Here is a 143,214-nt window from a genome sequence, read left to right on the forward strand (position 1 = left end):
TCCACTTGGAACCGTTGCCAGAGGTTGCAGAGATACTGAACCTCGAGTAAATGACGGTTGAGGCTTTCCTGGCCAGCCTCAAGGCTGGGGAGATTGCTGAGATGGTACTCATGAGACCTGAGACCACTCGGGAGGAGCTGAACTCCTCCTCTGTTTTGAACGAGAACGTCCTGGAAGACCTGAACAAGCGGCATCAGGCGCGCTTGGGTTCTGAGATTGTTAAGAACTCCAAGGATCCGGTGTATCCTTTGGTGAAGGAGTATGCGGACGTGGTGAACAAACACCCACCGACCCAACTCCCACCGGATCGAGGCGTACGGCACGAGATTGATCTCGTGCCCGGCACAAAGTATTGTGTCACGAGGCAATGGCCTCTCCCGCGCGAACAGTGCGAGGTCATTGATGCCTTCTTCGCCGCGAAAGCGAAGGCAGGCATGGTGCGGGAGTCGAAATCCCCGCACTCGACGCCGACTTTCTGCTTTCGGAAGCCGAACGGAAAGTGGCGTCTGGTTCACGCTTATAACAAGCTGAACAACGCAACGGTGCCGGCCCAAACACCAATCCCACGAGAGGATGTGTTGTTGAACAACATGGCCGGGAGCGTACTGTACAGTGCGCTGGATTTAGTAGATGGATACTACCAAATCCTGATGCGGGAGAGCGACATCCCGCTCACCGCGGTAAGCACTCCAAGCGGCATGCTTTGGGAGTGGCTCGTCATGCCGCAGGGCTTGTCTAACGACCCGGCGACTTTCAATCGCCTGGTGACGCAACTGTTCCGCCCTTTGCGTACCTTCGTACAGACGTACTTCGACGACATATTCGTCTATAGCCGTGCCGAGGGAGGCAAGACGGCCATGGGGGTGCATCTAGGACACCTCCGTCGAGTGTTGGACGTAATGCGAGCAAACAAGCTCTACGCCAACATCGACAAGTGCGTATTCGCGTCACCAGAGACCAAAGTTCTCGGTTGCTTCGTAAGCAACGTGGGCGTTCGGGCTGACCCAGACAAGGTCAAGGCCATAGCAGCATGGCCGACGCCCCGATCCCAAAAGGATCTTCGAAAGTGGTTGGGCTTGGCCAACAACCTTCACAAGTACAGCGCAGGGTACGCGGGCTTCGCTAAGCCCTTGTCGGGCCTCCTTCAGAAGGACGCCGACTTGCGCTGGGAGCAGAGCACCAGGATGCTTTTGACAGCATCAAGGCCAGTCTCCAAGAGACCCCTGACCTGGCCCTGCCGGACGAGACGAAGCCGTTTAGCGTCGTCTGCGATGCCTCCGATTACGTCATCGGGTGTGCATTGCTGCAGACCGACACGGCTGGACATGAACGAGTCATCTCGTTCCAGTCCAGGCAGCTCAAAGCCGCCGAGCGGAACTACCCTGTCCACGACAAGGAGCTCCTGGCAATGAAATATGCCCTTGTGAAGTTTCGTGTTCACCTTCTGGGCTCTAGGCCCTTTGTGATCTACACAGACCACGCGTCCTTGAGGACGGCGACTAACTCGCCTCACCTCTCCCAAAGGATGGCGAGGTGGCGGTCCTTTTTCGCGGAGTACAACTTCCGCGTCGAATACAAGCCGGGCAAGCTCAACGTGCTTGCGGACGCCCTTTCTCGGCGTCCTGACTATGAGTTGGCCCACATCACACGGGTGACAACGGATCTATATGATCGGATACGCATGGCGTATCGGGACGATGAGGCTGTCGCGCCTATCGGCAAGTTCCTCACGGCAGGAACGAGCGCGAAGTCCAACTGGCTCTCGACGCGACAGCGCTCACGGCTCCACCGTTATGAGTTGAAGGATGGCCTCCTCTATTACCGGGTGGAGCCCAATGAACCTCCGCGGGTGGGCGTACCCAACGACGAGGATCTGAAGTTCGACATCCTCGGGGAGGCACACGACGCGCCATCCTGCGGCCACTTGGGTCGCGAGAAGACCTTTCTGTCGGTTTCTCAGTCCTTCTGGTGGACCCACATGTACAAGTGGGTCGCCCGATATGTGAAGCCATGTGAAACATGTCAGCGGGTCAAACCCGCAGGGCACTCTTCGGCTCCGCTACAGAGCCTGCTCGTACCGTCTGACTGTTGGAAGTCGATGAGTCTTGACTTCATCTTTGGGCTTCCCGCCGACGGACACGGCAACACCGGAATTTTGGTGTTCGTGTGTCGGCTGAGCCAGATGGTACATCTTGCTCCGGTTCCCGTCACTGTTACGGGCGAACAAACCGCAAGGTTTTTCGTCGATGGCGTGTTCCGCTATCACGGTCTCCCGGAGACGATAGTCTTGGACCGAGACCCGCGGTTCACGGCTGCGTTTTGGAAAACGCTGTTTTCTTTACTGGGAACTCGTCTGCAGATGTCCACTGCGGACCATCCGCAGACAGACAGCCACACAGAGCGCGTCAATCGAGTGCTCGAAGACACTCTGCGCAGTGTGTGCGCGGCAGCACCACGTACGTAGTCGACGTAGCTTCCAGTTGTTGAGTTTGCGCTCAACAACGCGGTGCACGCGTCCACGGGGCTCACGCCGTTCTACTTGAACGGCTTCCGCCACCCCAGAGTGCCTCTCACTCTTCGAGGAGACACTGACTCCTCTATTCTAAGTGGGGGAGAGGCTCGGAAAGCCCTTTCCTCCCAGGTTTCGGATGTGAGACCAGCTTCGCTGCGGGAACAGGTGGAATCCTTTATGGATACCAAGCGGAGCATTGTCAGCAGGGTCCGCGATGCCATGGCAGCGGCCCAAGATAAACAATAGGAGTACTCCGACAAACATGAAAGAGGAAGCTTAAGTGTATTTAAAGTGGGGGACTTAGTGTTACTAGACACGAGGAACCTACCTCTTGACACTGTCAGCTCTGTCGGCCGAAGCACCGCTTCATCGGACCATTTGCAGTCCTGGCCAGACATGGTGCGTCGTACACCATCGACCTGCCAAAGTCAATGACGACGCACCCGACGTTCTATGTTGGACGTCTTAAGCGGTACTTTGATCCGCAGGGGGTTGCTGACTCGCAGACCCACCTTTGCCCAGCTCCTCAAAGCGAGGACGGGCCACAGACGTCAACGAGGGCGTCGGATCAGGCGCCCAAGCCTCGGTCTGGACGGCAAAGCTGCGGTCATAACCGTACGCCGGAGGGGCTCCGTACGAACGGACCCCGGAGCCATACGCCGAGTACGCTGAGTACGCCGGGCACGCACCATACGCGTATGTGCCGCAGGCGGCTCCGGACGTGGCAACAGATCCTCGATGCATCGGATCATGCGAAAGGCCTCGTCCAGATCGGAAGAAGAGGCCTGGCGATCCACCCGCAGATGCATGCTCGCGACCTCTCGCTCCAACAGGTCCAGGCGGCCCGCAAGAAGAGCGAGCTCGCCCTGATTCCCGGCCTGGGCGGCAGCATCACCGCCAGTCCCAAGGCCAAGCGCAATCTCAAGCACGAGGACACGTTGACGGAGGCGGTCAGCCTCAGGGCCCTGTGTCGGACCCGCAGTCGGAGCACTCAGACGAGAGTGGCGTTCGGGAGACGCCAAGTACTCGTACTCGTACGAGGGCACCTCCGCCCCTGCTTGACCGGAATGGAGAAGTCCACTTCCACGTGGAGCGGATCCTCCAGGCGCAACGGTGTCGGTAAGCGACAGCTCCTCGTGAAGTGGATGGGTTATTCCCACTCCGAGAACGCGTGGGAGCCGATTGAAGGGCTCCTGATTGACTGCCCGATGGCTGTCGCAATCTGGGAACAGAAGCGGCGGCAGCTTCATAAGTAGTCCGGGGCTTCTTGCCCGAACGGGGTACGGACGTTGAATACACTCCGTACCCGCGCTCATCGCGAGCGCTGGAAGCCGCACGCTTCAGGATGTCCCTTGGCAGCATGCGCTTGCTGACCAAGTGTGCAAACCTCACACGAAGATCACGCTGGTCCAGGATGCGGGACAGCAGCTGATCGTCATGGAGTTCCCGTAACTCCGTGGGTGTGTACTTGAGAGACGCTACCCATGCCCAGAACATGTCCTCACAGGAACTCCAGGTAGGACAGTTCTCGGGCATAACCCAGGGGTATCTCCAAAGAGGGTTACAGACCACCCCGCGGTTTGGGCTTCTTACGACAGGTCGTGAAGTCCTTAAAAGGGATGCGGTGTGGCGCGAGAAGCACACACCGAGCAGCCTCCAAGTTGCCAACGAACAACTGTTATTTCTAAGCAAGGGCGCGTTCATAAATGCTCCTAGAAGTGTGGTCACCCACAAGGCCACGAGGAGCGACGAGAAGCCCTAGGAAGAGGTCAGCCCCAGAGCTCTCCTCGGGAGGCCAATACCCTCTTGCGTTGATGGCAGCTCCCTGGCTGACAGGTTCCACCGCCGAACCCCCATGCACTCGTTCGGCAGCTTGGAAGTCCTCCTGCTGCTGGTCGAGGTCATTCGTGACCTCCCGGGGCTCAGAGATAGCACCCTCCTCCTCCTCTTCTTCCTCCTTCTCCTTCTCTTCATTCGAGGAGTCGAAGAGACCCCGATGGAAGTGCCGAGTCCCCTTCTCCCCGCGGAGTGGAGACTTAGAGGCTGTACGCTTCTTTGAGGGCTTGGCGCCTTCCGCTTTAGAGGCCTTAGCACGCGCAAGACCCTCGGCAAGTGAGAGACGTTTGCGAGGATTCTCTTCCTCATCGCCACCAGCTTTGGGAGTGCCCTTAGCCTTGACGGCCGGACTCTCAGAGCGCACAGACGTCCTGGGACTGTGATCACCTTGATCACTAGCGAGCGACTGCACGCTGTCATCCTTCTGCTCGCTGGTCACTGGGCTGTGCCCTTCCGCAGAGCCCGCAGGAGCATCGTGCGTGCTCTCGGACTCGGCTTCGTCCTCACTGCCAGAGTCGAGCTCATGTTCCACGAACCGAGGGTTCGGACGATTGTCTGAGGCTGAGGGCGACGGGCTGCGACGCTTGCTTGCTCGCTTGCCCACAGCCGCGTCACCCGAGGAATCGATCGCCTCGGAGGCCACCTGAGTAGCCTCCTTAAGTGCCGAGCCTTTGCCGTGAGGCTTAGTGCTCTTGGATTGCGCCTTTCCGGCAACAGCCTTGGAGCGTGTCTTCGCACCGCTCTTAGCAGTGCCATGAGGCATGGTTAACGGTCGAAGTGGAAGGCCTAGAAGAAGAGCGCACATACTACTGCTTGAGGCTCTAACTGTGAAGTGAGCCTCCGCCGCGTTCGCGCGGCCAAGTCGATGGTTTTCGACTTTGAGAATGAAAGTTTGTGACGAACACCTCTTTATTCTGATTGATTGGTAAACCGAACCTAAGTGGGGGAGGATGTAACAGGGTACATAGCCCTAAGTGTACCCTGGTTACATGAAGTATGACACGTCATACTTCGGGATATTTGGTACAAAGTACCAAGGTCGTCCAAAGCCAACCATTGGTTGATGACATTGCATTTCTATAGGTAACGTATAGTTTGTATTAAACCCAAACTTAACCTACCTATAAATATACTCAGTTTACATTCTACCTTAATTAGGTCACTTCGTTCTCTTTTGAATAAAGAGGGGACTGTGAACTGCCGTTCACTGAGAGTTTATATACTCTCGGAAGCTAACTTCCTCTAGCGCAAGGTGCTGTGTGACCCCGTCACACTATCGGATACTGACTTTCATATAAAGTCATACTCTAAGAATATCCTGAAGTTACTGGCGGTAGCCAGCAGTAGGGGTTTCTGTACAGAATAAAATTGCGGAGTATCAGTCATGTCGATAGCATCCTTGGCCCTTGGTAACAGCAAGAAGGCGCGAACGACAGCGGTGAACTCCTTCGTCACGTTTCTGCGTGCCGAAGGCATGACACTTTCAGCCGCGCACAAGCTTATCGACGCTGATACGACGAGTAAAGTGCTTCGTATTATGCTAGACAAGTATGCATATTCACTAGCAAGATATCAAGTAAAAACTTTAGCTACCAATACATGTCTTGCGGAAACGTAAATAATGAGTTAGCAGGTAACTACCCGCTACAGAGCGGGTTTGTAAAGCTCCAGCTACAAAATATTCTATCGGGACTCGGAAGGTACTGCACAAATCTAGAAGAAAGTGGGAACGAACGAGTCGCTCTCCCGTGCTCGAAACAAGATTTAAAAGCAATTGTGCAAATACTATACACTACGGCATCAAATGAGACCGAATATCTTGATTCCGCTCTCGTTGTTATGATGTGGTACTTGTACGGTCGTAGTTTGGGCGCAGAACAAGTCGAGAAACAGCAGCTATCCATCCACCCGGGTACGCAACCATTTGTCTCACAAACAATTTCACTTTCTAACTAGATTTTAATTGAATAGATGGTATTTTATTCCTTCGCTTTAAGCGCGTTGAAACAGCATTGCTCCAGGGCATGCCCTTGTTCAAAATTCCCAACAATTTATAACATGCCGTCTCAATGATATAGTTGTAGCGCTGGTGATGCAGAACTCTCCATGCAAACGAATGTTTCCTCAGTCTTTAAAACAAAAGCGAAGATCCATGAGCATTCAAGATCTGGAGGAATTGTCTCTCGTTAAGATTCTGGAGACAGAGGACGACCACACTTTCATGCCAGAATCTTCGAACTGAGCAGCCGCGTCACTGCCTGGAGTCCAAGCCTACGATAACAAACTGCTAATTAGAGCTAGAGATAATGCCAAGCTTTATAATATCCGGCTCACCCCTGGCCTCACCTTTCACTCGGTTTGCCGCGGTGGGGCTATGCACGCAAATGACGGGACCGTTGCCGAAAACTGGATCATCGAACGTGGAGGCTGACAGCTCGACCGTGTGAACAAAGCATTTGGCTATATGCTTGGGGTGACACAAGCAGATCAGCAGCTCGAGTCTTGAGCGGGTGGAAGCCTAAGGATGGGGCTCGTTTGCCTTCACTCGCTGCACTTGACACACCGGTCCTTGGTCGGGCACTCAAACTCCAGGCGCTGATATTCTCTAACACTCTGGGATTTTTTGACGAAGCCCTCAGCCTTGACGAAGACGTAGCCGAAGCCGGCAGGGCGTAAAATTAGACCTGGTTTAAGTATGTTAAATAGAGCGGAATAGCGTGAATTAGACTTGGTTTAAGTATGCCCTGACTGCCACACTCATCTTGCACTACCCTGATATGCTGCGCCTCTGTGACCGCAGTCCATACGTAGCAAAGATGCGAGAGGCAATGACTGCTCGCTCCATTACTGAATCTGAGCGGCTAGCCTGGAGTACCACCATCCGTCGTGTCTTTTTACCACCTCTTGAACCAAACCCGGCTCCACCTGATAGGGAAGATCGTCTTGCTTCACTGTTGGAACTGCTTCAGCACCAAACCGAGCCGATCGACGTGCTCATTCTGCAAAACAAGCAACTGGGACAGCGCTTGGTAGCAGTGGAAGGCCAACTCCGCTCGACAGTCAGCACGACAACGCAGGCAGCAACCAAGATCGATGCTTCATCTTCCCCAACGACACCTCCAGAACCACCACAGCCTGGAGCCAGAGCAGCTCGAGCAAAAAAGAAGGGTACAGTTGCTGGCAGCCACGTGTTCGAGTGGTTTACGGCGGAGCCTCGTGTATATGCCGCGTGATCTGTAAAAAAGGCAACGCTGTACGAGTTTAGACACACCGCATTTTTGAAAAAAAATTGGTCCTCAGCAGCTGCATCCGGTACGGAGTTGAAAGCTTTTCGTAAGCTCAATAAGGCCGGAAAGTTCGGCGCGCACCTAGCTTAGTTCCATGACCGTGTTGACCACGGAGACGTGGTGTACCCTACGCCAACTACTGCCTTACCAGGATTTATTTGCTTGAAGCGCCTTGGCTGTTAGTCTGTAGAATAAAAACAAAGCATATCACTCACAACCACGGACTACACAGCACAGGTAGTAAATTCCCGATAGACTTGAATGCATTTCCCGCACTAAAACATTCACAATATATTACGCCATAGCTACAAGAACAAGCTAGATGACACATACCAACTCAAGTAATGAAAAGAAAACACTTACCATATCTACAAGTAGTATAGAGTCCGAGGAAAACCGCAAGTACCACCGCTACGTGACTATACACCTCCGGCAGCATACCGCCCGCCCTGCCGGGTCATTTTACATCACAGCAACGGACTTGGGAAGCGGCAGGCGGCGTGGCTTGGTCAGCCGCGCGGTGCGCTTGGGGGATCGATGGAGGGCTTGTCGCCGCAGCATAGCCGGCGTTCCGCGCGCCATCTTCTGTGCCGTCGCGGTGGCGATTGTGTTTGGAGAATGCCTGTGCGGCCTGAGAGAGCAGGGATTTTTTATTAAAAATTTTTTATGAGTATTCCCACGGGATGTCCCATGGGTAGCCCACGGATCAGGGCTAAGTGCGATTTTATACCAGACGTTTATACCGGTACTGGTTGGAGCCCCGGTAGGACGGTTGGAATTTTGACGGATTGGAGGGCTGAGTTTGTTTTGCAGTATCATCAAAAATAAACGGGTTAAAAATTAAAAATACCCGGTGGAATGAAGAAAAAGGGCTTAATTCAACTAAAAATTACTAAAACGATCCTCGCGCTGATCGCTGTAGCTAGAGCACCACCGACCGCCAGTGAGCCGCCTTGACATGTGATATGCATTCCGCGGCGGGAGGAATGCGAACATCGGGAACGTTGGGGTATGTAGCTACACGTATGTAGTGTTCAAGAAGAGTAAGCTGCTTGAAGGCTTTATCTCAACATATGCTGCAGAGATGTGTCGGGCCGGATACGGAGAGGTACCAAATGGTAGAAAAGATAGAGAGGGGGGGCTGGTAAAGCTGGCGCTGACATCAGGTTCTCCCTTGGAAAGAGCAAGGCGTCGGCTTCCTGCTGCTGACACCCTTCCCAGGGCCATTCGTCTCGATGCAGCCAAAATACTCAGGGTATTTCGGATTTGCCAAACACAGTGGTACTCGGGTAAAATGGCGCGGATTTTCGCCCGATGGGGCTGAAATAAATGCCAAAATCGTTGATCTTGACCCCCCCTAATACAGATGTTTTACACAAACCTCTATAATATTGTATCAATTTTTCAGATTTCATTACTCAGTCTGTTGTATTCGTTCCAGTGGCTTTCAGAAGTCACTTCAGCTCATTTTTGTTTGCATGCTTCGTCACTCATTTCGCGTGACAACAACCTCTGAAAATAATTCCATGCTGTAACTGAAGTTCTTACTCTACTTGGGCTAGAATTGAAGCATAGCTAGCGTCTAGCTTCTGAATGTAGCTCCATACAGCGGTAAACACGCTTCAGCTGGAACCTCCGATTGAACGAGGAGCGCCGTGCTCATAAAAATCACCAGCTATGTCTCCGGTGGATTGCGTATGTCTTCCGAGGCAGCTTGCTCCATCCCCTGAGCGGTGTCGTCGCAGCAGAGTTGATACTATAAGATAGCATCAACTCATTTTAGTAGTAGATGTATTGGTAAGCTAATGTACCAAAATATTTTTTTTGGCATGCTATCTTAAGGAGCTTATTCAACGCCTCATGTACAAATACATCACTGCAGTATCTAATCCCGGATCATTTCATTATTACTGGTCTGAAGAAAGGATAGGCATCACTTGGTCCATGATACGTGGATGCTACCGCGCTGTATCAACGTATTTATGTGTATCATTCGCCAATACAATCCCCTGGTCATATCACTGATCTAAGATCAGTATCTTCGCTACACTGCACAAATACTACTATGAATAAGACAAAACAACGCTAAGTATGAAACGGTTCAATGGCTTAATCACAACCGATATGAAGGCGGTCGCTACAGGATTTCAGTGCGCATAAGGCTTAGACGTCCTATTCGAATACAGCGTAAACGGTGTCATTTCCCGTCTTTGGCTTTTGCTTCGGTGCCGTGATATTCTTGGCTGCAGTGACTTCTGTACTCGCACATTTCAATGAAGTCTGTATTTCTGTAGCGTTCATGTTCAGCGAAAGAGTGCAGGCGGAGCAGCGACGTGGTCGTACTCGTATGCAAACCTTCAGCCGCCATCTTGTCGCTCTATTTCCGTACTTCTCCGGTTCTGAAGATGAATTAATAGTTATGTTTTTCTAATAAAAACCTCGCATGCACGATCGGTCAATGCCGTTCTTCTAAGGTATACGATTGGATAAAACTTGGACTATTTGGGATTTGTATGTGAAGCGGGTTGGCTGCTATTGAAACGGTAATAAACTGGATAGGTTCCTTCCTTGCGGTTGACTCTACAAGTATAAAATTAACAGTGTTACCACGGAAATGGTAGACCGCGCATCATTAAACCAGTTGTGATTTGATACAGGATTGGGAGGTACGGGGCTGCCAAATCCGAACGACTTGAAAATGCCAAAGTGCCGATTTTGAAACCCCCTATTGGATACATGTATTAACTACTTGATACTGCTATTGATGCAGCAACATCCGGGGATTAGGATCATTTGATTCTAATCTCCTTCCATTTGTAACCTGGAGTAGTAGTATACATTCCGTCAAATGCTGCGACAACACAAACCCTGGATATGATTGGGCAACTAGGTTTGCAACAGACAGTTAGCCGTCGCGGAATGGATGCTATATGACGGATAAATTCATGTGTTCTTTCTTTTTTAACACGACCGTCACCCGCGGTTGATAGACCCTATCCGAGGTCAATAAACCAAAAGGGCGTTGTACTCCTGCAAAGCGTGATACAGACAGTTACCCAGCCAAGAATATTTATGCCCAGAATATCTACCGGAACATTGCCACCTTCATTCCCGCACAGAACGGACTTCAGGTAGCCAACGCACACACCGATCCGCCTCTCGGGGTATCAGGACGATTACGCCAACGCCCGAATGTACCACGCTTAATACGCCGGTGAGGGCGGTTTGAAATTCTTTTTAAGTATTTCATTTCTCGTCAGTCAGCGAGAAGGGCAGATAGCATCCATCGCCGTTTCAATAGAGGCAATAAGTGATGGATGTTATCTTCAACACAACTAATCTGTCCACCATATCATATTTCGCATTACTGGAAGCTATTTTGCCGCGGCAGCCACCAACCTTGTATATCTGCTGTCGTGGCAATTTAGCCCGCCGACAACGCAAATAGGGCGCCAAGATATATTGCTATCCGTCGTTCGCATCGCCAGCACCGCCTCGCGAACTCCTACGTCGTGCTCCATTGGTCATCCGCTGTCTTGATAGTGCCTTATCGCTCAGAATACAGTTATATCCCTGGAGGTAGATATGGGATCATCGAACGTGGAGGCTGACAGCTCGACCGTGTGAACAAAGCATTTGGCTATATGCTTGGGGTAACACAAGCAGATCAGCAGCTCGAGTCTTGAGCGGGTGGAAGCCTAAGGATGGGGCTCGTTTGCCTTCACTCGCTGCACTTGACACACCGGTCCTTGGTCGGGCACTCAAACTCCAGGCGCTGATATTCTCTAACACTCTGGGATTTTTTGACGAAGCCCTCAGCCTTGACGAAGACGTAGCCGAAGCCGGCAGGGCGTAAAATTAGACCTGGTTTAAGTATGTTAAATAGAGCGGAATAGCGTGAATTAGACTTGGTTTAAGTATGCCCTGACTGCCACACTCATCTTGCACTACCCTGATATGCTGCGCCTCTGTGACCGCAGTCCATACGTAGCAAAGATGCGAGAGGCAATGACTGCTCGCTCCATTACTGAATCTGAGCGGCTAGCCTGGAGTACCACCATCCGTCGTGTCTTTTTACCACCTCTTGAACCAAACCCGGCTCCACCTGATAGGGAAGATCGTCTTGCTTCACTGTTGGAACTGCTTCAGCACCAAACCGAGCCGATCGACGTGCTCATTCTGCAAAACAAGCAACTGGGACAGCGCTTGGTAGCAGTGGAAGGCCAACTCCGCTCGACAGTCAGCACGACAACGCAGGCAGCAACCAAGATCGATGCTTCATCTTCCCCAACGACACCTCCAGAACCACCACAGCCTGGAGCCAGAGCAGCTCGAGCAAAAAAGAAGGGTACAGTTGCTGGCAGCCACGTGTTCGAGTGGTTTACGGCGGAGCCTCGTGTATATGCCGCGTGATCTGTAAAAAAGGCAACGCTGTACGAGTTTAGACACACCGCATTTTTGAAAAAAAATTGGTCCTCAGCAGCTGCATCCGGTACGGAGTTGAAAGCTTTTCGTAAGCTCAATAAGGCCGGAAAGTTCGGCGCGCACCTAGCTTAGTTCCATGACCGTGTTGACCACGGAGACGTGGTGTACCCTACGCCAACTACTGCCTTACCAGGATTTATTTGCTTGAAGCGCCTTGGCTGTTAGTCTGTAGAATAAAAACAAAGCATATCACTCACAACCACGGACTACACAGCACAGGTAGTAAATTCCCGATAGACTTGAATGCATTTCCCGCACTAAAACATTCACAATATATTACGCCATAGCTACAAGAACAAGCTAGATGACACATACCAACTCAAGTAATGAAAAGAAAACACTTACCATATCTACAAGTAGTATAGAGTCCGAGGAAAACCGCAAGTACCACCGCTACGTGACTATACACCTCCGGCAGCATACCGCCCGCCCTGCCGGGTCATTTTACATCACAGCAACGGACTTGGGAAGCGGCAGGCGGCGTGGCTTGGTCAGCCGCGCGGTGCGCTTGGGGGATCGATGGAGGGCTTGTCGCCGCAGCATAGCCGGCGTTCCGCGCGCCATCTTCTGTGCCGTCGCGGTGGCGATTGTGTTTGGAGAATGCCTGTGCGGCCTGAGAGAGCAGGGATTTTTTATTAAAATTTTTTTATGAGTATTCCCACGGGATGTCCCATGGGTAGCCCACGGATCAGGGCTAAGTGCGATTTTATACCAGACGTTTATACCGGTACTGGTTGGAGCCCCGGTAGGACGGTTGGAATTTTGACGGATTGGAGGGCTGAGTTTGTTTTGCAGTATCATCAAAAATAAACGGGTTAAAAATTAAAAATACCCGGTGGAATGAAGAAAAAGGGCTTAATTCAACTAAAAATTACTAAAACGATCCTCGCGCTGATCGCTGTAGCTAGAGCACCACCGACCGCCAGTGAGCCGCCTTGACATGTGATATGCATTCCGCGGCGGAGGAATGCGAACATCGGAACGTTGGGTATGTAGCTACACGTATGTAGTGTTCAAGAAGAGTAAGCTGCTTGAAGGCTTTATCTCAACATTATGCTGCAGAGATGTGTCGGTCCGGATACGGAGAGGTACCAAATGGTAGAAGAGAGAGAGAGGGGGGGCTGGTAAAGCTGGCGCTGACAGCAGGCTCTCCCTTGTAGAGAGGCAAGGCGTCGGCTTCCTGCTGCTGACACCCTTCCCAGGGCCATTCGTCTCGATGCAGCCAAAATACTCAGGGTATTTCGGATTTGCCAAACACAGTGGTACTCGGGTAAAATGGCGCGGATTTTCGCCCGATGGGGCTGAAATAAATGCCAAAATCGTTGATCTTGACCCCCCCTAATACAGATGTTTTACACAAACCTCTATAATATTGTATCAATTTTTCAGATTTCATTACTCAGTCTGTTGTATTCGTTCCAGTGGCTTTCAGAAGTCACTTCAGCTCATTTTTGTTTGCATGCTTCGTCACTCATTTCGCGTGACAACAACCTCTGAAAATAATTCCATGCTGTAACTGAAGTTCTTACTCTACTTGGGCTAGAATTGAAGCATAGCTAGCGTCTAGCTTCTGAATGTAGCTCCATACAGCGGTAAACACGCTTCAGCTGGAACCTCCGATTGAACGAGGAGCGCCGTGCTCATAAAAATCACCAGCTATGTCTCCGGTGGATTGCGTATGTCTTCCGAGGCAGCTTGCTCCATCCCCTGAGCGGTGTCGTCGCAGCAGAGTTGATACTATAAGATAGCATCAACTCATTTTAGTAGTAGATGTATTGGTAAGCTAATGTACCAAAATATTTTTTTTGGCATGCTATCTTAAGGAGCTTATTCAACGCCTCATGTACAAATACATCACTGCAGTATCTAATCCCGGATCATTTCATTATTACTGGTCTGAAGAAAGGATAGGCATCACTTGGTCCATGATACGTGGATGCTACCGCGCTGTATCAACGTATTTATGTGTATCATTCGCCAATACAATCCCCTGGTCATATCACTGATCTAAGATCAGTATCTTCGCTACACTGCACAAATACTACTATGAATAAGACAAAACAACGCTAAGTATGAAACGGTTCAATGGCTTAATCACAACCGATATGAAGGCGGTCGCTACAGGATTTCAGTGCGCATAAGGCTTAGACGTCCTATTCGAATACAGCGTAAACGGTGTCATTTCCCGTCTTTGGCTTTTGCTTCGGTGCCGTGATATTCTTGGCTGCAGTGACTTCTGTACTCGCACATTTCAATGAAGTCTGTATTTCTGTAGCGTTCATGTTCAGCGAAAGAGTGCAGGCGGAGCAGCGACGTGGTCGTACTCGTATGCAAACCTTCAGCCGCCATCTTGTCGCTCTATTTCCGTACTTCTCCGGTTCTGAAGATGAATTAATAGTTATGTTTTTCTAATAAAAACCTCGCATGCACGATCGGTCAATGCCGTTCTTCTAAGGTATACGATTGGATAAAACTTGGACTATTTGGGATTTGTATGTGAAGCGGGTTGGCTGCTATTGAAACGGTAATAAACTGGATAGGTTCCTTCCTTGCGGTTGACTCTACAAGTATAAAATTAACAGTGTTACCACGGAAATGGTAGACCGCGCATCATTAAACCAGTTGTGATTTGATACAGGATTGGGAGGTACGGGGCTGCCAAATCCGAACGACTTGAAAATGCCAAAGTGCCGATTTTGAAACCCCCTATTGGATACATGTATTAACTACTTGATACTGCTATTGATGCAGCAACATCCGGGGATTAGGATCATTTGATTCTAATCTCCTTCCATTTGTAACCTGGAGTAGTAGTATACATTCCGTCAAATGCTGCGACAACACAAACCCTGGATATGATTGGGCAACTAGGTTTGCAACAGACAGTTAGCCGTCGCGGAATGGATGCTATATGACGGATAAATTCATGTGTTCTTTCTTTTTTAACACGACCGTCACCCGCGGTTGATAGACCCTATCCGAGGTCAATAAACCAAAAGGGCGTTGTACTCCTGCAAAGCGTGATACAGACAGTTACCCAGCCAAGAATATTTATGCCCAGAATATCTACCGGAACATTGCCACCTTCATTCCCGCACAGAACGGACTTCAGGTAGCCAACGCACACACCGATCCGCCTCTCGGGGTATCAGGACGATTACGCCAACGCCCGAATGTACCACGCTTAATACGCCGGTGAGGGCGGTTTGAAATTCTTTTTAAGTATTTCATTTCTCGTCAGTCAGCGAGAAGGGCAGATAGCATCCATCGCCGTTTCAATAGAGGCAATAAGTGATGGATGTTATCTTCAACACAACTAATCTGTCCACCATATCATATTTCGCATTACTGGAAGCTATTTTGCCGCGGCAGCCACCAACCTTGTATATCTGCTGTCGTGGCAATTTAGCCCGCCGACAACGCAAATAGGGCGCCAAGATATATTGCTATCCGTCGTTCGCATCGCCAGCACCGCCTCGCGAACTCCTACGTCGTGCTCCATTGGTCATCCGCTGTCTTGATAGTGCCTTATCGCTCAGAATACAGTTATATCCCTGGAGGTAGATATGGGCTGCGTTGCTTCCGAAACGTGTCAAGCGATACACATGTATACACGTATACGCACGAAACATACCTTGAACGCGCATTGTGTTAGAGCAGAAGCACTTTCTCTCAAGAGCATGCGTAGGATAGTCCCAGACTCACTAGATGCGTGTGTTTTTTTACTACTATAATCATCGTATCGTACGCGCTAGGCGCGAAAGCTCTAACAAAACAGGGCAATCGATCTTGTTGATCAGGTTTTTTATCTAGTTACTGTTACCGCAACAACAAATTTATCCTTGATCTCTGCGCGTGTAATCGTAAGCCTTCATACTTCAGATATACTTGCCGCTCAAACGTTGTACTTCAAGTAGATCGTTTAATTAATCACATCTACTGCGTAAAAGGAATAGATTGCATCAATGGATGCATATGTGTGTATTTATAAAAATAGCCACTTGAAGTTTGCATCTAAACAGTACCAACTATTGGTGTGGCGTACACCAGACCGAATATAATCCCTGTAGAGCTGTCCGTACAATGTGTATGTAACGGGGTACGTACCCAATTGTACCCCTGGTCACATGAAGTGTGACACGACACACTTCGGTATACCTGGTACATGGTACCAGCGTCGTCAGAGGTCAACTATTGGCGGATGACATAGCTTCACTATAGGTGACTTTTAGTTTGTATATTTAGCTCTAGCCTAGCCTACCAACTGGTTACTTCACTCCCTTTGGCATAGGAACCTGTGAACTGCTGTTCACTGATAAAGTCCTCTCGGAAGCCGACTTTCTCAAGCGCAAGGTGCTGTGTGACCCCGTCACACACTTGGTAGCACATGTAGTCAATCCACGCCAACGTTGGTAGACTACCTGAAACTCTGAACTTCGTCGCCATGGACAGGAACCCCATTCCTGGCCTGAACGACTCACAATTCGAGTCGGTTCGGACGATGGATGGCATCTTCGTGGTGGAGATCCTGCAAAGCCTGCTGGCACCAACACCGGCCGAGCAGTTCCAGCGTGTTAATGCGTTTGACGCCTACGAGCGAGGTCTCTTCGCACATGTGCGGAAAAATTTGCAGGCTCCGGCGGAAGCAAGCCCACCACAGCAGTAGCCAATACGGCTGAAGATGGAGCCGTTCGGAGGATAGAACGGTGAGAACTTCCGCTTCTGGGTTCGAAAGGTAGAGCTCGCGATGGACGGGGTTCTGATATCGACCGAGCAACTCCGCGCTGCTTTTTGCTCTCCAACCTTAGCGATCGTGCCAAGGGTTGAGCGTACACGCAGGAGGCGACATCGCCTGGATGTTTCGCATCCTGGGCTCAGCTGTGGGAGCAGCATCGGTCTGCGCTTCTCCCGGCGAACCACGAATACTGGCAGCCCAGCGCTTCCTCTCATGCAAACAAGGAGGGCGTGGGTTGCAAGAGTGCATTGAAGGGATGCGGGAGCTCACGGCATCACTAGTGGGCAACCCACCTAACGAACACATCAATGTGACAGTTTGCATGGACGGCCTTCGAGTGGGACCGGCGCAAACGCAGCTGTTCGGGGTGCAGTCATGCACCCTCGAAGCGGCGATTCAAGTGGCTCTTCAAGAAGAGTACAGCCGTCGCCAGGCGCGTATACCGGCCTCAGCGTGGCCAGGGCGATCAGTGTCGAATCCGGACCGGGCGAACCCCACCAGACTAGTTCCCATGGAGCTTGGTCCCACCGAAGAGCGCGACATTCGCTGTATCGGCTACGGGATGCTGGGTTACTTCACGCGCGACTGCCCCGCCGAGAGACACAGCAGGCGGACTTTTCCTAGGGCCAGAACGCTGGAGACCAGTAGGTGCGGGGGCCCTTCTGGGAAGAACTAAGTCTTCGTGAGCGGTACGCGTGTGGTGCGTACCGCGGGGACTTAACCCCTGAGAGTCTTCGCACTCTCGAATCGGCAAAGGACAGCGGCGGACTGCTTGTAGTACACGGACGTGTACGGGAATATGATCACCTCTTTAGAATCTTGATCGAATCTGGGGCGTCGAAGAGGTTCTCACGCCGCCAGACGGTTGCTTGTAACAGCAGCAAATAGTCCGATGCTTTGAGAGAGAGCAAAGGCAACGGGACAGTAGTGCGACGGGTCGACGGGAAGGTCGTCACTATCTCCAACATCCAAATGGATCTGGCCGTCAAGTTCGAAGACTTCAACAGCCCATAACAGTTTACATGGATCCATATGATATGATCCTGGGCATACCCTGGCTTAAGAAGCATGTGCCCTGGATCGACTGGTGATGCAAAGCAATTGGCGCCAGCAGCCCTGCGATGTTTGACAGAGCATTGGTGAGTCATGCTTCCATATCTGTCATGACCCGGGGCGCCCGCAAGGGCTGCCAGGGTACCAAAGCATCCGGCAGACGCTTGGGAGTCGTCGACCTATATGACGATTCCGAGGAAGCTTCGATGGTGGCGGCGCTAGGAGTCGCCGGCCAAGTAGGTAACTTAGGTCCACAAGCGGGTAACATAGTTCCGCAGACAGCTGCACCTGTCATGAACGCTGGTAATGGCGTGTCCAAGGTGGGTAACATAGCTCAACACACAGTCGCCTAGACCTTAACGGAAGAGGAAGACGCGGGGGTGCGCTTTCTGTGTGAGTAACATAGTTTCACACGAGGCCTCGAGTGTCTTTGGATGTCGACATTACGACAGACGTGTCCACGTCCCCAGACGTAGGTAACGAAGCTTCACGTCACCGCCACAGCAAGTCGGATCTAAGACCGACGCTCAAGCGATTCGGAGTCCAGGGTCCGGACTCCTTTGACCCGGCCGGTGGATGCGTGCTATCACATATTCGATGGCGAGACCGATTTACCAGTCGAGGCACTAGTTTCCACTTCTAACCGTTGGCAGAGGTTGCAGACGTGCTAAACCTTGAAAAAATGACGGCTGTGTCTTTCCTGGCCAGCCTCATGGCTGATGAGATTGCCGAGATGGTACTCATAAGACTAGACGTCACTCGGGAAGGGTTGAACCCCTCCTCTGTTTTGAACGAAAGTATCTTAGAAAAAGTTGAGCCAGCAGCGTCAAGCGCGCTTGGATTCTTACAATTTGAGGAGCTCCAAGGGTCCGGTATATCCTTTGGTGACGGAGTATGCGGACGTGGTGAACAAACACCCACCGGCCCAACTCCCACCAGACCGAGGTGTACGGCATGAGATTGATCTCGTGCCTGGCGCAATGTACTGTGTCACGAGGCAATGGCCTCTCCCGCGCGAGCGGTGCGAGGTCATTGATGCCTTTTCGCCGCGAAAGCGAAGGCAGGCATGGTGCGGGAGTCGAAATCCCCGCACTCGACGCCGACTTTCTGCGTTCACAAGCCGAACGGAAAGTGGCGTCTGGTTCACGCTTATAACAAGCTTAACAAGATGCGCTGACAGAAGCGGTCAGCCTCTGGGACCTGCGTCGGACCCGTAGGCGGAGCACTCGCACAAGGGAAGGAGCCTGGTACTCGTGCTCGTACGAGGGCACCTCCGCCTCTGCTTGATCGGAGCGAAGACGTCGACTACCACGTGGCGCAGGTTCTCCAGGAGCAGCGACTTCGCGGGAAGCCCTAGCTTCTCGTGAAGTAGAGGGGTAATGCCAACTCCGATAACTCGTGGGAGTCAATTGAACGGCTCCTGATAGACTGTCTAAAAGTTTTCGGTATCTAGGAAGAAGCGGCGGCAGCTTTGTAAGTAGTCAGGGGCTTTTTGCCCAAAAGGATACGGACGTTGATGACACTCGATCCCGCGCTCATCGTGAGAGCTAGAAGCTGCGCGCTTCAGAAGGTCCCTTGGCAGCATGCGCTTGCTGACCAAGTGGGCAAACCGGACACGAAGATCACGCTGGCTCCGGATGCGAGACTGCAGCTGATTTTCACGGAGTTCCCGTAACTCCGAGGATGAGTACTTGATAGACTCAATCCACACCCAGAGCGTGTCCTCGCATGAGCTCCAGCTCGGACAGTTCTCGGGAAGAACCCAGGGGTAACCCCATAGAGGGTATAGACCACCTCGGTTATCAGACTTCTTACGATAAGTGGTAACGGCCTTAAGCGGGATTCGGTGCGACGCGAGAAGCACGCAACGGGCCGCCTGAAAGATGTCGACAAACAACTTCTCCTTCTGGAGAAGGAAACGTTCGTAACACCCTTCGCGGTGTGGCCACCGAAAAGCCCACGAGAAGCAATGGGAGTCCCAGAAAGAGGTCAGCCCCAGAACTCTCCTCGGGAGGCCAATGACCTCTCGGGTGGATGGCAGCTCCCTGGATGACGGGTGTCGCCACCGGACCCCACGCATGCGCCGGTCAGGTTGAAAGCTCAACTTTTGCTGATCGAGGTCTCCCGGGGCTCATCGATGACACCCTCCTATTCCTCTTTATCCGAGGAGCCAAAGAGACCCCGATAAGACTAACCAGTCTCCTTTTCCTTGCGGTGCGGAGACCTTGAAGCCCTGCGCTTCTTTGAGGGCTTGGCGTCTTCGGCTGCGGCCCCAGCAGTCTTAGCACGCGCAAGACTCTCGGCGAACGAGATTTTTTGAGAGATTTCGCTTCATCGTCGTCGCCAGATATGAGCATAGCCTTGACGGCAGGACGCACATGCATTTTAGGACTGCGATCACCGTGATCCCTAGAGAGACGGTGCACGCTGTCGTCGTCATGCGCGTTGGGTACTGGAGTGTGCCCTCCCACGGAACCCACATGAACATTAGGGAGGTCCCCGGCCTCGGCCTTGTCCTCACAGCTCGGACTGAGCACACGTTCAGCGAATCGCGGGCTCGGTCGGCTACCTGGAAAGACCGAAGGTGACGGACGGCGGCGTTTGCTTGCGCCTTTGCTCGCAGCCGTGTCACCGTACGTACCGATCGCCTCCGAGGCCACCTTAGTAGCCTCTTAAAGTCCAGAGACTTTGCCGCGTGGCTTAGCCCACCAGCGAGCGGAATTATCCCGTTTTTGCTGGGATAAATTAACCCTGTTGCTGCCGGAAATATACTTGTATTTTGTATGGTAAATTTCCCATAGTAAAATGTAAACCCTGCATATGCTTGGTTTTACTCCGCACCCCGTGGCAAATTATACCATATTGCTTGGGTTTACCAACAAATATTGCAATTATTGTAGTAAAACCAAGCCATATGCTTGGTTTTCCGCAGGCCACATATTTCGTTCAAAATAAAATCCTCACATTTTGGTTGAATAAAAAAATGTAAAACCAAGCATATTGCAGGATTTTAGTGGCAACGGCAGCAATAGGGTTACTATGAAAGTTTGCATCGATACCCAGATGGGTACATGAGCTCCCATCAGAGGGCTTTTTCAGTTTTGATGCTGTTATCCCAGCCAAATTGGAATAAGCGTCACAGTATACTGTAGTTAGACACAGAATGATGTAGGAGCACACCTAAGCGCAATAAGATAGCTTTAACGTCGAAAATACCTGATAGCAAAATTCCGCAAACATTTCGGATTGGCTGATATAGATTTAGCAATGTTTATAGCTGATATCAGGGTTTTTTAGAAACAAATAGCTTATCCCAGCAAAATCGGGATAATGGTCGCCGGTGGGTTAGTGCTCTTAGATTGCGCCTTTCCGGCTGCAGCCTTGGCGTGTGCTTTCGCACCGCCCTTCGCAGTGCCATGCGGCGTGCTTAAGATCAAAGTGGAGACCGAGAAGAAGAGCGCTATAGTGCTGCTCGAGGCTCTGACTGTGAAGTAACCCTCCGCCGCGTTCTCGCAGCCAAGTCGATGTCCTTAGACTTTGAGGATGAGCATTTGTGACGTACTCTTCCTCATTCTGATTGGTCGGTAAACATAATTCAAGTGGGGGGGGGGTGTAACTGGGCACGTATCCAAGTGTACCGCTGGTTACATGAAGTGTGACACGTCACACTTCGGGATACCTGGTACATGGTACCAGGGTCGGCAACCATTGGCTGATGACATAGCTTCACTACAGGTGACTTATAGTTTGTATATTTAACTTAAGCTAGCCTACCCCGGCCATAACTAAACGAACACCTACAAAAGACAAAAGACGATGTACGTTCATATCCCAATATATGCTCAGAAACTTACACACCAATTGCCTGAGGGTCGGTCTTGTATCTCGCGGGACGCAAGGCGGGGCCAATGACAGCTCTTATTTGCGGAGTAAGGCACCCCAGTTCAGACGTCTCGACCCGCGGGATCATTATGTGGCACGACATGGATTTACACAAACGTCGCAATGATTGGTTATCATTTGCGCTACTAAAACAACACAATGAATGCTTAGCAAGCCGGCACGTTACGAAATAACTTAGTGTCGAAATGTCCTCGTTTCATTTTCAACTTTCCAGACAGCCTAGGGGAGGAGTGATGACCACCAGACAGCTCAGTTAATAGTGCTCCTCTACATGTATGACACAAAGGACGGAAGTCGGCTGATGTGGTCAAATCATCCCGCTGCATCGGGGAGATAAAATACCGGCCTTTAAGCATTAGGGGTTGTCAACGGCAGCAGCAGCTACCGTTGTCCCCCGTACCAACCGCCTAGGCGTTCAATTTTAATACAACGCACAGTGTGCTTTGTATCTGTTTAGAGCGCCTAGGCGTTCAATTGAAGGGTAAAGGTCAAAGTGAGACGAACGCAAGGCCCATTGACCCAAATGTATTAGATGTGCATTCCTTCCACTTGCAGGCAGTAGTACAGCCCAATTCTAGCTATGGAAATCGTTCTAGAAGCGTCGTCTACGGAGTACGTGAACGTCGACACGACCTTGCAATTGTAGTTGAGTGTTTTAAGCTCGATGTTGCATCCATGGTACTGAGCTGCTTCAAAAATGACGAGTTCGCTTCCGTCACTCTGTTCATTCCGGATGGACACAAGGTAGTCCTCGTCAAACAATCCGCTGAGCTCTTCGAGTTCTTGCATATACTGCGTCAGATCGGTAAGGTAGTCATCTTCATACCTAGCAAACGCGTGCCTAAGACAACAGAAAAGGCTCGAGCGAATATCTTCAGGCGTGTACCAAGCAGGTTTTTGGAGACAGAGTCCCTCTTTGTCATCGTCGCTGTCGTCGTCGTCGAACAGGTGCTGGTACCGGAGGTGCCATTCGTGCATGTCGATGCTAGAGTCAAGCAACTCTCGAAGTGGCGGGTGCAGTTCCGACTTGTCAAATTTGGAGCGCTCAACAATGCCACAGACCCGAAATGCCTTCCGTGTGTCCTCAGCTGTCCTCGTAGCGATCCAGTTCAAAACCCATTGTGCAACAACAGAATATTTTGGGACCTTGGTGTTTCCTGCCTTAGTCTGCAGCTTGGGGTCATCAAGTGCGCGTCCAATGTATTCGTCATACTGGTCAGAGTAAAAGGCTTGGAAGCTACGATTCACAGCCACATCAAGAGGCTGAAGAAGACTTGTCAGGTTAGGTGGTACCAACAACACGTGGATATTGTATCCCTGAAGACGCTTCTCGTTGAACAGCGAAACGTGGCACGCATACGAATCAATTATGAAAAGCACGTGCTGCCCAAAAAATCGTGTCTCCTTCCTGCTGCAAATGACAGTCTTCGCGTAGTCGATGAGAATTTTGTCGTTCCACATGCCGGTACTGTTAACATCCACAATAACGCCCTCAGGAACCGTCGGCTTGTGCTTTTGTTTTGAGAAGAGAAAATGAGGAGTTAGAAATTCGCCTTCACCAGTGATAGCGAACGTTGCTGTGAATCTCTTGTGGCTGCTTCCTCCTTTCCGAAGAAGCACTTCGGGTTCTCCACGAGTTGCAATGGTCCTGTTCGGCTCGGTTTCAAAGTACCGAGGAACTTGGTCCATATTAATCACGTTGCAGGGCAAAATGCCGTGCTCCTCAATCAATCTCTGAGCTGATTCGATGAATTCCAAACAGGATTCCTTGGCGTTTGACGGGATCGTTCTTGTCGTTGTATGGCGCCTTGACACGAGGTTGTATCGGGTCTTAAAGCGATCTAGCCATCCTGTTGAAGCGACAAAATTCTGCTGCGGTATGTCCTGCTGGGAACGGTGGATGTTCAATGCTTGAAGTTGGATGTATTTGTCTTTGACTCGTAGTCCCTTTTTGTTTCGGGCCGTTATCCAGAGATGGAGCTTCTTCTCGAGTTTGTCGAACTCAGGTTTACGTCCGGCAACGGGAAAGCGACGCTGCATGCGTGTGACAACTTGGCGGTCTCTTAAGGCGCCTTCAAGCTTGTCGAGTTGCTCCACCCAGCTGCGTACCATAGACGAAGACACCTTGTACTCTAGTGCCAGTGCATGATATCCGTCTCCTCTAGTGTTGGGCTTGTACTTGCTAGCGACTTGTCGTTTAAAGTGAAGGCTGTAACTGTTCCGCTTTTTGTCAGGTGACATTGCGGTCGGAGCAGACAATTGAGGAATGCCGTCGGAGCCCAGGCCAGGCTCGCAAACCAAGCCGACGACGATGGGTTTCGTAGAACGGTTGGTCGAGCGCTGCTGATGAAGCCTCAGCTTGCTCTCGCAACCAGCAATTTGGTCGGGAATAGGCAGCGACTGTTGATGGTTAAGGTTCGTTCTATTTGACCATGCCTTCAAATCGGGAGAACCGCAGCAAAAAAATTAAAAAAATACCTCGAATTAAGCGCTTAGGCGGTTGGTACGGGGGAAGACGGTAGTAACTTTTTTTTCTACTGTTTGTCAGTTTTTATTCAGGTCCCTGATTGGATGAAAACATATTTGGCAAACAGTACGAAAAGTTGCGAAACATTTTTTTTTGCCAAAGATCTTTAAAAGGCCATGGCCTATTAAAAGTGGAAATCGTGTCGCCGTGTGTTAAAGATAACGGACGAAGACTCAAGCCTGGTTCCATGCAGCAACAGCGGGTGTGCGAGCACTATTCACCGCTCTTGTTTAGCAAGCATGCTAGCTTCTTTCTCTGACGTTGATCAATTCGAAAAGGTTGTCTGCGGGAAAGCGCTGCTATAATGCCATTCTGAAGGCCGTGCGGTTGGAAACAGCTGCCCTTTCTTTAAAAAGGCGTATTCCGTGGCACAATGACGGCCCAGATCCAAGTGTGAGCTCTCTTAGTGTGCTATTCAAGTGGATGACTGACGGCAACAATTACCATCGTAATCATGGCGGCGAAGGACAAAGTGGTGAAACAAAGCAAACTTTGGCGGGCGAAGTCGTCGAGGCCATATCGGCCAGTGGTGTGAAGACTGCTCGTGCTCCCAAAGATGTTATGAACAAGATATCGGGTTAGAAACTAGTTTTCGAGTAGCCTCTGACTGGCTGAGCAACACAGGCCAGGGTGTCGAGAGCGAAGCTATCTACGAGCCGCCATCCTACACAGGTGTCCTAGTTTCTATGAGCTGCATCCCATAATGGATGATAGCCCAAGTACTCACCCTCTTCTCCTTAACACCGACCAGGGATTGTCCTACAGTGATCACGGCAGTGAGAGCTCATCCGACGGCGATAACGACATTCACAACTCGGTAGACGTCCGTCAGCTGGCACAAGGAGCAACGGAGCATAACTCTCGTTCGCCGGGCGAAATAGCTACTTCTGGTACAGGAGCAGCTACGCCTACGGGTACGGGTACTACTGCCAGTAGCTCGGGCACGAGGCAGATAAATCGTCAATCGGGTAAGCGCCCGGTTACTGGGCTTCGCTCAATTGCTACATCCACCGCAAAAACGAAACCCCAACGAGTGTCTCTTGTGGATCACCAAGTGCTAGTGTCACTAAAAGAAGCACAGTTTGCTCAGCAAAACGAAATCGAGTTGGAAAAAATAACTATTCAACGGCAAGAATTACAGTTCCGCCAGCACCAATCGGAGAAGAAAGAGCAAGAAGCGGAGGCCCGTATTGCCGAGCTTAATGCAAATACAGTGAAGCTCCAGGAAGAAGCGGAGCATTGACGTACTCAGCGTCTGGTGACTCTTCTTCGAGAAAGAAAAAAACTTTAAGCTGAAGGTGTTCCTCAAGATGAAATTGACGCGGTTCTTCCACTCGCCCATGCTGCTCCGTTTAGCCCCGGACCTCCAGCAGGTTCACCAGAAGCTGGTTGCGTCACTTCTCCCCTCCAGCGTCAGTAGCGATTGCCATGTTCAGCTCGTCAAACTCATCAAGATCGTTCGAGGATGCACCGTACCGTTGGATGTCATCTTCCCACTCCTCAGGAACCGGTTCTGCAATGAGCAAATTGTGTAAAATGCACGTGCAAGATACATATCGAATGATTCTGCGTAAGTGTCGCCGCTTAGCCAATTGAGACCGAAGGCCATTCAGATAGTGAGACCTAGTCTTAAGCAGCCCAATGCAATGTTTCTGATTTAATCCTGGCAGTAGCCAGTTGGCTGTTAAAATAGGCGTGAGCAGGGTTCATCGTTCCTCCTGCTGGCATCTTGAAAGCCGGGACCATCACACATGAAGCTTGGAAGGCTGAGTCTCCAAGACGGTATTCTTAGTTGCGGAAGAAAGCTTGATGGTTCTGGTTTGGTGGGCTGTTTCTCCAAACGCTATTGTCGTGAACTGACCCCGGCCATCCCACAACAAATTGACGTACCCTTGCCACATTATCGCAGACGATAAGAGCATTTACTGCGTAAAATCCTTTTCGCGAATAGTATGCTTCACCTTTCTTTGATGGCTTAGATTCAAGTCGCAACGGCGTGCCATCAACCATACCAATACAATTTACAAACCCATATTTACGGGAAATGCGTCGCGATATTTGACTACGCTCAAGCTCGTCTGGCCACGCAACCGTGCTAGCGCCTCATGTCAGCAACGCGCCCGACGCACGCTGCAGGTAGTCTCCAATAGTCCCTTTACCGATACCAAGAAACTGTGCCTACTGTGCCTGCTTTGACCACGTGTTGTCATTGCCAAATGCACCGAGGCACTTCAACAGCACGAGCATGTGCAGCTCCACTCCACCGCGAAACGGGCAATTGCCCGAAGAAACCATCGCCGGGTGGTCTCTCACCAGGTCGACGAGTCTGAAGAATGCCTCGCGCTCTAGCCGAAAGTACTCCAAAAACTCCGTCGAATTTAGCTTTGTAGTATCGTAGAGCAATTGCGTCCAGCAATCGCTACGACGACGGTACGACGGCGGTCGGTCAACGTATCGCGAGCCCAGTACTCGCTCGTATGCAGCAGCATACAGGATGTCTAGCTCATCTTCACTAAAATCTTCCTCGTCATATAAGTAGCGAAGTGTAGCCGCCTCCTCTCTGACTTGAAGAATAATCTTTAGCTTTCGTAGAGCGACCTTGACGGGCGCTTGGACGCGGCATCTCTGAGAGAAATATACGACTAGTTGTTGCAGCAACCGAACTTCGGTTGCTGCAACAGCTAGTCGTATATTTCTTTTCGGTCCGAAGGGGGTGGTCAATTGCCCACCTGCTTGATTGGCTAATAATATTTTAGTCATGATGTCGCTAAAAAATAAATGTTTAGCTGCTGCGAGCATTGACAACCCCTATTTAACCCGATCAAAAGTTGTGTCGGCTGTTGTACTGTGCTTTGCAAAGCTTTTGTCGTTTATCACTATGGTGGGTGCTCGATATTTAATAAATCGAGGTCATTTTATTTATCGAGGTTATAAAAAGGGAAAGATCGGTCGAGTTAGCAAATCGAGCCAAATCTAGCGCTCGTGGTCGATTTACGACAAATCGACATCGATAATTTTTTAGACGACCCTTTTTGCGTTTTTGAAAGAGAGTGACTATATTGACCGACTGAGTTAACCTTCCCCTACAAATTTTTGACGCGCTCCCATCCGTACGATGTATACCATTCAGCCTGACAGCCACTAAATTTCGAACAGCGTAACGATCGTAAGGCTGCAGGAGGGGGAAATGGATCTCCGCGTCCGAGCCGTCCAGAAGAGGCCGCTAACTGGGGCTGTCGCGCGCGAGATCGACGAGAGCGACAGCAGCGATTCTGAGCCGCCCCGAGAAGGATTCCAGGACGACGTCTGGCTCCCAAAAGCCGCTGCGAGCGGTGCTAATTCGGGTGATGGAGAGTCTTCCGAGGCTTTCAGTGTGTCGGATGTAACCGATTTAACCAGCAGCACTAGCGAGGGTGGTCCCCCCACACGCGTGGTGGCATTACCACCCAACACGGTGAAGTTCGCCTCGTGGGAGGCCTTCGACGAGTACCTGGCTGCGTATGAAGCCCAAACGTTTCAAGTATGCGAGATTCATTCAAGATTTAATGAACGGATGTCTGACCCCGCTGTTCCACTAATTTTGTGCTATCTGTCTTGTAGATATTCAGGGCGCGCTCTAATACCAGCGTGGCAGAGCGCAATGCCAGGATTGACAAGTCACAGTCAAAAGCAGCTAAAATACCAGCATCGTGGGAACAGTATTCGAGGACGTTCGTTTGTACGCACTCAGGGGAGTACAAGTCTGTAGCTACGAAGCGGCCACGCCAAGAGACTCGAGCACAGGGCTGCAAGGCGCAGGTACATATATGTCGGCCTGGTCGGGACTGGTCGAGTCCAGTCGGGGTCAATCGGGTAGTTCACTGACTGACAGTGGTTATATATGCTCTACAGATTAATGTCTGCGTCCAGGTAGTTGATACAAAGAATACGACGTTTGCTGTGCGGATCACTCGTTGTCGACTAGAGCACAATCATCGTCTGACAATCCTGGCTTTCTCTTCACATCCATCGAAACGCATTATCCTCGACGAGTCAGCGCTAACTACAGTTGATCTACTTCGAAAAAAGGTGTCAAGAAGTCTGGTATCATCAGCCACCTAATGAAGCACACCGACAGTAACCCCACCCCAAAAGATATGCAAAACCTCGTCCAGAAACTAAAGGCTCGCGAGCAACGCGATGGGCCTTCAAGCACTGACAAGCGGCTTAAGAAGTGGATGAAGCAGTTCGGTGATGTGCCAGGGAACGTTGGTCGGGTTTTCTTGGACGACGTTGGTGGCAAGGTAGAGTGAATGCTTTTATCAGGTCTAATGTCAATTCATGAAGTTAACATTTGTTGTTTTGTGTGCTATTGGATACGCAGAAAGTTGCGACTTGCATCACATTGCAAACAAAGCACATGCGAACACTATTCGACCATTTCCTGAAGTTCTGATGATTGACGCAACGCACGGGACGAACCGGTCTAAGTATAAAGTTTTTTCATTTATGGCACACGATACGTTCGGCAAGGGCCAGTTTGTGCAGCACGCGCTGCTTCAAAATGAGCGCTATGAAACCCTGTTGACAGCGATAGAGGAATTCAAAGCGAACAATCCTGCGTGGTCAAGACTTCAATGTGTGCTGGTGGATAAGGATTTCACAGAACTGTCCGTACTTGAAAAGGCATTTCCTGGGGTGACAGTCTTACTTTGCCAATTCCACGTGCTGAAGTACCTACGGGAAGAGATTGCTTCAGCTGACTATGGATTTTCGAGGTCTCAGAAAGAGCAACTTGGCGGTGTTGTGAGCTTACTTGTCGACGCAAAAACGGAAGCAGAGTACGACAAACGCTTCCAGTACATGGTGCATCTTGCGTCGATTGGTTATGCCGGTCCAGTTGCGAATGATCGATCTGGTATCGTAGTCGGTGTGGAGTCGGGCTCAGTCGGTGTGGAGTCGGGCTCAGTCGGTGTGGAGTCGGGATCAGTCGGTGTAGAAGTCACAGATCATGAACTGGAAGATATTTCTTCTCGCATTGATGAACATCCTATTGTGAAGTACTTTCGAAAGAATTGGGACAGCTGTAGTGAGCTCTGGTGTGCACATAGGCGCCAGAATACCGTCACACTCGGCAATAATACCAACAATCGCCTAGAAGCCTCTTGGAAGCAGCTTAAAGAGTGGGTGGATTCGTTTATGGGTGCATCGCTTCAACCATGTACTATCAAATGTTACAAGAGCGATTGTTCATTGCAGAAGTATACAAGAATGTGACCGTCCAGCATCCTGATTACGACAGCGAGATGACACTGGTGACGAATATTGTCAGTGAGCATGCTTGTGAACTTATATTCGGGCAGTATTCGTATGCTATTAAATCTGCGTCGTACACGTTTTATGAGGGGTGCCCAGACGTGTATTTTATCAAGAGTATATCTACAGCTGATGACGCGCTGGACGAGATGAACGCCGAGTATTCAGTTACTAAGCGCGAATGGAAGTGCTCCTGTCTATTCATGTGCACGAGATTGCTACCCTGTCGACACGTTTTCTACCTCCGAAAGGCTCTTGGTCAGGAGACAGTCATCCCCACACTACTGTTAAACAGGCGGTGGCTGTTGTCTACTGTGCGTGCGGCGATTGAAAATACAAGTGTCGTCTCTGACACAGCGGAGCCAAAGTCTTTTGAGGTAAAAAAATGTGATATCCTCACAGGCGAGACCGTGGGACTCGAACCGCAAATATCGTGAAGCACTGCAATTTGCATCCCAAATTTGTGACACCATGGCGGGACTCGGCATGACGCAGTATAAAGAAGCGATGCGGTATCTTCAAAGTGTGACTGGGCGGTTCAAGAGAGGCAAATTCGAGGATCCCGGTGTGCCAATTTTACCACCAGCTGAATCTGAGCGTCACGGTTCGACTAGCAGCTCGCGCGATGATGCGCTGTCGCCGCCACTACTTACTGGTCACGATTCGACTGCACGGCCGACTCACCACGTGTCGGCGGAACTGCTTACTCGTCATGCGGATACAGCAAATTTGAGTCATGTATCCCCAACTGCCTCTGAGTCTGACCATGCCACAAGCTGCAACTCCGTCGAAACAACACAGGTTGCAGATTTATCGGGCCAGTCGGTCTCGATCGGAGGCCAATCGGGCTCAATTGGGGGCATATCAGGTCCAGTCGAGGAAGAATCGGGTCCAGTCGGGGAAGAATTGGATCCAGTCGGGGAAGAATTGGATACAGTCGGGGACGTTAAATTAAGCACACTACCACCAGCAACGGAAGACACGCCATTTGTGATAGCGAGTCCTCCAAGATCGCGAGGACGACCAAGACAGACAGCCAGATCAAAGAAGGCAGCTCGTAAAAAAACTGTCATTGTAGCTCAAGAAGACTCAGAGCTGTACGCTTCGAATTTAAGCTTGGCGTCCGTGGATGCAGCGCTGTCTTCGGATGCAACATACATATCGTCAGCTGCAGTTGTGAACAAGTTCAAAATGGTGGAGTATGGCTTCAAGTTCAAGACACCTACAGCACGAACAATATCGAGCTTGCCACCCACAATTGCTTCGATACCAGCAGAGTCGATCACGCGGATATTGCGCCCTGAACAAATTGCCATTTGCAGGAAAAAGGTTTCGGCTCTGCAGTCGAAGCACAAAGGCCTAGCAGAAAGTGCCGTGGCGCTGAATATTTCAGGCTTTGGTGCGTACTCAACTAGTACAATTGGGATCATGAATAGGTGGCACAGGGCAATAAAGGTGGTAAAACAGGTCGAGAAGGCTGTGAAGTGGGTCGAAACCATTGACTTCACACTCCCAATACCTGCTGCGTTTCAAGTGGTGCTACAGACGGATATGCTGTCAAAGATGCAGTCAATCCCGCTTTTGTCTGCAAAGGTACGTCGATGAAATCATGCCATCACTACAACACTTTCTAACTAAACGTTATGTTTGACAAACAGGCAGAAATTCTAGATCTCGTCGGAAAAAACCGCTAAGCGACGATACCATGACTATCGTCATGTCCAAGCTGTTCGGAGAATGAAATGATGTCGTCATTGTGGATCCAGGTGCTATCGGTTCCATTGATAATGAAGATAGTCCTGTCAATACCAGAGCCTTCGCTACAATTTTCGCGGGCAAGACGAACGAGAAAATTCTGATCCCTATATGCTGCAGCAACACGCATTAATGGTGAACTTAAATCTGAATGATGTGTGCATCTATGACCCAATGAGCTCGAGCTATGTCGTTAGAGTCCGAGCGGTCGCAGAAAAGCTGGCAATGCAACTGCCAAACTACGCACCAAGGAAATACCGAGTACACCACTACATGGGCGATCTAGGGGGTACAAGTAGATTCATACAATTGTGGTATGTATGTTCTGCTAGCGTTTGATGTATTCGCTGGTGCCCAAGGTCTGTGCATGCTGAGTAGGAAGGAGTTACAGTATCTGCGCTACAGATACATATATATGTGTCTATAGCTAACCCTTTCAACAAGTTGATACTGATTCTGCACTTACCAGTCCCACTGAGCTCTACTGAATAAAGTTTCTCATGCTCATGACATGATGCCGGTCGTACTTGCACGCTCAAACCACAAAGTCTTCACATCCGGATATACGTATACGGACGCTTGATTGCTCAACTGACTTAATCTGTGTCGGGCATGGTCGGGCATTGATCGGGTGCTGTCGGGCACCATTAGCCTGTCTCTTCCACACCAGTCGGGTTGAATAGCAAGTGCCTTTTTGAAAGGCACGTGTTGCTGTGCCCGGCTGAGTGAAATGTGACGAGGCTAATGTGACCGGTTGAGCCCAGCTGATACCGACTGAGCCCGGCTAGACGAGAGTCAGTGCCGCGTCATCACTTGATGAGTGGCTGGATTTATACGTATAGCCGGCTTCCTTTTTGCCCAAGAAAAAACCTCAACTGATACTTTAAGAAAAAATCACGTGTGGTGTCTTGCATTGGCACTGAAACACTTAGCAAAAAAAAGTGTCTAAGTATGGTGTTTAAATTGGTGAGTCGTACTGTGATAGTGTTTATATTGGTAAGGTGTAGTGTAATGTAAAAAGTGATGTATTTAAATGCACATACACAGATACCTGTATCGGAGACATTGGAGCATCTTCTTGTCAACGGCTCCCACTGCATTTGCTCCGCACAACATTTCAAATACAAGTAGGACGTACACGCCACAGTTGTAGCTATCCGTTTGTATGCCGAGGCTAGATTCGTATAAACGGGTGCGGTAACGCTTCACACCAGCACCCGGAAGCAAACTTACCAGAGACCCGGCAACAGCCCGGATACTTGCCATGTAACTTGAATGCATCGGGTCGTACAATAGTATCTCATCGGTAGCAGAGTTGACGATAATTGCACACCAGTGGTTCCCGCTACAGTTGATCGGGATAAGAATCCGTTGACTGGATACTTCATTCAATGCAACACGTAGCGCATCTCGATCCGTTCTGATGCTGTCCTTTCTGGTGATGCTCACAGTAGTTGGGTTGATCATCACTACCATATTGTCCGTTCCGAATAATTTTTGCATGGCAGTCCACATAGTTGTGTCTTCGAGGGATCCCTTCGCAGCAAAATCGAGCACATTTATCTAGACAATTATAAATACGCAATAATGTTTATTCAAATAATTTGTGAATGATAAGTTTACGAAAAAAAGGATGCGTACCTGCTCGGATAGAAGCGGCATTGATTTCAACTTGGCAGGCAAATTGGGATCTGTTTCAACGTGAAATGACGTATCACAAAGCAGTGACACGTCCACTGAAGAGATCCAATGCAGCACGCGTTCAACAGTCTTAACGGCAGTCAGTGCCCGATGCCACTGCTTCATTATTGAGAGCGTGCACGGTATAAAAATGCCTACACCCATCACCTCAATTGCAATGTCCTGCTCAGCCAGCCCGCGCCGATTCCGTTGATATGCCGTCACCTTAGCATCGCATTTTCGTAACAGGTCCCATGCAAACACCCGCGTAAACTCACAGGCATCTGTGATTGGTTTTCCTGGTGGTAACTGTGACGCATTGTGCGCAATTGGCGGTTTTGGTCGCCTGTCAAACACGAATTGTTTGAACTGGTTGAGTAATTGACCTGCTGACTCGTACGTAGCCTCTCCAGAAAGCGCCTCTTTAATCGAGTTGAGGGACAACCGTCTTTCATGCATGTCTGAATCATCCCGGGCCATCTCGATTGCAATACTTTTCTTGGCCTTTTTTGCTTTTGGTTTCTGTTTTGGTCGTCCACGAGGCCTCACCGGACTTGCGATATCAAAGTCGGTGGTGGGATCCACAGAAAGTAGCTAAATTTCACAGTCGTGCGATGTAATCTCTGTTCGAGATTTTAATGTATCCATCTGGTTGCTCGGGGTACCCGACTGCGCAGGAACCGCACCCGACTGCGCAGTAACCGCACCCAACTGCGCAGGAACCGCACCCGACTGCGCAGTAACCATACCCGACTCGCCACTCAGTATAAAAGACTGGTCAGGAGTCGTACCCGACTGGTCAGGAGTCGTACCCGACTGGTCATTCAGTGTACCCGACTGGTTACCCGACCGAGGTCCCGGTGAACTAGATTCATCGCCCAGCGTTGCCGATAGGGCTTCAAGTAGACTCGCTTCTACTAGTGCGGTCCTTGAAGCTTACGAATTATTTGAGTGAACGGATTGTGTCTCGTACCGAGTGCCTTGAATTCTAGTGTCGCCCATAGTACCTGATTCTAATTGGTGCTCATCTGCTTCAGCTAGCCCAGCAAGTTTGCTGACTCTCTACGCTTAATTACACTTGACACTTGAGCCAATGCACTCATGGCTAATCGGTACTCAGTCATGCCAAGCCCGCTTATCGTCTCGCAGATAGTGGTAGCCACATGACGAGCTTCCCGAAACTTCCGATTTGAGTCCCAGGGTACTTCGGGCACTTGAAGCACAGTACCCATAGCAAAAGCTTCTCGTCGTGTGTCCTCTAGAGCCGTGGATAGACGAAGAGACGACATTAACCATCTTGAATTTAAAGTCTGACTCGGAATGACTGTTTCGAGCCCACGGGCCTTCCGGAGGTAAAAAACGTGACGGCATGGAAGCAAACGTGCTGCCATGAAAAGACACGAGCATTCCCACTCGCGCGTGTTGATATGATATTCTGATCTCCAGCTGTCCAGAGCACAGTCGTCCTTTGTCGGTACTTTTTATAAATGTCATTCCCACGTACGGCCCATAGAATGTGTACGAAGCTTGATGCACTGCGTAATCGTACTGCTCGTAGATGAGCTCGCAAACCGTGCTCACTGACCAAGGTTAGCCACCTGAGCCATTTCGCGATCATACTTTTTGTGCTGTACAGCGCTTAGCTTATACACTTTTTGCCGAAATTGCTGTTCGGCCATCGTCTGATAAAACATGATAGAAGCGATGCACTCATCGAGTCCCATTAATGAGTGCATCATATCTTTAAGCTGCTTCCACGACGACTCCAATCGGTTGTTCGTATCGTTGCCCAATGTAACCGCATTTTCACGCCTGTGTGCGCACCATAGCTGCCGACAATTATCCCAATTTTTGGCAAAGTAAGCGGCAAATGCATGCAAACCTTGTTGGTCCTGGGGCACTGCATTTGGGACTTTGGTCTCTTCTGAGTCGGACTCAGACTGGGCTAAGACGGGTTCATCACGAGCGGAGTCGGGTACCAACTGGGCTGAGTCGGGCACGGGCTGGTCTGAGACGACCAACTGGGCTGTGTTGGGCACGGGCTGGGCTGAGTCGGGCGCGGACAGTGGCGAAGCTTGTTGTTCGGCAAAAGAAGCTGTAATACCCTTGGCCGCAGTCGAACCAATGCGCGTGAGCTGGTGCATGTAGCTGAGATGTTTCATGTACTCTTGCTCTGTCTTCGCGTACACCAGTAGGCTCACGATACTACGAATTTGCTTCTTCTGCCAATTACTGAAGCCATAGTCTGACGATGCAACTTCCTCCGACAAGTACTTGATTACGTGAAATTGACAGAGAAGTACTCTGGCCTCCGGTAGAGCTGTCTTCAACACTGCTAGCTCAGTGAAATCCTTATCAATAATCACGCATTGGATCTTGGTCCAGGCTGGATTAGCCGCCTTGAATGATTCAATCGCCGTCAAGAGTGTGGGAGCTCTTTCATTTTGTAGCGCACAATGTTGCACAAACTGACCTTTACCAAAGACATCATGCGCCATAAACGAGAAGACCTGATACTTGGACACATTGGTCCCGTGTGTTGCATCCATGAGCAGAACCTTCGGAAAACGGTCGAACATCTCGCGCATTGACTTGGTTTGGAACGTGATACACGTAGCCGTTTTCTGTAGACCCACAATAAATCATTTTGTTAAGTTCATCAACAAAATATCTCCATGTAGCGTAGCTTACCTTCCCAACCGCTGGGTCAATAAAGATTCTGCCAACATTCCCAGGTTCCTCGCAGAACTCCACCATCCATTTCTTTAATCTTTGTGAGCTGGTGCTGGACGATTGTTCTCTTGCCTTAAGGCGCTGGACGATGTTGTGTACATCGCGAATAGAGGGGCTGCATTTAGAATGCTCCTGGATAAACTTCAAGATATTCTTTTTCTTGGCACCCGCCTTTCTTAGCTCGTCGACAGTTTCCAACACCTCACCCTCAATGGCGGTTCGATTCGATGCATACTGCTCGTACGTCCGCCGATTTAGGTTATGGGAATGCTCCAAGTTACTTTTCGTGATGAAGAATGCAAAAGCCCTCTTACTTTTATCTGCGAGACGAACGCAGACGTTAACCTATTAATACACACAAAATAACGCACACCACGACTTAATCACTAGGCTAACAATGTAGTCATTAATACCCAAGTGAATCAGTACCCGACTGGACCCAACTGGTGCCCGATTGACACCCGACTGGCAAAATACGTACCGAAGCCTCGCAGCCCATGGGCCTTGTTTCCTGGCGTGGTCGCTTTCCTTGCCCTCGCGACTTGTATGCGCCAGTATGCGTACAGATTAGCTTCTGAGAATAGTTCCCCCACTCCGGCGGAATCAGCGACGCACTCGAGTTTGTTGACTGGATCTTCTTGTTCCGGTCCAAAACTGTATTGTTGGTTCGAATGCGAAAAAGCTAAATGAATGAAGCGTAAATATCTGTCCATATTTAAATAAGCTGCCCTATGGCGAAAATTACATACCTGGTAGCTGTTCCTTTGATACTCCTTGAAATAGGCGTCGAACTGTTCCCACGACTCAAAGCACGTGTGCGTGAGAGGTGGCCCCAGCACAGTTCGGCCAGACCCGTTGCTGAAGTCGCTTGACTGCTCAGACGGCACCTGATTGGTGCTATCACCAATTGAAACGTCCCTGTGCTTATGAGAGCCTCTCACATCGCGAGGGTCAACGTCGCTCTGATCACTCTGGTCGCTTTGGTTATACGAGGCACTCGGCTCGCACCGCTTCCTCCCTACCTGGAGCCGGGGGTCCATTCGCCACGATTGACGTCTCGCGCTTGGCACGCGTCGAGCTATAAACGAATGGTTTTGAATGGATAAAAAAAATATACGTGTATACGTTGTTCGGATGAAGCATAGGGCTAGGTGGCATTTCATCGATGAAAAGGAAGATGGGCCAGCCGGGCACGATAGTCACTCTCTTTTTGAAACGCAAATCGAGTGCAGATTTAATAATTCCAGGCTTACCTTTCCTTTCTCAGTTTTACGCCTGTTTTTATGCGCGCTTGATCTTGGCCTTAAAACCGAGCGACATTTCTGCAAAGCACAATAGGTTAACCCGCATAAATACATGTATTATTACTAATACCGGTACCACATATTATATGTCCTGTAGTACTGCTTAATACCGCTCAGCCTTCATCACTACTACTACAATAATAGTAAAGAGCAACAAGTTTCTTAGCAAGACTGCGTGTCCTACATGCATACCTGTACTAATCTGCACGGGTTCTGACCGACTAGAGCGGTATTTTATCGCTTAGTGGGGTCAGGAGTACCAGCAATTCTTGGACGACTGTGGCATGGACTTTTATATTGGATATCCAGCTGTGGACTAAGCCACCATGGGCGACAATGCATATTGTCATTGATACGACAGTACATAGAGAGCTTTAGCTCCTTTGTTTTCAGGACAAAATTCGAATTAATGACGGATAGACTACCGATGGATATCCGAATACTTGACATAACGAATCGTTTTAGAATATATTTTTGGACCATCAGATTTGACCGTTTTTCGGGTTAATCTTTGTTCCAAAGTGGTACTCGAAATGACGTTTTATTGCATGAACGGCAGACTCAGTTTAGCTCAAGTGTACTTTGACGCAGAGAACACCGCTCGAGCAGGTCGCGACATTGACAAGTATGCAGCAAAAGCGATGCCTTTTGACATCCCTGTCCGTTCTGCGAATGAATTGTTTTGCAGCGTTATGTCGTGCAAGGTTATCACCTCTCTGGTCTACATGTAGAGTCTAGACCAACAAGGTACAGTAACCGGTACATAACTGTTGGGCCAGAAACGTCTGACAGAGACAGACATGCAGCAACAAATTATGGAGATAATTTTCGCCGCGTCCAACGCGCTCCATAGACGGTTCCAGAAATTACTCATTCTTGGCCTGGTTTCCAAAACGGTACCGGTATTCCAGATACAAGTTATATTATAGAAAAAAAAGACTTGAATTGCTGTGCAAGCACTTGAAGATCCTTTCATTTATTATGGCATATCGCCATTAAAGGGCTTGACCTCCAGGGTCTCCGCATCCCGACTTGCATCTTCGGCACAAGCAGATGGAGCTACATAATGTAGTACATTGTACAGCCGATCGTCGAGAGGGCTGGGCTCGCACAGCTTTATCACTTCATGCACGGCTTCTTGAGATGGTCACCCGGTCGTTCCCATGTTACTGTGTGTGGACGGAAAATTGCGAAGCTTACAGCAATTGTCCGCGGCTCACTCTGAAAAGAAGCCGCCCCACAGCAAAGCGCCGCACTCGACGCTCGACCTGTACCTTACCACCTCCAGCTAGCAGATAAACCTTCACAATGGCCCGTTTCATGACGTACCTCGCGCTTATGGCCCTCGCCGTCGTGGCAGTGACTTCGCCCGTTTCGGCCATCCCGGACCCGAACAGCATCGCCCGAGCCGCCAACGCTGAAGCATCCACAACGCCCGAATCAGTGAACAACGCCGCCGACACGGTGACCGATAGCGCCGCCACCCTCACGGACTCGACCAGTACTAACACGGCTGCAGCCATTTCGGACAGCATCAGCAACGTGACCACGGAGACAAGCATCAGCGCATCGGGCTCGGAATCGACCGCCGGCGGTAGCACCGCCAAGGCCTCGGACTCTGCGTCAGCATCAGCTGCGGCTTCTGGCTCTTCGGGCTCCTCGCACGTGTCTCCCAACATCGCTCTGGTGTCGGTGGCCGCAATCGCTATCACTGGACTCTTTATCTAAGGTGGTCGCCCGGGCGTCGGGCGACTACGCCCACGACGGAATGGGAACCACGATTTAATTTGATCCGGTGTAGAGTAAATTGGGTCTTCTTCAGCCCTCTGATGGACGATATCATTTAAAAAAAGCACGTACATGGTTTTATTGTTGCTGGCTATCTTCGTTCTAGCTCCTTTCTGACCGGAAGGAGTATCGGTCACTGAAAAAAACATAATGCGGAAATACTACTAATCAAATGTCCTCTAGTTGCACAGTATTTCACGGTTAAATTGTACGTATTATAAAAGAAAACTACTACAGTAAAAAAAGAAAAAGAAATCTTCGTCCATTGAGAGCGATGGGGAGGGAGCAAAGGGACCGAGACGATAAGTTACGCGAGAGAAGTACCGACCCTAAGGACCAGACGGAGATACGTTCGATGAAGATCCGACCAATTGGACGACCTCGTGCCGTCGAAAGAAGCGCAGACTCAAAAGCATCAACATCTCGTTCCTTGAGGGATTACCAAAGGTCTTTTTCCAGTCGCTACGCCGCTTCCTCAATACAAGTACAACACTACTTTACTCGACACTTGAGGTTCAACTTTTACAAGGAAGCCTTTACGGGAGGTGACGCCGTTCGAGAGATGTCGATCAGTGGCTCTGCAGAGGACCGACGAAGTATGGAAATGTCATTGTGGGACTCGGATTCATCGAGCATGTGTCCCGTACGGACGACCAGCTGCACAACTCCAAGGACAACTTCTATAGGTTCACGAAGGTGCTGGAATACGATGATTCGGCGGAATCGTTCGCCTCGGACACAGCGACGCGGAGACGCGCGTCCATCAACGCCAACAATTACTCTGAATAAGTGCTCTCTCGAATGAAATTACGGATCTGGTGGACTACGACTTCGCTACTGCTACAGACGAAGTATCGCACTCGCTACGGAGGAGGCTCTCAATGTACTCGCCAAGGTGCTACACAAAGTGTTCGAGCGGAAGAATAAGCTGCTTTTTTACAAGGGCTTCATTGCTTGCATCGTAGACGCTGAAGCCGTGAACGTCATCCGCATCGCCATTACACACATCGACGCCGTGCTGATCGGACAGGTGCTTCTGGACGAAGGTCTGATCGAGCCAATCGCCACCGCAGTCTTTACTTGTACTGTATTTTCCACTGAGCAGCTCGCTGAGGTGTAATTCGAAGCTGTCGTGGCTCATTTCTAGATCTCGCAAGTTTGACTTACACTGGGAATGCAAATACGGTTTTTTTTAATTAATAGGTAAAATTTAATATAAAATGTATTTTCCGGTATCTGTATCAACTAACAATCGCCTCATCAATGATACAAAGGACGCACTACTGGACAACTTGTGCCTGATTCACTGGATAAATTTGTGAGGATAAGCAGTCTTTCTTTGAAAGCATTTTCTTAAATAAATCTATCTGGTTCACAGAAGCTGTGTCGGCACTTCCCGTAGATCCATTTTGCAACTGTTTCTTTTTTCTTATGTACCGAGAATCTTTTTGTCAACAACTCACGAATTCATTAAACTCATCCATTAAGAAATTGCAGTTTTTTTTGCCGGTGACACGAATGTTGACCCAGGTGACATTGCTAACCCTACTGTACCGGTATCAATACCTATACAGTACTGCACCCCGTTTTCGCGGGGGTGGACCATATAGGATTTACAAATAAACTAGATTTTAGCTTACAAACTACGGCTCATTTGGATTCAGGATCATCACATCCGGAAGTTTATCACAGGTCCAAGGGCGCGAAAACGGGGTGCAGTACTGTACCGTATTTGAGATCTCCTACTTCAGACCCAATATTTTTGAAGTTGTATTGTTGCAAAATACACAAGATCTGTACATGTACCGACGCATCTCTATCACGTATTATTTAAACAAAACAATTTAGTTATCAAGTACTTCTTCGGGAGCTACGAAGGTTTCTGTCGTGACGCGTATCCACAGCATGGCGCACTACGGGCACTTCTTCCAGCAACCGTCGTAGCAGCTCCCAATCAGGTTCCCTCCACAACCGAAAGCTTGTAGGCGTATGAAATGGCAACGCGCTTGAACTTCTTGGGAGGCTTGCCAGTGCCAGAAATACGGGTTCTCCCTTTCCGTTGGCCGTCAGGGGAGTGCGCGCCATTGCGAATTTCTGGGTGGATAGTTACAGTTTAGCACGTTTTTTGTACCTTCCACTTTCGTTTTCCAATGGCGGCTCAGGCTCTCCCGACGTGGCTCCAGTGAACGGGCGACCAACAAGCCTATGAACCGAATGAGCTCATGGGGTTGGATGGCGGTTTTGCGTTGTAGCTTGGTTCTATACTCCTCCACTGACAGCACTACAGTGGACGGAGCCTTCTCACGGCGCAGACGTGCACGTTCACGCATCGACAGCGCTACCTCTTCGACACACTCATCCCGAAACTTGTTCGTCTCCTCTGCAATCTTCCTCCACAATTCTTTCGGAAGAAAGAAGAAAAACATTGCCAGGGGGCTATCTGTATACGCTAGCGCAGCTTTGGTAGGTCCAAAGGGTCCTTCATACATCGGCGAAGCATCGAGACGTAGCTGACCATTTGTGTGTTCATCGTACGTGTCCCATCCAGCACGTTGCAGATCATCCAAGACATCCTTACCCAAACCAAAGTTCACATCATCGTCCAGCTCATCGTCCTCGTAAGATCCTGTTGACGCTTCGTCATCGACATCACACATGTCCTTGTCCAACAAAATGCTATCTTCATCTACTTCGGTTTCAAAGTCGAGAGATAGCAACCAGTCTCCTTCCTCCAAGTAGAGTTCTTCATCATCGGTTTTGTCAAAGAGACTGTCTCGACGAAGAGCAGCCAAGAAATTATCCGAGTCAAAGTCATCGAAGGTAATGGCAGGAGTTAGGCGTTCACAGTGATCGTTTGAGCATTGAGCAGTATCAACTGATCCATCCGAAACAGCACGTGAGGCATTATCCTGAAGAGATCCAGTCATATCCGGAATGGAGTGTACGGTGTTATCCGGAGCAGGAGCATTACTCTCCAGAACAGTGCTGCCTGTATAATCCGTAATACGTCAATACGTTAGCAACAAACAGACAGACCAGGACAGCGATTACATACCAGTCCGGCGCCGCTTGCTCGATGCATTGCTTCCTGTCGAGCTAGCCTTCCGTTTGCCATTTGAGGTCTTCCCGGAATTAGCGATATCATTCTCGGCAGCGGTTGGTTTGTCTGGGTCTGGGGGGGGTACCGTAGAAGTAGCAATAGTCGCTCCATGATTAGTCACCAATCCGGCTCCTGTGGTTGGGACAGTAGTCAGTAGTTCACTTTCCAGAGAAGCTGCTGTCTGGAGAGGAAGCACTGAAGCTGGTAGAGGAGGTAGCTCCAGCCATCCTTGGCTTCGGCAGTAGCGTAGTAGACTCACTTCACCTTTGTATACACAGCAACAGTTAGACACCTTCCACGCAGCAATACAAGTCGGTAGCGTACCAACGAAGTAGTCGACACCTTCAACGCCCTTTGCATCTCCCTCGGGTGGTACATAGGTGTAGTCGACGCTCAATCCCTTCGGCCGTCTGGATTTCCAGCCTTTTTTGGTCAGCTCTCTCCAAATTTGCTTAAATGGCTTCTCCATCTTGAGAGTGTTGGTCTGTCTGGGTGGCCGCTGATTTTGAAATGGACGGCTCCCGGCCTTGTGGATTCTAATACAGTAACCCTAACCCTTTCCCGCAAAAAATCATGTCACGGGTTCGATGCTTACCCTGCCAAAGTTTATGTATACAAATACCTATATGCGGAAATAACATGACAGATTTTGCGAAGCAGAGATCCCGGAATAATAACACCTCCATAAATTGTATTCCGGATTATCCGTAATGCCGGTGTAGAAGGGTTAACAAGACGAATTACCATCAAGTGCACTACTTGCACAAATGTGGATCACATCCACAGTAAACTGGAATGTGTCACCCCTCAAATAATTCGGCATGTTTGCTACGGACAGCAAACATCGAATTCGAGCCATCACAATTCCGTCTTCTTCTCGCTAGCTTGTTTCCTTCGGGGCTAAACGCGTTGGTCCAGATAAACTCAATATCAACCGCCTCGAGTAATGCCTTCGTGGTCTAATTTAATAGCCCGCGTCCTTGATCTGAGCAGAGGACTTCGATACGATGGCATTGGGCTGTAAGCCACTTGAGATGAGCCATAGCAACCTCAGCTGCATCTTGCTTGCGGCGCATCAGAAATCCCCACAAGTATCTGGTCGTCTAATACTGAGCTTATTGAAAGTGCTCATACCCATTGCGCGTCACAACACATATCGCTCATTAGGTTCTGGTACGGTCGGGTCGCACGTCGAGAGACAGTATTCGTATTGGACATTTGTGTCAGCTTTGATGCTTTACACTTCCAGCATGGCGAGTCCATATCTTTGCATTACTCTTTTCCCATACCAGCAGTAGCTCCTCTGCGAGCCATTTGTTATGTAGTCGCAAAATTTAGGTGAGCATAGCACAAATACCACCTCTCTAGCGACACTGTGCAAGTCTTCTTGCGCGGCACAATTATCTCTGAGTCACTTTGAGATCACTGCTCGCCTGTCTGCAGCAACGGAATACGGTAGATGGTAGCAACAATCGCTTTCAGACGGTAGCGCCGGTGGTTCTTTGCTAGCAGTAGCTCCATTTTGCCCTAACGTGGCTAGCACACCGACTAAAAATTAATCCGACCAAAATCTTCACAGTCCACCCGTATGACTCCAGCAAAAGCATGCTCAACAAATTGTCTGGAGCAGATTGCGAAACCAAGACATTTTTAAGGCGACTTTAACTCCGCGTGTGGGGGGATTAATTTTCACCCGCAAAGTTACATCACCAACTTGTTCTTTTTTGCATGCCGTCTCATCATATCGTTGGAAAACGTACACGTTATTCATCCGCACGTTGTGCAGAACTGAGCTCTCCTGGCAAACATGCACATCACTGGCCGAATCCAGCACCCACTACATCTCAATACCAGCAGGAGTCCTGGTACTTACAGCAGAAGTAACAGGCACTCCACGCACGTGGCAGCACATATCACTCACACGTTTGCGTTTGCGTTCACGCTTGCCGCTGTCGTTACTTTGCTAGTTATTTTCTTGTCGATTCTTGAATTTAAACTCATCGCGATCAAAGATGTAATTTGAGTATTCTCTTTTTTGTCTGCCTGTTTGCAAACCGGTTCCACACAGCCTCGACCGTCACTCCTGACAAACCATCTCTGCGTAAGCAGCCGGAACATCATACAAGACAGCTTCGCGAGCAGCATTGTCTTTTGCAGCCATAGTGTTCATCTCTTGGAGGCTATTTCGATACGAGCCATCCACTGCAGAGCAGCAATCCAACCTTGTCAGGAACGCACGCAGTTGGACCGCATACAAATTGAAACCCCGTTTCATTGTCGAGACTATGCGAAATATCCAGCTTTAGCGACGACCCTGCACCAAGCACCCGAGTTTGCAGCACCTGCTCCACCAAATAAATAAGGATGACGCAGTTCTTCAAGCTGCGACTCAATTTTTGTATGCAACGGATTTCACCGAAGAGTGCCCGAAGCTTCTTCAGTCGTTTTCTCTTCGAGAAGAGCTAGAGTTCACCTTTGATACGCGATTGATAAATTCATGACAAGCGATGCAAAACAATCAGCGCGATCCGCAATATTTTAATTCGCCCGAAGCTGTCTGTTTTTGAATTTGAAGTAAATAAAAATTTGGAACCGGTATAGGCTGCTAGTAAAACGACGGAAACGTACTGCGCGCAGGGACTGACAGTAGTTTCAGCACATGGTACTATCTTGGAGCTAATTAATACCGAACTACTACTGAGCTACTCTAATAGCTAATAGTTTGTCGAGCAAAGATAGCAGCTACTACTATTGTGACGGGGTCGCACAGCACCTTGCGCTAGAGGAAGTTAGCTTCCGAGAGTATACAAACTCTCAGTGAGCGACAGTTCACAGGTCCTCTTTTATCGAAAGGGAGCGAAGTGACCTATTTAAGGTAGAATGTAAACTGAGTTTATTTATAGGTAGATAAAGCTTGGGTTTAATACAAATTGTAAGTCACCTTTAGTAAAGCAATGTCATTAGCCAATGGTTGGCTTTGGACGACCTTGGTACCTTGTACCCTATATCCCGAAGTATGACGTGTCATACTTCATGTAGCCCGGGGTACAGTTAGGGCTACGTACCCCGTTACAACTAAAGTTGCTATTTTTTTTGCATTAGCTCCTAGTAATAGCTTACTACTGTCTAATTCCTAGCAGAAAATTAGGATAGCAAAATCACGCCATATTGCTACAAATGAGGACTTCTATTTCGTCGTGAGTGTTTTTGATCATAACGGTGAGATTCGCCGGGGACATTTCGTCTGTGGTCATTCTATTTTTTATAAGGAATCCAAGTCATCGAGTAGTGTTTCTCCCTAAAAATACTCCAGAATTAGCATTGTGGGCGGTAATACTGCTCTAGTATATCAGTCTGGCAAAATATCATGCCTGTCCCCATTAATATACAGTATATACCCTAACTTCCGGGCTCGGTACCACTTTGCTGAATTTCATAGGTTATTTATTCTAGAAGGAAATTACATTCTAAAAGTGCATTGAGCCGCTGAAGACAATTGTGGCAGCTTCTTACTAAGTGCGTTTCTTCATCTCATGCCGAATTTCTTCGCTCCACTACAAAGCCTGCCGCTGGTCGACTGCGTAGGGATTCTTAGAGAGGCTCGTCACGCTTCATCTTGCTCAAAATCCACTCCTGCTGCTTGCGTCGAAATATTTGCTTGAACGCTGCAATGATGCCAGCATCCATTGTCTGGAGAAATGTCGTTGTAGCTTGCCCACCTTCACCTTAGTTAGCGGTACATCGCCCGACTTCTGGGAAGATGCGTTGTCGAGGGGTTGGCGATGAGCTGCCGTTTCTGAGGGATGGCCAGCCATGATGCTTTAGTTGGAGAAATTTTTGCTTACTCTGCACGCGTTGTTTTTCGGAATGACTTCGGCAGTGCCCAGAACGGCGAGGTATCCCCTGGCAAGGCTCCCGCGCGCTGATGAATTTCAAACTGAGGCGGCGGGAAGATCACCACTAGGATTTAATAGTATAGTGACCTTACATGTTATTAGCTGATTGCAGAACCGAAAGTGTGGATACAAACTGTAAGCTTGTAGTATTTGTCACTGCACTGCAGTCCAACTTTCTAGTTTAATTACGTTCATTTCTCATCGAATTTCTTGATAGAGAAATACACAGGGATGCCGAATATTGCATTTTTATCTATCGCTAATCAAAGCAGAAAATAAATTATTGCAAAATAGATTAAGTATTGAACTTTCTCAACTCAGAAAATAGATTATTGGTGCAGCAATATTGGTACCCAGCGAGGGCACAAGTACTAAGGAATGTAAGGCTAATTGAACACCGCCCAATAGATTATTGGTGCTACAACGGGAGCGAAAATAAATAACTGGTCTTCTTCTCCTGAAAGCCTCCAATAGATAATTGGTGCTTTCTTATTGCAATAATTGCGGCACCAATTATTTCTTGGCATCCTGGAAGTACACAGAAAATAATTGCTCAACTGAACCCCCCCCCCCCTCATCGAAACGCTTCTACTAACACTTACGAAGATGCCGGGCCATCAGACTATGGTAAAATGTTGGTACAAGCACAGCTCTAGTCAATAATTTCTTTTGAAATTATAAAAACAATTGCTGACTTCACGAATTCACGGCAAACCACAGCATTTTCATTGAAAGTTAACTCGCAAAACGCTAAGCGGGAGCGCTCACTCTTCATTTCGGACAAAGTAGACAAAATGATGTTATTACTGCACGAAAACGATGTGACTGTGCATTTTTAAGAGTCGCTCTACATTACTTAAGTATGCTCTCATTTATTGATCACTGTACATGCTATAATGTATGTATTGGCACTAGCTGCCCAGGGTACTTTTTAAAACGTAGTACATGTATTAATACTACAAAGTTTTCGATAAGGACAGAGGCATTAAAATGAACAATAAATCCTTTGACAGAGATTATAGAATCTTCTCGCCTCTTAATGCGACACCTTTGCCATAGAATACAGGAGCTACGTTTCGCTACTCTCTTACTGTGCAAGTATCCAAATCGTCGCTCGCACGTAAGAGAGCAATGATTCGTACACACTCTGTGCGGCACTGGAAGCCCGAAATTTTACTTACACCGACCCTTCCACAACGCTCGTCTTCTTCATCTCCTCATCGGCGTTCTCTTCCGTGAGCGCCGCCACCCCAGCCTCGACATCCTCGTCACTGTCCTCGCCACTGTCTGACTCCGACTCGGCGTCTTCGTCCGCCTCAGCCTCGGCGTCGACGGCAGCATCTTCAGCCAGAACGGACTTCTCAGACGCGCGCTTGCGGCTCTTGGCGACGGCCACACCGGCGATCCCAAGGATTCCCACAGCCGCACCGATCATACCGCCCAAAACTGCGGGCTTGCTGCCGTTCTCCTCGATCCACTCCTTGGCCTCAGCAGCGTACGACACCGTCTCTTCCTTGGTTACAGTGGCGCCTGTCTCTCCCGCCTTCTGCTCCTCCTTCGGGGACTCTTCCACCTTCGGCTCGGTCTGCGTCTCGCTTTTGATGTGCGGCTTGGGCCCCTTGATGATGTCCAAGTCCACGTTCCCCTTGTGGACACGCAGGTGAATGGACTTGGCGCCCTCAGGCACGTCGATGATCTCGTCCACGACCTCATCATCCTCGAGCTCGAGCTCCTGACTGTAATCCTCGTCGTCCTCCAGCTCCACGTCAACGGACCCGTCCGTGAACTCAATGTCCGTGTCCATCTGGCCACTCGCGTCCAAGCTGGCGTCGGCCGAGAAGTCCAGATCACCCGAAGACGAGACGTCGAGCGTCTGGTCGCCCTTTCCACTGTAGTCGAGTTCCTCCCCGTCGTCCAAGTCGACATCCATGTCGGTTGGGCCGTCCACCGCCAGGTCCACGTCCTGCGAGCTGGAGATGTCCAGCTCCTCCGAGCCCTGCAGCTCCACGTCCGCCAAGTCGGAGCCATCCAGGTCGTACGAGTCGTACGAGTCGTAGGAATCGGAAGAGCCACTGTCTTCCTGCTCCAAGGGAGCGCCCTTTGGCTGCTTCACAACCTTGGGTGCGTACTGGGGTCGTGTGGTGAATGCCCGCCAGCCCGCGGCGCGGGTGCGTGCGCAGGGCTGAGCTCTGCGCCATCTCCGAGGCGGCGAAAGTCGACACGCACAGCGCGAGAGCAAGCGTCTTCTTCACAGACAGTACCATGATCTTCAATTGGTGATTAACGACGCGACTGATGGCACGCAATTCCTGTAGTGAGCCGCCGCTTCGAGCTCCAGACGAAGGAAAAATCAGGTGACGTGAACCCACGGGTTTCAGAAGAAGTCACTTGTCAACTGTAAGGATCAGATTTCACAAGGAAAAGGCAAATTTCTTTGCATAACACGAATACAAACACTAATTAATACAGGATATTAAGTCCAGAAGTGCAATATTTTGTCGAAAACCTTGCCCCATTTCAAGCGATCTTGCAAGATATGCTAGTACACGGGTCGATCTGGCACCTTCAACCCAGCAAAGATATCACGATTCAATTAGCGGGTTCTACCAAATACTTGTAATATGCAGTCGGTTGCGCAGCCACAGTGTCTACGGTACGGTCACTCTGGCTAAGCGATTCTGCAGCACGACCTGCTTGCATCAGCGGAAAATAGCGCGTCTATTTCTCTTGTTTCTCCGACGTCGGCTGGAAACAATGCGGCATTGTCAAGCTATATGTCGCTTTCCGGATGCCCCAACATCCAGTCTCTTCAGCAACTGAATTAAATACCTAGTGAACTTACCACTGTGAGCAAATTATTTCATGCTTTGACTAATTAGAGCGAAAACAACCGGTCCATACTTCAAATCAAGCATAGGCTTACTAGAATAAAATGGTTGCCGAGATCTATCCAAACCCTGATTATAATTGATGAGATTTGTGAAGATCCCAGGTTTGTGACGTCAAGCACGACTTTTAACCCCTTCAAACCGGGAGCCTGCATATGCAGCTTTTCAAAAATGCTTAACCTGCATAATGCAGGTTAAGCTCAAATATGACTTAAAGTTTGTATAGTTACTTTTTTTTCAAATCCTCGGCAATACAAAATCTAAGTCAAAAAGAACCCTACAAGTGCAGGCTCTCTGTACGTGTGGTAGCATAGAAGATACACATAACAAGCGACGAGACAGATAATATTTCTCTAAATTTGAATATAAGATATAAAAGTTTATGTGGTAAACATGAGTTTTACATTATTTTCCAAAGGTAATTTTTTGCTCCCTCTCCAGCCACTCATTCGAGAATTCGCGCTGGAAAAGAACGGAGCCAGGCTCTCTGCATGAAATGGTTGCTGTCCGAGGCAAGTACGTGAGCAGTCAAAACATCCCGTTTGGTGTGGCGTGGAAGGAGCTGAAGAAGCAGGGATGGACATCTGTAAGACCGCGAGCGAAGGACTTAGATCCGAGATGGAAGTACGTTCGCCCTGGCGGACATGCTAACGGCACAAAAGGCATCGACTTTTTTCTTGGGGAGGAAGAGCTGTTGGAGTACTACAGTGGTGGTAAGCGAGATGGTGGCGATTGCTGGCTACACAGTCTAACCAATTGTTTGTATGATGTTACAGCTTCCAAAAAGCCTTCGTCTACCGGTTCTGGACCATTCCAGACGCCACCAGCACCTCCTGCTGATCCTGCTGTCACAACAAGATCACCACCCGCTCCATCGGCCACCACCCAGCCCACGTCTCCACTTCAACCTTCTTCAGATACTCAGCAGCCTTTGACGCGACAAACGCAAGTGAAGCGCACTCGAAAAGTGCCCAAGCCGCCTGCCACGGACACGCAGAAACGTCGCCGCTCATGTGAGTACCAGTTGCATATTCATGATATGATATGCAGGATAACCAACTAGCATTATGCATTAGCTCATGCAGTACATCCGCCCGAAGAAGCCCGTACGCTATCCTGAATATTTCATCGACCACATGCATATTGATGCAGTCTAACGCTTGTGAATGCACTATAGTTGACGACGCCATATCTGATGAAGAAAAAGCGCCAGTGCCAGTAGCTGAACCCGTTACTCAAGTCGTCGCTCAAACCCCCATCGTGTTGCCAGGTCCTCATGGAGGTGACGAAGAAAATGTTGAATCGGGGGACGAAGGGTAATTCAGCGTTGAGTCTGTTGAAGAGAACAACGAAACGGGTATGTCTTACAATGCGATTCAGTGCGTATGCTGCATATTCATGATACCTTATACTGATTATTCATGATAGCGATTTTTTATGCTTGTGTTACGAAGATATACTTGCAGAAACAACTGACCGGTTGAATGTGGACGCCCCGGGCGGAAGAGACCCCAACTATGATGCACTTGAATCTGGCGATGAAGCGGCAAGGGACGACGTTGTCACAAATACCCAGTCTGATTGCAGTGGTTGGGTATCAAATGCCAATGCGGCCGATGGATCGGAGCCGGACCCTGAACGAGACGAGATGGATATTGCGCTGGCAAAAGAATTTCTGGATGGATTTGGAGGCACCGACGCTGTGTTGGCGGGTAACTTGCTGGACAGAACACTGAGAGAGTTTTCGACTAATGGATGGGGCCCAATTCAAGAACCGGATATGTATGAGGAGTTACAGACGCCTTACGTTCCTGTTGAAGGCGCTAGTAGCTACCCGGGACTTCACCAAGGCTATTCCGGACCCACTCCTGAAGTACTGCATCGTGGGGACTCGCCTTTGGCGTTGTTCTTTTACTTCATGCCGGTTGCATTGTGGCAGCACGTTGCTGTCTGTTCAAACAAGTACTAAAGAGATATGCTCCACGCTCGTGTTGACGATGCCTACAAGCGCCACAAGCGACGCTGTCAAGCGAATCCTGCCACGAAGAAGAAGACACGGCGCGATGTGCTACAAGAGCTTCAAGCAGTTCCTCCAATCACACCACACGAGCTGTGTCGCTTCGTGGGACTACTGATCGCGCGAACAATTTGCCCAAACCGAGAAAAGCTGGCAAACCACTGGAAAACCTCCGACGAGGGGGCGATTCCACGTGGAGCGTTCAGTTCTGTGATGGCACGAGATCGATTCATGGATATCTGCAGAAATCTACACTTCAATGATAACGACGACCCAAGAGCGACCACGGATCGAGCCTGGAAGATCCGCAAGGTTGTTGAAGTGCTGCAGCGGACGTTTCGCGAAGGATACGTGCCACCTGTAGAGCTTTCATTTGATGAAGCCATGCTTCCAAGCCGCAGCAGATTCAACAAGATGCGCGTCTACATGAAAGCAAAACCGCACAAGTGGGGAACGAAGCTCTTTATGTTGTGCAGTGCACACACGGCGTACTGCATCAGGTTTTTTTTTTGGTTCTAAAATTTTCTTATCCTGTATTATTCACTTTACTAATGAAAGTATGTTCCTGTTTAAACTGCCTTATGCAGGTTTGAAGTATACTGCGGCAAGAAACAGCATGCAAGCGACGCTGCCCAACTCGACAATAAGGAAGGCCCTGCCGCCGTCGCTCGAAACCTCCGCGAAGTGTTCGGTGACGCTCCGTTGCCCGCAAAGAGACTGGTTGTCATCGATCGCTTCTACACCTCGGTTGCTCTCCTGATTCAGCTACTACTGATGGGGTACTATTGTGTGGGCACTATAATGACAAATCGCGTTGGGTACTGCAAAGAGATCATTTGTAAGATGAAAACACGGCCACGAGATGTGGATCGGGGGACGTGTAAGATTGTGTAATCTTCTAAAGTACCACAAGCACAAGACTTCAAAGCCGTTGACGCACGTTAAATTCATGAAGCGCCTCCACTTGCAGCTCACCCAGCTCCAAGAAGTGGACATGTTCGACGGAAACACGTTTTGTGAGAGGGAGCAGATCGCCGGTACGTCGGGTTCTGGTGTGGCGGGGCACGCTTCTACTCATGTAGCACAGTTGGTGGATGAATGGAGGAACCGAGATACGCAGCCGAAGCGGCGTCAGCGTGCGTGTAAAGTTTGCTCTCTGATGCAGGGCACGAAGCCCCACACGACGGCGTACTACTGCTCCGAGTGCGATGGTGATGCGCCTATCTACCTGTGTATGCGCCCGAGGCATGCGATTCGCGGAGTCTTGGCAACCTGCTTTGACGTGTGGCACAAGGAATGGAGTGAAGGAAAGCTGCGACCTTCGAACCAAGAACGCCGCATCCGTATGCGCCCAGCAACTCCAACGAAAGGTGGTGGATCACGCAAAAGACTGAGAGATGCTGCTGATTAAGTATCATGCATATGCAGGATACCAAAGGGTGAATATGCATTTTATCATCAGTATTTGTGTTTTTGCGAAGTAATGGCTGCAGTGAAAATTGTCTTTCTATATCTCTTGCAGGTTGAGAATAAAGTGCAACCGTCGATTCATTTTGCTTACTATGCAGTCCGTGAGGCCAGAGCCGGAAGCCCATGCTCAAAATTATATTATAGGCTTCATATTTGTATAAGCCATAAAAACTGAACTTTTGATTGCTCGCCACTTGGATGGGAAAACTTCAATATATGTACGCAATTGGACAGTTTCTAAGATTCGACATTCAAATATCTCTAAATTGCAACCGTTTCTGCACCCGCCTATCGCTGTACTACCAGACGACCGGAAGTCAGCATCTATGTTACGGAAATGGGATGAATAATGCAGTTTAAAAACCTAAACTTGCAGCCGTGTATGCACGTTAATATGCAGTTTGCACCGGTTATTACAACGTTCGGCTCGTCGGCCATCTCTGTAACAAGTAAAAGTATACAAACACTAAGTCAAACTATCTTGCATATGCAATTTAAGGAAAGGAAAAATCAGCCGGTTTGAAGGGGTTAATAATAATTCTCCCTGGGACCAAATTGGCTGTGCGACGCACTCTGATTGGTCAAGACAATGTAGCCATAGACCAAACTCAGTGTAGCCATGAGAAAAGCCCCATTAGTCACCGACCGTTTAAATCTTTAAAAGTATTCACCGTTTCCACGAATGACTGTACCGTACTTTTGTGAAAGACTGCGCGACTGCACTTTTGCGGGCTACCACACATTTGAGGACGACTGCACAATTGAGGAAGATATTTTGTCAGGCACGGGCCACGCATAGAAATAGCAAGTTTCATTTCATATTTTCCCTTCGTGGAGTGCAAGCGACTGCAATGGATCTGCCCGCAACTAGTCGCCTGTACGGTGCAACCATCGCTGCAGTCAAGTTTGCCGATCAACGGCTTGAGTCTCGTACGCGGGTCGACTATACCGGCAGCCTACGTCGGCTCACCGTTTTTTGCAAAGATAAAGGATAACCAAACTCGATGAACAGCGATGTGTTCAGCTCCGAGGCGTACTAGCAGCGTACTGTACATAAATCAGCTCGCGACGGCAAACGAAAGTCAGTGACCTGCTGAGAAGTAACGCGCTGCGATACACCAGTGTATCATAACAAACCACTTATCTCTTCGTGGGACTGCGACCAACACACGCTGTTAGCTGCCATTACGCGAAGCCGGAAATGCTTTCAGGTGGACACCCGCACGATCGCAGGGTTATTGAAACTCAAGCAGACGGCTCGATGGTGCCACGCGGAAGCCCCGCACGATCCGCAGCAATTACGCAAATCCTCGCAGGCCTAAGTAAAGCAAAGAAGCGTGAAAGAACTCCTGAGCGCGCGTCACCTATGTCGCTCGCAATGCTAACGCGAGTAATCACTTTCCTGGAAACCGATTCGGACTTCAATGAGTCGATGCGTTTGTGGTTTTCCGCCGTATGCTCGCTTGCCTTTTACGGGATGCGTCGAATAAATGAGGTGCTGCTCATGAAGAAAGGAGATATTCAGCTCGGACTTCGGCGCAAGTCGCGCAAGAACGACAAGGAGGTCGAATTTGAAAGTTTCACAATACGCGACCGAAAAACGGACCATGATCCACTGGCAAGTCACACATACTCTTTGCATCACCTCGCTAAGGATGAACAAGCTACCGAGGCTTTGACGTAACTGGAGAGATGGTTTAAATATGCATGTACGCGATTAAACCACAAGTGGGATAGCGGTGACTACGCGTTCCCATCAATGAAAAAGATTCCCAGCGGCGGTGCTAAACGTCCAAAGAGCTCTCTCGCTAGCACTAGTCCTAGTGGGACATTTGAGAATGTTGGCGTTAAATGGGGCGCTCCAATGTCGGACAGTAACTTCACTCAGATGCTCAACATTGTCGTCAATGCAGCTGGAATCAGCAGGAATCTCCTTGGGCTGGTTTACATCACATTGCTGTAGGCGAGACGGGGCTCAGTACATATTTATGTTCGCTCCTGAACAAAGCCGCTGGTCTTTGAAGCTGGTGAAGTGGTGGGCAGGATGGGCGCCAAGTGAAAAGGCTGAGACCGTAACACGATAATTACTAGACGACGTTCTAGATCGCGAGGAATACCAATTGGGGATTTATTGACCTATGATGCGACTTTACCTACCGATGGGCCCCTGGAAAGCCTTCACGACTTCGACTACAGCTTCGCTCAACCTAGCAACCGTTTTATTTCGAATGAGGCTGGTGATGTGCCTAACGAGTCTGCTCCCTCCCTCTCGGTTTCAATCGTAGGAGATATCAAAACTGCAATTCTAGCGGAGCTTCGCGATATTATGAAATCCATTAGCTCGAGCCAGAGCTCGGCTCAATGAACGGAAAATGACGAAGGCGGCGTCATCGTGGAGCCTGAAACGGCTCATATTGCAAACGACTATGCGGACTTGGTGTCGGAGCTACCAGATGCTAAAGGGTGGCGGGACTACGCTACCCAGTACAGGCATGCTAATACGGCATGCCACCAGCTCAGAGCTGGCGCTGACATGCTTCCACATGAACGGAAGTTACATCGATTGCGTCTTTCTCGAATAAAAATCATCGCTGAATATGTCCAAGAAAAGCACGCGGTGACGAGAACCAATTCGAGACGGACTTAGCACTTTGCATTCATGGCGACCTAACAGTTAACAAAATTTCTGCATAGATTAATAAATGTAAGCGAGCGTAAATATCGTCGTCTAAATTGCGATCTCGGCCTCAACTGTGCAGTCGTCCTCAAAAGTGCAGTCGTCCCCAAAAGTGCGGTCGTCCTCAACTGTGCCGTCGCTCATTTGTGTGCAGTCGTCCTCAATACTGCAGTCGTTCTCAATAGTGCGGTCGTCCTCAAAAGTGCGGTCGTCCTCAACTATGCAGTCAGCCTCAACTGTGCAGTCGCTCATTAGTGTGCAGTCGTCCTCAATAGTGCAGCCGTCCTCAATAGTGCAGTCGTCCTCAATAGTGCGATTGTAAATACACTACAATAAAGTATTGTCGGCCTCAAAAGTGCAATCAGCCTCAAAAGCGAGATTGAAGATCTGCGATGATAACTGCTTAAAGGCTAATCAGCACGCATAAAACTCAAAGTTAACAAAAACATATGCTTCATAAATAATGCCTTGCCGTGCATATAGCCTATTCTAATGACTCTGCTGAAACACTGGCACTAGGTTGGTATTCTTCGTCAGCTGGATCGCTTGAGTTGTCACTCAGATAGTCATCACCGAAGTATATACTGTCGACTGGAAACGGTTGCATGCATGCAGGGCACTTGAAGTGTGCTGCACAGCTCTCGTTGAGGCTCACCATGTTGAATAAACGTAAACACTGAATGCCGCATTGATGCGGGCACTGAGGGCCCTCCTGTAAAATGTCCTCGTTCTGGTAATTATGTCCGCAAATAAAACATGTCGGCCGAGCATAGAAATGACGCACGATAATTACTTTATCATCTTCAACCTCGAGTTCGATATGCGTGCGACAGGTGGGCCATCTTTTATCATGCTCAAACAACCGCCCAACACAGCTACGGTGGTACGACTGGCGACAGTTGTTGCACACCAATAATTCTTGCTGGTTATCTGACTCGTAGCAGATGGGACAATCCACAGTATCTTCCATGGCATTTTCCACAGAATCGACCACGGTATCGTCCACAGAAACGTTAACAGAAACTTCCTCTGCTGCTTCACGTGACTGCTGTACAGTTTCGTTTCGCGACTGCCCCACGGTTTCGTCAAGTTGCCGCACCGCCAATTCGACAGCTTCAGCCCCATCATCATTGATGAAATCAGCAAATTCTGTGTTAAACCAGTTCCAGTCTACATCGGGTACGCTGATTTTGCCGTCGGGAGCATCGTCACCTACTGTGCTGACATCATTGCTGAGTGTTTCGTTATCCAGTGATGCCTCATCAGTTTGTAAAGTGCCTCCATCGTGAGCACCCACTTGTGGCGCACCATCACCCCCGTGCAATAGATGTCCCAGAATGTCGAATTCTTGCCTTTCCTGCTCACCACCAACGCTCCCTCTGCGACGTCGACGGTACTCTGCGTCGCGTTGGCGCTGCTGTTCTGCCATATGGTTTCTGCGATTGGTCCTTTCCACTTCTATCATGCAGCGACTCGATCGCTCGTGGCGCTCCAGCTGGTAGCGGTAGCCTTTAATCCACTGACAGCACACGTCACACATCCAAAATGGTGGGGCTGGCAATCCCCGACATGGCTTTTGGAGGTGTCGACTAAGATTGTCGGCTCTGGAAAACTGGTGATGACACGTTTCGCAGACGTGTTCCAAGCTTCCAGACAGTAGATCACAAATACCCATCCTAATAATAATAATAAACATTTTTTAATACATTACGTTACGTTGCTACAAAAATAGATCTCTCACTGGTCGCACGGGCGATTCTTGGTCGTCGCACCAGTGGAGCAGAGGGCTTCACAGTAAAATCGATAATGAAGTCCTATTGTCAGCAGGCGGCGGCATCCACTGATGCGATGTTTTTGGCGGTATGACACCCAGAGACCGCCTCTATATACCTACCCCTATTAGGCACGCTATTGTCCCGGCCAAAAAGGCTTGGACGGAAAATAAAAAAGTCAGGTGGCCCAAATGAATTTGAAAATATCTCGTCTTCCTGATGAGAGCTTAGGACGTGCTTACCCTCCTTTGTTAGATGCCTGTCTTAAGAAACCGCTCAGGCATGCAGCGCGTCTTACATGAGAGCGGTATAGTCTAACTTGAGCACGTAATTTATTATCTCTATAGCGAAAAGATGTAAGGTATAAGTCCTTACATACTTGACCTATCATAACTTAAGCTCAGCGCAAATTTAAGTCCTCATCTTTCTCCAGTATGCTAAGTGGAATGCTAGCTTCATGTAGCGCCAGGTTTGAGCCAATACGGGCGTCTGTGAGGAAAGCTATAGGCCGAGTCCATCGTCTATCGGTGACAACCGTGCTGTTGCTGTTACATATTAAAATATCATTGCAGTAGTCGTACTGCAAATGTATAAGATATTGCAGGTATGAATCAATTTGATTATCTCAGATCGAGCTGAACGACTGACTGATCTATGCTACATTAAAGGAATTGTAACACCAGCTGTATCATGTTAACCATGATGGTAAAAAACACGATGGGCGTCATTTATTGAAATTTATCCAAAATGATTGGGAATCTCCGGCTGCTATCCTGCTTAAGCCAATCGTAGAGACAGAAACGCTGTACGTGGCAGGCTATTAATTGCAAAGAATTCTGCAACAAATAGTGGGTCTTTTCGAAAGCCAGAATGAAGGGGAAGGGCTTCGAATTTGCAGAATCCGACGTCAGATTCGGACTCAGCACCCATTTTTACCCTATATATCTAAATGTCGATATAGGTTTTAGAGCGGCAAAACACCTTAATTATAGCGCAAAGTCCGTCCGAGGTTTGGTGGCCGGGACAATAGTGGGTCGCAATAGACCAAGGCTCATTTCTCATGTCGCTCTCCACATCAACTATACATTAATTTTGCACAAGTCGAGCGAAACCTACTTCTCGAATGTACTGAAGTGTCCTTTTCCGCCAATCGGATGCATTGATTAGCTCTATTACCACTTTATTAGCTTTTTAAAATATTACTATTCCTACTGTATTAGAATTGTCTTTGAAAATGGTAGTTGTAGAGAGTTTATTCGCTTAAGTCGGTCATTCAAAATACTGTATTCATTTCAAAGAAAAGCATTATACTATCAATCCCTGCAATGCTATCATAGGGCATGATGGAGTTGCAGCATTAATTGCTCTGTTATAATAAGAATGAGGAATATATGTGCATTGCACAATGTGTGATGCCGGCGTGCAGCGTTAGATCACCTCCTTACCTCTGTTTGTCACTGAGGTTCAGCCGCAAACGTAGTCTGAGGCTGCAGGACAGTTGCAGGCTATCGTAACGTTGACGTTTTTTGTTGCCAAAGCTGTAGCTTTTCAGTGTTGAAGTCTCTACAGGACTTAGATCTTTGCCCGAACAAGCTGCTTGTGGCAGCACCTCCAGATAATCTGACTGAAACGAGACCTTACAGCTGCCTGATCACTTTTAGTTATTGTAATCCACACATCAATTGAAGCGAACTATTAAGCCATACACTATTATATGTATACATTAAAGTTAATATTATCTGTCAATTCCACCAATGGGGCCCCCACACGTTTTACCTAAACTTATGGACATACCAGGGCCTAAGGTCCACCCTGAGAGATAATTAGTATCACTGTGGCCTTCACAGTGAAAATTGTTGTCTCGTTTCACTCAGAGTTTGCTTAGGAAATGACGAATAGCCTCGTCGATTAATGGGAGAAGAGTGAAGGTGATGCTGGCTAGCTGATCTCCGAAACAAACTCGTTCTTTGATGCTGCCCAAGTCATTAGTACGTAATGCGCTCTGTCACAAGGTTGTAGTTGAAGCTAGTTGGCGGAGCGGCCGCACATTTGCCTTCGGTGTCATTCCTGCCGAACGCTCACTCGCAGGGTTACTGAGTTGATCCGTGCTAAACTTCTGATTACAGTTGAACACGATGCACCTGATTTAGAGTGTGCTGGCTGGCCCAACATAATTTAAAGCAAGGCGTTGCTCGCTCCGCGTGTTCAAGTCGCGTCGAACAAGAGTACCGAGGAAGGCATTGCTGCATCTGCACAAAGGGGTGAAAATTACGCGAAGATGGAAGTGCAGGGCCAGCCTGCAGGTGGTTGGCAGGTGGACATCGAGCGACCGTGGTGTAACTGTAACGACTTGACCGTATTTGAAACGTGTGTACACGTGCTTTACGCGCTCCGTTCCACTGAATACGTCGACAGTAACGATCGGACAGTAATGGTCGCAGCATTCCCGTGAGCCGGAAGAAAAGAAAACGCACAGGATTAGATCCTCCAGATTCGGGGGCCACCCGCGAAATGTTGGTCCTGCTCTGAGCTACGTCTGATTCAGAACTTTCAAATACGGACAAAGATCTTGTACGCATTACTAGTTCAGTAGGTAAAATATGTAGATGGGTCGTGCAAGTGAGGATTTACTTTCAATAGTCCAGCGTCTACACATTTACGTAATGCATTTCGAATACATCATATTACTTCTAATTAGTGTGTGGGCATAGTGCAACATGTGAGAAAACTTTCATTTTCCAATTTTCCGCAGATGGGCCCGTCATAAGAGGTATTTAGTAGATAGATCCTACGCAGTTGTCGTGTTAAGTCTTTTTGCTTTAGTGCTGGAGCTTTTGATATAGTTTCATCGTAGAAGTGTTAAGTAAAGTAGCTTCCAGCATCGACACTAAGGTGAAAACACTCCTCCTTAAGTTTGAAATGTATGTATTCTCGTTAAACCCCTTGCCTGGCTACGAGTGAGGACTTTTCACGAAAGTGTTGCGCTCACCCAATTATCCACCTCACCTTACCAGCGGTCGTCACAAGCGCAGACAAATCATCTTTCATTTCCGTATTTAGCTGTTATCTCAGCGCCCACCTTCATATTCTTGATCATCCTCACAAATTTGTTAACGCTGCGGCGGCTCAGCATCTCATCGAATACAGCGTTCGGCTCACAAGCGTGGCTTATGAACCTTGTGATGGACCCGCTCTTGACAGCATCCACGTAAACGATCTTCTTCATCACCGATTTGGTATGGTAGAGTCGAGTGTACCTGCTATTCTACTTACGGGCTTGGTCAGGCTGACCCGCCACCAAAGCGGACCACTCACTGAGCTCTCTAGTCAATCATGTCCGCAACGTCGAGGAAGGTTGTGGTGTACACGCCCAGTCCTACTTGACCAGTGTCAAACAATCTCAGTGTCGTACGCTCTCTAGGCGCATTACTGGAACAACCGCTCAGGTTACAGCAGCTACTGGTGCAGTAGACCACGGCTTGCACATTTTCGCAGGTGTCTCAGAAGCAGTCCCCGACACAGCGGCGCTTATGGAAAGTGCCAAGATCGGGGAAGCGGATTCCATTGGCTACACTTTTTTATAGGTTCGATTCCATCTGCTGGGCACCACTCCGTCAACAACGCACGACCTTTTTTTTCGCTCCTCGTACACAGGTCGACGAGCATGTAAATTAGCCAGTCTTATCTTGACTTCCGGAACATTAAGAAGATCCATAATCTTGATGGCTTTAGCGGAATGCGCATGGTGGATTTGAGTCCCACTGCTCGTTATAGCCCACTTCACATAATGTTTGCGCTTGCGAGATAGATTGCGGTTTATTGCGGTCTTAGCACCTACGTCATTTGTCGGCACCACCTCATCTGACTCCTCGTCCAGATGTAAACCCTTCTACACTGTTTCCTCACACCCACCACGACGCTCACGCATCACGGCGCCTTGAATAATGCCCGACAAGGCATTGATGAAGGCGCTAGATCGCGCAGTAGCTAAACATTGCCCTGGAATCAACGTATTTGAGCGTAAGCACCTCCGCCAAAGTGCATTTGCTGGCTTGAACCGGTTCCCAAACCGGTCTACAGATGTCTTCAGCATCATATGTCGTGAAATCAACTCGCCAGTGTCCACCACGATTGGATAGTCTGCCTCAACTTCCTCCTCGATTTGAAGGACTACCGACCCGCGATGCCCTTGCGGGTCGCCTGCCACAAAAGCCATAAACAGTACTCCATGGTATCTGGCGAGCCCCGGCATAGTACGTGCGCGTGTAGAAGCGGATCGCAGCCCAGAGCCGAGCCGAGCCGTGGCGTTGACGGTAGTGCTGGCAAGATTGAAATGAGATTATCCGTGTGGCATTAGCAGCCACACAGCCTATGTACATGACATTTGGGTTATCTTCACACCGCCGCATTGCGGCGCTGTGGGCTAGAGATGGGGCTCCGATGCAGCGCTTGAGATAGGTTTGGGGGTAGCAGAAAGTCGGCAAATCGACTTAGACTTTGTGTGATTATCATTTCTGTGAATGTGAACCTCGCGTTTTCTCCGTGAAACTTGTCTGAATTCGTGCCCTTCGATTTAAGAGTCAGATACAGCTATGGAGGCATCTTCAACTCAATTGACAATTCAAGCAACGTCATCTAGTAGCTCCAAGCAAAGCCGTTTGACCAGTTAAATCCAACCTTAGGATCTTCAGCGCAGTAGCAAGCAAGGCGTTGGCTACAAGAATCGGGTCAACCGCGGTAGTGGAGCGAGTTTGTGGACCCGTCACACGGAAGATTAAGCAGCGCGCCGTGGCGATCAATAGATTCAGCGCATCTTGTCCACCCAGGATGCGTCGGTGCAAGAGTCAAGATACAGACTGCGAGTTTGTGTATCTTCGTCGAGAGACTCAGCAACAGGTATCTTGACTCCATCGATTAAGCAGAACACGCCAGCAAGACCCAGGCGACGGTAGACAATAAGACCCGAAAAGTACTCAATAACCTCATGTTTTGAGCCAAAAAAGCTTACCTTCCAGGGCTAGTTTCAGCGCTTCGAGCAGGATCTTCAGCCTAAAGCTAAGACAGCGACTGCACACGCTTGGTGTAACTCCAAAAATCTCTAGGAGAGATTTCGTAGCCACTGTATAGCTCCGGAAGTGGAGCACCAGTCCGAGCGCCCCGACAGGTGACAGGGAACGCCTTGACGACCGGCTTACTCCATCCATGTCAACATCCGCTCGAGGGATAGGTACACGATCCCAGACCTCAGTAAATAGCTTTAACATAAAGTGAAAGATCACACCGTCGAATCCAGTTGTGATAATAAACGCAGCATCGTTTCCAGCAGCATTGATGAATTCGAAGCCGTTCCATTTCGCGGATTTGGCGGTAGCCACCCCTTCCCCTGGTAAGCCTATTTCTGTCACACTGTCGGGACTTTCGGATGCCTCTACCGTCATAAGAAAGACCAAACAGATGGACCTTCCTCTCATCGTCTTCGTAAATGAAGACGAATGCGAGGAGGGTCCATCTGTTTGGTGCGCGGACAATACACGCCAGCCCCATTGCGTGTGAATTGTACTAGATGAAAAGTTATGGTCTTGATATTTTATACGCCATTTAAACAGCCTAAAATTCTGTCACAAACGAACATTTAACGAGCTGGCCCAGTGTAAACCACACTACAAATGGTCTCAAAGGGTCATGTCTGTACGCACAATCTGGCTGATATATCCACTATTAAATGTCTTTTTAATTATGGGAGTGAGTAGTGCATCCAACTCAGCGTCGTAAATCGCGACCAGATTTTTCCCTACTCCAGAAGAGGCCCGGTCGACAAAAATTTCGATATCCATTAAGTATGTATTTGTATATATCATTGTCAACTACCACTCATTTCGAAAGTGAGGGGCGGGGGGGGGCAGCGAGAGCAGTATAGAAGCCACGAGCGCGGGCTGCTGCGCGTCAAATACAGCCGGTGCTGGAGGCTTGGGGAGCCCGCGAAGCGACCACTCCGAGCCTCAGTGTATCGTGCGTAGCAGTGAGGAGTGGAAAGATTCAACCGAGGAGTCGTCGGCCACTTCCAGCACAGTACACACCGATTCGAGCGAATCCACCACCAAACAACAGTGGCACCAACCCTTCAGCGCACTCAATTTGATTCTTGGGAAGACCTGGAGGGCTACATTCAACAGTATTCAAAGGAAACGTATCAGGTACACTTGACTGAATTTGTTATCGCTGCTAGCCAGGATTCACATAACAGGTGACATAACTACTGATGGATTGTTTGTTTATTGTGTTTATGTAGTGTTTTAGAGTCCGGACGAACAACAAAGTCGAGGTCCGGAACAGAACAATTCGAGCAAACCCCGGCTCGAAGCAGCCAATTCCTCCCGGTAAATGGATTTACTACGGCAAGACGTTTGTATGTACCCATGCTGGTAAGTACAAAGCACGAGGACAGGGGAAGAGGAAGCGACAGCGGTCGAGGTCTATTGAATGCGATGTGCAGGTGCGATATTTGTAGTTTCTCCGGGTTGGGTCTGAGTTGGGTACCATTGTGTAATTTGGGTGGTAGGTTGTCTAATGGCATGCATGTGCTGTGGACGTAGATTAATGCTTGCAAGTTGTCGATGCTACGGTACCTACAGTTTCGCTGCTGAGCAACTTGGCTAGACAAAAGACATTAGAGCTTCTGCGATACCGCTACATACGCATGCTTATCGAAGCGAAAGGAACCAGTTGTACAACAACTTGTAGGTGCTCAGCCAATAGCACATCACTCTGTGTTTTGCTTAAAGTGATGTTGCTGCCGTTTTTGTTTGTTTTGGTTGGAAGGGATGACATGAAAACCTAACGCTCTAACTTCGCGCTCAACTTCGGCATGGTGCGCACATTCTTAAGTGTGTCTTTCCGGCTATACACGTTTGATGTGCACAATTTTGCACTGGCTTTTTGAGTTGGGCGCGTAGCTGTATGGGAGTTCGTTGGGCACGAGCTGGGCTCGTACTAGGCGAGCTGTGTTCAGTTGGTTGCAGCAGCCTCGTCACATTTTTTCAGTTGGTTGCAGCAGCCTCGTCACATTTTTATCAGTTGGGTGCAGCAAAGAGTGCCTTTAATCATTTAATATTTACCAAATAATAGTAGTACATGTAGCATTTGTTTGCATTAAGTTTCACGGAATAATCATATTTCACCGCAGCAAATTCTAAAAATATTAAAATAGCACAAGCCCAACTCTATATTAACGGGTTCTACCACGGTATACTATTCAATTAGTATTGCCATGGTCTACTATTTAAAGCGGTATTATGAATTTGAGGCGGGGCTGGAAACGCCCCCATTTTAAGTTATCGAATGCCCGCAAAAAGGTCTAGAGTCTTTGAAGAGGTTATTGTTGATTAAAGTTTAAACTTTAAATTAACAATGACCTTTAATAAAAGAGTTTCCTGGCTAAATTCGAGTTTGACGTACTTCAAAAAATACTTGCGTGACGCTTTCTGCTCCCCCTTAAGAAACGTCTTTTCTCGCTTCTCGGCGTTAGTGTTTGCAAGGCGGTTGTAGTGAACTCGAGAGAAATGAGGGTAGCAATGTGTATTTGACATGCAGAAAGTAAAGGTATTACATGTATATAATTCGATAGAATGAGCATCTTATTTGAAATGGTACTTTGAAAATGCACAAGGGTACAGTACTTTATTCCGGACGGGTGCGAGAATCACGGCCGCAGACAACGCAAGGATTGGTCGTCGTCAGCTCACACTTCAAGAGGTCGTCGGCGAAGCTTATGGTTCGGTGAGGACTGGAAATTGGAAGTGAGCTCGCAACGAAGCAAAGCACGCTGCTACAGGCTTACAGAACGGAAGGAATCAGTGGGCGACTGTCTGCCTCTCAAAGCCTATATTGTTGTCCAATAGTAGTCACATATTAATATTTTGTCCAATGGTGAGCTACGAGTAATACGGGCATATTAGTATTAGTTTCGGCTACTTTTCAAACTAATACAGATAATATTAGAGTTAAATACTCATTCAGGAGGAGTTAGTATTTACTTTATTTCTTTAGTGTGAAGACCAGGTGAAGCTGTTGTTGTGAGCCACGAGGCGAATTCAGGAATGAGCGAGCTGTCGTCAGGTAGAGAGAGACTAGTGTAATCCACGTAGCCCAATTTGGGCCCCTGTGAGATAGACGGTTGGGCGTCGTTTATCGTATGTATTAAATACCTACAAACTATTCTACATGTATTAATAGCGATCGCTATTATACATGTAATATCAATCCCTAGCCCTATCGATTAAAATTCGCTGCGGGAACATACGATTAACGACGCCCAGCCGTCTATCTCTCTGGGGCTACGTGGATTATACTAGTCTCTCTCTACCTGACGACAACTCGCTCACTCCTGAATTCGCTTCGTGGTTCACAACAACAGCTTCACCTGGTCTTCACACTAAAGATGCGTGTCCTTTCGTGTCTCGCCCTCATCGCTATCGCAACTGTCGCGACCGCCGAAAATGCCGTGGTTGACGACCTCATGAACAGCGTCACCGATGCTGCAGGTACAGCGGTCAGCAACGCTGCGAACACGGTCACCGATGCCGCCACAAGTGCTGCCACCGATGCTGCCAACACTGCAGTTGATACGGTCGCTAGCGCAGCCGGTAACACGGTGGACTCGGCCGTCGATACCGTTGCTAACGCCACCGGAACAGCGGCAGACACGGTTTCCAGCGCCGCCAATGCCGCCGGCAGTCTGCTTGACGATGCGGCCAGTATTGCCAGTTCCCTCGCTGATGACGTGGCGAGCGCCGCCGGATCTGTCTCCGCCTCGGGATCCTCTGCGGCTCAATCAATGTGCCAGTCTTCAGGCCTCGTCATGGCCGCCCTTGCGGTCGCAGGGCTCGCCCTCAACTTCGCCTAAGCTTGCATTGCTTAAGCCTGAAGTACATGTAGATACACTACCCAAGCTGGTAAAGCGTGCGCTCCATTAAACAATCTATTGTTCAATTTAATCGAACCTTTACTACAACTACAGCACTATAGTACTACTACGTAGTACATGTACTACCGTAATACTACACGTAGTACTTAACATGTTCAAAGTAGGTACTGTAAGCGATTGGTGGTGTCCCTATAATATTGCTTTTTGTGCACCCTAGTTGGGAAAATTTGACTAATTATGAGCATTTCGTATCAGACGTTAATCAAGAAGATTTCCAACGACATAAAGTATTCTCCGCGTGGAGTCTGACCAGCTTAGAAGTCAGACTAATTACTGTAACCACTGTATAATTCCAATTCCAGACATTACAGCTCTCGAGACCGAATATTTTGGTAAAATGCTCTTTTAGTTTTTGCTTACTGTACCCTGGGCAAGTTCAAATACCGTTGTGCAATTTACTTTTAGATTCCCCCGTCTAACGCGCTTGCGATCACATTGTGCTCGCGCAAATGGCGCTTCCATGGAATTCTGCGGCTCTGTCATTGACATCTCAGACCTTCGACGGTTTTCTCAGTTCGGAACTGAAAGGTATCATTCCTTTCCCCGTTGGAGTCTTTTAATCCGCGAAGTATTTCTATGACTACAAAAAATCGTCCAAGCTCCGTGCACCAAACCTCTCCCATAAAATGATAGACCATGTGCGTGGACTCGGCACAAAGCAGTCTATTAAAAGGGTATATCCAGTTTCTGTGCTCAGTACGAGCTTCCTTCGGTCCAGGCACTGCCTTGAAGGCAGGCACTTCGTACAGTAGTATTAATAGTTACGCTCACAAACAAGCACGCCAGCCTCCAAATAGCGCTGCCGTCCCTATCCACGCCTCCGGTAGCTTCCGAAGCGCTCTATCTGCTGCTAGACAGCAGTACTGTGCTTTAAACATTTGATCGCTCTTGCGATGGTTCATGTTTTGGTGACATCGGCTGGTCTTGTACCAGTACCAAGAGACAAACTATAACCCCCACCTAAGCTTTTGACGATTTTAGAGTCTCTCAATATCACTCAAGCATTTTACAGTATACGCCCAACTCACACGGAAAACAAGAATCGGCGAAGCATTGGATTGGATTTCTTTACTGACGATACGTGTCTGAAAATAAATCATCGTCGAGTCTGTCTTGCAACTGGAAAGCATACGCAGCTTATCAGATGATAGCAGCTAGCACAATAAAGGCCAAGATGGTTGCCGAAGTCACCGTCGCAACGTTCGATTGTGCGGAAGAAACGTCGTCATTTATGGAGCCCGTGGCACTGGAAACAGTGTCGTACACGTCTTCGGCAGCGCTTCCGACGGTATCCGCAGCATCATCGACCCAGCTTGAGGTTGAATCGTAGACATCTTCAGCTGTGTCACCCACGGTGTCGGCCGCACCATCCACCCAACTGGCTGTGGTGTCGTAGGCATCTTCTACTGCATCCCCGACAGCATCAACTGCGTCGCCGATCACATCGGCTGCGGCCGAAGCGGGAGTTGCGACAGCTACAGCAATAAGTGCGATAAAAGTGATAGGACGAACCATATTCGTGAGGATTTTCGAGTGCTACTGGGTGCTCGTGTTGGTGCTTGAGAGGATAAGCAAAAATGACAGATAATTGACTAGAACAGCTAGACGTAGTCTGCGTTATTTGAGCAGTCGAAGTACTTGGTGGTTCTAACCGATCGTCCTGAGTTGTCCTCGGTAGCTATTCATGACCTACAATACTATCTTACCTACCAATGCACGCTTACTACAAAGATCGATCCATGGAATGAAAGGCAATTAGCACGTAAAATCTGGTGGAAAAGAATAATCACTTTTAATCGAGGGCGAGAGTTGAGGATAATCAATTGATCAAAAACGATGATGTCGCAAGCCCAAGTCAAATTTGTACGCTCTACATGTTTGTAAAATGTCTATTTCTTATTGCGTAAATCTGCTTTGACTTGGCCTGAGATCTACAATGTAATTCATTTCAATGCGATCTCAAATTAGCAAGGAAATTTGTATGCGAGTGACTCATTGAACAACCAAAACGTCAAATTTCCTGTATTTGAAACAAAGATTGAACTGGCGTGTCCGCAGGGCGCGGGGGGGGGGTACTTTCAAAAGCGTGCCCCTTTGATCGAAAAGAGGGAATCCCGAGAATTGAAAAAGGGGAGTGGCGAGTATGCTGATCTTTTGTATGTCCATCAAGATTGGGGCACCGTCTTTTACATCCGAAGGTAATCTGATAGGTCCCCACTACAGTACTGCACCCTGTTTTCGCGGGGGTGAACCATATAGGATTTGCAAATAAATCAGATTTAAAGATTTAAGCTTACAAACCATTGCTCATTTGGATTCAGAATCATCACATCGGGAAGTTTATCAAAGGTCGAAGGGCGCGAAAACGGTGTGCATTACTGTAGTAGATTTTCCTTTTTTTTCAAGAGGTACTTTTGATAACTTCAAAAGGATGTTTTGTACCTTTTTTGAATGCAGTACCCTGCTGATATATCGTACTTAAATGGATTCTAACTTAATCTAACTCTATCACAAATTTGCGCTATTGCGCATGAATTTTGGCGTAGGGCGCGCAATTAGCATTTGCAGTCAAAGAAACGCGCATGGAAAATTAATTAAAGTATCCGTAACGCACTTATTTACAAGATAGATCGGAAACCATTCTTTTTTTAGGGCTACCATAGCGGTGCCAAGCAATATTAACACAAGCGGTGCAACCAGACCGAAAAACAGTCAAATGATATTTTTCATTACGTCAGGTATTAACAGTGATGCGTTTCGCATGCATACCCCCTCCCCTTGTACTTGAAGTACTACAGTATATTAGTCCTATTCCGGTACTGGTATAAACTAATTCCCTGAAATTTTCGATGATGAATACCTTTTAAAGAGGAAAAAAATTGATTGGGCCTCTGAAAGGGGTCTCTCGGCGCCAGTCATTTAATCTGCTCGCTCCACGCAAAGCTCGCACTTCACACAACAGAGCCCGCAACGAGCAGCACATCTAGTCATGGGGAGGTGGATGAAGATACAGCTGAAGCGTGGGCTTATCCAAAAGGCAGCTGATTTCCCCAACATGACGCAAGAAGAGCTGGGTACACGGGCAAATGCAGAGTACAAGCTAAAGCGAGTACCACCACAAACTACAGTCTCCGACATCCTGCCAAACGCAACCAAGATCATGAGCGAAGGCTACGGCGATGATGTGGTGAAGTGCTTTTTCAGAAGTAAGAGAATGGGCCTGACGCGGGGTCACTATCCCGAATCAGTGACAATTTCAAGTGATTAGAGAGGATTTGGGTTGGCTGGCACGAATGCAAGTTGCCTGTGGTGGATTAGCCATGGCGAGCAGCACCCCGTATGGAATGACGATGGATCTGATATGAGCGACGTACGAGAAGGCAAGATCCACCAAGACTTACCTCGGATCCACCCTTACCTGGATTCACTAAGATGGATATGGGATATACTATACAAGAGTGGATCGAGTGTGGATCCTATGAGGGAAGGATGGTCGGTGCCCTCTGAAGGTGGATCTAGTAGCCACGGCTAATGAAGAGTCAAGATCCACCGCGAGGTACCCCGGATCCCATACTTCCGAGTTCGGATCCAAGGAGGGAGGATCCCGCCTGGAGGGACCTGGATCCAGGGTATAGGGATGATGGATACAGTGGATCTCGAACTTTCGTGGGACAATGGAGATCACAGACGGTTGCGAGATGATGTTGGATGATGGGAGAGCTCAGATCGACGACGAGTGCAAACTTACAGTGAAGTGGATCCAAGCGACCTGGATCCGGATGAGTGTACCCATAATAGGGTGACCATGATGATTACGTCATGGATCCGGTGGATCTGAAGATAATACAGCTGGGATGATGGGTCAAGGGAAGAAGGGACATGCAGCCGAGCCTGGTAAGGGATTTAGCAGATGAAAGACATAGAAGGCAGAAACCCAGGCAGGTATAGGCTTAAATATCAATACAGTCCTCAATTTGCACAGTAACACGCAAGTGCCTTCCTGCCCTCAAGAACCGGAACTACATTGGCCGTACGAGCTCCGAGAAGGTTGGGAATTGCGAATCTAGTGTTGGTAGTGATAACTGGATAATACATTGGCCAGATCCTACAACCTAGTGAGCTTTTCCTTTACTTGTGCAGATCCGACAGGTTAACCGAATTTACTACTTGGTCGGTTACACCCTAGAGGTTCTCAACTTTCAAGATCCCGTCACAGGAGGCGGCAAGTACGACGCAAAGGAACTACAAAGGCAAGGGAACACACCCGCAAGGCAACCCTACGGCCAGATCCACGATCTAGGCCCCGGATCCATAAGCTCGAATATTCGCTTAGGATTCGGAACCATCCACGGACGCAGAGTGAAGATTTTCCACTGCTGCTCCACCCCATCTCCACGTCTCGCCAAGACGCTCAAGCTTCACCACTTGAACTCTTCGGAAGTTACCGAGAGAGCAAGATCCCGCCCTACCGACGGGTACACAAGGTGAGGAAAGTTCAGCAGAACACGGATCATCGGGGGACCCCCTCCGTTAGTCGGTGTCTGGGTGCAGTTGGTAAGCTGGATCCGGCAATCTCGCAGATTTTGCTGATCCCGCTACACCACAATGACAAGAGGCGTAAGCCACGATACGTGACGTCGCCTGCGCTGGAGAAATTGCTACAGGACTGGATTATGAAGGCTGTAGTTATAGGTGTGTGTCTTTCTCGCGAATTGTTTAAGATGAAAGCTCGAGATATTCAGAAAGATTTGTGTAATATGTGGGACCTGACCTTTTCGGATGGGTGGCTAACCGCTTTTGAGCGAAGGCACCGACTGAAGAGTCGAAGGCTGCCTGGTGAAGCTCGATCTGCAGATCCTGTAGCGGTTGCCCTAGGCCGCCAGCGACTTCAAGCGATTGCTGACCTGTAGGAACCTAAGGATATCTACAACATGGATGAGACGGGGCTTTGTTACGCCACGGCTCCGGCCCGCTCAATTTGTACTAAGGGAGCCCGCGACACCAAAAAAAAGAAGACAAGAATCACCCTCGCTTTAACTAAAAACACGGACGGGACTGACAAGCTGCCGGAGCTCTATCTGGGGCACGCCAAGAATCCTCACTGTTTTAAGAAACGCACGGCGGAGGAGCTCGGCTTTAGCTACCGCCCTAATAAGAAGGCGTGGATGACAGGCGTCATCTTCAGGGAGTGGTTACTCAATTTAGCCAGGGATATGCGAGGGTGTGGGCGTCATATCCTCCTGCTTCTCGACAATGCCTCTTCACACAAACTAGGGGATTTTGTGTGCACCAATATTCGAGTGGAGTTTCTTCCCCCCAATACTACTGCGTTCCTACAACCTATGGACGCTGGCATCATCGCATCCTTTAAAATGGCGTACAGAAGGAAGCAGCTTCGGTGGGTATACGACAAGATTAAGAACGGTGTTGAGGCTGATAGTACGGTGTGCGCCGTGGACCAGTTGGAGGCAATGCAATGGAGCAATGGAATCTGGAATGAATTGAAAGGTAAGCGTATAATTGAGGGCTGCTTCCGCCACACGGGCATTATCTTTAATACCGTAGATGAAAGAAGCAAATATACCGATTTCACAAGCAACAGATCAGATGTAGATGTGGAGGATATTATTCTCCTTGCTTCTCAGTTAAATTTGTAGTGTTACCTTTATAAAATATATCAAATCCTAGGATATGGTCGGACCACGATACTGGAAGTAAGAGCATTTACTGTACCTTATTTTAGTACCTCTGTTACCAACCTCGTAAGTCACGACGTTTTGCTTGAGAGCTTCAGCCAGGAAATAGTCCACGCATACTTTAATCTTACTTCTGAGCTAATAAAATCGGAAGAGGCTAAATTGGAGCATACCCAGAAAGGAGGGGGGGGAGAATAGCTAACATATATGAGGGGCGAGGTGAATCGTAATGGTAGAAGCTCGCTCGAAGATTCGCCTACGGTATATTCAGATGTGAAGTGATGCCAAGAATTCGATCCAGCTTGTGGACGAACCAATCGGCAGAGGTCAGCACCGTGCACTTTGGTTATCTCTGGCATTACTTTGCCCGGTAAAACGACCAACTACAGTAGCTTGAAAAAATGGCGTACTCTGAATCGCACGACTCTCCGAATAACTCAGCGAGCGGATGATCCTCTGATCAACGTTGGCGACGACAGCAGCAGCGCATACGTATGCCCTAACAACGACAGCAATACATAGCTGACTTCTGTATGAATTGTTCTATGACTGGTAGGCTGCCAGGCACAAAATGTGCTACGCTGACACAGTGTTCTGACAGTGATGTGCCGAAACACAATGTATGATATCTAAATGACCAATCAAAATTATGTCTAACTCGAGTGCGGGCACTACCGCCGTACCGCTTTGTTTTCATGTATAGAGCGTAGGCGCTCCGATGTACACCTTTTCAACTTCAAAATGGCAAATGTAACACAACATCTCGACTAAGTACGACCACAGGTACTACTTTTCTTGCGCGGTTGGCGTCAACTTGGTCTTGCCTTTAAAAAATCCAGCTAGCTACATGTACAACATGATTTTCAGGTGCCAATTACTGCGTGTGTGGCTGAGCAGCAACCCATAAGAGTCGCGATTCCATGTTTACTGTAAAGCAGAACTTCTTTTCTGAACGCGATCAAGTCATGCTTCAATACCATTGGGGCACTCTATTTATTACTGGAGTCACCACATGTACTGTACCCTTCCAGCTCTTGATTATCTCCACTGCAGCGACTTGCTTGTCTAAGTAAACTTGAACGTCTCTCTCATGGATAGGCCTTTTAGCTTATTTAAGTCGCTTGGGTACATGATGGACACGTTTCAGGTCGGTGATGCAGTGTCCTAAGCCACCCCAGCTGAGACGGCTCGATACCGTTTTCGCGATCACACAGATCGATCACTACTCAATTTACTTTCGACCACTGCCGTCTCAACTGACACATCGACCATCATGGCTCGCTTCACTTCGTACCTGACTTTTACAACTCTCGCTGCCGTTGCTGTCACTAATCCAGCGACTGCCGACATCATCCAAGACGCTACCAATGCTACCGAAGACGCCGCGAACGCTATTGCCAGCGCTGCTCAAGATGCGGCCAACGCTGCCGGGAGTTGGATCGACAATGCTGCCAGCAACGTTGAGGAGTTCTACCACGACGCTGCAAGTGCTGCAGAAGACGCCTACCAGGCGGCTGCCAACGCGGCCAAGGAGGCGTGCAGCACGTACAACTCTGAGCACAGTGCTTCCTTGGATTGCACTGAGTCCACGGCAAGCGCAGCTGCAGATGCGGCCGCTAGCGCGGCGGAGGAAGTCTGTGCGGGCTACAATAGCGCAACGGATAGTTCGCTTGACTGCGCACAGACCGCTGCCAGCGCCGCACTGGAAGCCTGCTACAGCTACAATAACGCCACTGATGGCTCGTACGATTGCTCCGCCATCACCACTCCCTCAACTCAGACCACAACTAACAGCTCGACGAGTGGCACGACGGACATTACGGCCGCGCCCTCGACAAGCGCTGCCAGCAATTCTGGAAACACGGCCAGCGGATCGGAGGACGGCGTCTCTACCACGTCCTCAGCCCCGACGCACGCTACGCCCGGATTCTCTGCTACATGAACTGGTGACGCTGTGCCGCGTGGCTCGCAGCGGCGTGAACAACGTTCAAATTCCTTTTATTTAGTCGCTTTTAATAAGCCTAAGCTTTCGAAAACATTAGTGGTTGTCAATTGTGCAGCAGCAAGAAGTTTTTTTTTCTTGCAGCAAGTCAGATTTTTTTTCGAGACCACTGATTGGTCAGAATCGTTTTGGACAATCTGCAACAAAAGTTGTGCTTTTAGGCTTGCAGCAGCAAGTCATTTTTTTTTCGCGCGCTTTCGACGTGTTGAAGACCCAGCACACAGATGAGTGGGACGTCGCGTGCACGACCTTCTGGAAGGAAACGCACTTGTAGCAAGAAGCAAGCCGCTCAGGAAAGTTCTCGTACGAAACGAAAGAATACGAGCACACCGTCTACAACCTCCAGTTGCGATTACATTGACGGAGACACTACAGCTGAGGCTACGCTTTTGGCCTCCACTTTGAACGGAACTAACAGCAATGAGTATCACGACGCGCCTGCAACGATCCATTACGATCAAACCGTTGCTGCACACCCGCTGTTACCATTTGAGTTTTCACGCGCGGATCAGACGCCGCAGATTGGCATTCAGGAGCTGATGTGTAGGCGACTATCGACAGGTAAGAAGGCCCAACTGGACAGAATTCGTGAAATCCTCAGCAGTGATAGCGATAACGACGATGGTGATGCACAACCGGTATTGAGGAGCACTGGCGCCGAATTCTGCAGCTCGTCTACAACAGAAACAACCACTATTTCACCAATTTCAACGGAGCCAGCAACTACACCAGAGTCATCAACGTGTGAAGAGCGTACAAGCGTCCCTATGACTGCATTACCAGGTGCTTGTCGATGGAAAGACTGCAAAAAAGTGGCCAAACCGGAAGGAGGAGCTTCATTTCGCATTTGTAGCAGATCGGGATGCGAACGAGTCGTGCATTCGGCTTGTCTAGCTGCTATGTTGGTTTTGTTTGGAGGTGATACATCGTTTAACCAAGCGGCATGTGGTAAACGATGTTACAATGCTCTCGTGAAGCTCGCTGTGAGCATGACACCATCCGTTTCGACAGGCAAGAAGCGCGTGATGTGGCATAACGATGGCCCAGCAGAAGATGTTAGTTCTCTAACTGTACTGATTGACTGGATGACGGACGGAGACAATTATGAGCGCTATCGAGGTGGTGACGCTCAATCCGGAGAGAATAAAACTGCTCTGGCGCAGAAAATTTCGCGCTTAATTTCTCAAAAGGGAATCAAGACTGTTCGAACTGCGAAAGATATAACGAACAAGATTGCTAGTCTTGAATCCAGCTATCGGTCCGTGGTAGATTTCTTGCATGGCTCTGGCCAAGGGATAACGGATGAGACCTCATTACGTGACAAAATTCTGCAGATATGCCCAGAGTACTACGAACTTCACGACACGATGAATAGTCGCGTTGGTACACGAGCTCAGCTATTGAATACGGACCCGGGGTATTGGAAAGATGACACTGAGAGTGACGGGAACAGTTCCAGCAGCGAAAGTGATCGAGCTTCAAATGAACATGCTGACAAGGCAATCCGACTGAAACCAAATCGCCCCCAGTCTGTTCCAATATCAATAGCTGTGCCTCAAACAAAGAAGTATCAAAAAGATGATTTACCATCACAACCCGCTTTATTACGTCTGAAGGAAGCGCAGCTGGTTCATCAGAGAGACTTTCAGCATGCAGAGCTTGGTGTACGCGAACAAGAACTTCATCTTCGAGAAAAAGAGTTTTCGGCTAGAGAAAAACAACTGGAAAGTGAAAAACTACTGGCGATCGCCCGGGTTGGTGAAGCAAATGCACAAGCAAGCAAACTCATGGAAGAAGCCGAGCATTGGCGTCAGCAACGGCGCGTCACGCTCCTCCGAGAACGCAAGAAGCTACTGGACGAAGGCGTCTCAAAAGACGAAATTGATTTCCTGCTGCCTCTCGTCTCGGACCTCGAGCATGTACGCTAGAAGTTGGTTTCTGCGTTTGTCACCATTCTCACCTTCCGGGATGGGCTCGTTCAACTCGTCGTCGTCGTCGAGCCTACCCGTTATCTGCCTTTCAAGTTCATTTTGCCACTGGTGTGGAATGGGCTCAGCAATAAGTAAGTTGTGAAGAATGCTTGCACAAGTCACGTGGCGAATTAACCGTCGTATGTGTTTGCGCTTTTTGCCCAGTTTTACTCGAATTTCACGCAAGTATGGGAATCGCATCTTTAACAGTCCAATGCAGTGCTCGCTTTTTATTCGAGCCTTCGCAAGCTGCTTGTTGAAGTACGTATGACGAGGATTCATCTGTGCCTTAGGTGGATTTTTGAATGCAGGGATCATTACGGATGATGCTTGGAATGCAGAATCCCCCAGCACATATTCATTGTGTTTGAAGTGGTCCGCACGCTTAAGGATCAAGGGGCTGTTCATCCAAGCACGGTTGTCGTGGGTGGACCCGGGCCATCCAACAACGAGACTTCGAACTCTTCCAACATCATCGCATGTCACCAAGCCGTGGACTGAATACGAGGCTTTTCTGCTAAAATAATCTTCTCCTTGATGTTGCGGCTTTGCTGCAAGCGGGAATAGCGTCCCATCCGTTATTCCAACGCAGTTTACAAAACCGTATTTCTGCTGCATCCGTAGCGATATCATAACCCGCTCCTCTTCGTTTGGCCATGCCATAGTGACGGGTTCAAGCTTTAAGACGACATTCGTAGCCCGGAAAAAGTAGTTGTGGACAGACCCACTCGCGATTCCAAGGAAGAGGCCCAATTTGACGGCTGTGTTGTCATTTCCGTATGTCCCGAGAAACTTAAGTAGCGTTAGCATGTGAAGCTCCGGTCCACCACGAAAAGGCTTGCTCCCCTTCGAACAGAACGCAGAATCATGCTTCACTAGTGCCACTAGGCGAAAGAAAACGTCTCGGTCAAGTCGAAAATGGTCGTGAAACTCCGTGGCGTTCATGTAATCGTGGTCATAGAGCAACTTACGCCATCGATCACTACGCCGACGATACTTGTTGGGCCGATCAACGTAACGCGATGACAGCAAGAGATCATACTCCGACTGCCAATGCGCATCTAGCTCGTCTGCTGAAGAGTCAGGGTCACTCAGGAGTTCTCGGCTAACTGCTGCAACTCCCCGCCTCTCTAGGATTCGGTACAGCTCACGTATCTTCTTCCCACGGGCCGACAAGCGAGGCATTTCTCTCTAACTTGTCGATGTTAAGAAAGGAAACACGGCAAAAATTTAAAACTTGCTGCAACTTCAATTTGGGGTGGTCAATTGGGTCGACTCTGATTGGCTGTTGATGTTGCTGCTCAAGTGCATGAAAAAAAAAAATCTTCTTGCTGCTGCACAATTGACAACCACTATTATTGCCGTCTCCATTTCGACCATAATTGTGAATCTCCGGTCAAATTTGCCGATGCTGGCCTAAGTTACGGATGGTACCCTTCCGCTCCATTTACGTCCGATATCGTACCTAATGTAAGGCTTAGTGAACTCAAGTGTTGAGCCGATTGGGTCGGTTTTTGGTTCAACATACATGTAGCTCGGCCCATGAAAACTTCGACTAGAGCCCACAATTCCGTGGTAGAGCACATGTATTTCTGCTTCATACGAACCCTTCGGTAGTCATAGCGTCGGGAACTTGTCCGTGTTTTATCACTCAGGTATTGTCCAGGTATACCGGCAGGTATTGTCCAGGTAGAGTTTTTACGGTTTAAATTACTCTCATTTTCTTCTTTTGATTCCTAGCCACCAGTTAGGGAGACCCGTGGCAGCCCCCCCCCCCACGCACCTCGCTCTCTTGCGTGCGGCGCGTACGCGCTCAGAGAGAGCACACGCCAGAGAAATCATGGAGACATCTCGCCCTAGTCCAACCGAAGTAGCAGAGGACAGCAATGCTCAAGAGCGAGTGGAGGAGGCAACAGAAGACGTCGCAGATGAAGGAGGAGATGGTGAGGAAGGGCAAAGAGGTGTGGACACGTCGAGTGAAGCAAAGAAGACTACGGGCGATGAAGAGGACGATTCGGTGAAAGATGAAGAGGATGCAGAGGAGGAGAAGGTCGCTTCGGGCGAAGGGGAAGAGGGTGAAGTGGAAGAAGATGAAGTGGAGACGGAACCAACGAGAAAGCGTCGTCAAGGAAAGAAAAGAACCGTCTCCGATGTCGAAGAAGAAGAGCTGGTTCAGGTCCCTGTATTTAAGGCGCATCATGATTCGTGGGCCTCGCTGGAGCAGTCTCTCAAGGAGTACATGGAGGCGACGCGCCAAAAAATCGTGGTGAAAGAGGTGATCAATGTAGCCCGCAGGAACGCTGATCTTCGGCGCCAAGTGAGGTACCAAGGGCTTCCTGACTCAGAGTTGCCTCTCGTCCCTGCAGAGATGGAACCTTATCAGCGCAAGTTTATCTGTACGCATGGGTGGTCCGAACGTGACAGATCAACGGGAAAGCGGACGTCACACAAGCTGAGTACTACCGATTGTCCGTTTCAGATGCTGGCTTAAGCTACCAAGCGTAGTGACGGTCAGTGGGGCGTTGTGATGAAGCGTGAAGTGTACGCCCATAATCATCGTGTCTCCGAAGACATTTACAGGTCTTATCCAGGTATTCGCCAGGTTCCGGCGGACTCACCTTTGATGCCAGGTATTGAGCTGCTGGTTAAATCCGAAGCCGGGACAACAAGCGTGTACAACTACATTCGAGAGAACTCAAAGCACCGAGTCTCCATGGATGATGTGCACAATCTACTTCGCCGGCTGCGTAAGCAAGGTAAATGTTTGGTTTGATTACATGTCTTGTCTTCTTGTTCCCCTCTAACTTGATGCATTCGCAGGTGTGGAGTTGTCTGATAACGATGCCGTGGCTGAGATGATTATGGACTTCAACAGAGTCATCGGCAAATGTTTCTTCGGTGCACGAAAGTGCACGTGGAGATACCGGTGTGCTTTCCTTCACTAGTGGGCATATGCGTGCGATGTTGGACAACTTCCCCGAGGTGATTCAAATGGACTGTACGCACAAAACCAATCAGTAAGTTGCATGGTAGTAATTGGACAGGTTTTCCCCAGGTATGACCAGGTTTTGACCAGACTTTGTGTATGGTTAGGTACAACTACCAGCTTTTTACGATGGTTGGTATGGACCAGTTTGGCCAAGGCCAGCCTGTCCAGTATTCGTTAATCGAAACGAACGGTGACTGGCATATGGCCAAGTGCTTGGATCATTTCAAGCGTGCGAACGAACACTGGCGGTTCGTCCGTATTGTGATCGTCGACAAGGACATGCGCGAAGTCGAGGTGGTTCGCAAGAAGCTTCCCGAAGCTCGGGTGCTGTATTGCCACTTTCACGTGATCAAGTGGTTGCATGAGACTATCAGAAAATCTAAGTCATACGGTGCTTACGACGAGGATGTTTAGCGCAGATGAAACACGCCATCACCAACATGACTTACTCCAGGACAGAGGAAGACTACCATATGCACCGTGAAGAGTTTAAGAGCCTCGCTTGCCGAGATGATCGCACCGATCTGTGGGAGTACTTTGACAAAAACTAGAACGACTGCTGCGAGATGTGGGTGATGGCGTATCGCGTTGATCTGCCTCACTTCGGAAATCACACCAACAACCGCGTGGAGAGCCTATTTGGTAAGCTCAAACGGCATCTCAAAGGCCACTTTACAATGAGAGCTAGTTTGAAGGTGCTTTTGGACTACCAGCGACGCAAAGAGGAAGACTATCGGTCCAAGGTCGAGATGCCTGGCACCTTACGGGACGTATCCTACTCAGAAGAAATGAATGTAGCGCTGGGAAAGACAACACGTTGGGTGGCATCAGCGATCAAGGCTCAATACGATGTTGCTACGGATGCTGCTGTTGCTAACAACTACACGTTTACCGACAATGGCACTACTGTCACTGTCAGCGGTGGTCAACGTGAGTATCTTATCGAGAAAGAGGGTTACTTGTGCGACTGTGAGTTTGCTCAGACCATGAAGCTTCCCTGCAGACACGCCATGATGTACCGAAAGCGCTGTGGCAACCCATTCATTATCCCGTTCTCGACAATTGCGCCAAGGTATGTCGACTTTGCGTCCAGGTATTGGCCATGTTTTCATCATGTATTAGCCAGGTATGTGTTTTGCAGGTGGTTTGGTCAAAGCAGGCTCTCGCAACAGGAGTTGACAGAGGTGGCGGCACCGTTTGTGGCTAAGATATACAAAGCCCATTCACAAGCTGCTGGTGGAAGGTTGGGTGAAGCGGAGAAATACAGACGTGCACAGCAGGCACTTAGTCGCATCAGTGGTGAGCTTGTGAGGTTCGAAGACGATGCCTTCGCTAGTGCGATGTCGCAGTTGGATCAATGGTGGTACAATCTGAGGAATGGACAACCCACGGCAGAGCATTCTGCCCCCAATCGAGACGGTGACAATAGACATGATGATGACAACTCGGATGGAGGAGCAGGTGAAAGTGGAGCAGGGGTGGATTCTGAACAACAGCAAGATACTGAGGCTAGCGATGCGAATGCGGCTACCAAGGATGATTCCGACGACGTACCGCCGATTCAGTGGCTGGTCCTGCGACTCAAGCAGCAGAGATGTCTACGACCGCAGCCCAACCACCAAAAATCAAGCTGAATGGTAAGGTCAGAAGGGCCGGGCGACCTCATATGAATAGTACGGCGATGAAAGTGAAGGCGGCGTTAGCACTAAAAGAGTACAATAACGGGATGAAACTACGCGCTCTTTTAAGAGACAACGACGTCTGCGATGTGGTGTCTACTCTATGGATGATCATACCTGGAGTTCGCGAAGTTGGGTCTTTCCTTACTACCTTTCCAGTCAACAAGAATGGTGAGGGAAGGTGACGGAGATTACGTGCCAGATCGAGTGCGATTCCGGCTAGTCGAATCGCTTGTTGATGATGCGTTGGATAAGCTGAGGGGCGGATTGGCGCTAGATGAAGAAGTTGAGTTGGACAGTGACGGTGAACGAATGGGCAGCATTGAGAATTACGTGGTGTCAATTGAAAAAGTTGGTCAGTTCACCAGAGAGCAACTGGAAGCTATGAAATCCTTGTGGGGGCTACAAGATACTTGTCGCAATGCTGTTCTTTGTTGTACCTGGTTGAATAGCACTGTTAAACCCGCGGTCAGTGACCCCGCTTCAGCGGGTATTATAATGGGAAAGATACTGGAGTGTTGGCCGTATACACCGCTGGTTGGGTTCGGATTCGACCTGACGTACAACAATCTCTTTTGCTTTCGAGATGTCGCTTGGCTAAACGATAACGCCATGCGTGCTTTTGCGGTTTGTCTCGCACGGTACAAGAATAATTGTACAGTCGTCATTCCGCCCCCAAAAAAGCCAAAGATGCCAGGAATGGAACCCAACCAAAGGCCACCAAAAGTCGTATCTCTACAAGCACGCTCGACAAAGTTGGTGAAAGTGTTGCCTCGCACCAATTCGTGATTCTTCCTATCAATTTTTGGTGGCACGCATTGGGGATGCCTCGTGGTTGACCGAGACACCAATGTTATCAAGATGTACGACAGCATGGGCGGTAAGAGAAACAAGAAACGGTTGCAGAAGATGGCTAAAAAAATCCGTACTGGGCCTCTACGTGACGATTCCTACGAAGCTTTGGAAGTAACCGAGCCGGTGCAAACGGACAGTGACAGTTGCGGTGTGTTTGTGTGCCGGTTTTTCTGGACTTGAGTGAGCATCGAATCCCCCAGCGATGTGTCCCCAGCTGGTATTACGAAGCTGAGGTGAGAGATGCTGCACGCAGTCATGAAGTTGAGGCCGCGCTAGTTATTCGTGCATATCCGTCAGTGCAACATGCATGCAAACACTAACGATTTTAATACGTGGTCAATTCTTGGGCAAAACCTGGACAATGACTATATGGTGCAGAAGTCGATAATGGTACATTCGTGGTACGCCACCATGAGCGTGAACGCCGACACACCGCAGCGGCCATCACTCTAGAATTTTTCTAAGTAGCGCACACATGATTTACCCAGGTTTTAAAACCTGTAAAATACCTGGGTAAACGGTGAAGAAAACGATTGGTTGCGGTGAGTTCCGACGTCGACTGCCCACGATCATTTCCACTTTAGCCTAAGTCGTGCACACATGAGTATCCCAGGTCTTATACCTGGAAAATACCTGATTTGGTCATTTAAGTTCCCGAATGTAAATTACCAAATCTGATTCCGTTCTCTATAAGGAAACCTGGGCGAAACCTGGCCCCCTAGCATGGAGACTCAGATTTCTGAGTATTTTTTCAATCTGGGAAATCTGGACGCTAAGGTCGTCCTTGAAATTAACCGAGTTTGATGATCAATAACAGGGGATCAAACTGGTCCCCTGTTTTCCTCCATGATGATCTTGAATGACGACTTGATATTATACGCTAGAGGTTTTAACAAATCTTATGCACACTGTGGCTTGTCTTGAATTAGCAACAGGACGAGAAATTGCTTGTGTATTATTTTTCTTCGCAAAATCGCCGCGTAAATGCAGCATAACATGGACGAATACGCGTACCGTACTTAGTATTAAAATAAAAAGTGATTTCAGGAAGCACCCAGTGTTCGCAAACGTCGGATCTCTCTCGTACGAAGTAGACTCCATGCAATGTATAATAGCTTATGAAGCGGCAAAGCAAGGATCGATTCCTTGCCTGGAACCGGATGGCGGCCAAAAACCGGGGAAGGCAAAGCTCAACGATACTTGACGGGTACCGTATTCATCCCAAATATTTGCTAATTGTAACACTTGTTATATCGAAGGAAATAAGATCTGAAGTCGGCCGAGTTTCAAGAACACAAACGATTGGCTTTTGGTTTCTTAAGAAATGATCGAGGAAATCGCTGGTCAATCGATTGTCACAGGGTTTTCTACCTTTTCTGCTCGATCTGACTACCAGTGGCACATCCGTTGCCAACAGCATGGAAAGCCATGAGTTTCAGAAGGACAGAGCACGTTCAACAGAGGAGCCAAAGCCAAAGCTGCTTCGCCACGCCCATTCCGAGTCCACCGCCCTCAGCCTCACCGCAACACTTGTCACTGAGAAACCGCCGCCATGGTTCGCCTGCTCTCCGTCGCTTCGCTGCTCGTGGTCGCTCTTGTGAGCTTCTCGTGTGTTCAGGGTATCCCGGACCCCAATATGGTCGCAGCCAAAGCCACCATCGTCGCCATGGACACTTCCAGCCAAGCGCTCGACAAGGTCACGGAAGCTGCCAAACGCAACACTAATGACAAGAGTCTACTTCAGAAGAAGGCCTAAACTGGCCAGGGCCCTCCTAGATGGACCAACTCCCCCCCCCCCCTCCAACCAAGGAAGCAACTACGTGGCAGACCTTGGTATGTGACTCGTTTTGTGTTTAAGTAGATTTAAAAGCGACCGGCCAATGCATGTCTTGCAACAAGTTGTGGTGTGTGTTTGTGTATGTGCGTCTTGCTGCACCGAGGTCAAGTGTTCTTTCTCAATTAGTTTGTCTGTTGATTTTTGTTTTATTGCTTGGGTGTAAAGAAGTCCTGCATGGTCATCTGGTGCATCGTTTTGGACCTTTTCTTCGAGTTTTCGTCAGCTTCACGTCGAGGAGTGGCCGAAGGTTCCTGTTTCGAGCTCAGCGTCACTGGCGATGTTTGCGCCTGTTGGTTCGCCTCGCTCTCGGTCTCCTGTGGCCTGTTCAGCGGCAACTGAAGCGAGGCCAACGCTTGTTCCAGCGAGCGCGAGGCTCGAGTCAACACGTTTTGCACCCCTCGCGTGGCGCAACCTGCACTCAGCTCACTCAAGAGAAACCCCGCCAGCCATTGCGTCATCCCGCCACTCTGACGATCCCAGTCACGCGCCTTCGGACTGGCAACAAGCGCCAGCAACGGCTTCACCTTCGCTTGCAGATCCAGATCGCGGTCGAACAGCACGTAGACCAGTTCTCGTTGACGGAGAGAGGCTGCCAGCCACTGGATCAGAAACTTGAGTTCTCTGTCGCCCTGGAAGACCCCGCAGCCCCAATTGCCAGTGGCAACAGGCCAACAACGCTGGTCATCCTGTGCGTCCGGGTAGGCAAAGCCCGCGTACGCCTTGACTAGGTCGCGCCAGACGTGAGCACGCGAGTACTGTCGTTCCACCCGCGCCGATCCATAGTCTGTTGCGTCAATTCCAGTGATAACGCATTGCCGTCGTACGGTGCCGTCGGGTAAAGTTACTGAAGGTGTCGCGTCCGTGAAGTTCCCCCCGTAGACAAACGAACCGCCGTATCCTTGGTACGCACAGTAGCGCTCCGTCCCATGGATCACGAACGCTTCGTGAGGTTCCAGTTTGGCGAACACGAGACACGAGACAAGCAACTCGGGAGACAGCAGGAAGCGAATTTCCTCTTGGACGCACCCAGAGTTGAGCACGCCTCCGCCGGCGAATTTGTTGGCAAAATCAACCTGCAGATGACTGTCCAGATCTTCGATCAACGTGTCCGAGACGCATCGAGCAGCGTGTAAGTGAGGGGGACATATCTGCGCGGTAGCACCAGTATTACTCTCACTAGTCGACAATATCGTGAGCAGTTCTTGAGTTGTTCGCTCAGCACTGAGTCGACCTTGGGCAAGTGGGACGTGGACGCCAACACGAGTAAAGTCGATCACCTCGGTCGATAACGCTGGACGCTCGGAGATGGCACGTGGCACCACACACAAAAAGTATTGCAAGAGACAGCGGATCTTCTGCGCCTTCAGCACAACCACTCGGCCCATATTCCCAGGAGCTGAGAACATGCGAACTGCTGTGAAGTAGGGGAACTGGATGACGTCGTCTTCACTGTCGCGGCGTGCCGCTTTCTTGCTCTGCGGACTGCCATCGAGTTGGACGCATTGGACGATGTCTTGGTCAGGAGAAATGCCGAAGAAGCAGCTACACACGAGTGTCAGCACCTCCAGCTTCGTAAACCGATGCGTCTGCGTCTCCACTCGAGTCCTGTTAGCAGTACGTGGAGCTTTGCCTTCCACCTGTTTGTCTGTCTCCAGAGGCGTCAATAGTGGCGGCGGAGTAGCAAACATTTGCGGCATTTCCAGCACCAGTCGCACCATCTCCGGCAGGACGTCCTTGAAGAACGCGACCCGTTCCTCTCGCGTCAGCAACTACAAAATAAACAGTAGAGAAATGCAACAACAACAATAACTCCATCTATTAGCACAAAAACCAACTTTCCCACTTGCCGGATGCCATCACGAACCTCGTTCATCGCGTACTCCAAGCAGTTAAAACTACGCCGCGGGTCTGACAGCGTCACCCTGGCACAGTAGCAATATTCACAGCACTAAACAGATCACTTTCTGCAGGTTTCTGACACTCTTCAATGTCTCTAGGGCCCGTACAGTTGCAATCTGGCGGAGAGGTCCGGGACGTCCAGCATAGGCTGCGCCAACATGGCCGTGATGTAAGGCCAGAGCGGCACCTCGCCTCGGAAGAGGAAGCTGGGCGAGCAGGGCAGTCGCATTCTGTGTCCTGCAGGACTGGGATCCTGCATGTTGACGTCTCCATCCGCATCTACTTCGCTCTGGCCTGCAGCTTCCTGATACTGCGCAGGATACTGCAGCCACAGGTCTCTGGGTCTCGCGGGTGGCTCAAAGAACGGATGACTGTCATACCGCAGCCAGCGTCCGACCCGAAGCGTCTCGTGCAGCCAGAAACGCGTCACGAGACGCAGTGGCACATTGGAGAGCGAAGCAACAGGCTCACAGTCCGCCCAGTAGCTAGTGATCACGTAGACGAAATTAGGTTTTACCGTGTCTGCCGCGGCATACAGCGTGCCATTGTTGCTTTGCACCAGAACTGACAGCTCATGGCGTTCGGCTGGCGGCAGGCAGTGGAAGGCAAAGGCAGCGCCTGCCAGCGAAAACCCGCGCGACATCGGATTACCAAAACAGAAAGGAGCAAAAAAACCTTGATAGAACCGGTACTGTTTGTCAAATTTTAATACCGGTAAGCCGGTATTTTTGCAAAGGCCATTTCTTGACTTCTGTACCGCATTTTTGGTACAATATCGGTTCACGCCTCTGGTTCGTCGGTCGTTATCAGTTCGCGATGGACATTGACATTCTCGAGACGCCTCTACTCTCCGCCCCGCACTGGACCGAAGACGAGGTCGCTTTCGTATCTGCACTGCTCTCGGACGCTCCAGACGTTTTCAGCGACGAGCAGAGCTCCCCAAGTGTTTCCTCAACAGAGAACGACAGTGTAGAATACGATGAGGAAAACGTCGTCAATAAAAACGTGATACCGGTAGTTTCCACTCAAGGACGCAAAAGCGTCAAAAACAAGAAGCTTTCTCCCGAGGAGCGAGCGGCGGCACGACGTGCGAGCCATCGGGAGACCATGAGACGGTCCCGACAGAGGTTCAGGGACCAAATTGCAGCTATGATGCGCACAGTGCAAGAGTTGGAAAGTATCAAGGCCCAAGCTCTCGAGCAGCAGCAGCAACAACGCTCCGACACAGGACTGCAGGACCAAGTGGCGCTCTTGAAGAAGCAGAGGCAGCAGCTTCTGGACGAGAACGACGCTCTCCATGCTCAACTTGTGGACTCTCTGCTGGCCATCACGAGAGCGCACCCACAGAACTTTGAACATGAACAAGTGCAGCGACGAGTAACGGGAGACGTTGCTGGAGAGAAGGATACGGGAGCAGACTTTTACGTGATGAACACTGGCAGTGGAGCTGTGGTGAAGAGAGACCCCGTGACGCTGTGTGACTTTGTCACGTGGGACGTTGGCACTATCGGCCACTGTTTGCAGCTCGTGCGAGATGCAACAAGTGAAATTGCCAAGTTCTACTCGGCAATTTCCCGCGTAAAGCAGGACGAGCCGAGCGGTGATATGATGGGCTGGAGACAGTCGCGAAGGGCACTGGTCAAAGAGGACACGTGCGTGGAGTTCGCATTCGACAAAACGTTCGCTGGCTACTCGCCCGGCCAATTGTTTCACAAAACGTGGGCTCTCTTTCGCAACCAGCGACAGTTCGCCATGCTGCTTGAGCCTGTGCTCCACGCTCTGCAGCTAGAAGTGCTGCACGAAATCAACGACGACATTGTCGTGGTGCGTCGCATGCAACAGGAGTCGAGTCCCGAGGGCGAGAAGCAGACGCCGACCAAATATCGCAGCATCTATCTGCTGTATCGCATGACGTCGCCTGCGGGATTGTTCGTGGTGCTACAGTCGGTGAACCCGTCGTTCACACGGCGCTGTGGCTGTGCCAATAACCTCTGGTTCGAGTCGTTCATGTGGATGGGCTTTTCAGCTGCTAGCTCGGGTAAGGCTGGCTGCCGCGTGCGTTTTGGTGGCATGCTCGATGGCCACTCGCAGGAATTCGCACGTCGCTGGCAGCGAGAGGTTTTCTTCATGTTGATGCGCTGGGAAAGCCACAGTGTCGCTCCAGTTGTGCTGCTACCCCAATCGTAGTGTCATGGTGCAGTAGAGTAGATCTAGCACGTCTACAGTAGCACCGTCATGTCGAGCGTTATATCGGTTAAGTGTTTCGTGGCTAGGCTTCCACCACGTCGGTTTTGAATAAAACGGCTTTTGCTAGTTGTTTACTTACACCACTACTAACTTTCATGTCGACACCACCTCTTTATTTAAAACTTGAGCAGTGTGGGCGCCACAGCCCGCGACTCCCAGCGGATGGCGAGGAACACGAGCTCACCGAGCCACGCCTTGGCGATCTCGTCGCGCGTGTACGTGTTGGAGCCGCCGAACTCCACCACGGAAGCGAAATCGCCGGAGCTGCTTTGTACTGTGCCGTCGGGCGACATGCGGATCCAGTAGAAGATCTCGCACCACTGCTCATCGTCACGCAGCAGTTTCTTGACCAGCGGCAGGTTGATGGTCTTCATGGCCAGCGTCTGAGTGCCGTCAGCTTCCGCCACACGGAACAGTACGTACACTGTACGCAGCGCTAGTTTGTTGCCCATGACGCCGGAGCGGGCGTTGTCCTCGCTGCGGCGATCAATCACGAAGAGATCGTCCGACAGCTTCTGCAGCGGCCGGATGTGCGTGTTGACGGTCGACGGAATCAGTTTCTGAGTCCTTTTGCCGTCAGTGAGCAAGTGCCAAGTCGTGGCCATGAGTTGCGCCGGCGTCACGTGCTGAAGCGCCTTTTTGACCGAGAAGGTGATGGTGGAGCCCTGACGCAGCGTGTACTGCGACCAACCGAGGAACTTGGAGCGGTTGTGGTAGTGCGCGTCGTTCGCATAGAGAAGGCGGGCGCTAGTGATGTGCTGCAGAGTCTGACGCACACATGCGAGGCCTTCCTCCCGCGTGAGCGGTGTAAAACGTACGCTACTGTCGCCGTTGAACGGGCGAGGGCCAGAGCCCAGAGGCTCTTTGTTCTTCTTACTTTTCTTAGCGCCAGAGCCCGAGTCGCTCTCGCTGTTGTTGTCACTATCCGTCTCGTCCGGACTGAATTCAAGCAGCAGATTCTGCATGTACCCGGTCGTCACGTCTCGTTCGCGTAGCTGCTGCGTCATGACTGCGTTCTGACGCCGGAACTCCTCGATCTCACTGGCGAGACGCACAAAATTCTCGCGCTTGATGGGCGTCGACGGCGATGGGTACACGGAACTGGACACATGAGGAGGTGTCGGCGAGCGGGCTTCATTGCTCTGTGGCGAGACCGCGTTGTTGCCGCCCGTGCGCTCCACGAGTCGCTGTTTGCGCTGCTCCAGCTCCGTTACCTGTTGCCGCATTTGCTTCATCGATTCCTAGAGCCATGAGCAACAGATGTTACGTTAATATCTGTGTTGTCTATCGATTAATCTCCATGCGGATGCGCGCACCCGCTTGGCGAAGCTTCGTTGGCGGTCGCGCTCATTGCGTTTGAGCTTTTTGAGTTGGTCGGCTTTGGGGACCGAAGTGGCGATGGAGATTAGGTGGGACGCGGTTTCGCAGTCCCCTGGAGCAGACGGTGTAGGGTCAGGGCCGAGATAGTAACGCGCCATCGCGCGAAGCTCGGCATCGGCGTCTTCCAGCGAGTTTGCTAGCGACATATAATGGCCCTTCGCGTCGAAGACTGATGACCGTGTCGATAAGCGTAGTACTTTGGGTTTTCTGTGCAGTCGTAACTCCCAAAATTGATTTTCACGGAGACAGCTTAAGTGACAGTCTCTAAAATACGGTACAGTAGCCGGTATCATTATTTTTGTTTTTGGTATTAAGGCACTTGCTATTTAGTCCGACTGGTGTGGATGAGACAGGCTAATGGTGCACGACGGTACCCGACCAATGCCCGACCATGCCCGACACAAATAGAGTCAGTTGAGCAAGTATATGTATATCCGGATGTGAAGACTTCGTGTTTTGAGCGCGCAAGTGCGGCCGACACCATGCATGACGAACGAATAGACTTTATACTTAGACCGGTTCGTCCCGTGCGTTGCGTCAATCATCAGAACTTCAGAAAATTGGTCGAATAGTGTTCTCATATGCTTTGTTTGTAATGTGATGCAAGTCGCCACTTTCTATGTAAAATCAATAGCACACAAAACAACAAATGTTAACCTCATCAATTGACGTTAGACCCTACAAAAGCATTCATGTACCTTGCCATCAACGTTGTCCAAGAAAACCCGACCAACGTTCGCAGTCACATCACCGAATTGCTTCATTCACTTCTTAAGCCGCTTGTCAGTGCTTGATGGCCCATCGTTGTTCGCGAGCCTTCAGTTTCTGAACGAGGTTTTGCACATCTTTCGGAGTGGGGTTACTGTCGGTGTGCTTCATTAGGTGACTGATGATACCAGACTTCTTGACACCCTTTTTCGCAGCAGATCGACTGTCATAAGCGTTGACTCGTCGAGCATGACGCGTTTCGATGGATGTGAAGAGAAAGCCTGGCTTGTCCGACGATGATTATGCTCTAGTCGGCAACGGGTGATCCGCACAGCAAACGTCGTCTTCTGTTGATCTACTACCTGGACGCAGACATTAATCTGTGGCGCATGTATAACCATTGTTAGTCAGTGAACTAACCGACGGGCCCCGACTGACCCCTACTGACCCCGACCAGTCCCGACCAATCCCGACTTCAAACACATATATGTACCTGCGCCTTGCAGCCCTTTGCCTGAGTCTCTTGGCGTGGCCGCTTTGTAGCAATAGACTTGTACTTCCCCGAGTGCGTACACACGAACGTCCTCGAATACTGCTCCCACGAAGCTGGTATTTTAGCCGCTTTTGACTGTGACTTGTCTATCCTAGCATTGCGCTCTGCCACGCTGGTATTAGAGCGCGCCCTGATAATCTACAAGACAGATAGCACAAAAAATAGTGAGACAGCGGGGTCAGACATCCGTTCATTCAATCAAATCTCGCATACCTGAAACGTTTGTGCTTCATACGCAACCAGGTACTCGTCGAAGCCCCCCACGACGTGAACTCCGCCTTGTTGGGTGGTAACGCCACTACGCGTGTAGGGAAGCCACCTTCGCTAGCGCTGCTGGTTGAATCGGGCACATCCGACACACTGAAAGCCTCGGAAAACTCTTCATCACCCGACCAAGCATCGCTCGCAGTGGGTGTTGGGAGCCAGACGTCATCCTGGGAGTATTCTCGGGGCGGCTCAGACTCGCTGCTGTTGCTCTCGTCGATCTCGCGCGCGACAGCCCCAGTTAGCGGCCTCTTCTGGACGGCGCGGACGCGGAGATCCATTCCCCCTCGCGATCGCTCCCCTGTTCTCCCGTTCGAAATTTAGTGGCTGTCTCACTGGCTTGGACAAACGGTATACACGGTATACACGCTTAAACATCGTACGGATGGGAGCACATCGATGATTTGAAGGGGAAGGTTAGCTCAGTCGGGAAATTTAGTCACTCTCATGTATTAATTGCAGCAAGAGTTAGTTAATCCGTGACCATCCTTAACTATCAATCGGATGTCCGTGACTGACCGCTAAAATGACTTCGGTTAGCCAAAATCCGACCATGTCTGTACAGTAGAGCTTTGCAGATGGAATGTCCATCCGTTTTATAGCCTAGATCGAGCTTGATTGGAGCATGAAACTAAACTTACGCGTCAAGATGAGATGGGAAGAGGGAGGCATCGATTTGTTTTATCTGTGATTGAATTACCACTTCAAAACGGCAAAACGGGTCGATTTACAGGATATCGATGTGGGTTTGGTGGTTGATCGATCCCGAGCGGACGATTTGGCTGCCGTAGCTCGATTTATCAGCCAGTCAAGCTAGATCGATTTGTACTTTTATAGACATCAATTTAATAAAACGATCTCTATTTATTATAAAGCGAGCATCGGGCTAAGTGAAATGGAAAAAGCATTGAAATCCACAATACTACCTCAATAAATAAAAAGTTAAAATGTAACACTTAAGTAGAAATATAACCTACAGCAGGTCAGCATTGAATCTAGCTACGAGAATGTCATCTAATACGGAAGAGCTCAACATCGCTCGCTTTACCCCGAACGCATTTTCAGCGTCGGAGAAATTGCTCTCCGACATAGTGCTTGAAGCCGGAATAGCCAAAGTGAATCTCGCAACTTGGGGAAGCGAGACGGTTCACCTTCATCACTCGGGCTAGTACCTTTTTCCACCAGCTCAGTAAATCAAAGTGTATTATCTCTGTTTCACTAAGTCGCAGACTCCAGTATATTTACAGTGATATGACTGCCTGCCTGATATGAATGAATCCTGTGGAAAAAGACAAAAATAAGAGCTCAAGAAGGTGCAACAAGTTTCTCGAGAAGAAGAACATTTCAAATGTTTGAATAGTTTGAATGTTTGAGCGTAGCAGTAGTTTAAACAGAGCGCTCCTTGCCGCTCATTCATATTCAATTTTTCCAACTCAAGCTCAAGTCGACATGCAGACAACGACGGTGAAACTACCCCCCCCCCGCCCCCCCCTACAAAACCTCGACCCCCCTCCAAGTGCAAATTTGGACTCAAGTAAAATAAAATAAAATAAAAGGGCTGCTTTAATTTAAACGCAGGTGATACCGCGCAAGGGGTCGAGTTTTTTTGTTGTCTTGTTGGCCTTTCTCATTTTGTATTGAAAATAGATATTTACGGGGGGGGGTTGACTTTCACCGTCGTTGTCTGTACTCAAGGGACCCTCGGTCAGCCAAGGCCGCTACACAAGTCCGAGTCGACTCAAACCCGATCCGCGTGTCCTCTGCTAGCCAAGGCGCGTCATTTTGATATATCAAATTTGGAACGAATCAATCCCTCAAGACCTTCCAAGATGGTGCGACAGTCTCAAGGCTAGAACGACTACGTCACCTACACTATCGTCACGAGTCCAGCGACTGAGTGTGCTCCGGCCGACACCGCCAAGATCATCATCCCTACCTTCTACGGCGGCAATGCCAAGGACTGGCTGCGATGGAGCGTGCGCTTTAAGAGTCTAGCCCAACAGAAAGGCTGGAACGTCGAACAAGCAGCACTACAACTTCTCCTACTACTCGACGGTGAGATGAAGAACGATGTCGAAGATGCTGCGAGACAGACGGCGCAGGAAGGATTCTCCTTTTCCCAGTTCTACGAGAGTATCGGCCCACAACTAGTCTCTCTCGACTACAGCGAGACCCTCGACGAAGAGCTTTGGAACCTAACCAAGCGCTCGAACGAGTCAGTACAGCAAGTCAGCTGATGGCTCAAGGAACTCGTGCGTATGTTCGCTGAGCTACCAGTGAGCGCTGAAAGTATCCCCGAGGTACAGTAGTGCCGCTTCCTGAAGCGTGTCATGCCTCACGCGTGGCAAGGCAAACTTGCCGCGTCTGGAATCGCCCACGAATGAATGAGTGATTTACTTCAGTACTTCGAGCGCATTGAATTGCGCAAGAAGTCCATCTCGAAGGACAAAAACAGCAATTAGCAGCAGAAGTCTTCTCGCTACTCCCAGCCGAGCAAGTCCAACCACTCGGAGCGACACAAGAGCGGCAACGACAGGAACCAGCACGGGAACGCAGCTGCACCAGCACAGAAAGGACAGGGTAAATGGTGCTCACACCACCAGACCTCATCCCACAACACCAGTGACTGCTTCGTACTTAAGAAGCAGCAACAAGCCGAACACAAGCAAGCTGAAACTAAGAAGTCGCATAGTCGAAGAAGTACCCAAAGGTGTACAAAGCGGACAGTGAGGCCAGCGACGAAAAGTTCAAGTTCATCAGTCTGGTAAATAAAAAGCATTCTACAACAAAGGTGCCACTGCGCATTGACGTGCAGCTACGTGGCGAACACTCCACTATCGAAGCCCTCCTGGATAGTGGATCATCAAAGAGTGTAATCAACGCGGCAGCTATGGAAGCTATCGCCAAGCACAGACGCAGACAAGTCGCGTCCAACACAACCTTTCAGACAGCAAGTGGTCCAGTCTAGAGTGACGGTGGCGCCATCGTGCAGTTCAAATTCGCCAAGCTCAACCCGTCGGACCAAATTACCCACCGGTTTGAGGTCCTTGAAAGCAGCACGAGACCCAATGATCATTGGACGCGATCTGATGGAAGCACTGGACAGTGTGCTCAATTTCAAGGATAAAATCGCTCAATGGGACGGCGCTGAACATGGGCTCTCCGGTTACTGGGCTTTGGATACGAATATCGACCCCGGGCTCCCCGATGAGTACAAGGAGACAAGCGACGATGCAGTCCAACCGACTGAGTTGATGCCAGACACGGTGTATGGAGAATTAGCTGCACGCTACCTGCATCTCCTGCAGCAGTACGCACATCTATACGACTGACATATGTGCATAATGAAGTTCGACGACTACGTGCTACCTCTGTCTCCTGACTTTAAGCCCGTGCATGCAAAACCGTACGCGATTGTACGGAGCATGGAAGCCAAAGCCAAAAAAGAAATCCAGCGATTGGTCAGCCAAGACGTCCTCGAGCAGATATACGACTCGGAAATGGTCTCTACAGCTTTCTTCATAGTCAAACCGAACGGGTCGTTACGGTTGCTGATCGACTTCCGACTTCTGAACAGGTACCTGCGACGCAGTCCGTACTACGTGCCCAAGATCCGCGAAATTTCCATGCGCCTCGCAGGAGCGAAGTGCCTTTCATCATTTGATGCGAACATGGGCTACTACGCGCGTCGACTAGCCGAAGAAAGCCGACCGTACACAGCTTTCCGCTTGTCATGGGGCAAGTTCCAGTACAAGAGACTCCCCATGGGCGTTGCAACCGCACCTAGTGAGTATCAAGTGTCTATGGAGAAGATCTTTGGAGATCCCGAATTCGTCGTGGTTTATCTCGACGACATACTATTGTTTTCTCGCAACGAGGAAGAACACTTGGGGCATCTTCGTGTGGTTTTCGAACGGCTCAACAGGTATCATGTCACCCTCAACGGCACGAAATGCCAATTCTTGCGTGACTCCGTTGACTACCTAGGCTTTACGCTAGCTGCTGAAGGCATACCGCCGTAGGCCAAGAAGATTCGATCCATACAGCAAATCGAAGTGCAAAGAACAGGAAGGAACCCCGTTGGTTCCTTGGAATGATCAATTATAATCGTAACATGGTGCCTTATAAAGCTGCGATATGTGCCCACCCAACGAGCTCACCAGCAACAAGGTCCCGTTTACCTGGCTGCAGAGCGACACATACGCGTTCAACGCTATCAAGAAGGCGTTCGCCGAAGCTGTACTCCTGGCGTTTCCAGATTTCGACCAATTCCTTCATGTGTACGCCGATGTCAGTGGAAAACAGCTTGGAGGTAGCAGAAATTCATTCTTGCCTGCTACTCTCGGCCACTGAACAAGTACCAGATCCACTACACAACGATGGAGCTGGAATTGTTGTCCATCGTGTCTCTGCTTCTCGAGTATCGAACTATGTTACTTGGCTTCGATGTCGTGGTCCACATCGATAAAAGATCTAATCTACCCGACAGAGACGAATTTGCGCGTGAAGCGCTGGACGCTACTTTTTTCTGACTACCGACTCAAACTACACTACATACAGGGTTCCAAGAACATCGATGCTGACGCGTTCTCTCGTATGCAGTTCGACTCTGAGCAGCAGCAGACGCTTGACAAAAAGATCTACGCTGCGACTGACGAGCCTGAGTGCGTCATGCACGGCCCAGTCATCTGTGATCATCAAGAGAAAGATGAAGCAATTCAGAAGATCAAGACTCTTACCGGAACCAACAATCTTGACTACAAGCTCATGCCTCTCCTTGGTTGCTCGCTGGTCGCGTATCAAAAGCGAGTTGTTATCCCCAAATCGCTGCGAGAGGGTCTAGTAAGCTGGTACCATCAGAACCTCGGACATCCTGGCCATGAGCGTCGATCCAAGACGATGCATCAAGTTCTCTACTGACCCGGTATGGAAGCCTTTATCACAGCGTTCGTCAAGAAGTGTCTAGTGTGCAAGTTTGCAGAAGTACACGGTAGCAAGCAGGACTACAGACCCTTGCCCCCACGAGCGTTGACAGCCAACCCATGTGATGTGGTACACGTTGACCTAATTAGTCCTAACGACTAACAGCCAACCCATGTGATGTGGTACACGTTGACCTAATTAGTCCAAACGACACGGTGGCTATGGCATCACAATGATCGACCACGCCACACGCTGGCTTGAGGTCGCCGTCCAACCCAACAAGGAGGCGCTAACAACAGCGGAGAGCTTGGACCGTTAATGGCTCTGCCGGTACCCTCGTCCAAAACAAGTAATCCACGACCAAGGCCCAGAGTTTACTGGAAAATAATTTCAAAAACACTTGCTGAGCTACGGTATCATGGCGAAGTCCATTACCGCTAAGAACCCGCAAGCCAATGCCATCTGCGAGCGAGTTCATTTAGAGCTGCTAAATATCGTTCGGTGCTTCGAGAATGTTGACTGGAAGAAGTCGTTACACTACGCGGCATTTGCAGTGCGTGCCAGTTACCTCAGTATTCTGAATGCGTCACCCGGATAGCTCGTCTTCGGCCATGACATGATATCTCGCCAATTACATCAAGCGAATTGAAGTTATATGTCCAAGAGAAGGTTCAAGGCGATCCTCGCTGAAAACGACCGCGAGAACGACAAGCGCATCGAGCACTTCTACAATCCTGGAGACAATGTCGTGCTGCGGATCCCGAAAGCTTTATGATCCATGACGCGAGCTGCTGTGCACGGCCCGTATACGATCAAGCTAGTGCACACCAACAGCACGGTCACCATCGCCAAAGGTGCAACGACGCAGCAAGTCAGCATCCGCCGCATTTTTCCTTGTTGAACTGCACAGGTTCATGGGGGGAGTATGACATGACTGCCTGCCTGATATGAATGAATCCTGTGCCGAAAGACAAGAATAAGAACTCGAGAAGGTGCAACAAGTTTCTCGAGCAGAAAAACATTTCAAACGTTTGAATAGTCTGAATGTTTGAACGTAGTAGTAGTTTAAACAGAGCGCGCCTTGCCGCTCATCCATAATTTAACTCACTTTCAATTCTTCCAACTCAAGCTCAAGTCGACATAATCAAGCGACCCTCGGTCAGCCAAGGCCGCTACACAAGTCCAAGTCCATTTAAGCCCGTTCCGCGTGTCCTCTGCCAGCCAAGGTGCGTCACCAGTTCTAGTTCTTTTGGGGCTTTCGGCGGTGGCTCCGACGTATTCTGTTCATCATCAGACTCGTCTGCTGCACTCAAAATAATCAATCAGCGCGTGGACCTACTTCGCTTGTTAGGAGCTAAACCTGACAGCTCTGATTCACTTGTATTCATCGTAGGGGAACATTCATACATCAAAGCTAGCAAAATGTCCCGAGCATTCGAGATTTGGAGCTCCTCAACACCATAAATTCGCAATTTACGCTTCTGGCGTGAATCAAGTAGGGCCACCACGTAATTTTTATCGATTAAATTCCATTTGGGCATACCGTGAGTCCGAATGAGCTGCTTGACAGCTATGACTGACGGCGAATCAGGTGAAATAAGTCTGTCTGGGCTACCTTCAACAGAGACAGCGTTTGGGTCTGTACATGGGTTTAGTATGTCCAACAATATCGATATCGCTCATAAATAGCCGAGTGCAGGGTTGGTTTTGCCCAGCTTTCGAGGGTTAATGAAGCCACATGAAATGTTTCTAAGAACACAACTAACTCTTCGAGAAGTTATCGGTCTATCCGATCAAGGTAATGAATTTTTTGATTGACTGTCAACAGCGTAGCCGGCTCATCGTACATTTTTAGAATGCTTTGCAGCATACGAAAATAAGAGAGCCCCACCGAGTCACATTTTCCTTTTTAAGCGTGATCGAGAAGCTTTGACTACAAGTTTGATTGCTTGATGTAGCGGACTAGGGTTTTACAACCGTCGATTACATCGAAGACTTTTGGAGCATTCGTTTAAAACCTGTAGAATGGCTCTGATCGTGTACCATTAACAGTCTGCGTTGTTTTGCAGTACAGTAGTAAAAATAATTGCAATCTTGTGATGAGCACACGCGATCTAGTCGAGCTGAGACCTAAATCCACTACTCCCGCTCATATTGAACCACTATGTGCTATGAGATAAAGAGGCCGCGATCGTACATGTTTGAATCACAATCGCCCACAACAGAGAGTATTTTACCGTCAAAATGTTGTAGGCCCTAAGGCAACGGTTCAAAAATCAAGAACCGCTGAGGCGTATGAGACGTTGGCTTAAAGTGTTTACTTGAAGAGTTCGCGAATGCATTTTGAGTTTATCATCAATCCAATGGCATGTAATGGAAGCGAAGGCTAGGTTACGAGACTTAGCTGTCCACAAATTTACCGTAAAGCCAGCTGCGAAGCCTTCCTTGAAATGAGATGACAGCAGCGTTTTCACTCGTAACCGTGGGTCATCGGCTACTTTCACAACGTGACTTTTTACAGTGTTGCCGACAGGTAATAACGCATCGATGTCAACAAGTAAGTTTGATTTTGAACCGATTTTGATTAATGCAGACGCAAGTAGTTAGAATCCAGCTCTGTCAAATATCAAAAATGGTCTCAAATCTTTGCTGCACATGATGGCTGCCGCACGGCACACTTCTCGTTTATCAGCGGCCTATTCAGTTTGAGTAGTAGTGTATCTAGCCACAGAGCCGGCTGCTGCATTAACATCTTGCAGAGAGCATTTCTTCGTGTGGCTATTGAGGGTTGTACCTTTGCCACTTTTGTACACGTAAGGTCGAAATTATGCTCTACATGCTACGAACTGCTTACCACATGCCGTAAATCACCCGCCAGCCTTTTTCAATAACGAACAAGAAATATTTCCAGCATTGGGATCTGGACGAAGAAGATTCAGCCTGAAGACCTAAAATGGCGGGGGTTGTTGACAGCAATTCCTGTTTATGGCGACATTAAGATATTTAAGCTCAAGCGATTGAAGCATCTGGAGTTTTTGATCTAGTTTTCTAGATGGGTTACCTTCTAAACCCCCAGCAGCATTGTGAGATGTGCTTCCACAAGCCCGTACAGCGAACGAATCCATTTGTCTGTATCTTTCGTACTTGTGCTACCCACTGATAAAAGGACTGTGTCAGATTCGTACTCTTGCTACCTTACCGCAGTGAGATATTCCACCGCATTTCCAGCCACTCCACAGTCAACGCCACCAGCTCCTAACTCAAGGGCCACAAGGTCAGAATGTATTCCACCACCAGGTCCTACTCCAACGTATCCACCACCAGTTCCAGCACCAACTGCTACCCAGCCAACACCACACCTTTCAGCTCAAAGTAGGCCAATTAGGACAAAGCCGAGATGTGTTCAACCACAAGCTCCACCTCCAACTACACCACAGTCGTAAAGAACTCCACAGCAAGTTACAGCTCCGGTGAGATACCAGCCCCTGTGTAATGAGGCCAGTCCCAGCAGTATATACAAAGTAGACTGTCAGTGCCTGGCATTGACACTGACAGCCGATCCTGCATCCTATCCTACGCCTGCCGCTGCAGCCTGCGGCTGCGCACTTTCCGACGTGCCGCGTGCGGACGCGTGTGGTTATACCAAGTTTACTAAGATCGCTGGACAAGAGCGACTGTGGTGTAGTGATTTCTCCGTAGTTGCGGATTATCACCCGTCGACAAAGACGTGACACCGCCCAAGTTGTTCAAGCAACGAACCCTCGGTCAGGTGATGTACGGAGACGCCAAGGTGCAAGGGACTCGACGGCGTCACCTCCGAACATTCAACGAGTATTGGATACGGGCATATGTCACTGAATCCAGGCTGTCCTTATTATTAATAATGGACTGGCCGGATTCGCATTCAGCGGACCATCTACGGTACGAACCCTCAGTGGCGGTTAGGATGAGTTCGCGGAATACTCAGCGACCTTTGGAAGACACGTTAACCGTCTGGGACAGGGCGCGGACCGTTAAAGATGCTCATGCGACAGTGCAGACGACGCTTGGCATGCAAGAAGATCCATAACGGATCATTGTTCACTTGATATTTGTATACTTGATTAGGTCTTCTTATTAGGGATAGGCCCGAAAGGGTAAGCTTAAATACAGACCAGAATTTCCACTCAAGCACACAGAGCGACGTCCGGCTTCAAGGTAAGCGTCAGGTCAAGCTTGTTTGAGTGTGTTATGCCTGTCGGTGAACTCGAAGCTCTGTAGCGAGGGTTCATCCGGCAAGGCCAAGAGACTTTGTGTATTGGCCGATTATTATCGGGGGGGGGTTACGTGACGGCTTATTGTTGCCTATTAGCACGACTGGGATTGCTTGTATTGCATCTCTTTTATTCTTCCTACCGAGTGTTGAACACTCGGTGATCTCGTAAAAGGCTTACCCGTGCCTGGTACCCTTCCGCTGTTGGGACCACGAGGATTCAAAACACCTGCTAGCTTTGCTCGTGCTAGTAGCGTGTTCTAATTTTTACTGGTTGGCCTATATAAGTAGTTTACAACGTCCAGTTTGTCCCGGTGCAAGGGTAGAACTGGGGTCTTCAGGTCCGACCGAACGATCGTTTACTATCCTAGTAGACGTATTGTTGTGGGATCATCCTAACTACATTTGTAGCTAGAGTTCACGTGGGATTTCCAACACCACAACTGGTGCCGCGACCCGGGAACAGATTGTTACCATTGTGAACTGTTTGTATGGCCTTCCAGTTTACGAGCTACCAAGAGAAAAAGAACAAGAAAAAGACAAGAAACATGGCGAAAGGACAATCGACGGTACCAGTTACGCCTGCCAAGTCTGGCGGGGCTCGCAACGAGAGTTCAAGCCCGGCAGCGCGCTTTGCAGCCGCCACCGAGCTTTCAGTGAGCTTCGACGACGAAGCGGACATCGGTCCTGACGTCCACGATTATGAAGATTACGAAGACAAGACGCCGGCCCCAGAGCCAGGCGCAGCGACGCCGGAGACGGCCACGCTATCATCGGGGCTGAGCGGGGCGACCAGGTCCCTTTCGAGGAACCTCGCCGACGAGCTCGATGATGTTGCGGGACCGGACCCCGCCTACGAAGATTATGACGATGGGACCGAGGGTTCTAAACCTTCGGTGGCGAGTACAAAGCATTCAGCACTGCTGAAGGCACCTCGCCCACCTATCAACGGTGATACACCAGCCGCCAAGCGCGTTTTCGACCGCGTACAAGCGCTGATGCAGAATGATGAGTGGATGCAGCTGTTCAAGCCCATCCCCAAGAAAAAAGCCGACTGGCCTGCGCTTGCGCAGGAACTTCAATACCCAGTCAACTCGGTTTCGACTAGCCAAGTCGCCGAGGATTCAGTTTCGCTACTGTTGTCGCTGGGGTTCGAGAACGAGACGTACCCATCGACGATGTCGCTCCAGGATTGGAGTCCACATGAAGCCGGAGCTGCTCTCCAGAAATGGAAGAAGAAGCTTCGGAAGGCGTTTGGCGCTGTTGGCGTCAATGCCGGAAAGCATCCTGTGAGTCGACCGATGATTCAAGATGAAGATCCGTCCAAGATTCCACTGCCGCCGACGCCCCAACGACTCGTTCGTACTCCTCCGACCAAGCGTGGAGCTGAGCGTGGTGCCTTTGGCACTACCGAAGCTTCACCGTACTTTCAAGACTCGCACATGGTTACGCCACGTTCGGAGAGCCGTATGCAACGTATTTACGCAAGTAACGAGGGTTCGTTCGGTCGCCGAGGCGGTGCGCGAGCTCCTAAAGGTGGTACCGGACGTCGTCAAGTCGACAGCGATGGTTCGTCCAGTGACGATGACATTTTGGTGCGTACATTCGACGAGGAAGATCCTCAACTCGAGTTGATGCGTCAGATGAATGAGCTAGCGACGCTGAACGGAGTGGACCCAACACCGAGGATTGAAAGGCTTCGCACCGACCGCTGGATCGCATCACGCCGTTCTCAGGCTCTCGCAACAAGAGCGAGAACTGTATGCAGTGGCTCCGTGGGTTCGTCTATGAAATGACTGGAACCCACACAGATGCCGACAAATGGTGCATTCCATTTGAGCTAAGTCTCCGGGACGGAGCCATTCATTGGTTCCGTCAACTTCCGAAGAAGACGAAGCGCAAGTGGAAGCTGCTGAGCGATGCGTTCATCCGCTACTACTGCTCGCAGTTCACTCAGACGGCACTGTCGCGTTACTACTCCGCCAAGCGGGAACGAAATGAACATCTGTGCGACTACATAAACAGGCTGAATGGCTACGCTCGGACCGCCCGTCTACACTTTGAGAAGAGTGGTCGCGACGCGAAAGAACACGTACAGCAGTTCCTGGCAACATGCGACGATGACAAGCTAGCGGAGAGTCTCTACCACGCTCGAGTCGCCGACATTCACGAGCTCGAAGAGATCATCGAATATGTTCTCAAGGGCAAGGAGAGGATGGCCAAGCGTGACAGTGAGTACCGATACTCCAAGAGTCGTGACGCGCGACGCGACGATGGATACGCCCGCAACAATCGGCGTGATGACCGTCGCCGCGATGACAACCGAAACAAACCAAGAGTGACACTCATTGAAGCCACGGTGGACGACCTACTAGCTGAATTAGAAGGTCGTGAAGCTGCTCAAGGGGGCAACGAGTATTCAAACGAAGATCCGAACGCTTACGACGATGTCCAAGATGAGTACAACGACTTTCAGCCCGATAATACGGATGGTGACTTCTCATTGGATGAAAACGACCGATACCTCGCCGCTGCTAACGAAAATGAGCGCCGTGCAGCTGCTGAAGGCACCTACGCACGTTTGGACAACTGTCAACCGCGTGGAAACACGCCTGATCGCGAGAATGGCTTCAATCAAGATCGCCGAGGTGGTGACCGTGGGTTCAATCAGGACCAACGTGGTCGACGTGACTTCAACCGCGACAACCGACGCCCATAGTACGGACCATGCGCGGTGTGCGGTGGCATGAGTCACTCCGCCCACTACTGTAACAAGCGATGCAAGCTCTGCAAACAACTCCACGATGCTGGACAATGCGAACTTTTCCGCAACTTCCAAGACCTGGCCAAATTCGTGCGTACTAAGGGCACGAAGGAGGAACTCCCGCCAGAGCTCAAGGCCGTCGTTCAAGAACGTCATTTAAACTAGGCAGCCCGCCAACTACATCTGGGTTGGTCCCTATCGGGCTGTTACAGTTAACCGAGCCTTCAATGGAAGCAGAGTGTATCTTTGCTTTCATGGGGCAGAGTGAATGGCCTGATAAATACGTAACAAGTGTGAACGCGACGGAAAATGAAAAGGAGAGGAGTAGAATCCTCGGTGGAGGTGTTGGAGAGAGAGTGGAGTGTGCTGATGCTAATGAGGGCACCAGCTAGGGTTCGTTGGGCTTGGTTTCGAGTGCAGCGCGAGACGAGCCCAAGGGTCACTCCAAGATGATGAAGTTGAACCCTGGCGAGAGACAGGGGTGGTGGTCGGCCAAGAAATTCGACCGACGGATCAGAATGAGAGCTCTGGTGCAAGGCGCTGTGAACGACCAGCGAACGAGGATTCCCCTCGACACGGGAGCGAACGTTAGTGTGATCACTGACGCCTTTGCCAAGAAGTTGCGACTCCGAGATGTACCCGATCACGGACGCCGCATCGACATTCAATGAATTAACGAAGGCAAGGTGTCTACGACGCGACGAGCGTGCGTCAAGATTACGCTCGGATGGAAGATGGTGTACGAGTTTGAGATGTGGGTAATGGCGCATAGTGCGGGCGTCGACGTGGTACTCGGGACCGACTTTATGATCCCAGCTGGGATCCGGTTGGACCTGTTTCACGGCGCGGCGCAATTACCGCACGAAGTTCAAATCCCGCTGATCAAGACCAAGAACATGATCGACAGCGAAGAATACGGCTCCCATGTTAACGCCGGGCCACCCGAGCGTTTGTACATTCAAGCGCACGAGTGGCGAGAATATCGACTAGCGAAGCGTCAAGTCGGGCTAGAAGAACACGTACTGTGGGTTCGTCGAACGAACAAGCTAATCCCGTTAGTAACGAGGTTTCGACGTGGACGGCCTCAGAGCTTTCGATTGACCAACGTGTCTGATCGAACTGTGTACCTACCAGCACACGACTCGATCGCAATGTGGATCCCAGATGGGGATTTGCCACGAGGTGACGGCTATGTGCGTCTGGAGTCCAAGAAGTACCAAGACTGGCAAGTGTTGGCCTACGAAGGTTGCAGAGACCGCGAGCTCTTCCAGCGTGAATGCGAAATCTACGAACAATGGCTTGCAACTCAGCCTTCGGCAATTGATCGACCAGATTACCCAGAACCCAGTGGAGTGCTCGCACGACCTCTAGAAGACTCGCTAGTGGGTGGTAGTGATCATCTGACGTGTGCAGAGCGCTGGGCACTGATCCTGGAAGAACGTGAACGAGTGGAAGCCTGTCTGGCGTCTGGGGTGACAGCCGGGGATTTGGCCGACGGTCAGCCTTCCGCAGAACCTTTGGACAAGTACACGACAACCCATGGCGGAGGCAATAACGCGAACGAAGCCTCGGTAGTGCGTACACACGAACTACTGAGGCCGGTAAACGTGGCACATACGCCAAGGAGTGTTAGAGTCCAGTCAGGGGTGACCACGAAAGCGACAAGTAACGGCACTGGATTAAATGGAGTCACCTGTTTTGACGAAGCTGTCCCGGTCTTGTGTGCCACCAAATCTGCGAATGAGACATCGGAGGTTGATCCAGAGGATGCAGGCATCGCGCTGAAGGTGTTGAGTGCGGCACCGAGTATTCATTGCAAGATTGGTGCGAATGCCGAACTGTCAAGACAGCGGCAGAACGAGAAGCTGAGCAAACGTCAACAACCAAATATGTCGGTGGCCCGCGCATTCAATATTGCGAACAACGACTCGGCAGATGGCCCAGAGATGGGAAATTAGGATGGGAAGGAGATAGACCAAGTACCGACTGTTGAAATCAAAGCGGATGCCAATGTTGAGTCAAGGGAAGAATCCGTAGCGGCGTTGGACGAAACATACATCTCGGTTGCTCGAGTGTTAACGACCGAAGGAAACGAAGCAACGGAGGATACGAGAAATGATTTTTACGAACACCCAGCTAACAACATTGGCTTGGACTATTACGCGAAGGAGCTGGCATTCCTGCCGGATCTGACCGAAGAGATCAACACGACAATTGACTACACTGCGCCTAATGTTGCTGATCCTGAGCTGTCGACTGAACGCCGAGAGCGTCTGGTTGCGACGCTAAAGAACCACGAGCATATTCTAATTGCTAGTGGTAACGCACTGCCGCCGCCAGCCTACGGCGCGATATGCGATATCGACACACAGGGGCACGCTCCAATTAAACAGCGTGCCCGGCGCGTGCCGCTACGATTTCTAGGCAAACTGTACGAGCTGCTGCGCGCTCTGCTGCGAGCGGGACTGATCGTTTTTTCAGACAGTCCATGGGCATCGCCGATCGTGATTGTGATGAAAAAGAACGGGCTGGACATCCGGCTCTGCATTGATTACAAGATGGTGAATGCTATCACCGCGATCATGGAGTATGCAATGCCGCTAGTCGACGACCTGTTAACAGATCTCAAGCGCTACCTATGGTTCTGCTCGCTGGATGCAGCAAGCGGCTTCTGGGCGGTCATGATGACCTTACGAGCGCGTAAAGTGTCGGCGTTCGTCTGCGCACTCGGACATTTCGAGTGGTTACGCATGACCTTCGGGTTAAAGAACGCGCCGATGATCTACCAGCGGATGATTGACAACGCACTCTGGGGGTTCGTTCAACCTAAAGGAGGTTGGCTTAAATACTCGGAGAGGATGCGTTTAGCTGAAGAACAGGCCAAGGAACGTCGTGGGCCAAGCGCAGAGGGTTCGTTTCAAACGAAGTTCGCGGCAGACCGCGAAGCACCGGTAGAGACCGACCCTGTACTACAACTCGTCAACAGCCCCGTCGCTGACATGTTTACGAACGGGGAACCGGACGAATCATCGCTGGTACCTGTATTTGGTTGACAGTCGTTTGTGGATGATATTTGCTTCGGTGGCGAGGATTTCGACAGCTGCCTGGCGACGCTGGACCGATTGCTGTCGAGGTTTGCACAGTGTCGGATCAGCATTAGCTTCACCAAGAGCATCTTCTGCCAACCCAAGGTGGACTTTCTGTCGCATAAAATTTCGCCAGAAGGTATCAGAGCTGACCCCAAGAAGCTTGCGGCCATCACCGAGCTTTCGTTTCCAACGAGTAAGAAGGGCATGCAGTCGTTTCTTAGAGCGATTAATTACTACAGTCGCTTCATTCAAGACTTCGCGGTCTACGGTGCAGCGCTGTACCAGCTCAAGGATGAAGACTTTGCCGCTGAAGGCGGCCTTTCTGTGGCACGTCGTTCCTTCGAAAAATTGAAGACGAGTGTTTCACATTCACCCATCCTCAGGCACTTCGATCGGTCGAAAGAAGTTCACGTAATGCTCTTTGCGAATGAATGGGCGTTGAGCACTACGCTAATGCAAGCACACGAAGGCAAGTTACACCCCGTACGGTTTCTCGGTCGGGTGCTTAAGGAAGCCGAGATGAACTACCATCCTGCTGAGAAGGAAGTTTTGGCGTTACTTCTGCTGTTGAAGATCTGTTACGTCCAGCTGGCAGGAAAGACGCTACATGTCTGTACACGATTCTCGACGTTAGAGTGGGTGCATAAGTCGAAGTCTCTCTTCGGACGCGCGGTCCAGTTCGCAGTACTGCTATCGCAGTGGCACCTGAAGGTGCAGCGCGTGAAGGAGAAGGATGTCGCCTTCGCACAGCTCCTCCAGTCAAGCATCACGAGCTTCGTCGACCTGGAAGACTCGCTCGCGCTGGTGGCACCTCCACACAAGGGTTCCCCGACTATTCGAATGGACCCCGCGTTGCTGTACGCCAGGCTTTCCCGTAATTACAGCGGATTCGTCATGTCTTTTGACGGATCAGCGAAGACAGAGAAGTACGGTGGCTACGGGAGTTGTTCATGGGTGCTGTGGAGCATTCCTGAGTGGAAGGTAGTGATTGCTGCAAACGCTTACCTCTCGGCTACCACGGTGAATGAGGCAGAGTATACAGGCATGATAAACGGTGTCAAGGCTGCTATTGCGCACGGTGCCGATGATTTAGTCATCGTTGGTGACTCAAGGCTCGCGATTCAATAGTCACTAGGGGTGATCGCATGCAGGAAGGAAACTTTGCTAGCGCTGCTGAATACTCACAAGAAACTCACGGCCAAGCTTCGATCAGTTAAATATGTTCACGTTGTACGAGAATACAGCGCTGCCGCGGATTCGTTAGCCACTGAAGCGCTGGAATCGAAGGTCAGTCGGGTAATCTTGGCTGAAACTCGCAAGTCGGAATTGGCATCGCTGAATCGCATCCAGGAAATGATCTACGAACCGGATGAAGACTCGGTAGATGTTTCGTCATGTGGAGCAGAGCGTCAAGTAAATGTACTGTCAGGCAGCGAATCTTCAAAGTGGAAAACTTTCGAAAATTTCGTGGTTGATTACAGCTCACCAAAGTGCGATTATGGTAATATGGCAGTGATGACTCGGCGACAGACGAAAGCCAAGAAACGCGTCAGGTTTGCAGATGAACACTCGGAGGATGTCTCAAAAGCTCAAGAACAGCATGTAGAACGACGAGAGACGTCCACCGAAGATTCATTCGGCGAAGATTTGCCAGACCATCCTCACAAGACTGTACCAGCGGCATTTCCCGATGCGGAAGATGTTGACCCGGTAGCGATACAGCGGGAACGACGCAGACGGATACAGGTGGCACAAGACGAGGAGCAGAAGTGGTTTAACATCAAGAAGGTGCTTCAGGGCCAAGCACAAGAGCTGAGTTACAAAGCAGCTCGAGATGCCTGGAAATACGCTGACCGGTTCGTGTTATCAGAAGACGGCGTGCTTCACTATCTTGGATTGAATCGTCGGTACGACCACGGTTGGCAAGAGGAGACCAAGCTGCGGCTTGTGGTACCGACAACGATGATTCAAGAGGTCTTGCAGAACTGCCACGACTCGCTGGAAGGAGGACATCAAGGTGTGGTGAGAACGTTCCATCGCGTTAAGTCCGATTATTATTGGATCGGCTTGTACGCTGACGTGGAGAAGAATGTGAAGTCATGTCCATATTGCAGCTCGAGTAAAAGCCGTCCGCAGCTTCGTGGATACTCACCTGGCAACGTACTAGCCGAACGACCTTTCCAGATTGGCTCGATGGATTTTGTGATCCCACTACCGAAATAGGAGCAAGGCGCTCCTATTTCAGTGCTCGTTTACGGGATTCGTTATTGCCAAGGCTATGTCAGATACGACTGCACTGAGTGTTGCCCAAGTGTTCGAAGAATGTGTGTACCGACGATTCGGAGCCCCATCATTAATAAGGCACGACCGCGACCCACGCTTCATGAGCGAGGTTTTCCAAGCATTTGCAGATGATGCAGTCAAGATCACGAGCGACTTTGAGCTATCGGCCACAGGCTAATGGACAGCAGGAACGCTCGGTGAAGTCGGTGATGGGTTCCGTACGGGTGTACGCGGAAGACCCTCTACAGCAAGATTGGGACGAAATCGCGGAGAAGCTGGTATTTGCTATTAATACTTCTCAAGACACTACAAGGAAGGAAACGCCGTTCTACCTCGTTCATGGTTGGGATGCGCAGTCGACGCTGCGAGCAATGTCGTCATCACTCAAACGAGGACTCGGCAAGCAGTCTGATGCATTGGCGTGGCGGCGCGAGATCAATCGACAACATGAGGTCGCCCTCACTATGGCCAAAGATTATCAGGCTGTAGAAAAGGAGCGAAGGGCTAAAAAGCATAATGAGGCCCTGAGTCGACTGGAAAAAGCTGCTGTACCTCAACCAAGTGGAAACGAACACTCGGCGGACCCCCTAGAAGCTTCAGAAGAGATGGAAGATCCTGCAAGAGCCCCACCGAGATCTCTTTTCGAGATTGGGAGCCGGGCGTGGTTGTACATGGAACGCGTCAAACTGGGCTTGACGAAGAAATTAGCTCACCGATGGCATGGACCTTTTCGGATCAAGCGCAAGGTGGAAGAGCTGCGTACGAGCTGGAACTGCCTGACCGAAGTGGGTATCGCTTCTACCCAGTAGTGCATGTGTCGAGACTCAAGGCTGTCAACGAGTTCAACAGTCGACCGAACACTCGGTTGGTACTAGACGCGACTAATGAAGCAAGACTCGACTTCGATGAGGAACTGTTGCCTGAGGACAGCTGGGAACCAGATCAAGTTGCCGGTGAATATGAAGTCGAGGCCATCCTCGACGACAGAACACCACTGACGACGAGCACGGAGCGTGCTGTACGCGAGTTCAAAGTCAAGTGGGTGGGTTGTGAAGATCCAACTTGGGAACCATCATTAAACTTATCATGTGAAGGTCTGCTGTACGACTATTTGCGAGCCAAGAAGAGCGAGAATCGGCTGCAGATGGCGCAAGTGGCGGATGAAGACTAGCGTGACTGGATCACGTGTGAACTGTCCACAGGGCGATGCAGCCTGTGGTAACAGACGAAAAAACGTTACTGCAACAACAAATTGTATATGCATTTGAAGAACAACATGAACATGATTACGTGTAGAAGTGGATTAAGAATAAGAAAACATGAATGCCGACCGCGGAGCGACCACTGAAAACGAAACTTTGCTGGACCCATCAACAGTTAGCTGAGATGCTGGAGAACGTCGTGGAGCATGCAGCGAGGACATTATCGAAACCAACAGCAGTCTCGATGCGACGTTGAGTGTGTACATCGCCGTGGAGAGGAGGCGCAACGCTAAGCTGCACTTGGTGACGAGCCATTGCAGTCAAGTACGGGATTATCGAGGTCATCATGTGATCGACCGATGCCTCCGTACATTCAGCCAGCATGGCGCGCAGCGAATCTTCGGTGAGGGGTGGCGGACCACCAGCTGGGGCAGGAGGAACAGCAGGAGCCATCTCCGCGGGTTCAGCGACGACGGGGAGTGCTGCAGGAGCTATCGCAGGGAGTGAAGAGTCCGGGGCAGCAGGCGCCGGAGGACCGGTTGATGACGCTGCTGTCGGGGGAAGTGCAGCAGACTGAAGGGCGTTCGAACCCTCGGTCTTGCCCTCCTGAGAAACAAGTCGAGTAATGCGAGGTGATGAGCAAGGTACCGATGATTGAAGAGAAGGATGAGCAGACGTGCCTCCAGCTGTTCACGTTCGCGACGTCTACGGGGATTGAGACGCTGAAATGCGTCGGACACGGCTCGATTCAGACGCTTGGACATACGGTGGCGAGATGGTGAATTGAAGAATGGAGAAATGTCACAGCGGGCACCAGTACCGTGGCTTCCATTGCGACAGGGGCAGTTGTGGTGTAGTGATTTCTGCGTAGTTGCGGATTATCACCCGTCGACAAAGACGTGACACCGCCCAAGTTGTTCAAGCAACAAGCCCTCGGTCAGGTGATGTACGGAGACGCCAAGGTGCAAGGGACTCGACGGCGTCACCTCCGAACATTCAACGAGTATTGGATACGGGCATATGTCACTGAATCCAGACTGTCCTTATCATTAATAATGAACTGGCCGGATTCGCATTCAGCGGACCATCTACGGTACGAACCCTCAGTGGCGGTTGGGATGATTTCGCGGAAGACTCAGCGACCCTTGGAAGGCACGTTCACCGTCTGGGACAGGGCGCGGACCGTTAAAGATGCTCATGCGACAGTGCAGACGACGCTTGGCATGCAAGAAGATCCATAACGGATCATTGTTCACTTGATATTTGTATACTTGATTAGGACTTCTTATTAGGAATAGGCCCGAAAGGGTAAGCTTAAATACAGACCAGAATTTCCACTCAAGCACACAGAGCGACGTCCGGCTTCAAGGTAAGCGTCAGGTCAAGCTTGTTTGAGTGTGTTATGCCTGTCGGTGAACTCGAGCTCTGTAGCGAGGGTTCATCCGGCAAGGCCAAGAGACTTTGTGTATTGGCCGATTATTATCGGGGGGGGGGGGAGTTACGTGACGGCTTATTGTTGCCTATTAGCACGACTGGGATTGCTTGTATTGCATCTCTCTTATTCTTCCTACTGAGTGTTGAACACTCGGTGATCTCGTAAAAGGCTTACCCGTGCCTGGTACCCTTCCGCTGTTAAGACCACGAGGATTTAAAACACCTGCTAGCTTTGCTCGTGCTAGTAGCGTGTTCTTATTTTTACTGGTTGGCCTATATAAGTAGTTTACAAGGTCCAGTTTGTCCCGGTGCAAGGGCAGAACTGGGGTCTTCAGGTCCGCCCGAACGATCGTTTACTATCCTAGTAGACGTATTGTTGTGGGAACATCCTAACTACATTTGTAGCTAGAGTTCACGTGGGATTTCCAACACCACTCGACGGCACCGTCGTGCTGCTCACGACGACACTGATATAGGTAAATTATGTTTTGTATTAGTTTATGGATAGAATAGAACTTTGCGGAGAGGCATACTGGCTTGCGTGAGGCTTGCTCTCTCTCTTACAACTCAATTTGCAGTTCAGCGAACCCAAGAAGAGAACAAGCCCACACCAGTACTGCAGCCCTGTCGTGACCTTTTGCCCAGCACTCACTGTGTTAACGAACCTCTTTTGATTGCTATGTTAGCTAGTTCTTCCTAAGTGTAAGGCTGTTCTAATGTCACCTACTTTAAGAAGCGATCTACGCTTGGAGAGCAGTCTAGTGACGCGCCCTGCGTCACCTAAGCACCAGCCGTCCCACCGTCCCAGTCACAGCCGCCAGCCCCAACGTTTAATACCCCAGAGCTACAGCCGCCAGCCTCAACCACTTAACGGACCATACGAGGTGTACATCACCACCGGTTTGTACTGCTACTACGCCACTGCCGATATGAATCTCTCCACCGACTCGTACCCCAACCACTCCACAGACGTTCCTTCGGCTCTCAACTCGATTACACTGGGATGTGAATCAGCACTCTTTTATTTTAGTGAAATGCTGCTATAAACGCTTTTTCCTGTGCTGTGATTCGTAAATGAATGCATGCATAGATCCCCCTAATAGGCGGGGTTTCCGTAACTGGTTTTGGCCCAGAACCAATCCATTTTAGGCTTCAGCTGTCCACACCCGTTCGTTTACTGGCGGCTAGGGTATTTCGGGTGCCCATAACCGGCTGTGGATATACCCGAAACTTGCCTAAACGGTTACGGTTAGCCGTTTGCGACCTCTGCCCTCGAGACACTGCCCACTGGGTATTGTCGGGGCCTTTTAAGGTGCCTTGGCAGTGAAGCCCAGTGGCTTCGTAGCAATACCTGATGTATTACTGTTCAATTTGGCAGCTAACGGCTTGGTGAAACGCTTCTATGGGATGTGGGACAAGAAAATTCTGAAAACGGAAGTCACGAAAGGATGCTTTAATTATTGTGGTACATGCCCACAATAACATAATTCTGGCTACCGACATTACTTTATGGGGGCCCCGGCGTCCCGCCCAGTTGAAGTTGTAGCACGATCTTAATATTTTACCAGTTTTAATTGGAAGGCTAAGAAGAAGAAAAACGATTTTTTGTTATTCAATGTGATTGGCTAATGAAATATTGGTACAGGTTTGACTGGATGGTATGCGTTTTGTTAGAGCTCGTAGAAACGAAGAGGAAATTCGGAGACCACTGAGCATCACACACAAGCAACTGTAACAAGATGGCAGCTAGTGACGCTGTTACCAACAGGATCTACGAAGACGAGGCGTCACCGCGACTGGCAGGAGCTAACCTTCGGTGTATATGGACCCCCCCCATTTCTCACGGAAATTTGCTGATTGCTGGCGGTTTCTATAAAAAATGGTAAAAAGGGTCACTTTCCCCCACCCCTGCCTTCATACGTACAAGCTTTCGGCGTCGCCCGCCTGATTGTTGGAGCTCGGCCTGTCCGTTAAACAGCGTCTTACACTCGGACCGACTCAGGTCGTTACCCTGTCCGCCCGCTCGTCGTCTAGTCGTCGTCCACTCTCGCTGCACACTTCAGCCACGGTATTCCATAGTCCAAGACGTCCAGTAGCGCCGTCGTACTATCAAAAAACCAGTTCGCTCGTTTCGTCACCGCTCACTCCACCAAGTCAGCCAGTTCCAGCCGGGCCTTGACAAACTGATTGGTAAATAACTTGAATTCACTATGCTCCGACCAAGTCGGTAAGTTAAACTACTTGGTTTCAGTATGCCAAAATTACGCCCGCCCGTTAAGTCGCTTCGAACCCCACTGAGCGGATTCCAAAGCTCGGTTGCGCTCTCCAACGCAAATTTCAAAGTGATGTTGCTGCACTCACTGCCTCACTCGCACCAGACACTCGAGATCTGCTCGTGCTCGCTCCTGACTGCTCATTCGGTATAATCATTTTGACGCGACGGATCAACCAGTCGTCAGGGGCGGATCTAGTCCACTATTTGGGGGGGAGGGGGGGCAACTCAAAATGGGGGGGGGGCAAACGTACAAAGGAAACAGAGTTGTCAGCGGTCATCAGCGCTGGACGAGCCAAACCCAGCTAGTGGAGTTAGCGATTTGTTGCACAACCATCACAATGGAGAAGGAGAGCTACAACCAAGTGGACGTTGATCTAGCTTTGGCACGCGTCGCAGCTGGCGAGAAGAAGGCAGAGGTCGCGCCGACGTCTGCGGTGTCTCTGCATATAGCTTGTAAAGAGAGCTTCTGACGCTCAGCCAACAGGTTCATTACGGTCTGGATCAAAGCTTGTAACTCCAGCCAAGTTAGAGCAAGACCTGGTGGAGTAAAAAGCTGCTATGCCTGTAGGGCAAAACTCTATCATAGCTAGGCCTCGGGGCGGTAGATTCTTACCTGCACCACGCCGACGCACACGCTGACTAGTGGAAGGTATCGACGATTTTCACAGCGTCATCCAATTCTCTCCAACTGAATCCCGCAATGTATCGCGCGCATGAGAAACGGTGTTAGCGGGAAGGGCAACACTATCCTAACACCCTGACAAGGCTGTTCATTGAGATAAAGAACGACGGGACGCGCTTCTCTAACATAAATGTACCTTCGTTCATGCCAAATACGGTTAGTAGGAAAGTAGTTGCTGTGCGTGGCTCTACTACTCTATAAAGAAACGATTCAAAACCAGACTTCCACATGACAGTGGTAGGCGCCGGATCAGCGTCACCCTCTCTCCTATTTTTCCCTGCGTGCAGCTCTTCAATAAGGACATTGATCTAAGCTCTGAGTATCAAGGGACCGACTATAAGTGGAGCCTCAAAAGGGTTTAGTAATAAAATAATCTTTGTTCAGTAGTTGAAGCTCTTTATATAGAGCGTTAGACACCTTGTAACGTTGGTGCTGCAATTTGTGGACAACAGCTCGACACATATCGAAGCCAGTACGCACTTAATCTATTGCCTTTTTAAGCAAAATGTTTAAAATGTATATCGTTTCGTGGGTTATTATTATGTAGAAGCGGATTAGACGTTTGTTGATTAGGATCATGCTCTTGACATTGCCAGCTCATGCGACGCACATGTTCCAGCTATTGGGCGTGGCGCTATTCACGCCATACAAAGACTGCGTATACTACTTAATACTAGAGCGGCTGCGCTTCATGAACGGTCCTGTCGCCAGACAAACGAATGCTATAGAAATGGCATGCACTGCCTACAGAGAGCTCCCGCCGACAAATCCGTACGCGCTGTCAATGGTATTAGAGAGTGCAGCACTAGGCATTTGTCGCTGGACACGCTGGACATTGAAAATAGGTGTCGATGCCAATTGTCGGTGATATTGGCGCAGCTGTGTGGCTAACATGTCATCAAAGAAGTCCGCAAAGTAATAAATCTCCTCGCACCTCTGGTGTAGTAGAACACACAAATACCTTCAGATGTTGATCCCTTACACAAACCACAACAACTCGCACCGAGTTAGTTAGGCGCTTGTATGGCCTGCGCTGTAATGGACCCCTCCATTACATAAGTAGGTAGATTTCTTTACAAAAGTAGGTGCATCAGCACACGACTAGCGTGTGCTGAAATGCTGTCATGCCATTGGCTGATATATGGGGAGCCAGACCCATTATTAGCCAATTGGACTATGACGTGTATTTGAGTGGCCAGGGCTGTGGCCTTGGTCCTAAAATAAAGTCAGAGTTGATTTTTCCTTAAACCTAAGACTCAGTCGTCCTATTGCGAGCTTCCTCAACACTATAGTGTACGCAAGTAACGGAGTAAATACCTGGCCCGTTACACCTGGTAGCACTTAGTAGTCCTTCCAACGACCAAGTTCGACATGAGCCAAGACCTCGACCACGCTGCCTTTCTCCATCTCACTCGGATCGAGTGGGAAGCTCTCCACCGCCTTGCGGCGGTGTCCGGAGAAGCCGTCGTCACGTCGCTGCTGCGCTCAGCGACGCCCGACGAGCAGCGCGTTGCGGCACAAGAATTCATGGAACGCGAGCTCGCCGATGCGAATCGGCGAGTGTCAACTCTCTCGCGTATCTCCACGAATGACGTCGTGAAGCTAGAGACGTCCACCTACTCCGGTGCTGGAGGAGATCGACTTCCGCTGAATCGCTGGTTTCGAGAGATCGACATCGCCATCGCCTCGAGGTTGATCGAGGCGCCTTCCGCGAAGGTCCATTTCCTCCTCTCGCGGCTGTCTGGGAAAGCCAAGGAATGGGCTCTCGGCAAGTTGGTTGTCGATCCCAACGTCTTCTTCACTCTGGATACCCTCCAGAGTGACCTTCGGCTCGCGTTCGAGCCGCCGCAAGATGAATCCCGAATTCGGGCAGACTTCTTCGCCCTTCGGCAAGGCACGATGACTATGCGCGACTACGTCCAGAAGACACGACACCTCGCGTCGTGCATCGTGTCTAAGCCGATCGATATGGCCTCTCAGGTTCATGTATTCGTGTTCGGTATGCGCGAAGGCATGACGCGCTACTGCCTTACAAGATCGGACCCCTCTACGCTCGAAGAGGCATTCGCCCTCGCCCTACGCGAGGACTACGTGGTTGCGGCGTCATACGCTCACGCGCTACCTGCTTCTGCTCGGGATTCTGCGCCCGAGCCCATGGACATCGACGCTATCGATGCGACGAGCAATCGTCAGCGTTATGCAGCGCGTCGGAGCGGTGCTCGGAACAATCGTTCTCTCACCTGCTTCCGCTGTCGGAAGGTCGGTCATCGCGCGGCGGAGTGCCGCGCGCCAGCTCCAGTGCTTGCGCATGTCGATGCCGAGCCCGTGAGTTCTGACCAGCCAAAAAACGGTCAGGGTCAGTAGGTGCGGGGCGCCCTACTGGCTGGAATGGAGGTCAGGGTCCCCCGGTGGCAACCCAACCTCCTAGCCCTCCTGTGCTGCATGCACACTTTCATGCCACCACCACGCCGAGCGATTCAAGATTGATCATTGTCAGTCTTCATGTCGCCGGTGCCCGGCGACCACTGCGAGCGCTCCTTGATTCAGGAGCGACCAACAACTTCTTCCGCGCGTCGTGCTTGTCGGTACTCCCGTCGGACATCACTGTCCGCAAAGGTAGAGGGGAGGTCGCTGTCAAGTTGGCCGATGGGAAATCACGCCGCGTAGCGCGGCGCGAGATTACCCTTCCGTACACGTTCGACGGTTTCCGAAGCAACGACGACTTCCTCGTCATTGAGATGAATTACGCGTTTGACTGCATCCTGGGTATGCCGTGGCTGACGCGCTATCAACCAGAGATTGACTGGTTGGCCCGGTCGGTCAAGCGCCGCAGTGATTATGATGTGAGCGAGGTGTTCACGCACCTCCTGGTCGCCCAGAAGGATTGGCCTCACGTCACCGTCGTGAACCGGTCATCCACGACGCACGTTGTGCACAGCGTGAGCGATGGCCCTCTCTGCACGGCTTGCGCAGTGCTGTTAACTGACGAGTCCCCGCGGCGCCGCGGGGATGAAGACCAACTGGCGGTCGAGCAGGGGCTCCCGCAGATGTACGAGACGGCGGTCGAGCAGGGGCTCCCGCAGACGAATGAGATGGCGGTCGAGCAGGGGCTCCCGCAGACGAACGAGATGGCGGTCGAGCAGGGGCTCCCGCAGACGAACGAGATGGCGGTCGAGCAGGGGCTCCCGTCAATTGAGCCGGTGGTCGAGCAGTTGGCGCTCCTGCTGAAAACTACCGCGGTCGAGCAGGGGCTCCCGCTAGAGGGGGGTGACATCTCGTCCAGCGAGAGCGACTCATCATCCTCGAGTTCGCACTCGAGGCGGCGAAAGAGGAAGTCGAAGCGGCGTCGGCTGAAACCTCGCCGAGAGCCCGTACCAAGTGACAGCTCACCGACGGAGTCGGTCTGCGTGCTTGAGTATGTGGAAGGTACCTCTGGCCGCCGACGAACACTCGAGCTTGCAAACCCGCCTGGCGAGGCAGGGTCGATCACTCGACTTCCAGGTCTCTCCTGGAAGAACTTCCTTCGCGGCCTCAAGGACGATGAAATCGAACAGGTTTGCCTGATCACCGACGCCGATTCGGCGTCGCTCGAAGTGAATGCAGTCAGTGACGGCGACGCTCCCTCGCGCCCAAAGAGCGCTGAGCCGAAGTCGGCCCGCGAGGAGCGCTTCGCAGCGCAGTCTTGGGACGCGCTACGCGAATCCGGCAATCCAGTCTACGAGACCGCCCGCGAATATGAAGATGTATTTCCGGATAAGATCCCAGCTGAGTTGCCAGCTGACCGAGGAATTCGCCACGAGATTGATCTCGTGCCCGGCTCGAAGTATTGTGTGACGCGGCAGTGGCCGCTCCCGCGAGATCAGGTCCAAGCTATCGATGACTTCTTCGAGAGCCGCCGCAAGGCGGGTCATGTGCGTGAGAGCACATCGCCGCACTCCAGTCCGACCTTCTGTGTGAAGAAAGCCACGGGCGGATGGCGCATCGTCCATGCCTTCAACAAGCTAAACGACGCTACCATCTTTGCCCAGACGCCGATTCCTCGGAAGGACATGGTGCTCGACGCAATGTCGGGTAGTGAGGTCTTCAGCGCCATCGACTTGACCGATGGGTTCTACCAAATCCTCATGAGGCTGAGCGATATACCGATCACAGCGGTAAGCACTCCCAGTGGTATGCTCTGGGAGTGGCTTGTTATGCCGCAAGGGTTGAAGAATGCTCCCGCCACGTTCAATCGCATGGTATCCCATGTGCTGCGCCCGCTCCGCGACTTCGCACCGAGTTATTTCGATGACATCTTCGTACACAGTCGCGCTGAGGGAGGCCTCAGCGCGCTTGAAGTCCACTTGAAGCATCTGAGGCAAGTCTTCCAAGTGATGCGCGAAAACAAGCTGTATGCCAACTTGAAGAAGTGTATATTCTGCGCGCCGGAGATTCCGGTGCTTGGCTGCTTTGTGAGCAAGAACGGCGTCCGCGCCGACCCCGAGAAAGTGTCGTCGATATGTGCGTGGCCTACGCCACAGAATCCCACTGAACTGCGTCAGTGGCTGGGTCTCGCAAATTATCTCCACAAGTACACGAATAATTACGCCGGATTGATCCAGCCGCTCTCTTCGTTGTTGAAGAAAGATGTGTCGTGGTCGTGGACTTCCGCACATCAATCCGCCTTCGACTCGGTGAAGAAGAGTCTCGCCGAGGCCCCAATCCTCGCGCTCCCGGATGACTCGAAGCCTTTTCACGTCGTCTGCGACGCGAGCGATTTCGCCATCGGCTGTGCGCTGATGCAATTCGATGAAGAAGATCGAGAGCGTGTCGTAAGCTACCAGTCTAGGCAGATGAAGCCGGCGGATCGCAACTACCCTGTTCACGACAAGGAGCTCCTTGCGATGCGCTACGCTCTGATCAAGTTCAGAGTGTACTTGTTGGGTGAGGATACCTTCGCGGTGTACACCGATCATGCATCGCTGAGGACAGCGATGAAGAGTCCTCATCTCTCCCAGCGGATGGCCCGCTGGCTTTCGTTCTTCTCCGAGTACAACTTCGTTGTCCACTACAAACCCGGCAAGAACAACATTCTCGCCGACGCTTTGTCTCGGCGTCCCGACTACGACCCACGCGGTGCATTGGGTCGATAAGCTTCGCTGGATGAAGACGATGTAGACGAGTGTGCCACGTGCGAAGCGTCAGGCGTCAACCTGACGAGCGTCTCCCCGGTAATGCCACTTCGCGACGAGATCCGAGCTGCTTACGAACATGACTCGACGTGCTCCAGTATCCTGAAGCATCTCCGCTCTCCCACCGCCGACACACTGGGAGCCCTTTCCCGCTCTGTACGAAACAAAATCCACCGATATCGTCTCGAGGACGAGCTGCTGGCGTACAGCATCGACAACTTCGATGCCCCACGTGTCGTTGTCCCTAACGACCCCGATCTGCGCTCACGGATTATCCATGAGTTTCATGATGCCCCGCTGGGCGCTCATCTCGGTCGCGAGAAGACATTTGCCGCTGTGTCACGCGACTTTTATTGGCCACACCTGTACAAATGGGTGCGTAAGTGGGTGCGCACCTGCGAGACCTGCCAGCGCCTGAAACCTGCCTCGTCCTCGCAGGCTCCCTTGCGTCCTCTACCAGTGGCCACCGAGGCCTGGCGCTCGGTGTCGATGGACTTCATCTTCGGGCTCCCACCCGATGCTAAAGGACGATCAGGTGTCTTGGTATTCGTAGACCGCTTCAGCAAGATGGTTCACCTGATTCCGGTGTCGGATGCGATCACCGCGGCAGATACCGCGGTGCACTTCCTCGATGCTGTCTTCCGTCATCATGGCCTTCCCGAATCTATCGTCACCGACCGCGACCCGCGCATCACGTCGGCCTTCTGGTCAAAGCTCTTCGAGCTACTGGGCTCGAAGCTAATGATGTCCACAGCAGCCCATCCGGAAACGGACGGCCAGACGGAGCGCGTAAATCGCGTCCTCGAAGACGTCCTTCGAAGCTACGCGACGTCGTTCTCCAGCTGGAGCTCGTTTCTGCCACTGGCCGAGTTCGCTCTGAACAACGCGGTACACGCGTCAACTGGGCCGACGCCCTTCTTCGTTAATAACGCGCGACACCCGCGTGTCCCTGCTCTCCTCGCCGTGGACCATCCCACAGCGCCGCGTGTCTCCACTCTGGGTGGGGAAGAAGCTGCCGACAAGCCGTCTACTCCATCTGCGATGTCTCCGGCGGCTACACCGGTACTGGGTCAACCGGTACATACACCGGTTGCTAATGATATCTCGAGTGTATCCCCTGTTCCCACGTCGGTCAACGCAGTGACACGCTCCGCATCGAGCTCACTTGCGCCAGCTAACTACGCGCCGAAGCATGCGGCGCGACCAATCGACTCCGCAGTCGTCTCCGACTTCGTACTACAGCGCCAAGCGGTCACCCGCTATGTTCGAGACGCACTGCAGGATGCAGTGGACAAGCAGAAGGAGAACGCCGATACGATCGGCCGCAAGAACACGGCCACGTTTACGACAGGCGAACGCGTGCTCCTGTCGACTGAAGGTATCAGAAACTCTGCGGTTACCAACCTCGGCGCGAACAAACTCGCGCCGCGCTTTATTGGGTCATTTACGGTAATCAAAGCCATTGGTGATGCCTACACGCTTGACATTCCTACGTCACTACGTCTGCATCCGACGTTTTACGTCGGACGGCTCAAAAAGTATCACCCCGCTACGATTCCAGAGTCGTCTCAGGCTACTGAGCCGGAGCATGCGTCGAGCGACCTTCTCGACGGGCGCGGCGAGCCATCGACCCATCCGCACCAGGAGTCGGATCTCGAGGCTGCGTCCCCGTCTGCAAACGTCCGTGAACCGACCTCTTCAGCATCTGCAATCGAGCAAGGATCTCTCGGTTCGACTGACGCAGCTGCGCACTCTCCCCGGTGGCCCGGGCAGTCTGATCGAGAGCCTCATCCAACTCCTGCTGGACATCCCAGTAGCTGTTCAGCAAGTCGTTCTCGCTCTGGGCAACCAGAGCGCGAGTGCTATCGACGCGACGGCCCTCCTCCTGTTGTTGACGCTGCCGGAGATACCCGCTGGATTGTTGAGTACATCGTTGCCCACGAAGATCCACTTCGCGCTCCCAAACGTCATCGTGGGCTCGCCCACGATGTTCCAGCCGACCGTCGCTATCGGGTACGTTGGCTCGGGTTTCCTCCCGACGAGGATACGTGGGAGCCTCGCGCCAATCTCCTTCGGGACGTCCCGAATGTGGTCCAGGCGTATGAGTCCAGCCTCGCTGCAAACCACCTTGTGACACATGCCAGCTCGCACGAGGGGAGCGACTCGAGCGATCACGCGAACGTGATCGAGACCGATGACTTGGTCGACCACGTGAACGGGACCGAGATCTGCGATTCGTGCGACCACGCGAACGTGATCGAGAGCGACGACTTGAGCGGCCGCGCGAACGAGACCGAGTCCGATGCCAAGAATCTTCACGTGCAGGGCGTCGGCGTGAGCCGGCGCGATTAGAGGCGCGCACGTTCTCGGCCAACGAGCGACGATACTTCTCGATCCACCCGTGTTCTCGTTCACCGAGCGGATACTCGGCGATGTGGCTTCTCCACTCCTCGACAGTCGGACGCGATCCAGTACAAGTGCCACAACCTTCAGCGACCCTCACGTAGCAGATGCGGCGCATGTCCTCCCATGCGCTGGTGCAGACGCGCTCACGGAGCTCCGTGAGCGAGTGCTCCTTGACGATCTCCTCGCGGTACACCAGCCAGCCGACGAAGCTCTCCCCTTCTTCCTGCGTCCGGTTCCAACGCCGGATGAAGGCGCACCACGACTCCTGCAATGCGCCATATGCGACACCCTCGACAGGCTTCTGACGCAGTCCTCGGAAGCGCCGGAAGTGATCCTTCATCGTGTCCAGTGTGTCCGGAGCCCGCGCTCCGGATATGTCATAGAGAGCCCATGCGCGGAGCTGGTCGTCCATCACGCGCGTGCCCCGTGCCGCTGCGGTCGACGACGTCGCCGTCGTCGGTGTCCCCGTCCGCTGTTGATCCATCGTGCTGTTCGTCGTCTTCTCCGCAAGTCGAGTTATGTCGCTCCTGCGCTTCGCAGGAGATGTCTCCGTCTCTGTTTCGCTCCGCCCGTTAGCCAAGTCCCCGTTCGCCATCCTCACGCAGATTGATTTGTTCTTCGCCCACTGCTTATGTTGCGTAAGTGCAACTTTAAGAGGGGGATAATGTAATGGGCCCCTCCATTACATAAGTAGATAGATTTCTTTACAAAAGTAGGTGCATCAGCACACGACTAGCGTGTGCTGAAATGCTGTCATGCCATTGGCTGATATATGGGGAGCCAGACCCATTATTAGCCAATTGGACTTTGACGTGTATTTGAGTGGCCAGGGCTGTGGCCTTGGTCCTAAAATAAAGTCAGAGTTGATTTTTTCTTAAACCTAAGACTCAGTCGTCCTATTGCGAGCTTCCTCAACACTATAGTGTAAGCAAGTAACGGAGTAAATACCTGGCCCGTTACATGCGCAGAGGGTGGTCCCCTCGCGGTTCGGCCCAGCCGGGACAGACGAGTGGCTCGCTTCCCCTGAGTTCCTACTAACCAAGTTAGAGCACTTCCGAGGCCCCGCCGAGTTTGACTCGGCTGAGATCGTTCACAAAACCCTGTGCCCTCCACCAAAGGGCGGACGACGGCGCGCGAGCGCTTTTACAGGTTACCGAGTGCAGAGTCTGCTCAGCTAAAAGTGTCACGGCACCCGGGGGCTATCCGGCGTACCGGCCCTTAAGTTCGCGGGGCTTTCTTTCGCGCGTAGCGAGACGTTTTGTCCTACTCGGACCGACCTAATCTCTTGGCGCTACCAGTCAATACCCTACAAGCTATGCCTCTCGGGTATCAACGGCAGGCATTATCCAGCCCTTGCAGGGCCTTGCCGGAAGAGTGTACCCGCGTCTTGGACTAGAAAAATGCTGCTCTGTTATCTTCTGGGAGCCTTTTTGGCTCCCCCTATTTAATACTAAGTTTCCTTTACAAATATCTAGTGAAATGTAGTCGTTTCGGATCCTTCCGCTGGGTTCAGGCGACCGTTGAGCTCAGCGGCCATCCGGATACCATCCGGACAGATTGCTGAATACTTACCGTTATACTTTGCTCCTAAGCTCTGGTATACCAGACCGAGCCGATTCTTGGTATAAAGTAGCTCGACGTATGCCGAATCTGGAAATCCCTACACCACAAATGCCCCGGTTAAGATACGAGCCGAGCTGATGAGCGTCTTAATCCTTCATTTGGTTCTGCCACCGTTGGTCCATACTCGACTTATGACGTCTCGCGGTCCTCCAACACCTTCTTCGGGACGTTCGTTGGCTATGTTGTTGCTCACCTGGTTGCTCCACGCTCCTCGGCTGTTTCTCCAACACACCCCACGGTGCCGCCCTTCTCCACCGACTCCCCGTCGAGGTGAAGGCGCGCTCACTGAGTCGATCCCCGGCCCGCTTGTACGCGTGATGTCAGCGACCGGCACGATGCTGGGTTGGTCGACTTGACAACTTCTCATGGGTCTGACACGGCGTCGGCGGAGTCTTCTTGCACGCGCCTTCCTGGTCATCTGAGCTTGCCGGGCGACACCACTTCTGGCGCCAACAATCTGTCGAGCTCGGCTGCCCCAGTGAGGCTTGACTCCCTTATGACACGGGTCACCCAGCAAGCGTACGAACACCGGGAAGAATTGACCTTCCTGGCAAGGCTCATGGCCTACGGGTTCACTCGCCCCGTGGAACTTCCGATCCTGCACAACGGCGAGCGGTCCTGCACGCTTCTACCGCTGATGAGCTGTTGGAAATCTTGAGCGGTCACTGTGCTGCTCTTAATTACTCCCAGGTCATCGGGGACCTCAGAGCTGATCTTCAGGCCACCAGAGTCGAGAATCGCGCGTAAACACAGCGGTTGGACACCCTCGCCCTCGGCAACGTTGACGTGCCAGCTCAGCTATCGTCGGCAAGGCTGCAGGTGTCTCGGCTGGAGGTTGCTGCCACGCAGTCTGTTAATCACCTCACCTCACCTCACTACGAAAAGCCATAGATCTGAGTGAAGCAAAACGCGCTCGGGATGTCGAAGCTGAGCAAGGCAAGGTTGAGGCTAGGCCCGGCTCCACCATCAGCAAGTCTTGGATCGAGACGCTGAGATCGCGACTCTCCTCCATACCATCACCGAGAAGGAAGCAGCGTATACGACACTTCAGGGCATTGATGCTAAACATTTCGATCAGCTGCAGGGGTCGGTGCGGCTGTAAAGCCCGACTGACAATCAGCCATTGCGGCATACTCAGTTAATGATCACTGGTCAGCGGGCATTGATTTTGCTGCAGAAGCGGATCATCCACCGACATGGTACTCTTCCGATGCATGATCCTCACATTGCTGGTACCGCTGGCGCCGGGTTGGACGTTCCTGGACTCGATCCGTCCGACCTTCGTCTGAACGCCCGCATGTGTTGCATCTTGGAGTCTCGCTTCCCCGACGTTCTCAGCATCCCTGCTGGCGAGGCCCGACAGCTAGAGCGGATAATCCATCCTCATCGGGACGCCCCAGTGGTGCTTCTGGTTTCTGCTGCTGGACCGGCTGTTGATACCAGTGGTCAACCCCAGCGTTCCGCGTCTTCAGAGGTTTCGGCTTCTTCTATGACTCCTTCGGTGAGCTCGGCTGCAACTCTTGCGAGCCCAGTGACGGCGGTGAGTCAATCCACGCCGCCTCTCGCTCCGATTCGTCGTGCTCCGTTGGCCGACTTGACACCTACGCAACGGCTTCGGCGTTATGCGATCCCGAAGTGTCCCACTGCTGCTGGTCCTCGTCACCGCTCGCCGGCTCCGCCTCCGCCTTAGCCGTACGCTTGTCCACTTCCAGGGGAAGAGGGACACGACGCCGTCAGTGCTGTCCTGTGCTCAAGTTCTCCTCAGGTGACCGTGTCCGACAGAAAGAGAGAGATCTCGCTCCGGTAAGTCTCGACGCCGGACTCGGCGGAAGAAGGTTCATCATCTTCCGCTGAGTTCTCCTACACAGTCAGCCGTTCACTCGTTTGAAAGGCGAGGATAAAGGTTCGAGCGTGGTTCCTGCGTCTGGTTCGTCGACTCGGAATGATGGGGCCTCCGCGTTCTGGTAATCTGTTGACGTCGTCAGTCACCCATCGTCGGTGGCTTCTTTCAATGTCACGGCTTTACTGCCTCTCAGTTATGGTCTATCTTCTTCCGGGTCTCCGCGAGCGCCGAGCCCGACCTCAGATGAATTGGCTGCTCGACCTGTCGGTTGCGAGGGTTGACACGCATGTCTCGAAGTCGCATAGCTCAGCCGAGATGCCCCAGTCGAGCGCTCCTTCAAGCGTCGTGTCAACGAAAACTGTGCACACCTGGTTGTCGTCTGATTCTCGGTCATCTCACGTCTCGGCTGAGGTCGCTCCATCCCGAGGTATAAGTGTGTCTACCACACCGACTGACCTTGTGACGTCGGCAGCGATTGTCTTCCCAAACCGCCCCCCCCTGCGAGCTCGGCCGCGCTGACGTCTCCTTCTGGGCGTCCCATCCGGAGGTCTGCTGCGACTACCTGCACTGTGACCGCCCAGCTGCTCGAGGACCTTGACGCTTTTGACGACGAGGTCGCCCAAACGATCGTTTGCTATCCTAGCAGACGTATAGCTGTAGGAGCTTTCTAACTACATTTGTAGCTAGAGTTCACGTGGGATTTCCAACACCACACCAGTGATGTAGCGCGAATCGAGCTCGTGACTGCCGATCACCGACCCAGTGCTCACCTCAAAGTGAACCGTGATCAATAGCAAGCAGATCAAGCGCATATTAGCTATTTTTGTTGTTCGCTTGAATGTTTTGAGACCTCGAGTGCAAACTTAAAAATGTTGTCAGTGTGTTATTCAACTGCTATTGCTGTATATTAATATCCAGCACAATCAAGAATTATAACAAAAGATACCGATGTTTTACTGAGCACTTGCAGCTAAACGTGACTGAATCTCTGACATCTATTTTGCGTAAAAAAAGGTGTATTTTCAGTTAATCTAGTAAGCGTGGTAGCACAGTCGACAGCTTCTATAATATTAATAACGGTCAAAGCACCGCTGGGAAATATGAATCGCTTCTGTACCAATGATACCTCCGATCTTCAAATTAAACCAAGCAGAAAAGTACACTCCTGTTTTACAAGTAATAGATAACTATAAATTAGCTAGGGACCTAGAGCTCCAGCAAGACGTTCTCGAGCCACGGATATATGTTGTCTGCTCACCGCTGTGGCTGCTGAGAGCGCATACTTGTGTGACCAGCTCGGATAATCGTGCGAACCGTTCTACGTTTCAGTTGGCAATCAGCATTTGCAGCGACTTTATGCAATAATAATATTATTGCCACCACCCGTAAAGCTGTTGAAAGGGAACCAAATCATTTTTGCAATTCAGTACTATCATATATACTGAGCGGTCCAGCCACGATCTTCCAGATTTAAATTTTTGATAGATCGTTTTTTCCTTGGGCACCCTGACAAACCTGATACTGTGCCGCCGCCACGTGGAAATAAATTTCACCTCGTGTTGAGCTTGTGCTCTCATCCGGGCTCCCGTCTGCATGGATCCATAAAACTCTGTACTAACGTACCGGTACCGGCGTTGTACCGTATTTGAGACATCATACTTCGTACACCCTATTACTGTAGAACATTTGTGCTTCCGGACAGACCAAATTGCATACAAAATGAAAAACCTTATAGGTAGGCAAGATTACGTTTATGTATGTATGCAGCTTGCACATCTATCAATTGATGCTGGATGGGCTACCATCTGATGCATCAAGACAGTGCTCCACAACATCGTCGTCGTCGCAAACTGTTACAGCGTCGTCAATCAACTGCGAGCTCTCCATCTGCTCAATAACATCGTTTTCGGCAAATTCAGTCATAGCTCGTTTTGTATGCGGGTTAAACCCACTCTTGATAACAACTTCGCCTAACAGCTTCCATGCAGTCGTTGCCCAAGTCACTGCTTCTCGTCTTGAAGGAGGCTGAAGCTCGAATTTCCCATGGGAGCCGTCAGCGGAGTAATCATTCAATTGCTGTGATAAAAAGTTCACCCATTGCCTTCGTAAGCGCTGCTTAAGAGGACGGAACCACGAAATGTCTGCTGGTTGGCATACTGAAGTAAGTCCAGGGGGAACCTTAAGTAGATGAACGTTGAGCAACGTTGCATGCTTTTTGACTTCATCGGTCCAATGTGCAGAGAAGTCATCCCAAAGCAAAAGAATTGGTTCTGCTTCGTCTCTGCTGGCAAAATGGTAGTCCAGAAATGGGACAGAAAGGTCGGAGTTCCACCAAGCAGAGCTGTTGCCATAGATTTGCATACCAAGCTGTGTTTGAGCGTCCTTCATTGCTGGCCAAAGCTTATCGCCAAAGCCGTGCTGGGCGATGTAGTTATATGCAGCTTTCTCTGGGATTTTTGAAGGCTCGGTTTTCACTACGTAGAATGTATCGTACTGCTTCCCCGTAGAATCAGCCAGGAACATACCGGTGAAGCGTTCCTTGTCCTTTCCTCCACACCTTACCCAGACTGTCTTTGCACCCTTCTTACTGATTGTTTGTTTCGGTAAATATTCGAATAATATCCCACTTTGGTCAGCATTGTAGACTTTATTGACACCAAGTTCACGCTTCGTGTCTTCCACTTCCTGCCAGAACGCCTGAGCGGCTTCTTCCATTGCGGCAGGAGGATTCTGCCCTTGGCGAGTTTTAGCTCGCAGTGAAAGTCCGTGACGCGAGAGGAATCCTTGCTGCCAGCTCCATCGTCCCTCGAAAATACCATCTGGCACGCCGATGTCTTTAGCGATCTGCAAAGCTTGTAGCTGCAGCATAAGTCTCGAGACAGGAACACCTTCACCCCGCATTGAGTTGACCCACTCCGCTAAGCCTTCTTCCGCGGTAGGAGACAAAGTTGTTGCTGTTCCTTTTTTTCTAGCCGATTTTAGATTCGCAGTGGCTGAGCACGCAACCATGGCTTCAATATGTGCCCTCGATTTCTCCCATTCATATATGCGCTTACGCTTGGACTCCCTTTTGGACGAAATAAGATGGCTGTAGAATTTGTCGAGAGTTTCTTGCATATTGTTGTCTTTTAAAAAGTCTATGACGGCTAGCTTCTTAGTGTAGCTTTCACATTCACGAGAGTATTGATTCGCCCGACGACCACGACCACATGGGGTTCTCTTCCTGCCGCGCGCCATGTTGAGGACCAGCGTTGAATCGGTTTTGCGCACCCTCTCGATTTTTCTGCAACCCTTTATGAATAAAAATAGGCCTGTCCGTTTAAACAAATGGTCAATGGTGAGGTTTTTCTAATTTCTGTATCACTACGATTGGCCGATAATAGTGTCCTGATGTACAAAACGTCTGGATGCACAAATGTTCTACAGTATTGAAGTTGTGGTGTTGTGTGACCTTTTCATGAACGCTGTACTTAAAAGCAAATGTTATTTTAGTTGTTGTATTGGAAGTCCTAATCTAAATCGCTTCTCATATTTCTACGGTATATACATGTAGTAAGAGATCCCTTTACAGTATGAGATCTCAAATACAGTACTGTATTTCTCTCTTGAATGTCTGCCCAGGTTACGCCCACGTAAGTACCGTGACATTAACCCGTTGGGGGTTGTCCATCTCTCATTCTTTGAAATTCCCAGTATAAAGACAAATGCGGGTAGCATCTCCAGGATGTATTTTAAAACGGTAGTCGTTGTAAGCTGAACGTGAGAGTGGATGGCTCACATTACAAGCCGCAGAAACTGTATCTCTTGAAGTCGGTAAGCAGTGATGAAGAACTTCGACGTCCGCTTGTAAGAGTCGACGATGCAGCTACAAGATCCAGCGTGGCGTAGCTGCAGCCTGCAGTGAGTTAGTGGATGAGTCTTGTAGGACGTATATGAAGGCCGGAAAGGCACCGGTCTCGGGCATATCTACGAGCCGGGCATTGTCGATCGGTCGCCTGTGCTGACCGAGGCGCTATGGATGTTATCCCCTCGGGTCGAGCAGGCCGCGGTTTCACCGTTCATGAGAGACTTATTGAAGTAGTTGATGGATCTTTACTGGTCGTCCACAATTTTTTGTCTTAATTAAAGCAGCGTACCGTCTTGAGTCACGTTTTGAAGTAATAATTGACCTTTGGAAAAAATCTCAAAAATCTGCATCCACTCTGGCACATATCAGTTTACGCAAACCATTTTATAAAACAATTGTAAGAGAGAGTTATTCCTAAAACTGAACCTAGGATTCAACTATACCTAAAAGTATTGCGTGTAGCATCAACAAGTGCGTGGTCGTGAGCACTATCGACCTGGTCAATCTTGGACTCCAGGTCCTGGAGGTGGATTATTTTCCTTACTTCTCAATGGTCAGTTTGGGTCGACCACCTGGAGACAAAAATCTGGATTTGTATGTGGAGAACACCTGGACTCCCAGTCTTGGATAAAACACTGGCTGCAATAACCGGAACGACCATAACTCTAGGTTTTTGGTTCTACCACCAGGTTTTATGGTTATTTGGTTTAATGTAAATCTGGTGTGTTTAATTGATTGCTACTTTGTGCTTAGAAGAGAGGAATACGCGCTGCAGACAAACCGAGTGTATACTTGGCCTTACCTCTTGTGGCGGATGAAGTGCTGTACAAGGAGGGACCGCTGGTCAAAATATCAATCAAGTTCTTCGCTGCTGACATGGGGCTGAAGCTGCCATTATTCATCAGTACGACAGCGTAAGAATTTGCAATATTTGCTACTTTCTCAAACTGTGTGACGCTATGCAGAAACTAGAAGCCTAAAAATGTGCTGGCAAGTGTACGGTAGCTGCTCAAGACTCGGATGGATCGTGAATTCCGGCGAAGAAGTCGCCGGCATGACGTCGCTCAAGACTCGGCAGTCTACTGTGAAGGACGCGACTACATCTGCACCCCGTCGGATCTGGACCGTGCACAGACGATGGTGCTACTGAACCTGGCCTTCACGGAGGCGCTGCGAGCCTATACGATGTATCTCTTCACTGAGTTTGTGTTCGCGCGGATTCTGTCGAATGGCTACATGCAGCTCGCAGCGTGAATGTTGGTGATTCTGACGGTTCACGTGAGCAATGAGCCTGTGATTATGGACGACATCTTGTCATCAGCGCGGTCTGAGGTGAAATCGGCAAGGCCTTCTTGCAAAAAATAAAACCGGGTGCAGGCCGGTAAGACCACGCGAAGGCTGAGTTTGAGAAGATTTTGCTAGAGATCCGACAGTGCGCCATCTCTTCGAGCGACGTGAAGCTGGTGGACCCAACAAACGTGAAGGGCGAGAAGTTGATGAGTGAGTATTGTGTAAGGATCGACGTGCGTCAAGGCAGCTAAGACCAAGAAAACTCGCCGTGTGTGTCTTCTCTCGAGACCACGAACATAGTTTAAGTGTAGTTAGCTTGACGTTTTGGAATTTATCCACATGAATGCTTATGGTCATATATGTATGCTACTGGACTGCGCTGTTTATCACTAATTATGTCTGTTTTTTGCTGTTGTAACGGAATACATGCCGCTTGAAATGATCCGTAGGAAGGCCCAGCCTGGTGGGCAATCGACGCTCTCATCTACGCAATAGTTGCTGGCTATTTCTCGTTCAGACACATGGGAGCTCCAAAAACCTCAACCGTTAATGAGAATGTGGTGAGAATGCAGTTTTTTTCTCGCTACTATCGCTTTTAATACCTTTTGCGTCGACTGGGCCTTTCTGCAGGGGAAGAAGCTGCAGCCGCGAACCTGTCAATGTTCTCGGCAACACATACCGAAGTATACCGCGCACTACACCACGAAGGCTTATAGCGCTGAATCGATGGATGTACGATGTCGTGGTAGTAGTTACATTAGCATTTGGCTGCTAATAGCGACTCGAACACGCTTCTCGTTAATCGTTGGTGAGCTATGCGGATAGCGTCCGTGCTGGCAGTTTAGAGGAAGACCCAGCTGAAGCCTTGAATGATAGTATTGTGAAGGTTGCTTCTGCCGACGCTCTAAACATCAGTAAAAGACAAACTCGTACAAGAAAAAAAACACAATATCTTAGCAAAACTGGTCGTGGCTATCACGAAATGTCCCGCCACCTTCATCTGCTGTTACCACTGACTTTGAATTGGCTGCGGACTTGCGAAGCGCCAGACTGTATCAATCAATAATAGAATTGCTGTGAGCTCTGTAAAAACACGCGGATATTAGTTTGAACATACCTGATTGAATTGGTGGTGAATCTGGTGTCTTCGACAGCTCCACCAAGGTAACCTTTTCGACGTAGCAGCCCTGATAATTCATTTTCATGAGAAAAGCGTCTGCCGCTGTGCTTCGAAAAAGGTCGACTATCTCGCTCTGGGATCGGCGCGAACGACTGCACTTTAATCGTCTCTAACACGGTAAAAAAACCTCTTTGACCATGGAGGCTCCATCAGCAGCTTGTGGGGATCCAGCGTAGTCTGGCGCGCTGTCCACACAAGTAATCGGTGGATCATCGTCGTCTTTTAGTTCACAGGGCACTGACTTCCAGTACTCAAAACAGCATCCGGTCCGACGATGCTTTCTACTCCAGCATCTTCTTCGGGTTCGCAGCATTCAAAACGATCGTCGCGATCTCGAAGTTGCCTGCACTCCTTTGGGTCGATGAGTCTGGCAGCTTTGTCGCTTCTGAGAAGCGTCCTTCTTACGAACTAGAGAGATATTTCTTGCCTTTATGGGGGCATTTTATTATTCTTGCCGGTGCGAATCAAGGCCAATTCGTTTAAATTGCGCTCATCTATTGCTGTGCTGACAGCAATAGACATAATTCAGATCGTAATAACTGGTAACTTGCTTCCACGCATCGCAGAGTGCATACATTTCCAGTAGACATGAATCGAGCTGAAGTCCGCGAGCTATACAATGTTTCTTCGTCATCCCCGATCCACTTGTGCAACTTTTATACAGTCTAGACGTGTCCTTGCCGAGATTGAAGCGCCTAAAGTAGAGGACCCCAACGCGACACAGAGAGCTAACTAAAGTCAGCGGTATTTGGCTCAGGAGTGTTTTTTGTTAGATTGCTTGTGTGCAGGGTGCAAAACGAGTGCCAGAACCATAAACGATTGCTCGCACTGGCGCCATCTCTTTTCCACTTCGCGAATAAGATTTCGGCTACCGAACGAATGCTTCGCAAGTCCAGCATTCATGTCAAGATAGCCCACTACGACATCTGCGATGGTGTTTTCGTCATGCGAATGCTTTAGAGACGCATGGGCAAGAGGAAGCCCGACCTCTTCGACGTCTGCAAGCGAGGCCCGGAATGTCCGATTAGAAAACACTACTAAATCAGCGTAATAGTCATCAGTATATCTGAACTTCACCTCTAGCATCTCAAGCGCACTGCGAACTTTCAGGGGCGATGCGAAGCATCCATGCGTACTATTCCATCTTGTTTCGTACAGCTGCTTCACGTGAAGCTTGTAGACATAGATATCTCTTATACACACGTTGACTTCGACTATCCACTTGGTCGACGATGCATTCTAGCCGTTGACCGTATCCGACGCGTGGTTGATGGCCTGGGCGTAGTTGGGCTGGAGCGCGGCTTTCTTTAAATTATTCAATCTGTCTGCAAAAAATTTACGAAAGCAATGTCGGGCCAGCGGAGGATCAATACTCTTCGAGCTCGACCGCACTGCCTTGCATCATCAGTAACCACAGCTCTAAAACTTCAACCATCTTTCTGTATGTTGAGCGTCACCCCCTCCATGTTCTCGGTGATAGCGACGCTATCATGCCCGGAACTGGTGGCAAAAAGGCAGTAAACAAATACAAAGCCAAACAAAGCCATCAGGCACCCTAGTAGCTGTGCGCGTGCGATGATCTGCCATACATCAGACAGTAAGTTAGCGCGATCACCAGTGTTGCTTTGGGACTTTCTAAGTGTTAAATAATCACGGGTGTCAAAAGCCAATGCGTATTCATCAAGAATTGGACCACCTAATGTCTTGCGCCGTGGGAGGGGATCAACACTACCGCTCATTTTGTTTGCGTGACGAAGAAGGCGAGCCGTCGACTGCCACTCAATAAAGCTGCCAGATAGGTTGTTGTCTGCTTCGAATTCAAGAACTAGACGCTGCAAAACTTTAGTATCGCCTTTTTTGTGATATTCCAGCCAAATTGCGTCAATCCGCTTCTGTCGTTTTGGATTTAGCTGCCGAAGTACAGCGTCGTAACCGGAGGCCAAGCGCTACGCTGTCGCTACCCTGCCATCGTTGCCTGCTTCATAATTGGATCGACTCGAAGACATAGCGACAGTGCTAATAGCTTTTACAAATGCAATAAATCCATTACAGCGCTTTAGATGACCTTGAAGCTCTTGATTATTCCCTTTATTCTTCTCGGTTCAGGTAGTGTGTGCGTCCCACCCGACTACCTTGAGTTCTTGTATGCTTGGTCGCAACGCTTACAAACGCTCCACGTGCGGCCGTTCCCGCAATAAATATCAAGATTTACATACTCCAAGCGCTCTTCACTCGCGGGATGCCTCGTACGTGGCATGTTTTCTGCTTCAGCTTTCACGTGATCGATAGTTGTTTATTTGGAGAGGAGAGGATTTCTAAGACTGAGAAAAGAGAGCTCGTGTGGTGAGTGTGGCTTTGTTGCTCGTTGGCACTGTCACTGGTTGGTACTACTAGCATCGGGACCAGTCTGGTTCCCTCGGTAGTGCTCATTTTGACGACCCTCAACCTGGTCGGTTCAAACCCCAGAGTTGCTTGACCTGGTAAAACCATGGTTGTTGTTAAACCATTGAAACCAAAACAAAAATATAGCCAGCACTGGAGATTCAGGTAGACTGGAGAGTGCCATGTGCCTAAAAACACATTATCCACCTTTATGTGGAGAGTGCCCGCGACCCCTCCCTAACAGCTAAGATCGTGATCGCAAAGATTCAGTTTCATCAAGGATGGTGGGTATAGATTTTTTATCGAAGCATCTTCAATTGCTAGCAATAATAATTACGTATTTCGCAGACATTAAATGTCAATTAGCTGCTTAATAAGGACTTCTTAAACAATCCCAAGTATTGAGGTTTTAGGGCAGATTTTTGTGTAATAGAAATGCAAAATGGGGACAACACAAGAATAAGAATTTTTAAAAGTTTTAGCACCAAATCTTTGTAAAAAGAACCCTTCGGTCGGTCGGTCGGGAAGTTTTGTAACCTCCGCCAAGATCGATTAATAATACCCTATTTTACGTATTTGATCAATTAGAGCCTTACTAAGCTACAATATCGATCTCCAAAGCCGGTCGTACCGACAGGCGGTACATTATTCTTTTTAATGGGTTTCCACAATCAAATCAAGTCAACAAAGATATTCTATTAAAACAACAATCCCGCCCTATTTTCCCGACAATTCACTGTACCGCCTCACCCGTGTCCTAAGAGAACCATAGGTCCTAAGAGAACTCGAATATCAACCAATAGAAGGCTGAAAACAAAACATGTGGCGTGACTTCCTGCCCGCACTAAAAACCTATACCGATGCGGCTAGACGTTAGGTGGACTTCTTAAGCATTATCCCTTTTGCAATGGGACGCAAGCGTGTTTCCGGAACTGGTAGAAGACCCAGAACGTTCGAGCGTGTATCTGTCGATTACAAGCACAAGCTTAACCCTTCTAAGACGATATTCTGTATCATACAGAATAAGCTGTAGGACAGGATCTTATATCAAACGAGCTTACCATCAGCCTAATTTACCGCATACTATCTTTTTGTATGCGACTTTATCATTAAAGATCTTCGCAGCGAAGATAGACGGGGATTTCACTGGCATCATAGAAAAGACAATATAAAATTCATGGAGGTTTGAAAATTCTGTAATGAGCCGTTTTGATTCACAGACCACCACACATTACTCTCGTCCCGCACAATCCGTTCTCCCCATAATGAACGGCCCGTACGAAAAAACATTCAAGCAGCTATGGCGCGAGCTTTCCAAGCAGGGATGGAAGTCGAGAAAACCGAAGGGGTTAAGTGTGGACTTTACCTATGTGAAGCCTGGTGTCGCTCGCAGCTTAGTTGCAGCACAGCGCCGCGTTGACCACCTTGTTGGTAAGTTAGCGCTCAATTGCTATCTAAAGTCCTTCATAGACTAAATAACTTGATTTGGCGTAGGAGAAAACGAGCTTATGATGTTTGCTCGGACTGAGGGAATGCTTGAGCTGAAATTACCGCTTCCCCCACCGAAAAAACTTGCTGCTGCGTCCGCTCGAGTGCTCATTGAAACCCCGACGACTTAAGCTGCTGCTGCAAGCGAAGCCCCCGCTGGAACTCTGGCAAATCAAGCCGACGCTACCCAACGAGCCTCACCTTTGACGATGGCGGCTGCAGATACTACTGAAGCGGTTTCAAGTCCAGCGGCACGTTCCCCTGATGAGGAAGCCACCCATTCATCAGGTGAAGGATCTAATCTGGAGTATGCAGAACAAGGTAGCGACAATGCGTGTATTCAGGAGGATCCAGAGCTGGACACCAGTGTCAATTCAAGCGAGAGTGGTCGTCACATTGGTGTGGATGCCTTTGACACCGAAGGTTTTATCGACGCCATGCGTACGGAGGTATTGTTCGTCCCTTAGCGACGGACGATATCAACGTATCTTCGGAGCCATTTCCAGACGACGGAGAAAGTGACGACGAAGATGACGCAGTTGCCCCACCATCAGTAGTTTGTGTTGAGTACGAGAGTGAAATCGAGTCGGACACCGAATTCGAAGATGAGAGCGAGCTATTTTGACAAGATGACGATGCCATGCGCCAGCTCGGACTGTCCGGTTGGAAGTTGTATGATGAGAACTACAGCGGTAATAAATCTGTATGCTACAGAATTGTTGTATTTGAGCTAACTTATTCTGGATGGCACTGAATACAGGTGAGCTACAACTGGACAGTGCTGACGATCTCTACAATGGTACATTTGGGCCTACCAAGTCAGCTGCTGCTTTTGCTGCCTCGCCTCTTGGTATGTTTTTCTACTTCCTGCCAAAAGCTCTGTGGGTGCGCATCACCGACGAAACCAATGCGTATCGCCTGCATTGTATTCCAAGTATCGCCGAAAAAACTCGACTTCGTCAGCTTGCAGCTCACGATAAAGACCCGCAAAAACAAGTGCAGTCACTAGAAGAGATCAAGGCAAAGCTGCAGAGAGTGAAACCCGTGCAAGTTCATGAAATAATTCATGTCGTTGGCCTTCTCGTGGCTAGGACACTGTGTGGACATACCGATGGTTTGAGTAAGCACTGGTCAACACGCGACGGCGCTGCGGTGCCTCGTGGGACGTTTGGGCGGTATATGAAACGCGACCGCTTCAAGATGATCACTCTGTTCCTCCACTTTGCCAGCGGTACAACAGTTCCAGCGTCAGGTGATAAGGCGTGGAAAGTGCGGCCGATCTTGCAAACCATCGAGACGACGTTCCGCCGGGGATATCGGATGGGCGCTAAAGTGAGTTTCGACGAAGGCACGATCCCCAATAGAAGTCAGTTCAATCCTATCCGAGTTTACAGCAAGGACAAACCGCATAAGTATGGCACGAAGTGCTATATGACGTGTTGCGCTGAAACGGGCTATTGCTCAAGGTAGAGCGGCTACTCTGTATTCATCAGAACTGATGTATGTCGTATTATACAGAAGAAACTCACTTGACAATGAGGTTGTGTATGTTATTCTGTATGCTACAGAGTTGAAGTGTACTTGGGGGCCGAGACGGACAGAAAGAAAGCAAAGGGAGTGGCGCAAAAGGCTGTCATTCGCAACATCGCTAAGGCATTGGACGGGCAGCCTGGCAAGCGACTCATTGTTACCGACAACTTCTACAGCTCGTGTGCATTGGCACTGACCCTGTTGGACAAGGGCTACTACTTTGTGGGGACACATCGCAGCGACCGCTTGGGAGCACCCAAGAATCTCCGCTTTACACAAAAGAAACGACCAGCTTGATTGCCGCGCGGAACTTACCGAATTGCTCACTCGACGATACATTCGAAGCTACTAGCCGTTTCCTGGATGGACAGCAAGCCAGTAAACATGATTGCCACCGGGTGTGCTACTACCGTGACTAACGTAGGGAGGAAGGACAAGCGCACAGGCGCGGTGACGCAAGTACCGTGTCCGCAGCTAGTGGTCGACTACCACTCGGGAATGGGCGGAGTAGACTGGCATGACCAGCTACGTCTCCAGAGCTACTCCCTTCAGCAGTGTGTCGTCTTCAGAAAATACTACAAGCAGCTCTTTCTTGCCTTCGTGGACATGGCGATAGTCAATGGGTTTATAATCCACAAGTTAGTGATGGCAAAAAGAAACGAACCTGTACCCACTCATGCTGAGTACATGCGCCGGCTTCAGATGGAGCTGCTTGGAGTCACGGCAGCCACGTTTCGAGCCAACATGAACGCCGAGGATTTAGCGACCGTCCCAATGCCTACACGCGAGCACGTGCTGGAAAACAATGAGCAACTTTACCACGGCAAGCGGCGTCAGCATCTATGCAAGGTGTGTTCAGTGCTGGCACCTTTAAAAACCAAAGGCCTGGAGACGAGTTATTTCTGCAAGGCTTGCTGTGAAGCTTTTGACGGGTACGTACCGCTCTGCAATCGTGTCCGTCGTGAAGAAACCGGGAACAACCTCACGTGCAGCCAAATCTGGCACACGACGTGGGGTAACGGCACCCTCATTCCACCCCACCTAAAGAAGCGCCTACGCTTCAGGAAGCGCAAACGTGCGGATAGCTCTGGTGATGAAGACGACGTAGAGTAATAAGCATACGGAATCGAAAGCTATACATCGTGGTCCACTTACCAGTTTGACAGCACACCAAACTTTTCAGCCAGTTCCTCTCTACTTCTGTCTCTGTAGCTAGGAACTAGCTGAAAATTTGGTGAGCGTCGCGCAGTGTGCGGCACGTGGCGCAGCCATCCAAATTGGCGCTCGAATCTTGAGCGCAAACTTGCTAGTGCCAATCAGATTCAACGGGACATCAACTTTACCGGTATAATCAATTCTATACCCATCTCTCAGCCAATAGAATTGCGTTTCAACTTCAAATTCAACACGTTTATGTCTAACCTCGTAGTATTTTTGTGCAAATTGTCAGGGTCTATCACACACCAACTGCGAAAGGGCTAGTATGAAGAAAATGTTTTTAGTTGTCGAGGTATACTTTAATTAGTAGTATTTTTATTCTGTATACCGTATTCCTTATGTGATTGGCGACGCTCGGTCATTAGCGACAAATCCAGCAGCCAATCAAATTGATTTAAATTTCGTGTTGTCGCGCTTTATGTGCTTGGCGACCAATATAATTTTGAGCATGTGATATAGTTTTTTCGATGCAGGTATCTTTTATGCTGGCAGAAAGGCTGTACCACCTCAAGAATTTGACTGTCGCCAATCACATAAGGAATACGGTAATACAGAATAAATCTTCGTCTTAGATGGGTTAACGCTCTCAACTTCCTCGATACTGCAGCCGGAACTGGCGACGCTATCACCAAGTTCTACCCAAAGGTCGATGACCCGAAGGAAAAGAAGCAGAAGCAACATCAATTTTGGTCCTGGCAAAAATCTCGTTCACTAATTAGATACATGTGCAGTCACGGCAAGGGGCACTACAAGAATGCGCGCAAGCTAGGAGACGCGATTATTCTACCCGACGGCGCTGAGCAGTATCTCGTGACGTGGATAAACTCTTTGAAGCGCGAAGGCTGCCCCGTGTCAGCTCAAATGCTGAAATTCAAAGCGTTAGAGGTTGCCAAGGAGAGAGGTTTGCCTAACGGGCTCTTTTGCGCCTCCCACTCCTGGCGAAAACCCTTCATGCGTCGAAACAAGCTATCGATACGCTGTCGGACTCGACAAGGCCAGACTGGACCGGAAGATGCCCGGGTCAAGGCTGCTGAGTCTCGAAAGGAGGTACGCAAGCTTATCGCTAAGCACAACATCTCCGTGGTCCTCAATGCAGATCAGACCGCTGTGTTTTACGAGTATTTACTGACAAAAACCATCAATGCAACTGGCGCAAGAACCGTGTGGCTGAAGTGCGGAGGCAAGGACAAAGAGAGAGCTACCCTGATGCTTTTGGCAGACTGGCACGGAAAGAAGTACCCACCAATCGTCATTTTTAAGGCTAGCGCAGCGAAAAAATTGGAGAAGCAGAAGGAGAACGATTCCACTCAAAACGGTTTCGGACCAGTGCTGTGGCCCAAGATGAACAACTTGCTGAAAAAGCATGGTTGTCAGATATACGGTAACCCTACGGCTTGGTAAAATGCAGGCATCTCTTTGAAGTTCTTGGAGTACCATTTCGCCAACAGGCTGAATTTGGAAGATAAGATCTTGCTTCTTTGGGACGACTTCTTGGGTCATTGGACCCCTGAAGTCGTCGAATATGCTGCATCGCTTAACATTATTCTGAAGAAGGTACCTCCGAGGTACACATACGTCTGCCAGACCGCGGACGTGGCTTGGAATTAGCCATTCACGAGTACGCTACGGAACTACTGGGTTGATAGGCTTCGAAAGCAGATTGCGAGCCACCACGCCTTGGAAGTGGGGCGTGCGGCACAACGGTTAAAAATCGCAGCACGCGTCGATGCACATGCAAGGTCCGAAATGCAAGACGTTGCTAGAGATCGCATCGATGAAATCCGGAAGGGAGAACCCAATTCAGCATTTAAAGTTACGCCACCCAGACGTGACGACATTGTAGCATGGGCTTGCTCGGCTTGGAACAAACTGACAACTGCCACAATTATAGGTGGGTTTTCCAGAGTTGGCATCCTCGGTGACAACCGGGTTGCGGATGTCAGCGCGGTGCAGAGCGACACCAGTGTTGACGAACTTGTTGACAAACTCCGTTGCTTGGGGGCCATACAAGGCAAGGACGTTGGATTTGAGCAGGATCTCCACAGCGACAATGACCTCCACAGCGACAATGATGACAATTGAGAGGTAAAACGTAGTCCTGTACAATTTATAGGTAGATCGTAGTCACGCACTAGCTAAATCATATATCTTACCCTTTTCACGCTACACATAGTCTGCTTCTCCCAAATCCCCAAGTTCTTTTAGGACCGGTACTGAATATTTCTTCGCGTGGTCTGATTGGCGGAAATTTCTACTTTTCAACTTTTCAAGTTGAAAAGCTGAAAAGGATGACTACAAGGCCTACAGTATTCAAAATACTATTTCCTTCCGCTTTTATTGTAAATTTCGTCCAAAATCGCCGCTGTGGAGAATCCACAGCTTATCAACACGACGCTATGAGTGGGTCAAATTACAATACTGAATCATCCTATTGCCCATAATAATCATGCCCGACCACTGAAACAATAGTTTTATTTTGTAAGACGGGTTTTACGCGGCGAAAATACAGGTACATAACCGGCCGTTTGCAACCGGTTGTATTTTTCTCATGAAAGCTATTTCATTGGCGAATCGCTTGATCTGTGGACGGTACCGGCTGGTCTGGGGCTGATACTTTGCCAAACGCAGCTGTATCGACTGCAAAATCAGTTGAACAGAGGGTTTGATATCTTACCCGCAGTTGCAACCAGCCATTTACAAAAGTTAAGTAAGTCGCGCCTCCCTCCGGTTGCATTGAAATATTTCTTCCACAATCGGAAACGCAATTCAAAGCTCAAGTATAATGAAAGGAAGCCGGTACAAGTCAATTCTCTGTGAACTCATGGCCTTTAGAGCTGATCACAACTTCCCAACTAGCACTGTCTTCAGTCAAGAAGCGCTGCTGGAAATCACACCGGACGACGTCTGCCATTGGATGAATTATCGCGCTTTTGGGGACCGCAGTCCTACGGAAGACGCAAAGCCAGTGAACGCCCGGGCATCTACCTTGGAGTACGCTAAGAAAGCGATCTCCTCTTTCATGCCACGACGGACGGCCCCGTGGGATCCTATCCGTAATGAAGGTAACCCAACTCGGTCAGAGGCCGTGAACGCAGTGATTAAGAAGGTGAAACGCAGTGAGGTTCGCAGAGAAGGAGTGCAGTCGGCAGCAAGGCGTCCGATCGAGTATGAAGAGTTCCTCAACCTACTCGAACAAGTCATTTCCAGAAACACAAAAAATGCTGAGGTATCTAGTATGTGCAGTGCTCACTATGCAATGGCATCTTATTGCTCGTATTGACGATATGATGAAGCTGCAGTTTGACAGCTTGTCCTGCAGCATTCAGCACCCAGGTACACTGACTTGCCAACTACGGTGGTCTAAAAACATTTCTGAAGAACGCGACGCACCAGAGCAAATTGTGCTAGGCAGTATGGATCCTCGCGTCTGTGTGCTTCTTAACATTGCTGTTCATGTGGAGATGACCGGAAAGCCGTCATTATCATCTTAATGTACACATCGACAACACTCTTCCTTGTACGCCACCTTCCACGCCGATTAACATAGTCCTTAGGTAGACCACTTCGGCTACCGTAAGTAGCTGCACCTTTTCGCAAGCTGTGCGTTCCCAAATTGCCTGGCTTCAGCTTGTGGAAGGTGGATCCAACGAAGATTTCTTGTATGAAGCGACGGACGACGCGATCTCCATCCAGTGGATTGCCAAACACGTGACAACACTCAACCGTATCCAGACGCTGTAGCTGCCGGGGCATTGGCGGGGCCGCTTGGTCCTTGTCGCTACGTACTCAAGGACGGTGTACAGACTGTCACTGACGACGTGTTAACTCATCAAGTTGGACCTGTGATTAAAGAGGCTATGGGTGACGAGGTGGCACGTGTACTTGCACTGCCACTTATTTGGGCAAGTTTGGTGCCGCACGGAAGTTTCGATTACGAAGTCATACCGGCTGCGCTCAAGAAGCGCATTTGGCATGCCTACGTTAATGCTGGAGGAAATCCATCTATAAATGCGGTAGAGCGTGTACCCATCCATGTTGTTGGCGAGGGTGCGCAGCTTCAGCTCGTTGAAGTACGAGAAGACGCTGTCGAAAGCGGTGCTCTCGAACACACTAGCGGGGGCATTAGCGCGGATAGCACGCGTAAGGAGTTCGCGTCAATTCACTCGCAGCTGTTCGGCATGCAGCGCCAGACAGCCAACGTTTTGAACGAGCTTCTTCGGTCGCGCACTGAAACTCAACGCGACTACCAAAAGCTGTTGGCGGTGGTACGACGTATTGCGCTACAGCCTGTAGCCCGCATGATACAGCCCCGACATACCAGTAGCGGCAGCTGCAGATGATGAAGAACAGTGGTGCAGCAGGAAGTCTTACCACGCAAAGCCTGTCTTAAGCGACCGAAGGACCTGTCCGAGCTTTGGGGGGAGTACCAGTTTGGTTTAAAGCGGGTTAAAACCAGCCAAAGACTTCACTGCAGCAGCTCGCGGCGCCAACAAATTTGCGTATTCTCGTCGCAAGGTATTCTGGGACGCTGTTGCTACGTTTGTACGCTCGGGGTTCACCAGCGACGTTGTCATTGACAGAATTTACGCGACCTATGGTCGGCAGCTCTCTGTCACTCGCATCCTTGCCGCCCTTCGCAATGACAAACACCAAGGTGGCCATCCATCTCTCCGTCTGTAGTTACAGCTAATGAAACTCACGAATGCACCTTATTGACCAATGACAGTGCGGTAGCTCGCTCTGTTGCACATTTAGTCGGTATTTATACAGTACATGTACCGGTAATACGGAAAGCTTGCCATTCGAAAATGTAAGCGGAATTCAGCTTCATTCACGCCATTTAAGTAGTGCAGTAGCTGATGCGTGAGGGCGGCCGGGGAACACGGGTTCGTGGCGCAATACAATGTATATCGCCTAGAGTGATGTCCCGATATATGGTCAATATATCCATCACCTCCTCGTCATCGCTGGAGTCTCCATCACTGTCCAGGTGAGCTTCTAATGCACGTTGAAGCAGAGTCTCGACTGCGACCAGGACACTGCTTCTCTTGCTTTTCCTTGGCATCTTGGCAGTGAGATCCTTCTTCCAAAGGGCACGTCGTCGTCTGAACTCGAATCTGCAAAGGTGTCAAAGATCCGGTCATTTTATTGGTAGAAATATGCTTCTGAATTCGACTACCACTAATAACGTCAGTAAACTCCGAGCCTCGGAGTTTCCGAGGTTCGCCGTGGTCACCGATATGACGATACCGAGAAGCAACCCAATGTAGCATACACTGGCTCGTCGAAGTGAGGTCAGGCAGTCTGTAGCTCTAGGGTCACAGGATGCTCCGCTCGAAAATGATGCATGAATGGAGCTCGTCACTTTACTGTACAGACTGAAGCAGTCACCGCACTCATCTCGCGTTGACAGGGAGCAGTGCTTCAAGTCCACCCTTGCTCTTTTTGAAGCGGAAAGGCAAACACGATTTGCTCTGAAACATGACAGCAAGCTGTGTGTTACACACTGTGTACACTGTACACTGTACAGTACCTAAGGAAATTGCCTGTTAATAGTTTATTACATGTACTTTTATTTACCATATTATTAGGTATGCTAGAGAATCCCTTCCAGTGACATCCCGATGCGGGCGCCAACACTTTCCCTCTCATTCCTGTGGCTGGATGGACTATCAACGAGCTCCACGCGCGATTGCGGCAGCTTCACACTTTGCGTCTCGTCTCCTCGAGCATGTCACCGATCATGGACTCCTGTCGGATGAGCGCGCTCTCCATCATAGCCATCGTGTCCTCGACGTTACCCAACACGCTAACGAAGGCAGCTACAAAGTCGACGTACGTGTCGTACCGATGGATCTTGTTGTCATCGCCAAAGTAGAACGTGTTCCCCACTGGGTATTCGAGCTGCTTGCCAATGAGGCGCTGGACAAGTGGTTCATTCCAAAGCACGTGGGGGAAGATTTTCTCGATAGTGCGCCGCGTAAAGCGTACGTGAAGCGTGGCGGGCGCGAGCACCACCGGGTTCGGCTCTGCTGCCATGATTTGCAGGTTCTTGACTTCGTACTTGAGCCCCGCATGATATAACGAGTACTTTTGCCACTGATCCAGCAGCTCCCGTACCCCGTAGGAGCTGCCAAAGACAACATTCGGGTGCATGAGCCCGTTCAGGAAACCAATCTGTCGGGACGAGAGCACCAATTGGTCCTGTGGCACGTTCATCAAGTCCTGTTCGGCCACTGGTACACCGTATTTGAAGAGTGAAAAGTACTCGTTCACAACGGTGGCGAACGACCCGCCAATGGGCTGTCGCGTGAGAGGCCATTTGGTTGCAGTTTGTTGCTGTAGTGAGCGCCCGTGAAGACTAAGTTGGTCCACCTCCTTCTTGAGCTCCTCCACTTGCTCCTCCAGCGTCTGCACGTAATTCTTCCAGCGTGAGCGATAGAGTTTGCCCCGCTCGCTATTGGATAGACGACGCGAGCGCTTCTTAGACGATAATTTGCCAGTCACACCGACATTGGCACTGGTATTAAAAGTTGTAGGAGGCTCGGTACCGATGC

At 50.1% G+C, this 143,214-nt stretch overlaps 15 protein-coding genes across 15 annotated transcripts in view; 8 read left to right on the forward strand and 7 right to left on the reverse strand.

Moving 5' to 3' along the window:
• Positions 1 to 26,516: 26,516 nt before the first annotated feature.
• On the reverse strand, positions 26,517 to 26,961 carry PITG_10541 (uncharacterized protein; the record flags this gene model as incomplete). Its single annotated transcript, XM_002902272.1, has 2 exons — positions 26,517 to 26,836; positions 26,937 to 26,961. The coding sequence occupies 2 exons, from the start codon at positions 26,959 to 26,961 to the stop codon at positions 26,517 to 26,519; spliced, it is 345 nt and encodes a 114-aa protein (XP_002902318.1).
• An 11,452-nt stretch (positions 26,962 to 38,413) lies between these two features.
• On the forward strand, positions 38,414 to 40,013 carry PITG_10542 (uncharacterized protein; the record flags this gene model as incomplete). The annotated part of the gene is made up of 3 exons (XM_002902273.1): positions 38,414 to 38,793; positions 39,478 to 39,618; positions 39,740 to 40,013. 3 exons carry the CDS (start codon positions 38,414 to 38,416, stop codon positions 40,011 to 40,013), a joined length of 795 nt encoding a protein of 264 aa, XP_002902319.1.
• Positions 40,014 to 47,066: 7,053 nt separating this feature from the next.
• On the reverse strand, positions 47,067 to 48,153 carry PITG_10543 (uncharacterized protein; the record flags this gene model as incomplete). Its single annotated transcript, XM_002902274.1, has 3 exons — positions 47,067 to 47,153; positions 47,244 to 47,965; positions 48,006 to 48,153. The coding sequence occupies 3 exons, from the start codon at positions 48,151 to 48,153 to the stop codon at positions 47,067 to 47,069; spliced, it is 957 nt and encodes a 318-aa protein (XP_002902320.1).
• Positions 48,154 to 64,636: 16,483 nt separating this feature from the next.
• On the forward strand, positions 64,637 to 65,615 carry PITG_10544 (putative GPI-anchored acidic protein; the record flags this gene model as incomplete). Its single annotated transcript, XM_002902275.1, has 2 exons — positions 64,637 to 64,639; positions 65,127 to 65,615. 2 exons carry the CDS (start codon positions 64,637 to 64,639, stop codon positions 65,613 to 65,615), a joined length of 492 nt encoding a protein of 163 aa, XP_002902321.1.
• A 5,423-nt stretch (positions 65,616 to 71,038) lies between these two features.
• PITG_10545 (uncharacterized protein) lies at positions 71,039 to 71,669 on the forward strand (the record flags this gene model as incomplete). Its single annotated transcript, XM_002902276.1, has 2 exons — positions 71,039 to 71,204; positions 71,629 to 71,669. 2 exons carry the CDS (start codon positions 71,039 to 71,041, stop codon positions 71,667 to 71,669), a joined length of 207 nt encoding a protein of 68 aa, XP_002902322.1.
• A 996-nt stretch (positions 71,670 to 72,665) lies between these two features.
• Positions 72,666 to 73,334, forward strand: PITG_10546 (uncharacterized protein; the record flags this gene model as incomplete). The annotated part of the gene is made up of 1 exon (XM_002902277.1): positions 72,666 to 73,334. The coding sequence occupies one exon, from the start codon at positions 72,666 to 72,668 to the stop codon at positions 73,332 to 73,334; it is 669 nt and encodes a 222-aa protein (XP_002902323.1).
• Positions 73,335 to 73,618: 284 nt separating this feature from the next.
• Positions 73,619 to 74,142, forward strand: PITG_10547 (uncharacterized protein; the record flags this gene model as incomplete). The annotated part of the gene is made up of 3 exons (XM_002902278.1): positions 73,619 to 73,697; positions 73,956 to 74,032; positions 74,065 to 74,142. The coding sequence occupies 3 exons, from the start codon at positions 73,619 to 73,621 to the stop codon at positions 74,140 to 74,142; spliced, it is 234 nt and encodes a 77-aa protein (XP_002902324.1).
• A 151-nt stretch (positions 74,143 to 74,293) lies between these two features.
• On the forward strand, positions 74,294 to 75,322 carry PITG_10548 (uncharacterized protein; the record flags this gene model as incomplete). The annotated part of the gene is made up of 3 exons (XM_002902279.1): positions 74,294 to 74,365; positions 74,411 to 74,861; positions 74,943 to 75,322. The coding sequence occupies 3 exons, from the start codon at positions 74,294 to 74,296 to the stop codon at positions 75,320 to 75,322; spliced, it is 903 nt and encodes a 300-aa protein (XP_002902325.1).
• A 28-nt stretch (positions 75,323 to 75,350) lies between these two features.
• On the reverse strand, positions 75,351 to 76,549 carry PITG_10549 (uncharacterized protein; the record flags this gene model as incomplete). Its single annotated transcript, XM_002902280.1, has 2 exons — positions 75,351 to 75,376; positions 75,481 to 76,549. 2 exons carry the CDS (start codon positions 76,547 to 76,549, stop codon positions 75,351 to 75,353), a joined length of 1,095 nt encoding a protein of 364 aa, XP_002902326.1.
• A 4,356-nt stretch (positions 76,550 to 80,905) lies between these two features.
• Positions 80,906 to 82,787, forward strand: PITG_10552 (uncharacterized protein; the record flags this gene model as incomplete). The annotated part of the gene is made up of 4 exons (XM_002902281.1): positions 80,906 to 81,035; positions 81,582 to 81,630; positions 81,935 to 81,993; positions 82,305 to 82,787. The coding sequence occupies 4 exons, from the start codon at positions 80,906 to 80,908 to the stop codon at positions 82,610 to 82,612; spliced, it is 546 nt and encodes a 181-aa protein (XP_002902327.1).
• A 48-nt stretch (positions 82,788 to 82,835) lies between these two features.
• Positions 82,836 to 84,494, reverse strand: PITG_10553 (Poly(ADP-ribose) glycohydrolase, putative; the record flags this gene model as incomplete). The annotated part of the gene is made up of 1 exon (XM_002902282.1): positions 82,836 to 84,494. One exon carries the CDS (start codon positions 84,440 to 84,442, stop codon positions 82,871 to 82,873), a length of 1,572 nt encoding a protein of 523 aa, XP_002902328.1.
• Positions 84,495 to 84,717: 223 nt separating this feature from the next.
• Positions 84,718 to 85,169, reverse strand: PITG_10554 (uncharacterized protein; the record flags this gene model as incomplete). Its single annotated transcript, XM_002902283.1, has 2 exons — positions 84,718 to 85,108; positions 85,141 to 85,169. The coding sequence occupies 2 exons, from the start codon at positions 85,167 to 85,169 to the stop codon at positions 84,718 to 84,720; spliced, it is 420 nt and encodes a 139-aa protein (XP_002902329.1).
• A 270-nt stretch (positions 85,170 to 85,439) lies between these two features.
• On the forward strand, positions 85,440 to 86,810 carry PITG_10555 (uncharacterized protein; the record flags this gene model as incomplete). The annotated part of the gene is made up of 2 exons (XM_002902284.1): positions 85,440 to 85,568; positions 85,677 to 86,810. The coding sequence occupies 2 exons, from the start codon at positions 85,440 to 85,442 to the stop codon at positions 86,808 to 86,810; spliced, it is 1,263 nt and encodes a 420-aa protein (XP_002902330.1).
• A 176-nt stretch (positions 86,811 to 86,986) lies between these two features.
• Positions 86,987 to 88,348, reverse strand: PITG_10556 (uncharacterized protein; the record flags this gene model as incomplete). The annotated part of the gene is made up of 3 exons (XM_002902285.1): positions 86,987 to 87,937; positions 88,052 to 88,111; positions 88,187 to 88,348. 3 exons carry the CDS (start codon positions 88,346 to 88,348, stop codon positions 86,987 to 86,989), a joined length of 1,173 nt encoding a protein of 390 aa, XP_002902331.1.
• A 53,905-nt stretch (positions 88,349 to 142,253) lies between these two features.
• Positions 142,254 to 143,214, reverse strand: part of PITG_10557 (uncharacterized protein) — a gene marked incomplete at both ends in the record, with an annotated part of 1,088 nt that continues 127 nt past the window's right edge. Inside the window, 2 exons of the mRNA XM_002902286.1 lie at positions 142,254 to 142,296; positions 142,407 to 143,140. Of these exons, the coding sequence (XP_002902332.1) occupies positions 142,254 to 142,296; positions 142,407 to 143,140 (777 nt within the window). The remainder of the gene's footprint in view (positions 142,297 to 142,406; positions 143,141 to 143,214) is intronic.

This window comes from Phytophthora infestans, genomic scaffold (genome assembly GCF_000142945.1).
Source record: "Phytophthora infestans T30-4 supercont1.18 genomic scaffold, whole genome shotgun sequence".
In the NCBI taxonomy this organism is placed as follows: Eukaryota; Oomycota; class Peronosporomycetes; order Peronosporales; family Peronosporaceae; genus Phytophthora; species Phytophthora infestans.